Raw genomic sequence first — 110900 nt, 5'->3', positions numbered from 1 at the left:
CAGATTAGAAAGAAAATATTTATGACATAGATGACTTATAAACCAAAAGTACTAAACCTGTTATAATCCAATTTGGTGTAAAGATTAACAAAAAAAATTCACACACAAAATTGATTTTTCATAAACCAAAAACTGTTTCCGAACGCACTAATCAAAGTAACAAAGCAGTCGGGACAAGAGTCGTTTTATATTCAGTGGTACAACGACTTTCAGGAAGACCGTGTTTATATCTTCTTGGATGGCTTGGATGACCGACTTGACAAGGCCTGAAGTGATGTCCTTCAGATGGCTCGGTTTCCCATCATGTAGTAGGAATATGCTTATGTTCGACGCGAAGATCTCCGACAAGCTGTGATGATGGGTATTCACTCGCCGATTGTGGTTGGTTTGGCGGCCAAGGGAACTCACCAACCAATCGGTCACACCTCGGCGACTGGTCAACCCGGCTAGTTGCCTTCTTCTATCGTTGTGCTGCTTCAGATGCAGTCCTATGTCATAGTTGTTGGCTCACCTTCACACCCGACTACACAACCTCCTCGACCAAGGGCTCATACTAACATGAATATGGATGCACTCATTGTGGCAACCCAAAACACACTTGGGAAACCTGTTTTAAATCTCATGGGCATCCCGATTGGTGGCACACTGGCCTAACCCACATTTGCAAAGAAGAAATAATGATTAATTGGCGCATAAAAAATGCAAATTATGGTATATAAAAAATGTTCAAGGAATTTTTTTTTCTTTTTAAGAAGGATCAATTTAAATTTAACACATTACTTGAATAATCCTTCTTCTTTTGAAGTTTTTTACTTCTATTCTTGCATATAAAAAATAAGAAACATAAGAATATACGAATCCCCCAACCCCTTCCTGGCTAGCACGCCACTGGTCGAGGTGGTCATTCATAAAGAAAGAGATAAATAAAGAGACTAATTGAATAAATTTGGTTTGAAAAAAAAAATTCCAAGAATAACAATAGTACATTCATCTAAATCCCTAATACATGTATACAGAAGATAACATCCATAGTGTCGCATATCTGTAGTCCACCACCCACCATTCCAATTAAGCATGGAAGGGGCGCTCTACAGATTATTTTCATCTAAATTCGTACTAATTTTTTTTTTTAATAATCTCTTTAAGATGCAATTAAATCACCTTAAAGTTGCAGCAAATTAAACTCCAGTCTTTCCACAAGCGGGTGGAAAAATTTGGCCTATCATAGTAGGCTTGACGTTAGTACATACAGATGTGGCAGCACCATTTTTCCCATTGTATGTCAAATGGATGTCACTAATTTGCACATTCTGGCATGGAATGCCTTTGCTGCAAGCAAGCTTCACAACAACATGATTAGCAGAAGTGCCCCTAATGTTCTTGAAGCTCATATTGCTAATCTTAACTTTCGACGGGATTATCGCTTAGCATTGGCCATTTGGACAGTATTCTTAGTCTATAAGAACTGGGGAGGTCTTCACATTTTCCATAATTACGTCCTCAAAGAGCAAATCTGAGGCCACACCATTTGGAGAAGCAGGCCAAGTCTTGACCCTCATGTCATTTCAAGTGTTTCATATGGTGCACTTTCTCACTGTGACTCCTGTGACAGGTTGTTCATCATGGTAACTGCCGAGCCTCCCAATGCTGATGTCATGGCCCGGTCCGCACTTCACCTTTTCGATGTTTATTTGCTGGCTTCCATCGCCGAGGGAGACGCAATCATCGCCAGTTTTGATCTATGCACCGATGACGTTGATGTTTGATGACCGGTGATAAGTGCCTTATTTCTTATATTTTTATTCCTTTTATTTTTGGTTTTTGTAAGGAAAAGTTGATTAAAAAGAGCCTTATTACTATTAAATTCAGAGAGACGGACCAACAGCCCACTATTAACAACACCAATATTGTCCCCAACTGAACCCCCTACAAAGCCCAATAGGTGTGGGGTTATATCACAAAGGCCTCGGTGATATTAGTAGTAGAACTATTCATTATATATTGTAGGCTTATTTACACTAATGCCCCCTGAAATTACGATCAAATCTCACATTGCCCCCCCCCCCGCCTCCCCTCCCCCCAAAAACTTAAAGTGGCTCATTTATCCCGCTTGACCGTGGTTTGGTGATCCACTTTGCCCCATGCCGTCAACTTTATTCAAAAATCCGTTAACTATAATGACATGGCATGGGTGTTTCTGTAATTTCATATACATGAATCATTATCCACCAATTAAGAGTGATGTGGCAAGTAGAGCCCACCTCCACATAGGTAAAAATATAATTAAATATTCCGATGATTAAAACTAATTAAAATTAAAATAAAACACTAAAAAATTTAGAACTAAAAGGAATCTCTCTCTCTCTCTCTCTTTACCCAATTCCCTATTGGCAGCCATAACCGCCCCTCCTCAAGCCCACCCCCTCGCTGCCCAAACAACCAACAACCCAGATGGTGGGGGAAATTGCTCCCATTTTCTGACTAATATTCCAATCACTCCCATCAACTAAATCTCTTATCCCCAAACCAAACCTCTCTCACTCCCAAATTTCCGCAATCACCCACAAAATTCCTCCAATTCTGTAAGTATCTGGAACTTCTTCACCACAAGAACCCAGAAGATTTTCTGTGAAACTGAGCTAGAAAAGTCCAATTTTTCAAGGAAAATTTGGAACTCTAGAAACCAAAACTCGTCTTTAAATGCTGAAATCTAGAGAACCCAGCGATGCAACTCCTCCAGCTCTGAGGTTTGTCTCCACCATTGTAGAGCTAATCATCTGAACATTTACAGTTACAGAAAGTTTTCGATCTCATAAATTCGTGAAACCCCAACATGTACATTTTTTTATTTTTTATTTTTGCTTTTGATTTCATTTTTCGATAAACTTTGCTATTAAAAACTAGCTATACTCTGACTATTCGAGAAGAAAAAGTTGGTTGGAAGAACATGAAGGGACCGGAGCTTAAGAAGGGAGGAAAAGAAAAGAAACATAGACACAATAAAAGTTAAGAATTCAGAATCTAAGTAAACACCAGATGCATATGTAATTTATGAACCTTTCTTGTCTGGCGGGGAAAACAAAAATAAAAAATCCCAAGAGGAAAAGGCTATTTTTTTTTTGGGGAAACTGAATACTTCATTAGGCAGAAGTAGGGCTTGTCAATGGGCCGGGCTGGGCTTTAAAGAGGAGAGAGAAAATATCGGGCCGGGCTTTTTTAGAAAATTCAAAGCCCAAGCCCATCTATAGGCCGGGTTTGAAAAAGCCCATCGGGCAGGGCCGGGCTGAAATGGGCCTAAAAAATAATAAGTGTAAAAAAAAATTATTTATTTTATAAGGATGGTATGAATAAATATGCAAATGTTTGGTGATGTGTTAAAGAAAAGTATGATTATATTTGGTGGTATGATTATGTTTGGTGATATGATATGTTGTTCGTCTTATTTTATATATATAATTGTTGTATTAATAAATGACACAAATTAATGTGCTAATCATCCAATTATAAACTAGGAATGAGTAGAATTCAATAGAAACACAATTTTTCAAACAAGTAACACACACACAAAAAAATGAAAGAGGGGGATTTATCATTCAAGTGATGTAATCCTAATCCTAAACCCTTATTTATACATAATTATATATGTATGCGGGCCTAACGGGCCAGGCTTTCATAGGCTTAATCGGGCCGGGCTTCAAACACTCAAGCCCAAGCCTAGCCCAAGCCTAAGCGGGCTGGGCCCTCTCAAAGCCCATAACGGGCCGGGCCAGGTTTTTTTTTGATGGGCCGGGCGGGCCCTCGTAGGCCCATGAGCCCACGGGCCAAATGATGAGGCCTAGGCAGAAGCCAAGGCAACAGCCAGGGAAAAGAAACAAAGTAGTACATCATAAGTCTAGGCTCTTGTTGATGCACGGTCAATGGCAAGGAATTTCAGTATAAACAAATTGTAAACAACGTCTCTGGATTACAACGAACTAGAAGCACAAATTTTCGTTGTGATTTCAGAAATACTTCAAAGAAATGTAAATGTAGGGTATTGCAGGAAAAGGAGGAGAAATAAAAAAAATTATTAAAATTGGAAAATTATAATTAAAAAATAAATTGTATATTTAAATACTAATGAATTTGAAATTACAAAAACACCCCTACCACGTCATCATAGTTAACAGGCTTTTGGACGGAGTTGACGGTAGGGGGCAAAGTGGGTCACCAAACCACGATCAAGCGGGATAAATGGGCCACTTTAAGTTTGGGGGGGCAATGTGAGATTTGATCGTAGTTTCAGGGGGCATTGGTGTAAATAAGCCTATATTGTATTTTATTTAATCAAGTATCCGATATGGGACTTATATTCTTCAACACGCTCCCTCATGTGCGACCACCACATAATGGGCCACACGTGGAGCCAAATCCACATTGGAGTCAATCATTTAAGCCCAACCCGTGAACACCACGTATTAGGTAAGGTGTAGGGGTAAACATTCAAGCCCAACATTTGAACACCACATATTGGGTAAGGGTAAATGCCAAATGAATCAACCTACTATGATACCATGTTAAATTCAAAGAGACGGGCCAACAACCCACTACTAACAACACCGATATTTTCCCCAACTTAATCATCTACAAAGCCCAATAGGGGTGGAGTTTTATCACAAAAGGCCTCGGTGATATATATTAGTAGTAGAACCATTCATTATATATTGTATTTTATTTAGTCTAATTTCCAATGTGGGAATTATATTCTTCAACAATTACTTTACTTTCCTTATTTTCAGCTTTTCTGTTCTCTTAGACGGTTTTTATTTATTTATGGAAAATCGACTTTCCGGAGTATTTTTAGTGCAAGGCCAATTGGAGAAGAAAGCTAAGACATTGAAGATCATTGTGTTCAATTTTCATAATTTTCTATGAAGCCAATTGTTCCATAATTGCAAGTCAACATAGCCTAAATTTCAATCATGTCGAAACTGTGCTGTTATGGGAGATTGAACATTTGAAGACCTTACCGATTTTTCTAAGTGACGTGTAATATATCCTTGGAAAGCTTAGAGATAAAGCTACATTTATCACATTGTTCTAGAGTTTTATATAAAATGGAATGACCCCAGAGATTGCGTCTAAGTCAGTTGACGTGTCTCCCAGTCAAAGAAGGATTCTTTCCTAGTTTGTTTCGATAATTGTTTAAGGTTTTGTTTTGTTTTAGAAGAGTTTTTCCGGACCTTTTGAGATTAGAGTTTAGTTATTTTGCACTATATAAGGTTGCCCTGGGTCTCTAGAGAAAGAGGTGGAGAAAAAAGAGAAGAATATAGCTTTAGGCATGCCACCATGTTCTGGATTTTATTATTTTATTTTTATAACTATGTGTAACTAAATTTCTTTCTAAGGCGTATGATGAAGCCATGACATGATTATTTGTGAAGTACTTTGTTCATTTCTATTCAATTTTATGATGTGTTAAATTCTTAATTTTTGTGTGAATTTTATTCTAGGTTTGAAATCCTATTGCTTGATCACCACTAGGAACTTTGTATCTAGATAATTGGATAAATCTAGGAGAGAAACGCCATCCACTAGGTTTATTGGAACTAAGATTAAGAAGAGTAGATAGCTAGGAGAGAAACGTCATCCACTAGTCCTACTTGGTTGATTGAATTCTTCTAATCTTAACGGGTACTTGTATGTTAAATTTTAACACCTTGATAGGGTAAATTTTAGCATCTTGTATGTTAAATTTTATGACCTTGACAGGCTTACTTCATACTTCAGAAAGAACAACCTTTAACATTGGCATCATAATTGGATAGTAATTGGCTCTAAGAAAAGGATATAGGATTGTGATTGGTGGATTCATAACCTTAGATCTTCATCACTTTTTCTTTTAAACCTATCTTTTTTCCGTGAGTTTAATTTTTCTTTCTTTTAATTCTTACAATTTAAGTTTTCCTTAACTCATCACTCAAATCAATCAATCGTTCGTTTAATTGGGTTTAGTGCGATTTAATTAATTAAGTTATTTTTATTAGTCCTTGTGGATTCGACCTCGTACTTGCATATCTCTATACTATTGTTGATTTGTTCGCTTGCGAGTAATTTTTTTGAGAAATGCAATTCATTCATAGAATCAAAGTAGCGTACATAGAACGACACAAAACAGTGGCCTAGTTAAAACCTTCTTGAGGGACAAACTCCAGGGTAGGAAAGAGTACCACACATGTCATTGACTAATAAGAGAGTCTGAAATAGTCGCGCATGACCAATGCTAGAGCAAGATAAAATAAAACAGCAAACTGACATATAGACCTCTTACGCATAGACCTCCGACGAGAACACTACAACACAATCCAACTGTCAAAAGAGTCCTGCTATGAAATCATAGTCCTTTGCATAGCCACAAGACATTGAGAGCATCTAACAAAGAGCACAATACCCCAAGAAGAAAGAAAACATCAACTAAACACACCATCTCTAGCCACCTCCAATAGTAATTGGCAATGAAAGAAGAGAAATCTGCAAGGAACAACACAAAGACTAACCCCACAAACAAGTCAGGAAAGAAAATAAAATAAAAAAGCCCCAAGCACGCCGTATCATCTCAATAGTGACAAAGAAACCTCCTATGAACATAGTCCTTGAGACATGCGGAGAATCAAAGATCAGCTAAGGGGAGAACGAAGAAAACACCACGCAACAATAACAAAACTGGCCTAGCCATCTAACCTGAACACAGGGATCAAGCACAAGAGCATTCCCTGGATGCCAAGCCCACGAATGCTCCAAGAACACATTAAGGAAGGCGCCCAGGAGACTCCACTTGACCTGTCTCCATAGGTTTGTTAGGAAGGACACCAACATCACCCGAATTCGCAGTCACCATAGCAGAGTAAGTAGTGAAACCCATAAAGATGGGTAAAATGTTGGTACCCAACAACCCTAGTTGCCAAAAACTTGGCCCAACACCATGAAAATGAGGACCAAAGCTATAGACCCTAGGTGAAGAGCCATCCATGCCAAATCTCTGGACAACAATCGCCGTTGACTCGGAGACTGTCGGCACAATAGCAGTAGCAGACCCGCTGAAACCACCATACAAAGGTAACCACTAGAAACGCCGACTCACAGAGGAGAAAGTGAATGAAGAAACCAACACACAGGATATGAGAGAGACAACAACAAGGCCAGCACCCCAGAATCGAATAGAGGAGTGACGACATCGACTCGACGTGGAAGAAAAGTGACTCTACCCTTTCAAGTCGAAGAAGGCGACGACAGCTGAACATGAATGAAAACGAAAGTTGTTGGGCCGAGGAGGGGATGACGATTGAACGTGAAAAACCTAAACCCTAATATTTGATGCACGTCTCTCCTCGCTTGCGAGTAATTTAATTTGTGATTTTTGGATACTCTTTTTCAGGTGTTCGAAAATCTACATCAACCGGTCTATGTGTATTCCATTTGTGTTTAGGCTTTCACCAAGGGCAGTGATCACATGTTGAAGAGTCACATTTTTGCAATTCAAGACATTTATGTGGAACAGCTTGTTGTTCAAAGATGTTATGTCTTGAATGTGTGAATTGGTGATCCCTGTGTATCTAATGTTCTGCATTAAAGGAACCCAATGGAGCAAATTCTATTTGTTACCCTCTGTTTCTAGCTCACGAGAAATTGATCAAAAAAACGTGTCCTTCAAATTTAAAAAACTTACTATGGGCAGTGAGTTGCATTTTCTAGTTTTTGAACAATCATTTTTGGACCAAGCTATTGATCCTTGGCCATCAAAAGTGCCACCTCCTGAGACTGTTGACCCATCAATATTTTGGAAAACGACCCAACCATCTTGTGACTTGAGCTTTTCTAGCTCTGCAAGAGCCTGCAGGGTTCCTTCAACCCAAATGCTAATCGGTGCTTTATAGGGCCCTTGAAACTTCACTGGACCAGCCATGTAGTTTCCTTTTGCTATCACAACTGTGTTCGGAGTTGTGCATGCGCATGCTTCTTTCCAAGAACTATTAATAGCCTAAAATCGATAGCATACTGAAAAGGTTACTAAGATGTTAAGATATAAGTCCGCATTCACAGTCTGACAACATTTACAACTTACTAAATATCTAGGAAGAGAAATAATTAAATATAAAGGCTAATTGAGTTAATTTGGTTAAACAAATATCCAAAGAAGATTCAAATTGCAAGGGGATTGGCACATTGTTTTGTCCTAATTCACATCTACAAAGAAGAAAGAATGATTAGTATGGCGCGCATAAAAAATGCATATGATAGCAGATAACAAATGTTCAAGGCAAATTTTTTTTTTTAATGTGTATTTAAACAAAACACATTACTTGAATTAATAATCCTTCTTCTTCTTTTATGTTTGAGGTTTTTTTTACTTCTATTCTTGCACAAAAAATAAAAAGCATAAGATTGAATCACCCCTTCCTCTTCCCCTTCCCAGCACACCACTGGTCGAGGTGGTCATTCATACAGAAACAATTAAATAAAGAGGCTAATTGAGTAAATTTGGTTAAACAAATATCCAAAGAAGATTCATATTCCAATAACATTCTTTTTTAATCAAATATCCAAAGAAGATTTATTCATCTCTTTTAAGATGTAACAAAAAATGTACTGAGATATTTTCCCCCTCTTAGATGAAAACACCAAGTACAATTAGCAAATAATCAAAGAGCACACAACCAATGTGTCTATGAAGAAACATCAGCAGCATGGGTTGTGCTTGTTAGATCAAGCAGCAGCAGCGCTGGTAGCGCAAGCAAGAGGCTGTGGCACGCGATTAATTGTCGGCTTGACATTAGAACACACAGAGGTAATAGGGCCTTTGTTTCCAGTGTACTTGAAATCAATGTCACTCAATTCCACATTCTCACATGGCATGCCTTGGGTGCATACAAGCTTCACAGCAACTGGGTCGGTACATGTGCCCTTGATGTTCTTGAAGCTAACATTGCTGATCTTAACTTTGGAAGGAACCTACACAAAACCATTCATTAATTGATTAATTTAAATCCTTTTAAATATTCAGTAAATGATGACTTGATTAACAAGGGACATATATATGATGTTAATAAATTGTTATAGATAGATACCCCTTTTTTGCATTCGTTCCATGGGCAGTACTCTTGGTCAATGAGGATAGGGTTACCAACATTAACCATGGTAATATCCTCAAAGTGAATATCTGAGGCAGTGCCATCTTTTGGGGAATCTGGCCATGTTTTGATCCTCACACCATTCGTTGTATCAGTCAAGGTGCAGTTCTTAATGTTGATGCTGGACACGGGTTCTTCCTCTGGGTACCTTCCAAGGCTCCCGATGGCTATGCCGTGGCCTGGCCCACACTTAACGTTGGTCACAGTGATGTTCTTGGTACCGTCACCGATTGAAATACAATCATCCCCAGTTCCGATGGTTGTGTCAATGATGTTGATCCCAGTTGAACGCCCGATGTGAATTCCATCAGTGTTCATGCTTTCCTTAGGTGCTGAGACGGTAAATCCTTTGATTTCAACCTTCTCGCACTTGAAAACATTGACGTGGAAATTTTTGCTATCTTTTGAAGTTACGTCCAAAATTTTTAAATTGGTGAGGAAGTTTAACCTCAAATTCTGCATATATTAAGAAAACAAATCAAACACAAATATGTTTATATTGTCAGGCTGTGAATCTGGATCACGTATCATCAAGTCATGAATTGATCAATGAGCAAGATTCGCAAATGCTCCTGTGTGACACAAGAAGATTTTCAAGTATATAAAACAACATGGTTGGATTAAATCATCTTACAATGTGTTTAGATTTGCATTGTGTATTTTTGTTGCAATCATTGTTTTTCCAAGACTGTGCTCCTTGGCCATCAAAAGTTCCACCACCTGACAAGGTTAGCCCGTCGACGTGGTCGAAACCAATCCAAGTGTCGTCCTTCGGGAGCTGGCTGCCATCTACCGGAGCCTGCAATGTTCCTTGGAGCTGGAACTCAATAGCAGCCTTGCAAGGACCTTTAAAAGTTGTTCCTACAAACTTGAATGTTCCCTTTGGAACAACAATTTTACTCGGTGTTGTTGATGCACATGCATCTGTCCAAGCCTTCTCTAAAGCCTAATTAACATTACACAAATTTAAAACTGTTAATGATTTAGTTTGGCAAACAATTGTAGAAACAAATTCTAATCAGAACCGAATATGAATACAAATTTTTTTGTTACCTGGGTAATATCAGAGTCTGGCTTTCCACCATATTTTTCACTTGTCACATCTAAGGCAGCAGGTTGAGCTTTAGCTGTGGATGCTAACAACAAGAACACGAACATTGGCAAGACATTTTTCAATTTCAAACCCATCTTGAGACTTTGTTATTTCCTTTTTCTTTGGAGTATGATGAAACTCCATTGCTTTCAGCCCAATTTATACTCCCATTGGAAAGCTCATCACCGTTAATATTTATTTGCCCAATTAAGAAGTTGAATGTTGGTCAACTATCCTATAATTAGTAATTAATTAAGCTGCTCAGCTTTAGAACATGAATTACCTACAATGGCTCTTGGCTCATTTTCCAATTTGGGCAAAAGATTTTTTCTTCCAAGACTTTGTCAAATTAGAAAGAAAAGATTTATGACATGGATGACTTATAAACCGAAAGTACTAAAGATGTTATAATCCAATTTGGTGCAAAGATTAACAAAAAAAATACACACATACAATTGATTTTTCATAAACAAAAACTGTTTCCGAACGCACTAATCAAACTAATAAATTCTTGACCATAATTTGTAACAAAGTAGTCGTGACAGGGGAAATAACTATTGGAAATTCGTTGTATATTCACATTGAAAAGTTAAGGGATCTAGCCTGGGTTTATAAGGAGTGAGTGAGGGCCTTATCTAAGGCATGCTTTACCAATAGTTGAGACCCAATCAGGAGATGTTTCGACTTGTGTTCTTACTAAGGTAATTTCTATTACGTATAGACAAATATTCTTATCTGTCGATTTATTTGTTGATGCAATCAGACCGCAGCACAAATGTTTCCAAGGTTGGAAAGTCATGAGATCATATCTCTTAACCATTGGATCTAACTAACCTATTTGATCCAACGGCTAACCAATTTGATCTAACAGCTAAGAGATAGGACCTCATCTAAGGGCCTTAGATATATGGCCCTCACTATAGAATTCTTATATAGCAAGGCATGTGTTGGGCTCAACGGCCTTGGCTACTCCTCCAATTATTTTTTGGGTGGAACCCATTGAGAGAGAGAGAGAGAGAGAGAGAGAGAGAGAGAGAGAGAGAGAGAGAGAGAGAGAGAGAGAGAGAGAGAGAGAATGCTATTGATGGTTGATTGTGGTTATTTTAAGTTTGAGATTTCGAATAATGGAACAAAACATTGTTGAGAATGATTAACAGTGAGTAAGTTTTACATCTCTCTACTATTTCTTTCCCATGAATAACAATAGTACATTAATCTTCCTAATCTAAATCCATAATACATGTATACAGATCTAGATAACATCTATACTGTTGCATATGTGTAGTCCACCACCCACCATTCCAATTAAGGATGGAAGGGGTGCCCTGCAGATTATTTTCATCTATAATCCTACTAATTTCTTTTAATCATCTCCTTAAGATGCAATTAAATTACCTTAAAGCTGCAGCAAATTAAGCTGCAATCTTTGCACAAGTAGGTGGAAAAATTTGGCCAGTCATAGTGGCCTTGACGTTAGTACATACATATGTGGCAGCACCATTTTTCCAATTGTATGTCAAATGGATGTCACTAATTTGCACATTCTGACATGGAATGCCTTTGCTACAAGCAAGCTTCACAACAACCGGATCAGCAGAAGTGCCCCTAATGTTCTTGAAGCTCACATTGCTGATCTTAACTTTCGACGAGATTTTCGCTTGGCATTGGCCATTTGGACAGTATTCTTGGTATATAAGAACAGGGGAGGTCTTCACATTTTCCATAATTATGTCCTCAAAGGGCAAATCTGAGGCCACACCATTTGGAGAAGCAGCCCATGTCTTGACCCTCGCGCCAGTTGAAGTGTTTGATATGGTGCAGTTTCTCATTGTGAATCCTGCGACGGTTGTTCATCATGGTACCTGCCTAGGCTCCCGATGATGTCGTGGCCTGGCCTGCACTTCACCTTTTCAATGTTTATTTGTTGGCTTCCATCGCCAAGGGAGAGCAATCATCGCCGATTTTGATCTCTGCATTGGTGATGTTGATGTTCGATGACCGGTGATAAATGCCTTATTTCTTTTATTTTTATATCTTTTATTTTTGGTTTTTGTAAGGAAAAGTTGATTAAAAAGAGCCTTATTACTGTTAAATTCAGATAGACGGGCCAGCAGCCCACTACTAAGAACACCGATATTGTCCCCAACTTAACCACCTATAAAACCCAATAAGTGTGGGGTTTTATCACAAATGGCCTCAGTGATATTAGTAGTAGAACCATTCATTATATTTTGTATTTGGTTTAGTCAAGTTTCCATTGTGGGACTTATATTCTTCAACACTCCCCCTCACATGGGACCACCACATAGTGGGCCACACGTGGAGCCAAATCCACATCGGAGTCAATCATTTAAGCCCAACACGTGAACACCACGTATTAGGTAAGGTGTTGGGGTAAACATTCAAACCTAACATGTGAACACCTTATATTGGGTAAGGGTAAATGCCCAATTCAGGCCCAGTCAATCAACCCGCCTTGATACCATGTTAAATTCAAAGAGACGGGTCAGCAGCCAACTACTAACAACACCAATATTGTCCCAAACTTAACCACTTACAAAGCCCAATAGGTGTGGGGTTTTATGACAAAAGGCCTCGGTGATATTAGTAGTAGAACCATTCATTATATATATTTAGTCAAGTTTCCAATGTGGGACTTATATTCTTCAACAATTACTTTACTTTCCTTATTTTCAGCTTTTCTGCGCTCTTAGACGGTTTTTTCTATGGAAAATCGACTTTTCACAGTATTTTTAGTGGAAGCCAATTGGAGAAGAAAGCTAAGACATTGAAGATCATTGTGTCCAATTTTCATAATTTTCTATGAAGCCAATTGTTCCATAATTGCAAGTCAACACAGCCTAAATTGCAATCCCATCAAAACTTTGCTGCTATGGGAGATTGAACATTTGAAGATCTTACCGATTTCTCTAAGTGACCTGTAATATATCTCTGGAAAGCTTAGAGATAAAGCTACATTTATCACATTGTTCTAGAATTTTATATGAAGTGGAACGACCCCAAAGATTGTGTCCAAGTTAGTTGACGTGTCTCCCAGTCAAAGAAGGATTCTTTCCCAGTTTGTTTCAATAATTGTTTAAGGTTTTGTTTTGTTTTAGGAGATTTTTTCCAGACCTTTTGAGATTAGGGTTTAGTTATTTTGCACTATATAAGGTTGCCCTGGGTCTCTAGAGAAAGAGGTGGAGAAAAAAGAGAAGAATATAGCTTTAGGCACGCCACCATGTTCCAGATTTTATTATTTTATTTTTATAACTATGTGTAACTAAATTTATTTCTAAGGTGTATGATGAAGCCATGACATGATTATTTGTGAAGTACTTTGTTGATTTCTATTCAATTTTATGCTGTGTTAAATTCTTAATTTTTGTGTGAATTTTATTCTAGGTTTGAAATCCTATTGCTTGATCACCACTAGGAACTTTGTATCTAGATAATTGGATAAATCTAGGAGAGAAATGCCATCCACTAGGTTTATTGGAACTAAGATTAAGAAGAGTAGATAGCTAGGAGAGAAATGTCATCCACTAGTCCTACTTGGTTGATTGAATTCTTCTCATCTTAACGGGTTCTTGTATGTTAAATTTTAACATCTTGTATGTTAAATTTTATGACCTTGACAGGCTTACTTCATACTTCAGAAAGAACAACCTTTAACATTGGCATCATAATTGGATAGTAATTGGCTCTAAGAAAAGGATATAGGATTGTGATTGGTGGATTCATAACCTTAGATCTTCATCACTTTTTCTTTTAAACCTATCTTTTTTCCGTGAGTTTAATTTTTCTTTCTTTTAATTCTTACAATTTAAGTTTTCCTTAACTCATCACTCAAATCAATCAATCGTTCGTTTAATTGGGTTTAGTGCGATTTAATTAATTAAGTTATTTTTATTAGTCCTTGTGGATTCGACCTCGTACTTGCATATCTCTATACTATTGTTGATTTGTTCGCTTGCGAGTAATTTTTTTGAGAAATGCAATTCATTCATAGAATCAAAGTAGCGTACATAGAACGACACAAAACAGTGGCCTAGTTAAAACCTTCTTGAGGGACAAACTCCAGGGTAGGAAAGAGTACCACACATGTCATTGACTAATAAGAGAGTCTGAAATAGTCGCGCATGACCAATGCTAGAGCAAGATAAAATAAAACAGCAAACTGACATATAGACCTCTTACGCATAGACCTCCGACGAGAACACTACAACACAATCCAACTGTCAAAAGAGTCCTGCTATGAAATCATAGTCCTTTGCATAGCCACAAGACATTGAGAGCATCTAACAAAGAGCACAATACCCCAAGAAGAAAGAAAACATCAACTAAACACACCATCTCTAGCCACCTCCAATAGTAATTGGCAATGAAAGAAGAGAAATCTGCAAGGAACAACACAAAGACTAACCCCACAAACAAGTCAGGAAAGAAAATAAAATAAAAAAGCCCCAAGCACGCCGTATCATCTCAATAGTGACAAAGAAACCTCCTATGAACATAGTCCTTGAGACATGCGGAGAATCAAAGATCAGCTAAGGGGAGAACGAAGAAAACACCACGCAACAATAACAAAACTGGCCTAGCCATCTAACCTGAACACAGGGATCAAGCACAAGAGCATTCCCTGGATGCCAAGCCCACGAATGCTCCAAGAACACATTAAGGAAGGCGCCCAGGAGACTCCACTTGACCTGTCTCCATAGGTTTGTTAGGAAGGACACCAACATCACCCGAATTCGCAGTCACCATAGCAGAGTAAGTAGTGAAACCCATAAAGATGGGTAAAATGTTGGTACCCAACAACCCTAGTTGCCAAAAACTTGGCCCAACACCATGAAAATGAGGACCAAAGCTATAGACCCTAGGTGAAGAGCCATCCATGCCAAATCTCTGGACAACAATCGCCGTTGACTCGGAGACTGTCGGCACAATAGCAGTAGCAGACCCGCTGAAACCACCATACAAAGGTAACCACTAGAAACGCCGACTCACAGAGGAGAAAGTGAATGAAGAAACCAACACACAGGATATGAGAGAGACAACAACAAGGCCAGCACCCCAGAATCGAATAGAGGAGTGACGACATCGACTCGACGTGGAAGAAAAGTGACTCTACCCTTTCAAGTCGAAGAAGGCGACGACAGCTGAACATGAATGAAAACGAAAGTTGTTGGGCCGAGGAGGGGATGACGATTGAACGTGAAAAACCTAAACCCTAATATTTGATGCACGTCTCTCCTCGCTTGCGAGTAATTTAATTTGTGATTTTTGGATACTCTTTTTCAGGTGTTCGAAAATCTACATCAACCGGTCTATGTGTATTCCATTTGTGTTTAGGCTTTCACCAAGGGCAGTGATCACATGTTGAAGAGTCACATTTTTGCAATTCAAGACATTTATGTGGAACAGCTTGTTGTTCAAAGATGTTATGTCTTGAATGTGTGAATTGGTGATCCCTGTGTATCTAATGTTCTGCATTAAAGGAACCCAATGGAGCAAATTCTATTTGTTACCCTCTGTTTCTAGCTCACGAGAAATTGATCAAAAAAACGTGTCCTTCAAATTTAAAAAACTTACTATGGGCAGTGAGTTGCATTTTCTAGTTTTTGAACAATCATTTTTGGACCAAGCTATTGATCCTTGGCCATCAAAAGTGCCACCTCCTGAGACTGTTGACCCATCAATATTTTGGAAAACGACCCAACCATCTTGTGACTTGAGCTTTTCTAGCTCTGCAAGAGCCTGCAGGGTTCCTTCAACCCAAATGCTAATCGGTGCTTTATAGGGCCCTTGAAACTTCACTGGACCAGCCATGTAGTTTCCTTTTGCTATCACAACTGTGTTCGGAGTTGTGCATGCGCATGCTTCTTTCCAAGAACTATTAATAGCCTAAAATCGATAGCATACTGAAAAGGTTACTAAGATGTTAAGATATAAGTCCGCATTCACAGTCTGACAACATTTACAACTTACTAAATATCTAGGAAGAGAAATAATTAAATATAAAGGCTAATTGAGTTAATTTGGTTAAACAAATATCCAAAGAAGATTCAAATTGCAAGGGGATTGGCACATTGTTTTGTCCTAATTCACATCTACAAAGAAGAAAGAATGATTAGTATGGCGCGCATAAAAAATGCATATGATAGCAGATAACAAATGTTCAAGGCAAATTTTTTTTTTTAATGTGTATTTAAACAAAACACATTACTTGAATTAATAATCCTTCTTCTTCTTTTATGTTTGAGGTTTTTTTTACTTCTATTCTTGCACAAAAAATAAAAAGCATAAGATTGAATCACCCCTTCCTCTTCCCCTTCCCAGCACACCACTGGTCGAGGTGGTCATTCATACAGAAACAATTAAATAAAGAGGCTAATTGAGTAAATTTGGTTAAACAAATATCCAAAGAAGATTCATATTCCAATAACATTCTTTTTTAATCAAATATCCAAAGAAGATTTATTCATCTCTTTTAAGATGTAACAAAAAATGTACTGAGATATTTTCCCCCTCTTAGATGAAAACACCAAGTACAATTAGCAAATAATCAAAGAGCACACAACCAATGTGTCTATGAAGAAACATCAGCAGCATGGGTTGTGCTTGTTAGATCAAGCAGCAGCAGCGCTGGTAGCGCAAGCAAGAGGCTGTGGCACGCGATTAATTGTCGGCTTGACATTAGAACACACAGAGGTAATAGGGCCTTTGTTTCCAGTGTACTTGAAATCAATGTCACTCAATTCCACATTCTCACATGGCATGCCTTGGGTGCATACAAGCTTCACAGCAACTGGGTCGGTACATGTGCCCTTGATGTTCTTGAAGCTAACATTGCTGATCTTAACTTTGGAAGGAACCTACACAAAACCATTCATTAATTGATTAATTTAAATCCTTTTAAATATTCAGTAAATGATGACTTGATTAACAAGGGACATATATATGATGTTAATAAATTGTTATAGATAGATACCCCTTTTTTGCATTCGTTCCATGGGCAGTACTCTTGGTCAATGAGGATAGGGTTACCAACATTAACCATGGTAATATCCTCAAAGTGAATATCTGAGGCAGTGCCATCTTTTGGGGAATCTGGCCATGTTTTGATCCTCACACCATTCGTTGTATCAGTCAAGGTGCAGTTCTTAATGTTGATGCTGGACACGGGTTCTTCCTCTGGGTACCTTCCAAGGCTCCCGATGGCTATGCCGTGGCCTGGCCCACACTTAACGTTGGTCACAGTGATGTTCTTGGTACCGTCACCGATTGAAATACAATCATCCCCAGTTCCGATGGTTGTGTCAATGATGTTGATCCCAGTTGAACGCCCGATGTGAATTCCATCAGTGTTCATGCTTTCCTTAGGTGCTGAGACGGTAAATCCTTTGATTTCAACCTTCTCGCACTTGAAAACATTGACGTGGAAATTTTTGCTATCTTTTGAAGTTACGTCCAAAATTTTTAAATTGGTGAGGAAGTTTAACCTCAAATTCTGCATATATTAAGAAAACAAATCAAACACAAATATGTTTATATTGTCAGGCTGTGAATCTGGATCACGTATCATCAAGTCATGAATTGATCAATGAGCAAGATTCGCAAATGCTCCTGTGTGACACAAGAAGATTTTCAAGTATATAAAACAACATGGTTGGATTAAATCATCTTACAATGTGTTTAGATTTGCATTGTGTATTTTTGTTGCAATCATTGTTTTTCCAAGACTGTGCTCCTTGGCCATCAAAAGTTCCACCACCTGACAAGGTTAGCCCGTCGACGTGGTCGAAACCAATCCAAGTGTCGTCCTTCGGGAGCTGGCTGCCATCTACCGGAGCCTGCAATGTTCCTTGGAGCTGGAACTCAATAGCAGCCTTGCAAGGACCTTTAAAAGTTGTTCCTACAAACTTGAATGTTCCCTTTGGAACAACAATTTTACTCGGTGTTGTTGATGCACATGCATCTGTCCAAGCCTTCTCTAAAGCCTAATTAACATTACACAAATTTAAAACTGTTAATGATTTAGTTTGGCAAACAATTGTAGAAACAAATTCTAATCAGAACCGAATATGAATACAAATTTTTTTGTTACCTGGGTAATATCAGAGTCTGGCTTTCCACCATATTTTTCACTTGTCACATCTAAGGCAGCAGGTTGAGCTTTAGCTGTGGATGCTAACAACAAGAACACGAACATTGGCAAGACATTTTTCAATTTCAAACCCATCTTGAGACTTTGTTATTTCCTTTTTCTTTGGAGTATGATGAAACTCCATTGCTTTCAGCCCAATTTATACTCCCATTGGAAAGCTCATCACCGTTAATATTTATTTGCCCAATTAAGAAGTTGAATGTTGGTCAACTATCCTATAATTAGTAATTAATTAAGCTGCTCAGCTTTAGAACATGAATTACCTACAATGGCTCTTGGCTCATTTTCCAATTTGGGCAAAAGATTTTTTCTTCCAAGACTTTGTCAAATCAGAAAGAAAAGATTTATGACATGGATGACTTATAAACCAAAAGTACTTTATAATCCAATTTGGTGCAAAGATTAACAAAAAAATACGCACATACAATTGATTTTTCAAAAACCAAAAACTGTTTCTGAACGCACTAATCAAACTAATAAATTCTTGACCATAATTTGTAACAAAGCAGTCGTGACATGAGAAATAACTATTGGAAATTCGTTTTATATTCACATTGAAAAGTTAAGGGACCTAGCATATGGGTTTATAAGGAGTGAGTGAGGGTCTTATCTAAGGCATGCAAGGGCGAAACCAGGAATTTTTTTATGGGTGGGCTAGCTAAAGTTATTAGCTTAAAATTTAATGATCATTTTTTTTTTGTACTTACAATTTCTATAGTCTTTCTAGAAATAAAAGTAAACATTATTAAATCATATAAACCATGCTAGTTCATAGCTCCATAGACTAATTTTCAATAAGTTTTAACATAAACTAAATAGGGTTTAACACCATAGTGGATTGAACATCCAAGGCTTTTTACCTAGATTGACCTTAGGTTCCGTCATGCATTCATATCATACATGAAAAATTGTTTTATGTAAAAATATTGACTAAGTATGAAAAATGGGTTTTCGGAATAATCATTTTCTCAAGATAATTTTTGGCGGCTATTATTCCTCACACATAAAGTAAGAAAACTTGATTTTATGGGATTTTAGTATGAAGTATATATTGACTTAATGAGCCATCATTTTTAGCCTAAATCGTATTTTGCACTAAAATCGATTTTTCATAATTTGATTTGGTTGGAATTTGATTTTCTAATATTTTTATTTGAATTCAAATGAGGGGTACTTCCTTATTTACATTGTAAACTTAAGTAAATGGAGTAATATAAAAATAAATAAAAGTAAAATGACAAGGCTAACATTGAAACTAAGTTAAATATTTTTCTTTAAAAACCACACTAGGCTACAGTTCCGCCGCTTTACCAATAGTTGAGACCTAATCGGGAGATGTTTCGTCTTATATTCCTACTAATGTAATTTCTATTACAGATGGACAAATATTCTTATCTATCGATTTATTTAATGATGGAATCAGATCTCAGTTTCCAACTTGGGCAAAAGATTTTTTCTTCCAATACTATGTCAAATTAGAAAGAAAATATTTATGACATGGATGACTTATAAACCAAAAGTACTAAACCTGTTATAATCCAATTTGGTGCAAAGATTAACAAAAAAAATACACACATACAATTGATTTTTCATAAACCAAAAACTGTTTCCGAACGCACTAATCCAACTAATAAATTCTCGACCATAATTTGTAACAAAGTAGTCGTGACATGAGAAATAACTATTGGAAATTCGTTGTATATTCACATTGAAAAGTTAAGGGATCTAGCCTGGGTTTATAAGAAGTGAGTGAGGGCCTTATCTAAGGCATGCTTTACCAATAGTTAAGACCCTATCGGGAGATGTTTCATCTTATATTCCTACTGTTAGAATGTGAAGGTAAAAAGTCTCATATTGGAAAGTTGAGAAACCTAACAAGGGCTTATAAGGAGTTGGGCTACTCTCCTCATTGCCAATTGGTTTTGGGGTGGAACCTCAACTTCCTTCATGGTATCAGAGTGGGTTAGCCCACGTGTGAAAGCCCAACAGCCACACGTGCTCCACGTCATCCATGTGTTGTCCACATGTTAGGCTTGAAAATTCGCCACACGTGCAAGGGTGTGTGAGAATGTTGAAGGTAAAAAATCACACATTGGAAAGTTGAGAAACCTAGCAAAGGCTTAGAAGGAGTTGGGCTACTCCCCTCATTGCCAATTGGTTTTGAGGTGGAACCTCAACTTCCTTCAAATTAAAGTCATTAGGTCATATCTCTTAATCGTTAGATCAAACTAACCAATTTGATCCAACAGCTAACGAATTTGATCTAACAACTAAGAAATAGGGCTTAACTATTGAATTATTATATAGCAAGGCACGTGTTGGGCTCAACAGCCTTTACTATTTCTTTCCCATGAATAACAATAGTACATTAATCTAAATCCATAATACATGTATACAAAAGATAACATCTATACTATTGCATATGTGTAGTCCACCACCCACCATTCCAATTAAGCATGGAAGGGGCGCCCTGCAGATTATTTTCATCTAATTTCCTACTAATTTCTTTTAATCATCTCTTTAAGATGCAATTAAATCACCTTAAAGCTGCAGTCTTTGCACAAGCAGGAGGAAAAATTTGGCCAGTCATAGTGGGCTTGACGTTAGTACATACAGATGTGGCAACACCATTTTTCCCATTGTATGTCAAATGGATGTCACTTATTTGCACATTCTGGCATGGAATGCCTTTGCTGCAAGCAAGCTTCACAACAACAGGATCAGCAGAAGTCCCCCTAATGTTCTTAAAGCTCACATTGCTTATCTTAACTTTCGACGGGATTTTCGCTTGGCATTGGCCATTTGGACAGTATTCTTGGTCTATAAGAATAGGGGAGGTCTTCACATTTTCCATAATTATGTCCTCAAAGTGCAAATATGAGGCCATACCATTTGGAGAAGCAGGCCATGTCTTGACCCTCACGCCATTTGAAGTGTTTGATATGGTGCAGTTTCTCACTGTGACTCCTGTGACAGGTTGTTCATCATGGTACCTGCCTAGGCTCCCAATGCTGATGCCGTGGCCCGGCCCGCACTTCACCTTTTCAATGTTTATTTGCTGGCTTCCATCGCCAAGAGAGACGCAATCGTCGCCGGTTTTGATCTCTGCGCCGGTGATGTTGATGTTCGATGACCGGCCAATGTGGATTCCATCTGTGTTTAGGCTTTTACCAGGGGCGGTCATGATCACATGTTGAAGTGTCACATTTTTGCAATTCAAGACGTTTATGTGGAACAGCTTGCTATTTAAAGATGTTATGTCTTGAATGTGTGAATTGGTGAGCCCTATGAATCTTATGTTCTGCATTCAAGGAACCCAATTGAGCAAATTCTATTTGTTAGCCTCTGTTTCTAGCTCACAAGAAATTGATCAAAAAAACGTGCACTTCAAATTTAAAAAACTTACTATAGGCAGTGAGTTGCATTTTCCAGTTTTGGCACAATCATTTTTGGACCAAGCTATTGATCCTTGGCCATCAAAAGTGCCACCTCCTGAGACTGTTAACCCATCAATATTTCGGAAAACAACCCAACCATCTTGTGACTTGAGCTTTTCTGGCTCTGCTGGAGCCTGCAAGATTCCTTCAACCCGAACGCTAACCGGTGCTTTGCAGGGCCCTTGAAACTTCACCGGACCAGCCATGTAGTTTCCTTTTGCTATCACAACCGTGCTCGGAGTTGTGGATGCGCATGCTTCTTTCCAAGCACTATTAATAGCCTAAAATCAATAGCATACTCAAAAGGTTACTAAGATGTTAAGATATACGGCCCGCATTCATAGTTTGACAACATTTACAACGTACTAAATATCTGGGAAGAGAAATATCACATTTGTATAATGTGCACAAAAGTTTTACCTGGCTATCATCTGTCTTACCATCAGCCTTGGCTCCATACTTCTTGATATCAAAATCTGCAGCTCTGGCTTTTATGGAAAATGATATCAAGAACAAAAAGAATGTAGTTCCAAGAATAAATTTTGAACCCATGTGAGGCTTCTTTTGTATAACAACTTTGAGCTTCTAAATTCTAATAACCTTGAGTACTTTTTCAATGAAGGGTTTCGTTATATAGTGTAGTTAAGGAAGCTGAAAACCACAAAATCTTGAACCTAATTTTATGTGGACGAAATCTATGAGGTCCCCTTGTTTTTGGTGATGATTTCTATAACTCCTCAAATTATCCTCCAATTTTAGGTGCTATAGTTTCTTAATTTACCTGCTAACCAGGCTTTTGCACCTCTAACCTCTTACATGTACAAATATGCACGTATAGATTTTTCTGAGAACCTACGTGTGTGGAAGAGCTTATTGGCCTCCAACAAGGGTAAAGCTTATTAATTCATTGCTCTATTACATTTAATGCACATTAGAAAGTCTCATATCACCACGCAAATTGGATATTTTGAATGGTTATCTTGGAAAGCTCTGTGGCTTGGACATTAATAAATAATGTTAGGACCACTTGATCAAATAGATGAATGGTTTGAAATTGAACCACACAAACCCCTTGTACGCACAAGCAATCTTTTATCACCCTTCCACTAAAAAGTCATTATCGACTGAAATTTTTTCAAAGTATAGCAAGAAAACATCAAAGTCGATAGGTATCAAAGAAGTATGAAAAGAAAAAAAAGAAAAAAAAGAACCAATGTTTCATCAGGCCATCCAGTTCCAAATGCAAACCAGGTAAACTGTTAATCCACGTCTGGCTGACATTAATACCCCTTGGTCTGTGAATATATACAAATAGGAAAATGCTAGGGAGACCAATTTGGGAGACCAACTTGGGATACCAACTCTCTAATAGAGCGTGGGACCCATTGCATTGGTGGGCTCCACCTCTATTAGAGAGTTGGTATCCCAAGTTGGTCTCCCAAGTTGGTCTCCCTAGCATGACCCATACAAATATAAGTGCAACCTGTAATGAATTTGGGAAGCATGACCTCTTCTCTTTGACAAGATTCAAGCTTTGATTACCTTTCTGCATCGTTGCCAACTTCAAGCTCTCTGCAAATGAATCTTCAATATGATGAATCCATCGCGGCACTGACTAAACAATAAATGGGTACAATGCTACTATGGTACAGGACAAATGCAACAAAATTGCTCTTAGTTATCAACTCTGCTTCGTTTTTGCCTTTTCCTGTGACTAGACACCTTTCAAAATCAATAGGATGACCACCCTTCAGCAACTGCAAGCACTTCAAATTGACGCTCTGCTTTCAATGGCCAACTTGATTGTACTGACAAAATCATCAATTGCCATGGTGCCAAGATCCCCACCAAACCTGGATCTTACTGTAACAGTGCCAGTTTCAACTTCTTTGGCACCGACAACAGCCATCAATGGGATTTTCAGCATCTCTGAATTTCTAATCAGTTTTGGCAGGCGTTCACCGTGGCAAAGTTCACCGCGAATACCATTTGCTTTCAGTTTGTTGGTTACCTCTTTGCAGTAATCAAGCTGTACAGAAATTTAAACTTTTGCTTCAATGCAAAGATAATCATCTCATAGTAACAAAAAATAAAATAAAATGACTGTCTCAGTTCCTAAATAATAGAAGTTAGGAACACAAGGAACATTGACTTTAACGTTGGTTTGCTTGTGTAAAGAAATTTGAATGGCCCCTTTGCACGTCATTTTAAATTGATCCATCACTTTGCAGTGTTGGAGTGTATACCCTCGTAAACAATATATTTTGAATGAATTACAAGTTTGTAATTCATGGTATGGCCAATCACTCGTGAGATAAATGAAAAAGTATACTGATCCTATGTAAGTTCAGCCATTCAAATTTCATGGGGAAACAAAAGAGTATGTAGGTGTTGAGGGTTGAGTTTTTTGAAACATTAAATGTGCAACCTGCTTTGCGTACCTGAGTGTCAGTAACTGGTAAAACATGAGCTTGTACTGGCGAAAGCCATAATGGAAAATCCCCAGCATAATGCTCTATAAGGACTCCAAAGAAACGCTCCAAGGACCCAAGAACAGCTCTATGAATCATTATAGGCCGCTTCTTTTCCGAGTTTGAGTCAACATATGTTATGTCAAAACGCTGTGGTAGGTTAAAATCAACCTGCACAGTTTGTGGAATGGTAAATTAAAAATAAAATAAAAAAGATCAAACAATTTAAAAAGAACATAATAAAGTGGTTTTAGTCAATTAAACATATCCATGAAGTATGATCAATTCAAAAAAAATGCTTAGAATCTCCAATGAACATTTTACAAAATGAGACAGAGAGATGGAGAGACTGCCAATTAAAAAAAAAATGTGCACACATTAAAATTCAGCCTGTCACAAGTTGAGGACTTGCCTGTATAGTTGAGCACTGCCACTTCCTTCCAAGAGCATCTTCAATCTTAAGATCAATCTTGGGACCATAAAAGGCACCACCACCATCATCAATTTGATAGCTCCAACCCTTATCATCCAAAGCATCTGTAAGGGCAGATGTTGCTTTCACCCATATATCATCATCTCCAACAGATTTCTCTGGCCTCGTAGAGAGATTGACTTCATATTTGCTGAAGCCAAATTGCAGTAAAAGTTCTTCGGTAAGATCTAGGACACCCCTGATTTCATCTTTAATCTGATCTTCTAGACAAAAGATGTGTGCATCATCCTGCAAAATGGTCCTGAGGTTAAACAAAATACACTTCGTAGCACAGGCCAAGAGAGGGAGGGGAGATACTAACAGCATACCTGAGTAAAACCTCTTACACGAAAAAGGCCATGTAAGCTTCCAGATAACTCATATCTATATACTGTTCCCAACTCAGCAACTCGAATAGGAAAATCATGATAAGAGTGAGGCCTCCTCTTGTAAATCAAGACGTGATAGGGGCAGTTCATCGGTCGAAGTTGATAAAGTTCATCCTCAATATTCATCTGATCATACATATTCTCTTTGTAGAAATCCAGATGACCACTTATCTGCCAAAGATCTGCCTTTCCAACATGTGGAGTATACAGCAGATCATAACCACGTTCTATGTGGATCTTTTTCCACAAATCTTCTATTACATGCCTCACAATAGCACCCTTTGGATGCCAGAACACTAAACCCCCACCAGCATCATTCTGTAAAAATTCACCAACTAAAATGTTCAATGCAAGAATCCTCATACGAGATGATTGCAATTAATCACACTGCTTAACTGTTAAACCTGTATAAACAGCATAAAGAGATTCAGTGCAATTCAATTTGAGTACCTGTATAGAAAACAGGTCAAGTACTTGACCAAGGCGCCTGTGATCTCGACGTTTAGCTTCCTCTTTGAAATGAAGATATGCCTTCAATTGATCTTCACTCTCCCATGCAGTTCCATAGATCCTCTGCAGCATGGGTTTCTTTTCATCTCCTCTCCAGTAAGCACCAGCAATGGACTCAAGTTCAACAGCTTTTCTGTTAATTTTTCCAGTATATTCAACATGAGGTCCCGCACATAGGTCCCACCATTCATTACCTATGAAGGATTTAGTATAACATAAGGGATTATGACATAAAGACATTCTAATTTAACTAGAAGCTAGTTCAAAACAAAATCAAATCCGAGTGCATGCAAATGTGTGTTTAATTAGCCCGAGCAACAGATTCCTCGGATAAGATCCTCATATCAGTAACTCATTTTAATGAGAACACTTGCACCAACATCTTTTACCCTGAGCACACCCCTGTCCTCTCTTTTTTTCTTTCACCAATTTGTCTTCCTATAAATTTCTATCTTCTGACTCTCAACACATACCACTGTACATTCCACCGTGTAGGTCAAAAGAAATAGCTGGTTAATTTGTTTTCTTTATTTAGTAAATCATTTATGAACAGTTCCTGCATATGAAATCATCACCTTTGATTCTGCATTGAGGCTTAAAATGGTGAAACCCTTACCAATATGATATATGGTAATGCGATCTTCCTTAATGCTATCCAAAATTTCCAATTTGTATGGTTCATTGAGAGCAGTTATTCTTCTCTGAGCTTCATCTCTTGAAACTTCTTCTCTTATAAGTGGTAAATTTCTACCAATGATGCGATCCTACAAACAACGTAAAAAGGCTAATGAATAGTTTGCAATGCTTTCATGGTTCCAAAAGTTTGGTAAAAATATAGTAACTGATACATAAATTCCACTTACCATCTCCTTCTTGATTCTCTTCAACTCTTTGTCTGTCAAAGGCTCCATATCAAAATCATAGTAAAACCCATTTTCTATCCACGGACCAATTGTCACTTTTGCATCTGGGAAGAGCTTTTGAACAGCCATGGCCATCACGTGTGCACACTGCAGTGATGCAGATAAAAGCATTTCATCCTCATAACAATGGAAAAGGCACCCTCGATACCAAATTCTCAGGACATTCATGGAAAGAAATATAGTTAACACCATACATAAGACATAAAACCCAAGTATCTTCTCAAATTCCCAACTCCAGAAAAAAAAATTCCCCAGCTTATCTACTCTTGTAGACCCATTTTTTTTCAGTCCTAAACAATCAAATTACCCAAAAGTTATGGTTTTTTTTGTCCCTCTTTCTATAACAAAATGGATAGCCTATTCTGGGTGACAATTAATAACATAGAATTGGAATTTGGAAGTGGTGGTACAAAAGCATTACTTCCCGAGCACCTAAAAGTTCAGAAATTGCAACCTGAATGTACCTCCTAGTTCAATATGACACTCACATTAGCATAATAACCAAACAACTAAAACCAATAGAGCAACCAAAAGAACAGCATAAACCACCAAAAACCAAATTAAAAAACATATGAAATAGAATGGCCCATCAAAAGAAAAAGAAGAAAAAATTCAATAAGCAAAGTACAAAACCGTGTGGCGAATTCTGAGAAGGCTCTCAGAGGACTCGTTGGTTGGAAGCACGACTTTCTCTAGCTTATCAGATTTCTCCTTCCGGTTCTCCTTCAATTTGTCGTCTGGGGTCGAAACCTGAGTCTCCGTAGCCACAGCCGCCGAAGACGTGGAGACTCCATTTCTGTTCCTGTAAAGGGCAAGAGCCCTGAACTCTGTGCTGGGTGCTGAAACGCAGTGTTTAAGAGGGGAAAGGAAATGGGTGGGAAAAGAAGAAGCCTTTAGGAGAGGGGTTGAGAGGAAAGAAGAAGAAGTGGCCATTCTCTGAAGAATTAACATCTGGATCTTCTTTGAAAGTGAGTATGAAGATGTATACTTCAAAGGGTTGTGAGCTACGGGGAGAGTTTGAGAGTGACAGTGGCGTTTGTGACTTTGTATGTGGTGGAGGTTTGGCTAATTGGGTTTTTTCTCGGACGACGCCTTGAAGGGTGAGGCTTCTAATTGGAGCCAAATCTCACCAAAAATAAAAATTAATAAAAGAAAAATGCTAGGGAGACCAACTTGGGAGACCAACTTGGGATACCAACTCTCTAATAGAGCGTGGGACCCATTGTATTGGTGGGCTTCACCTCTATTAGAGAGTTGGTACCCAAGTTGGTCTCCCAAGTTGGTCTCCCTAGCATGACCCTTAATAAAATTGGAGCCAAATTTGCCAACGGGGTGGAAAAAGGCCAAGCTTGTAGGCTCTAGGCGGGTCCCTTTTTTTTATAATTTTTTTCATAAATAGTATAGCCGATCGGCTGTACTAATTAAATATTATAGTATAGCCGCGCGGCTGTACTATTAAATAATACAGCCGCGCGGCTATACTATTTATTTAAAAATAAAAATTAAGGACCCACCTAGCAACTTTTTTTTTTTGGTCGAGACCCACCTAGCAACTTAAGTTCCAACTCCCATGACAACTTAAAATTGGAGTTAAATCTTTTTTTTTTTTTTTAATACAAATCTCAATTCGTAATTAGCAATCAAATGTTTATAAAAACGAATGAAATGTATGAGACAATTTACATATCTAAATAAGAATAAGTTTTTTTTTTCTATTTTATAAGTGATATTGAGAAAGGGCAACATCGAGTTCAATGATAAATGTTGAAAAAAAAAAATTAACACTAATTATTAAAAGTTTCGTTGTTTTAGACCACGGCTTAATTGTTTTTTATAATATAAACTCTAAATTCAAAAGGTTTAACACAAATCTTAAAACGACACATAAGTTAATAATCCTACTTTCTTGTTATGTAACTTATAATTTTAAGCTAAAAATACCAATAACCAATACAACAACAACAAGAAAACAAATACAAATGCTCCCTTATTTTTGGAGTGAAACTCTCGGTTTGTTATCTCCGTTACAAGAAAGTTTTTTTTTTTTTTTCTATTTTTGGCATCCTCCTCACCGTTGTTCTTATCCTTTGTGTAGTTGAACTCTGTCTCAGCTTGTATTACTATTTTCTGCTTGCAGTAGTTGTAAATCCAATTTACATCTAGCTTTCCTACGCATTTGAGCCCCTCATCCTCATTGCTAGCCCCACGCTCTTTTATATTCCACGTGTCACAGCTTGATTCGCAGGTGGAGTACACGTGCTATAAAAGTAGAAATTCCCTTTTGCAAGAGATGCTATATTTGTAGATTCTAACAACTTTTTGTCGTCCCAGAAAAACTGTCATGGATTGTTAGATTCCAAGTTTCCAATCTCAATGTCTTCCTCCTAAAACGCTAAACATTCTCAAGTTGTGAATCCCAAATACAAAGTAGGAAACGTACGAGGAGGTTGATGAAGTTTGTGGTCTGATGGCGAAAAAGTTGACAATGAAGGGTCTTTTCAAGCCGAAGGCGCGAAGCCCATTGGAGCTTGTAAAGCACACGCACGAGCTTCTCACGTTTCTTGATCGGAACATGGATGCGCGCGAGCAAAAGCGCAAAGAAAAGGTCTGGTTTTTGTTTTGATCAGTTTTCACATTGCTAATTTCCTATTGTACTATTGTTTTCACCAGCGATCCTCTAAACTGCAAGAGGATGGGAATCTCACACACACGACCAAGGTGTTATGGGATTCGAAACTGAGACCACTTCAAGTCAAGGCTCTTTTTTACTGGCCTAGACTCCGTTGTCATGTTATGTAATCTATTTGATATTACATGTCATATTTTTTTGAAGGAAAAAAAAAGGATATTTAATGTCATGAAATTTTTCAATTTGGGGTTGTGGAGGTTAGCTTGTGTGTAGAAATTTAGAGTGAGTGAGATTTTGAGATTAATGAAATTGTTTAGTTTGTATGTTTATATGGAATAGGATTTTAATGGCATTTACTTTGAAATTTGTTATATAGATGGATGAACTGAGCAAAGCAATCTTGGAGATAAGAACAGTTTTATATGGTGATGAGGAATCAGGGCCAAATAAAGACTCTTGTGCACAACTTACTCAGGAGTTTTTCAGAGGGGACACATTCAGGCTTCTCATTGTTTGCCTTTCAAAGCTCAACTTGGGGGTAAGCATATGCATATCAGCTTAGCTACTATATGTAGCTGTTTTCCTACATCAGTTTGTGTAACCCAATTGCATGCTTTAGAGATTTGACATTGTGTTACTGTGTATGCAAATGCTGCAGGCTCGTAAAAACGCCACTCATGTCGTTGCAAATTTGCTAAGGCAACGAGTTCAGTCCCAATTGATTGCTTTAGAGTACTTGGAAAAGAATATAGATCTTATGGACATTCTGATAAAAGGGTAAGAAATTATCAATATTGAAGTTAGAAAATGTGCAGTACTGAATTCAACGAAATGTTAATGAATAGTTCGGTTTGGTTTGGTTTAGCTATGAAGACAGCGGTGATGTTGCTCTGTCATATGGTGCAATTTCAAGGGAATGCATTCGTCGCCAGAATGTAGCAAGGTAACACTTTTTCTACTTTGTACATCTCCGGATAAATTAATGGTGCAAAGTGAGTTTGGTTATCAAACAATGTTTAATTTTCAACGGGATGATTTCACAGGTATGTCTTGGAATCAGACCACATGAAGAAGTTTTTCGATTATATACAAACTCCAAATTTCGACATAGCATCAGATGCTGCAGCTACTTTCAAGGTTGGTAAAGTTTGAACAGCTTATCAAAATTTAAGAAATGGTCACTATTATGCTTCACAATCCACAAATCAACTGACTCATTGCCATACTTGAACAGGAGCTCATGACAAGGCACAAATCAACTGTTGCTCAATTTCTTTCTAAAAATTATGAGTGGGTAAGTTTTCATAATCCACATGAAATCTTCTGGTTGTTTTGGTGGCTTTTATCTTGTATTATAATACTACAGACTAATGAGATTATGGAAGAAGATGTTTTTAGAAATTTGGGCAGTCAGGGAATCTGAGAATGTGATGATTGAACTCAGTGCAGGTGCCCTGTATTCAATCGATTGCATTCTCATTGCAAATGGAAAAGCTCAGAGAGTTACTTTTAATTTACTTTATTTTTAGTTTTTCTACATTTCATAAGTTCCAATAGAGAATGATCTCATTGTCAATATCTGAATACTTTTTCCCTCTGTTTACTGGCTCCAGTTTTTCCAAGAGTACAATTCTCAGTTGCTTGAGTCTTCAAATTATATCACCAAACGCCAGGCCATCAAGGTATTACAATTTACAGATTTATTTATTTATTTATTTATTTATTTTGGTGCCGAGACTCTTGCATGAACCATGTTTATGTTCATCATGAGAACCATGTTCTGTGTTCATAATAATTGACATACATGTCATAATTGTTTCAGCTGTTAGGAGATATGTTGCTCGATCGCTCCAACTCTGCTGTGATGGTTCAATATGTCTGCTCTCTGGATAACATGAGAATCCTGATGAACCTTCTTAGGGTATAAACTCTCTCTCACATCATGTTCATGCCTGCCACTAGCTTTTTGTTAAGTCACTTATTTGACTCAACTATGGCTTTTTTGTTTGTGCATCACATGTTTGCAGGATCCAAAGAAGACAATCAAGTTAGAGACCTTTCATGTGTTCAAGGTTTGTGCAGATCAATATCAAGTTCTAAACCTTTTCAGCATTACAACAAGTTGAGGCATTGTCTATTAAAAGTGTTATTAACTTCTTTTGTTTTTTGTTCTTTTGACAGCTATTTGTTGCAAACCAAAATAAGCCTCCTGAGATTGTTAATGTGCTTATCACAAATAGGACCAAGCTTCTCCGTTTCTTTGATGACTTCACCATTGAGAAAGGTAGGAACCATTTTTCTCTTCAAATCTTCCGTCACTCCATCTTTATCCTTTGAACTCTTACTTCAACATCAAACTATACTTTTCTGCAGAGGATGAGCAGTTTGAAGCAGCCAAAGCTGATGTTATTAATGAGATTTCTGTTCTTGAACCCAAACCCAAGATATCTTCAATCCTCAGCTTTAGAAACAATTGTGAGGTCAAATGTTAATTGTACTCTTGAAGTATAGGCCTTGTTGTAAACTGCCGCTGAAAGTAAAAATTGAATCGTATTGTCACCTCAATTAAAATTTTGTTGCAATGTACCATTTACGACCTAACTCCATCTAGTGTTCCGTCCAAAAAGTTGGTGACCCTTTTCAAAGGATATTTTGACATCTGTCAAACTATCGTCACACTTTTTTTGAAGGGTCACGTGTATAGCACCTTCAATTTTTTGGACGGAAAAATAGACCAAGTTAGCCGTAAGTGGCACATTCCAACAAAACTTTAATTAAGGTGAAAATGTGACTTAATTTTTCTTTCTAGGCAACAAATTACCACAAGGCCCATAATTCATGTGGTTTTAGTGTAATTTTACCCTCTTGGGTTTCCAGAAACCAACTTAATGTATCAGATGTAGCCCAAATATGGGCCTATATATTCTTTAAAATTCTAATAAAAGTTCATCTCAATTTCCTACCAATTTCAAACAAGCTGTCGTTTGCACTCAGATTTTGTATGAGAATTTTCACGAGCTGCATTTGTTTTTGGAAAACATTGAGCTTAGCAGCCTACATGTTGAAAACCAAGGGACCAAGTGCTTTGTCTCAGAAACCAAAAACAATTTTGTGTGAAAGTTTTAAAAAAGATAATGTACTTTTAATTTCCTCTTTTTTTTTTTGTATTTATTTTTGGAGGAACACTTATTCCTTTCTTTCTTTTGTGTTGAATTAATGAGCACCTCTCTGGTTTGCTTATACATTTGCAATGATGTTCTACCACTTCCACTCAACTACAGATTTTATTCTTCTTCCTAATTTTGTTCAAACTTAACATCAGCCATCGCGATGCCATCGCCACTTCCATGGCTGCTACTTCCGCCTCCACTATGGCAGTGGCCATGGCTACATTAATTTCTTCTTTTAATTTCTGTTTTTTAAGTTTTTTTTTTTTTTTTTTTTTTTTTTGGTTTAAAGATTATAAAAGGAAGATACATGGAGCAACGTTTTTTTCATTGAAATAAAAGAACATTTGGAGTATAAACAAAACCAACCAAAAATAAATGATCAAGAGGGGGGAAATTCTGAAAGGGTTTCTCACAAATTAGGTATTATTATCTCTTTTATTTTTCTTTTTATCATCGGCCATATATATATAGACTTTCACAGAAAGTAGGTTAGTTTTTGGGAAGGGTCCTGGTCCTGGACCACAAGAACAGGCCCCCCCCCGACTGCATCAAAATGGTTGCATTCAGAATCTCAAAGGCATTTTTGGCCAACAAAATTCCCAAAGAGTAAGAATCAGAATATGCGATTACTTATTCATGGGGTCCCTAGATGGGTAGCCCTTAAAATGTTTCACACTAGTAAATCAACATTAATCTCAGATACAATAAAAACAAACCAAATGATGGGACAAAAGAATGAAAAAGAAAAGAAAAAAAAAAAAAAAAAAAACAATCCCTGACCAGAACCCACAACTTAGCCAAGAGATTTTACAGATAAAATTCTAAAGGGAAAAAAAATATATATCAGTCTATCTCTTTTTGTTTTTTTGGTTTTTTTCATTTTTCTTTTGGGTATCGCCGCCTCACCGGAGATGCATGATACACTTCTGACTATATCCCGCAATCTGATTTTACATCTCACTCAAAGACCAAAACAAAAAAACCTAAAATGGTAACTTAAAACTCAAAAGCATTAACACAAAATCCATTATAACTTCTAACTCTAACTTTAACTCTTCCAAAACAGGCACTCCCAGTTAGCTCTTACTAACCAAATTTCTTTCACTGAGATATATAAATGAGGGTGGTGTGCAAAATTCACATTTCACCTGCTTCACCAGATTATCTTCACCTACAATGTCGTGATATCAGAAATGATGATCCTAGGTAGCAATTCCTGAAAAACAGTAGGAGAAAAGCAACTTGTAAGTATCGACACACACATATCGACGATTAAGTGAGCAACACATTTTAAGTTCTATATACACGCACACAAGCACATACTTGAAAAGAATCTATTTTCCACAAGTTACCATCTATCCAAGTATCTATACTATATTGTATAAAGGTGCACGTAAATTCATGGCAATGACTTCCAGAAAAATTCAAACCAAGAAAATATAAATACTTGGCACTTCGACATGAATTACAAATGTGTTGCCTGTGGCCATCAGCCAACTCTTGTGTACAGCCTTTGAAATATTGACTAAGACAGTGCAATAACATTTCAAATGAATGCTAAAACAATACAAAACTTCACTAAATTAGAATGGGCATCCCATCTGAGATCTTAAGGTGCATACTGACAACAGCATGCTTATCTTTTAGAACTGTGTCATGATTCCATCAAACAAGCAATATGCAACCAGTATAATCTAAGTTATCAATTGTTACACGATGGCAAGACCGTATAACAAATTTCACGAAATGATATCTTCAATAATCAACTAAATTCTGCCCCTCTAACTCATCTCTCCGTTGTTACCTTGATACACACTCCTAATTGCAGCACTTAAACATGCATTCATGAAACAGTAAACCATACTTTTCAGCCCAACCACACCTTCCCACTCCATTTCAGCCCCTGATTAGTGACTTATTACTTAAGCTAACAGACAGAATTTAAAGGTTGATACAGAGGAAATCATTGCAATCTGGTGGAATATATAAAACACAAAAAATAAAATATTGTCAGTATATGAGGAAACACACACAGGCAAGAGAGAATGAGAGAGAGCCCAGACACACTTCACCATAGGCTAAGCTGAATATGTATCTGTAGACGCAATAGTCTATTTCTTAGACTCCTTTAGATTTCTAGATTTCCCTCAGTTTTCTTCCTTGATCATATTAAAAGAACAAAAATACAAAGATGAAACTCGTAGCACCGAATTACATTATACTAAACTTCAATGCTCCATTGAGTATACTTAACTATAGAAAAAGAAAGCTTCTATTTAAAAATGCATGCCTTCAAGCTGAAATTATGAACATCAAAGATATCCTAGAGCAGAGAAGAAAAGAAGCAACTTTATTTTGTGAACGGCACATGCTGGATCTCTATAAAGACAAGGTCAAGAACTCCTTGCAACAAGGATCTACTAGATATTTCAACCATTGAGGGCTAGGGATCACATAATAGAGAGAGAAGCAGCGCGGCATATTAATAACACAAAAGAAAAACCATTTTATGTATTTTTCTTAAAAGAAAGAAAAACCAAACATTTATTACCCAAAATGCACACACCCATAGAGACTATGAGAGCTACACACTCCAAAAGAGTCATAATGTTCATCAGGCACAGAAAGAGACATTCATGTAAGATGCGTAATCTTCCTATCAAAAACAAAAGGGAGAAGAAGATTCTTTGGCATCAACAAAAGCATGAACAGAGGAGATCACAAAATTCTCTATCAAGTATGAACACCATCTCACTATATAAAACATGGTTGATCTTCTCTACACCCCTGCACAGTGCACATTCAACACCCATTTGGGACCATCGTCCCCCTGATTACAAAGAGGTTGATAATCATATCTATTTAAGTAGCAAAAGCCACTGGCCAGCTACTCCAACACCAACAAAATCCAAATAAAATGACAACCTATACAACAACAACATTACAAGCTTTTTTCTTTTATGTTGCGTAATAAACCTAGGACACCAAAGCAACACACTTCTGACCAGCACAAATAACTGGCTGCCAAAGCCTCTTTAGTGAAAAAATATCATTTGCATGGTAACACACATTTATCATCCAAAATAAGGCAGTTTATAAGAATTGCATGGAAAATATGCTAGAGGGTGACACATCAAGTAAAGTATCACCTAGGCAACTCAAGCAACAATCAAATCCCAAGTAATGTGTGTACATGTCAACAGCAATAGAAGGAGGAGAAAGTGATGTAGTCAATGTAATCAATAGGATAAAGGAGTTCACGAGTTGAGCTTCATAAATTGAGATGAGTCCAACTTTAAGATAAGTAATATCATGATTACCTCAATCTACTCCTAACTAGACAGTCACCCAATTCAACTGAATTATACAGAACAACTATGAGCTTAACAATAAATTTCCATATTCAAATTGTTATAGTCAACAAGATGGACCATAACCAAATAATCCTACACACTCGAACAGAAGTCCTCTCTTGTATTGTATGCTAAACCAGATTTAATCCAGTAATAAAGTACTCCACTTTGTGGAACATCAGCTAGGGGGGAAAGTTAGATTTCATGAATTATGGCTTAGATGCAACAGTTCAAATAAGTTAAATCTTGTGGATGCTGGGCAGAGATAGCCAAATCAAGCAAGCTCAAGAAAAGAGTGAGATTATGCGTTACCAAATAAACTGGACCCAAATTGATCTGCACAAATTAGATAGTATTTCTGCTGAAAATTACTTGACTTTGCATGTTCCTAGAAATTTTGTATTTCTTTCAGCTAAAGATTGTTATTATCAATACTAATTGGGAGGTTTAGCTAAAGATTGGTTTGGGATCCCATAATTCCATTCTATTTCAGAAGTTTGGAAGTGTTTTATGAACATCCATACAAATTATGAGGGGAGGGGGGGTCCCTGGTCCCTGTATTTCAACAACAAAAGAACTAAAAGAAGAGCACAAAAAAAGATAAAAAAACAGAAGTTGCATAAGATATTAATTAAGTGACCACTACCTGTATTTGGCTGTCTCTTATTAACACTATAACCACCCACATAACCAGGAGAACTTTTAGCTGAAACATCAGAAGCTGCACCACCGAGCCCATAACCAAAGGGACCAGGCCCATCTCGCTCGGAATTTGATGAACGCCAAGTGGGATCACCATAAACTGAACTACTAGTGTAAAAGTCAGCGAAGGCCCCATCAAAACCACCATTTGATGCAGCAAATGAGGATGTAGGGGTCACACTTGTTCCATTGTTTCTTCCATACCCTCCGCTTCCCAAACCATAACTGTTATCACCAGCTCCATAACCAAGACTCCCACTATTGTTCGGAACATTATTTCCCCCACCTTGAGCTGAAATTGCCGAAGAACGCCAATTAACTCCAGTGTTTCCAAATGTACTTCCTCCAATGCTCCCACTTCCGGATCCATTGTAAGCACTGGAACCTGTGGAGTTTGTTCCATAATTAAGCCCCCCATTTCCCCACAAATTCCGAGTCACAGAACTGAAAAAAGAAGATGTGTTTCCTCCATTACCACCATCATACCCAACGGGACTGCTAAACCTATTAGAATTATTGATATAATAAGGACTCAACCCCCGTCCGTAGCTGATATTACTATTAAAATTTGCATTTCCTCCAAAACCTGGGTTCAACCCTGGCTCATAATTCATACCCATTCCATAACCAGAAGCAAATGGAGGAAACCCACTTCGACCACTTGCAACTGGACTGAATCTACCAAGTCCATAGCCTCCAACTGTACTAGGATTATACCCCTGAGTGTAGCCATTCAGGAAGCTATTAACCCTACTCAGACCATAGTTGTATCCTCCAAGAGGGCTGCGACTGGGACCAGGTGATAACTCTTTAGGAACTGCACGCTTGACCTCAACCATCTTCCCATTCAGTTCATGAAATGTCTTAAGCAAAACCTTGTCCACTGCCTCTTCTGAATCATAAGTAATGAATCCAAAGCCTCTTGGCCTCTGAGTGTTGTGATCATACATCACCACAACATCTGTGATTGTCCCAAACTGTTCAAAGTACTTCTTGAAGTCACTCTCCGTGACAGTGGATGCTAAACCTCCAACAAAAATCTTTCTTGTGCGACCTGGACCTGGAGAACCATGTATGCTGCCACTGCTTCTACCCAAAATATTCTGGTCATCCCTGGGAACAGCCTTTTTTGCTTCAACCTGAGAATGGAGAATTCACTGGTAAAAACAAAGATCAAATGATACAAGCTCTATAAATTGATTAATCACATTAGAAGAACAAAGTAATGCATTAACTAAACTAACCGCTGAAGAAAGGTAAAATATCTAAAACCATGATTTACTCTTGCTGAGTTTGAAATTTTGTTGAATGCAGAACAATAAGAAATGAATTCCAGTAAGTACAATTTCAGACGCATAACTACTATAAAGAAATGCATTTCCCTTTACAGTTGCTGTGATTCAAAAAGAAAAGCACAATGATGCATAGTCATTGTGTGAACATACAAGTGCAATCTAAGGACAATTACATTCATAAAAAATAAAGTATTTTGATTACCATCCTCCCATCAATGTTGTGCTTCTCCATTATGACACTGTCCGCAACAGCTGGGTCTGCAAAAACTACAAAACCAAAACCACGAGCACGGCCTGTGGTCCGATCCTTCATGATCACCGCTTCTACCACCTCCCCAAAACTGCTGAAATACTCTTTCAGACGCTCTTCATTTGTGTCCCACGATATGCCGCCAATAAACAACTTACCACTATCGGATTGCATTTTCTCTACAAGCCACAGTACGTCATCAATTCAAACTTGATAAAATTTTGCAAATGCAAATCACACTTTAAACCAACTCAAAGCAAAATGCAAACTTTAAATCCAATCTTAAACCAATTCAAAAAAGATGGAGCATTTTATAATGGATCCAATACATTTCTATAATATAGGCAAAACTAAATGGATTGAAGCATAATGAAGTGCAGAGAAATATTCAAGCCAATCCAACAGCAACACCCACAGCTCGAATAAAGTCTCTCCTTTTATCCATCCACCTAACTAGAATCAAATGCAGATAAATATATAACCCACCGAACTAGAAAGAAGAGTACCTTCTTTTGAAATATTACAAACACAGATTGTAATACGACTCAAAACAAGTATTCCAGGATTCAATTTTGAAACATCCGATCCTTCACCGATCAAATACTGGACCCAGAATTTAGCACACCTAGAAGAAGAAGAAGAAAAAAAAAACCAGAAAATTTTCAATCAGAAAAATTTACCAGGATCCAAACACACAACCAATTTAGAAAAAATATAAAAACCCAAATCAGATTCCCACCGTACCCAAAGATTAATGAAAACCCAGATGCCAAATCTTGAAGAAAATTAAGATCTGAGAGGAGGCACTGTAAGAATAAGAACAGAGGGCATGTTCAACCTCCTCTCTATATATGCCCCCTCCAATCTTTTTGTTTGTTCTTTCAATGGTGATTATTTGATTACCAAATGCAAATTCAGTTATCAAACAGATGAGTACGAGATTAAAAAATGTGTATTTCTAGAGAGAGAAACAGAAGTTTGAGAGAGAAAGGGAGGGCATTGAAGGTCTGTGAGGAATATATAGGCACTATGAAAATGGGAAGCTGAAGATTTTCAGTTTTTTCTCTTTTTCTTATTTTTAACTTTTTAAGGTTTTTTTTTTCTATTTTGTGAAATAATTTGATTTGAAAATTTATGGAAATGTGTCAGTCTGAAAATGCCAAAACCAAATTTATCAAAAAGAATATTGGAGAAAATTTAGTCATGGCAAAAATGGTTTTTCTCTACTCTGATAAAATGGTAAGGGTTGCATGTCCCCTCCGTTCGCCGTTCATTCTTTTAATACTTTTTTTTCTCACTAAGATCATTCCTCTTATAGTAACTTGGCTAAAACGGTGACGTTGTTTAATCTGAACCCACAGTAAAGTGGGCCCAATGCAATACTATAACCCTACAAGCCATGCGTATTGGTATTGGTATTTGATGGCACACCAGCTCCGGAACATACAAAAATTACTCATTATTTTGTTCTTGCCTCTTTTTATCTTAACTTTCGATTCCACATTATTTGAATTACATGATATGATTTTTTTTAATGATATATGATTAATTTGATCTTTTAAAAAAGCAACAACAAATATATATATTTAAAATGTCTTTGCTACAACACCATTTTACTCATTACTCACCTCATATTCTTTTTTTCAATTTTATATGTATATGTTGCATTACTCAACACACCCTTTAATCCATTAAAAAAAAATCATAAATTATTTTTTTATTTTTTATTTTATGAATATGGAACAAGTAATTCGAAAATGAGACCTCTTTTAATATTGAAAAGAACAAATTACAAACACAGTGATGCTTTAGCCTTTGTTTCTTTTTCTTCTTTTTATTTTAGTTATGGATGATGGCAATGATCCACATGACCAATATTTTAGCCATGGTAGCGATCTTTGTTATGGCTCAAGGCAATCACAAAGTTTTTTGTTTATTTATATTTTTTTTTTTCCGAAAATTTATGCTTTAAAATAATTGAACGCAAAAGTAAATTTGTAATGAAAATTATTAAAATGAATGAATGAGCAACATGGAGTTGGTAAGTGGCATCACTCATAAGATTTTACAACAACTTGACATGCAAGTGTGGTCATTCAACCCCAAACGTTGAATTTCAATTAACGAAAAGTACAAAAATAAATAAAATAAAATAAAAACTACTAGGCCTCGCTTCATCTGTATTAGTTAGTTGTCGTTTCTTTTAGGGGTTTTATCCCCCTATCTCATTAAAAAAAAAATCCAAATATTAAATTAGAAAGACAAGCATACTTTATTTCACAATATAATAAACCAATTGAATTTTAATTATTCGTTTTGTAAATACAAATGGTTGGTGACCATTCACTGAAAACTTTGGCCCAGAGTAATTATCTATCCAAGCTTTTATATATATATGGCCGGTCACAAGGAATAGTGAAAGAAAAAAAAAAGAATAATACTTTTCTTGTCACATTTTGCATATATAAATAAATATAATGCTGCATTTTTCAAACTTGTACATAGTTCGATTCCAATAAAATAACCTTTTTTTTATGTATCCAATTAAAAAATTGTATTTAATATTATTTATAAAAAAAAAAGTAGAATTCAACAATATATAAAGATCTTCACCCAAAAATACCACCAACTTTATTCACTGTTCCACGTCACCGCCATTGCCATCCAACAATACTTTCAAGTTTCTACCAACTAAAAATGATGAAAAGAAAGCAAGGAGAGAAGGAAAAGAAAGAAATACATGTAGTCCAAATAAACTTTTGGGTACACATAACCGAAATTTCCCGCTTTTGTAAGCGAAATTATAAAATACCTTATGCTCATAATTTCAAAATCTCAAAGAAAACAAAAACTTCAAACCGAACAACAAAAGCATTTGTCAACGGGGTATAGCCTAATGGAAAAAGATTTTCATTTACAGATCAGTGGTCTCAAATTCGAATTCATGTGACACTTTGGTAATGTGTGTGTAAAAAACCTTCATCTCCCTTGTACTTTAAGCTATCGCTTGTATTAAATAAATAAAAATTACAAATCATTTGAACTTGCAATGAAATTTAAAATGAAGGAAGAGGTCGCTTTCAAAATACTTATTATTATAAGAAGGGGTATTTGGGATGAAAAGGTAATTATTAATTAGATTTGGTAAATTCTGGATGATGGAATTATATGATTAACAATCAGCATCTTTCTTCGTGCTCCCCACGAAAGGGACTTTGGTCTTTCCACTCGATCGTTACTCGCCTAGAAGCAAGCTCCAGCTATTTCTCACATCACATAATACCTCACTTTTCTTGCATTTCATTATTTGACCACACTACCCTCGTAGTTGCCCCTTTGAGGTATATAATTATTCATTTGACTCCTTGTGTTTTTGACTTTCTCAAACTATGGCCAGCACGGTCCGGTTTAAATCGGTCTCACTCCCAAATTACAATCGAACCGTACATTAGTGCAGAAATCAAATCAATATCCGGATGATTTAGGACACGACCCAAACCAAATTGTTCGAATTGGTTTTGACTTGAGTCAGCGGTTCATGCTGTTTTATGGCCACCCGAACCCATAAGCCTACAGACTTTTTGGCAAATATCATATGTACTATATTGACTGTGTTACAAGTCACAAGGTTAGTTTGGTCATCTTAGATACATGTGCTGATATCATGTAATCACATGCATGCAACATCATATATTATAAGGACAATATTTCCCTCATTATCTTCTATTGTGGCTCAATCACAAAATGACATGTGCCCTCTCTTTTTTAATTGTCAATACCGTTTTTTTTTATTTTCACTTTTATTGAACTCTTGACTTTTTACCAAAACAGGAAAAATAAAATTATAGTAATATGATCTTGTATTGAAAAACCTCCATGAAGAAACTTCGTCTACAAATGTTGTTAATGGCAACTTCGGTTGTAGAGGAATAATTGAAGTTAGAGTTCGAAAGGGCTACAAAGACTTCAATTTTGACTGATGAAGGAAAATTATTATTTTAAAAATGGTTGAGAAAAATCAATGTGAAGAACAATGGGAATTTTATTTATTTTTTCCTATTTTGGTAAAAAGATAAGGGTTCAATAAAAGTTTTGACAATTAAAAAAATAGGGGCCACAAAAGAAGGCACGGAGGAGTTCCTCTTTAAAAACACCTCAAGGAGTCTCCAAATTTTAGCCAAACTCTAGCCAAAATAACTAGAAAGCTATTATAGCAAACCACTTAAAAGGTGTTTCCTCTAGCATTGATCTCTATTTTGCCTAATCTGAAATATTTTATTATTATTTTCTCTCTCTTTCTCCTTCTTTCTCTTGAAAATCAAATATATTAAAAAGAAAAGTAGAAACCCAACCCCACCAACCTCCCAAATGCCTCTATCTCTCTCCCCCTTTTTCTCTTTCCTCCTTACTAGATGTAGCGAGCCAAAAGTCAGTTCTCCAAAATAGAGAGTAAAGTAGAGAGTTTGTTGAAAGGAAGATTTTCCTTCTTTTTAGCCAAAGTAGCTAGGGATTACATACTTGTATTATTGCATGCCATCACATCGTCCCTTCAAATTGAGCCTGAATCAAGTCCTTTAGCAACTCACAATCAGAAACCATTATCCCCAAAAAGCCTTGGAAAGCCCTTCAAGTTCAATATCCAACAGTCCATGGAAATAACACCTGCTTTGATCATTTGCAATTTTCTCCATCTAGTGCTCACTTCCTCTGCAAAAACTTGCTCAGACAGCAACTTTTCGACCAACCGGATCTTCACTTCTTGCAGTGACCTTCTGGTACTACAAGCCCACCTCCACTGGAATTACATTCCATCCACCAGAAGCATCCAAATTGCTTACAGAGCAACTCAAGCTTCTACTGTCATGGCAGTTTATACAACACCTAGAGGTGCAGCCAAGAGCTCTTAGCTTTCAAGTTTCTAGCATCTCTGCAGAAAATTCCAACAGCCAGATGGCCAATCTTTGCTGTTCTGGGACCATTAGCTAATGGCACCACAGTCAATCATGTATGTATGACAAGCTGGGAATTCAGTTTCAAACGATGTCCATGAGACTTGACCAATTTCAGGGCCAATTATTCAATCCGTCGGAAAATTTGATTTTCTGTCTGGATGAACTACTATGATCATGTTTACTACTAAACCAGAAGGGGGAAAGGAAAAGTAAATGAAAGGATAGGAAATTAATAAACCAACCAGAATGATCTTCAAGGGGTTATTTATAGCCCTAACATTTTAGTGTAGCCCTGTTCAGCAAGATTAACACTTCCATTCCATCATATGGTAGAGTCTAAACAACCTCAAAGTTTTTCTGTGTACAAAGCAATAGAGTGAGAGTTGATGTGGATTGTGAAGTAGAAAATTAGCTTGAATAAATAGGTCCCTGACTGCTAGGCATGTGTAATGAAGCTACCCATCAACTGCAGCAGCTCATCATGCTTGGCCTTTGTTACGGATAACTCCAATGTTACCTGTTGTCATATATGACAGGTAATTTGTTAAAATGGATAAATGGAGCTCCAATACTGAATCCTCATAACCAACCAATTTGAACTTTTTTTCTCTTCCAAAACATTTAAATTTCCACTGTTTCTGGATCTTCAAGAAATTAGTCAAAATCATCAACTTTCAAAAAGGCAGGGAGACTTGATACCCACAAATTGATAGGTCACTAAACTCTTTATGGTTCTTATTCTTTTCATATGAGTATCGATTAAAAACACAAAACTATTGAAAAAAAATTGGACTTGAAACTGGGCGGTACATAAGTTGTAATTAAAACATCCATAATTAGGAGAGCCACTCCAAGGTATTAAGAGAGTAGGAACATTAAAATGACATTCAATCCCAAAAATCTATAGTCCACATAGACCAACTAAAGCCTGTGCAGATATGCATATTTCATGAAGATAATTGTGCTCACCTCTTTGAAGATTTCACTATAAGAAGTCTCCTCAAAGCCCTGCATCAACCATATGTGAGTTTGGTGAACCAGAAGGAAGAACGAGTGCAAAATTTAAGTGAAGTATGAGCAACTAACATTGCATGATAAATTGAGTTTGAGAGAGAGAGAGAGAGAGAGAGAGAGAGAGAGAGAGAGAGAGAGACCAATTTCCGGAACAAGCTAAGAGATGCTCCATTTAGCTCTCCAATTTTAGCACGGAAGATGTGGATCCCCAGATTCTCAACTGCAAAGGCCATCATCATCAAGGCAGACTCCTTCCCAAGTCCTTTACCACGACTATGCTAGCAAGAGCAAATATTGGAAGTTTAAATTATAGTATATATAATAGTTCCTAAAGTGAAAACAAGCAAAGAGGTATAAATTTTTTATTCTGGAAAGATTCAAATGAACAAACATATATGATTAACCCAAAAAAACAAGGGAAAACAAGATTGGCACTAACACAAGCACTTCAGCCTCTTTGGTATCAGAAGAAAGTAAAAGCAGGTACCTTTTTGGCTCAGCAATCATTATTTCAATCTCTGCCATTTGAGGATCATCCAGGTCATTCATATATAAATTCACATCACCTACCATGGCTGGCAAAGGGCATACCATTACTCACACATAAATCATATTACACAAACAAAGTCCACCATGTAAATGAGCTAATTCAAGATTTGAAGTACATATATTTTTATACTTTGTTTAACAGATAGCTACAGGCACTCAACTCCTTTAAACATATCTTATTTATCCTTGTTTTTCTCTGAACGCCTTGATTTCTAATAAAAAATAACTGAACAAACAATATCTTGAAAACTGGAATAAGTTAATTATTCCCAATTTTTTGACTTGCTAAACAATAAGAACCGTCTCGGGAAGGCCATTCAAAACCATCCAAACAACTATTCCTAGAGAGAAAGTGCTTTGCTTGCTCAAAGTGATCCTCTTACTTTCAAAACAGAGTTTTCCCTTCCTTTTTTTTTTGGTTACAGTGATTTCCTTAATTTTTCTAAGCAACCAAGCAGACAGTAATTTTTGTGAAGAAAGACTGTAAATTTGGCTAACCTTCCACATGGGGCTGTCCATGGTTGAATTCTCCCACAACCAATTGCTTATCCAATACAATAAAAGTCTGCTCTGCAACACCCATTTCCAATTATTTAATCCCTCACCAGACCATGAATATAATTATATAATAACGAAATCATTCAAACAACCCTGAATCACTAATCAAAAGCAGATTGAATCCTTTCTATTATTTGCCTGAAAGATCAAACCTTGACTAGCACAATCTATAATTATAAGTTATTTGTCAAAACCAAGATTACCCAATTCAGTTATGGCAAAGTAATCCACAAAATCAGAGAGAGAGAGAGAGAGAGAGAACTGTTAGGGTCTTGGGTCCAGGTGAGCTGCATCTGATACTCCTGGTCGAGGGTGAGGGGCTCAGAGCCAGTGGCTTGGAGCAGAGCTGGGTCTTGCATCCACTCATGGTACTTCGGAACGTGTTCTTTCATGTAAGGCACCAGTATCACTCTCCCTCCTTCCAAGCTCACTCTCTCTTTCTCTTTCTCTTGCTCCATCTTTGCTTCCCTTGTTCTCTCTCCCTCTCTTCTCTCTCTCTCTCTCTCGCACAAACTGGCAGACAAAACAATTTACATAGATTAACCATCAAACGACGTCGTTTCAAGTATGATGAAGTCAAAGGTCGAGATTTTTTGTGTGCCTTTTTTTTCCCAATAGTGTTGGAGAATATTTAATTATTATTATTATTTTTTTGTCTGAACCATGAGGTGGTCCTGGATGGGCTCCAACTATGGGTGGCACCTTTAAGCCTTAACCACAACCCAGACTAATCCCCACTCACACCGGGTCGGCTCGTAAGGGGTAAAGTGTTGGCCAAAGTGGTGATTCCGTACGAGAGCAGGGATCGAACCCCTGACCTCTCTTAAGGAATGAGAGTGCCGAACCACTCACACTAACCACCTTGGTTGAATATTTAATTATTTAATATACCGAGAGCAAATTTTCCCTATAAATAAATATAAATTAGTCAAGAGTAAGCTTCACTTATCATTCCCTTGCTTCAAAGCCAAGCACAATCCTTGCAAAGATCTTTTTCATTGAAGATGACAAAAAAAAAACCCAATTAAAATGATGAAATAGCCCAAATATTCCATGACAAAAGACACTTGCACTTGCACTTTGAAACCTTCATTTTCTACTCCACCAAACAAACGCTTTGAGTGCCTTAACTTCAAAGCTAAGCACACACACTATTCAATTCCCACACTTGCTCCATATCCATGATGACTAACCATCACCCTCTTATCTCCCTCATCATTACCAAACACATAAATGTTAACAAAAGCTTCCCAACCAAACCAATTCAAGCTCCCATGCTCCATTTCTCTTCGATCAAATCCTTCTTCAAACCCATCAATATGCTCTTCCTCTTATCCCTCTTCCTTCTCTTTTCCCTACCCCATGTCACATTTTCTGCCCATTGCACCACCTCCACCCCCACTAAAACCTTCCAAAAATGCATCACCCTCCCTACCCAACAAGCCTCCATAGCATGGACATTCCACCACCACAATACCACCTTAGACCTTGTTTTCTTTGGCACTTTCATATCCCCTTCCGGGTGGGTTGGGTGGGGCATCAACCCCACCTCCCCTGAAATGACCGGCACAAACGCTTTGGTCGCCTTTCCGGACCCTAGTACCGGCCAAATAGTCCTCCTACCTTACCTCCTAGACCCAACCGTGAAGTTCCAACGCCGCCCTCTCCTCTCTCGCCCTCTTGATATCCGCATACTCTCCTCCTCCGCCACCCTATACGGTGGCAAACTAGCCACGGTCCATAATGGCGCCGCTGTCCAAATCTTCGCCACATTGAAGCTCGCGTCAAACAAGACAAAACTCCACCACGTGTGGAACCGCGGCCTCTATGTCCAAGGCTACTCGCCAACCATACACCCAACCACCGCAAACGACCTTTCGTCGGTGATGACATTCGATGTCATGTCAGGCTCAACGGCCGCACGTCACACCAACATTGGTACACTCAGATCAGTGCATGGCATCATAAATGCTGTTTCATGGGGAATCATGCTACCCATTGGAGCAGTGATTGCACGCTACCTTAGGCACATCCAAGCACTGGGGCCTACATGGTTCTATGTTCATGCTGGGATTCAACTGTTTGCTTTTTTCTTAGGAACTGTGGGGTTTGCCATTGGAATTAGGCTTGGGGATTTGTCACCTGGGGTCCAATATGGGCTCCACAGGAAGCTTGGGTTTGCAGCATTTTGCTTAGGTGCTCTTCAAACACTGGCACTTTTGTTTAGGCCAAAAACTACAAACAAATTCAGGAAGTACTGGAAATCTTATCACCATTTTGTAGGGTATGGATGTGTGGTGCTTGGGGTTGTGAATTGTTTCCAGGGATTTGATGTGATGGGAGAAGGCAGGTCTTATGCTAAGCTGGCCTATTGTTTGGGTTTGTCTACTCTGATTGGGGTGTGTATAGCTTTGGAGGTGAATTCTTGGGTGGTGTTTTGTAGAAAATCAAAGGAGGAGAAGCTGAGGAGGGAGGGTTTAATTGGGGGCTCTGATAAAGGCAGTGCAATCTTCAGTTGAGCTTGAGAGAGAGACATACATATACAGATGGCATAATTACACAAAATTATGCTTGAGGAAGAACCCTCTTTTTAATGTCATGGATCATATTTATAGCTAGCTAGCTAGCCAGCCAGCCAACTACATGTTGAAAAACAGTGCTTTTGTGGAAAGAAACTAAAATTTTGGTTTGGATGTTTCATGCTTCTGTAGGGCAGCTGAGATCAGAAAACAAACTTGTGCTTATAGTTTCTTCTTTTTGTTCTTTTTGGATGAAAACCTTTCTTTCTTCTTTGCCTGAATGTATACAATTACCACAGTTTGTACTGTTTGTTCAATTACCACTGTTTCACTCAACTATTTTACACAGAAGTTTTCCTTTTGCTGTAAGTTTCTGTAAAGATGAATCATCAGAAAAGAAAAAAAAAATTAAGTCAAAAAGTTGATTTTGTCAAGAATGGGATTCGAACCCATGCCCTTTCGGACCAGTACCTGAAACTGGCGCCTTAGACCAACTCGGCCATCTTGACGCTTGTTGATTATTTTCCCACTTATGAATAAATAAAGTACTTGTCTTCCACCCGCCTTCTTAACAAATAATTACTTGCCTTCCAATTCAGGTTTTGATTGAATTTGGACGTATCCTTAGTTGTATTTGACCAATTACAATCATTGCCACAACTATTGCTTGTAGTCTAGTGGATCCTTGCTTGCTAGACAAGGGATGAGACAATAATAGATCCCTTTCCAAACAAGTGATTGCAATTGGACGGTGACGGTGTTGGTCTAAAGGGAAAGAGACGAGAGTCGAACTCTTATTGTAAGTATTCCGAAGTATTAGGGACAAATGTTCTATAACTAAAGTTAAGACTCACTTTCAAGTCACATAAAAAGTTAACCCCATTTGCCATTTCATAGGCAGACCGTGCAAGTGAGAAAACCATGCAGTTTTGTTGCTGACTCATTTGTTTGGTTGTGTAGAATTTGCATCTTGATTCTTGAATAGTTACTGCAGCCATAGCCAGTAAAAGTTGAAATAGATTGATCATTCACACAAGCTCATTGTAGAAAGTCTAAAAGTAACAAAAAAGGTGGTATTTTCAATCGTTTTCTTTATCCTTTTTTCTTTCTTTGAACTTTTTGGGCTTTTATATTCGAGTCTCTCTCCCCACTTGAGCTCTTTGAATTTCCCATCAGAGATATCAAGAATGATATAAAGCAGAAAGGAGCAAAGGTAGTGGCAGGAATGTTGGTCTCTCTTTAAGGGTCCTCTATCATACAAGATTTTTCCTTTCTTTTTTTCGCAATGAAAAGAGATTTTCAAAGTTAAATAATACCTTCCTTTTATAATGCATTCAACGCACTCTTTGCCTGATCAGAAACCACTTAAACATTCCATACTGGGGAGAAAGAGACTTATTAATTTCCTAATCTTCCAAATATTACCTACATTACTTTGAATTAAAACAATAGGAGTCATTATCAACTGGCTTTTTTTATACAAACGATATTATATTGTAATCTAATCTAAATTACGGTAAGAGGAATTCGAACTCAAGTGCAGGGCGGGGAGCACATCCGTTTTAGCCAACTTGGCTAAACCCATGTCCACATTATTAGCTGACTTTTAATCCTCCAGGACTTACTTCTTAAGAATAAATAATAATAACTTTCCAAAGAAAGAAAAGAACTTGATGTTCCTACTCTGTTTTGGCAAATTGATCAACTTGTCAACATGAACATGAGACACTGCATTTCACCAAAAAAAAATATTTTGAAAGTGTTGCATACTAAATCCTCGAAGGCTACGAATCAGAATATGCGATAATTATTTATGGGGGTCCCTATATGGGTAACCCTTAAACGTTTCACACTAATAAATCGACAGTAATTTCAGGTACAAAAAAGAAAAACAGAATAATGGGAAGAAAAAAAAAAGAATAAAAAGAAGCATTCCCTGACCAGAACCCAAAGCTTTGCCAGAGATGTTACAGATAAAACTCTAGGAAAAAATATATATATTAGTCTATCTTTCTTGCCTTTTTTTTTTTTGCCTTTTGGGTATCGCCGCCTCACCGGAGATGCATGATACACTTCTGACTATATCCCGCAATCTGATTTTACATCTCACTCAAAGACCAAAATATAAAAACCTAAAATGGGTAACTCAAAACTCAAGCATTAACACAAAATCCATTTTAACTTCTACCTCTAATCTTAATTCTTGAAACAGGCACTCCAGCCAGTTAGCTCTTCTTACTAACCATATTTCTTTTACTGAGATATATAAATGAGGGCGGTGTGCAAAATTCACAATTCACCTGCTTCACCAGACTATCTTTCACCTACAATGCCGTGATATCATCCTAGGCAGCAATTCCTGAAAGAACGTTGGAAATGAGCTTTTAAGTATCAACATATATATTGAAAATTAGTCAAGTGAGCAACACTTTTTCAGTTAAATTTACATTACATTAATGAGTAGATTCCATTTCATTCATCTGAGAAGACAGGCGTGTGTATGTGTGTCCATGCGCATGTAGGTGTTTACATATAACATAATTGTATTACCAACAGCTTCAATGCAGGATCAAATTCACGGAAATAACTTCCAAGAAAATTTGAATACTTTGCACTCTGACACTGATTAAAAACGCTATGTAGCGAGTAGCTATCAGCCAACTCATGGGTAGAAGCTAAGTATTCTGAAAGCTTATGCTAACAACAATATGTTTCACCTTTTATAACTGCTGCAACAATCAAATAAATAAGGAATATGCAGCCATTATAAACTAAGTTGTGATTTGTTCAATGATGGCAAGACTGTATAACAAATCTGACCTCAAACTTGAAGAGGCTGTAAGGAATTAAGGCTCACGAAATGAGAATCCAATGGTCGACTAAATTCTCTATCCCTCTATTCATCTGCTATTTATACACCCTCCTACTTGCAGAACTTGAATATGCATCCATGAGACAGAAAAACATACATGCTGCCCAACTATATCATCCCTCTCCACTTCAGACCCTTGACTAGTGCTTTGTATTACTTAACTTAACAGAGTCAGAAAGGTCCTAAAAAGAGATTATGAAAAGGTTGGATGCAAGGACAAAAGGACAATAGTTATGAGAGCAAACACACACCGGAAAGAGAGACAGAGGCAGCCAGCACAGACACATTTTAACCATAGGCTAGAATTCAACGATATTCATATTAGACTTCTTTAGACTTCTACATTTCTCTCAATTTCTTCCTTGATTGAATTAAAAGAACAACATAGAGAGATAAAACTAGGCGAATCATGTTACTCAACTTCAATGCACTGCTGAGTATAAATATTGTGGTCTTTAAGTTGTGATAATAAAAAATGAAGCCAACTTTCACTATTGTGTCTTATTTTGTGAAAAACATATGCTGAATCCCTTGAAAGACAATGTCAAGACTCAAGAACTCCTTAAAACAAGAGAATGGGACTGCATAGTGGAGAGTTCTATAGCGTAGCTGAAAAAAAATCATGCACTTCTACATAAGAAACAAAAACAAAATCCTATGACCCAAAACGTGCACACACACCTAAAGAGAGAGAGAGAGGTAAAAAGAGAGAGCTCATCCAAACTCTAGAATGGCCAATAAACAAGAAGTAACTTCGAAATCTGCCAAAGAAATAAAGGAAACAAATGCAATATAAGGGAAAGAGAGCTCCAACCCTCGGAAAGATTCATAATGCTTTTCCTTCCAGAACAGAAGAGAAATTGATGAAAGCTGCCTAATCTTCCTATCAAAAGCAAAGGAGCGGAAGATTCTTTAAAATCACATTAGCAAGAACACAGGAGATCCCCTAATGCCTTATCAACAACATACCACAAAATATAAATATGGTAGACTGTCGCTTCACCCCTGCACAATCAATACCCATTTGGGACAATCATCCCCCTAATTACCAAAAGGTAGAAGGTTGTATCTAGTTAAGTAGCCAAGAAGCTCACTGGCCCAGCTACAACTTCTACTAACACCAAAAAGCCAAATAAAATTATTTCACCGGTACTCCAACATTGAAAGCCTTTTCCTTTCATCTCAAAGTCCCACAGTTTCTCCATTGCTTAACTAAACTCACATAAAAACCTAATAGCCCTTGGACTCCAAAGAAATACACTCTTCACCAGTAAAAATAACTAGCTTCCCAAGAATCTTTGTTAAAGATATAGGAAAGTAAACGATGCCATCACTGTGGATAATCAGCTAGAGGATGACAGATGAAGTAAAGAAACATCTGGGTACATAATGTAACAATCACATCCCTAGCCATGTGGCGAACATGCAAATAGCTACCCAGTCACAAAATTCAATAAAATTTTGCAGCACAACCTTAAGAAGGGCTTTCCCTATTCATACAGTTAATATGGACCAAAACGGAAAAAGCCTACACACTTGGACAGAATTTATCCCTAGAATTGTAGGTCAACCCAAATTCAAGATCCAATCCTCTCGTAGTCAACTTCAAACAAATTTTTTAGAATAAAGCTCCTTATATATCAACAAAAAAACATTTTTTAAAATGAAAAACAGAAGTTGCATGAGATAGTAATTAAGTGTTTCTTACCTGTGTTTGACTGTCTCTTATTAACACTATAACCACCCACATAACCAGGCGAACTTTTAGCTGAAACATCAGAAGCTGCACCGCCAAGACCATAACCAAAGGGAACAGACCCTTCTCGCTCGGAATTCGATGATCGCCAAGTAGAATCTCCATAAACAGAATTACCATTGTAAAAGTCAGAGAAGGACCCATCGAAACCACCATTTGACGCAGCAAATGAAGATGTAGGGGCCACACTTGTACCACTGTTTCTTCCATAACCTCCGGTTCCCAAACCATAACTGCTATCACCAACTCCATAACCAAGATTCCCACTATTGTTAGAAACATTATTTCCTCCACCTTGAGCTGAAATTGCTGAAGAACGCCAATTAACTCCAGTATTGCCAAACGTACTTCCTCCAATGGTCCCACTTCCTGATCCCATGTAAGCACTGGAACTTTGGGAATTTGTTCCATAATTAAGCCCCCCATTGCCCCACAAGTTCCGAGTCACCGAGCTAAAAAAAGATGATGTGTTTCCTCCATTACCACCATCATACCCAACGGGACTGCTAAATCTATTTGAATTATTGATATAATAAGGACTCACTCCCCGTGGGTAGCTGATATTACTATTAAAGTTTGCATTTCCTCCAAAACCTGGGCTCAACCCTGGCTCATAATTCATACCCATTCCATAACCAGAATTAAATGGAGGAAATCCACTTCGACCACCAGCAACTGGACTGAACCTACCAAGCCCATAGCCTCCAACTGTATTTGGAGTATATCCCTGAGTGTAGCCATTAAGGAAGCTATTGACCCTACTCAGACCATAGTTGTATCCTCCAATAGGGCTGCGACTGGGACCAGGTGATAACTCTTTAGGAACTGCACGCTTGACTTCAACCATCTTCCCGTTCAGTTCATGAAATGTCTTAAGCAAAACCTTGTCCACTGCCTCCTCTGAATCATAAGTGATGAACCCAAAGCCTCTCGGCCTCTGGGTGTTGTGATCATACATCACCACAACATCTGTGATTGTCCCAAACTGTTCAAAGTACTTCTTGAAGTCACTCTCCGTGACAGTGGATGCTAAACCTCCAACAAAAATCTTTCTTGTGCGGCCTGGACCTGGAGAGCCATGGATGCTGCCACTGCTTCTACCCAAAATGTTCTGGTCATCCCTGGGAACAGCCTTTTTGGCCTCAACCTGAGAATAGAGAACACAATAGTAAAAACAAGGATCGCATGATACAAGCAATATAAATTATCAGTTTAGAAGAATACAGTAGTGCATTAACAAAACTGATAGAAAGAAAGGTAAAAGAATGAGAAGCATGATTAACTCTTGCTGAATTTGAAATTTAGTTGAACACAGAACCACATTAATGAATTCCTGCAATTACAATTTCAGACCCGTAACTCCTATATGAAAATGAATTTTCCTTTACATTTGGAGCGATTAAAAAAGAAGCATAATGATGCATGGTCACAATGTAAATATACGAAAACAACTGATGGATAAAACTACATTCATCCAAAACAAAGTATTTTGATTACCATCCTTCCATCGATGTTGTGCTTCTCCATTATGACGCTGTCTGCCACTGTTGGGTCAGCAAAAACTACAAAACCGAAACCACGAGCACGGCCTGTGGTCCGATCCTTCATGATCACTGCTTCTACCACCTCTCCAAAAGTACTGAAATACTCTTTCAGGCGCTCTTCATTTGTGTCCCAAGATATGCCGCCAATAAATAACTTACCACTATCGGATTGCATTTTCTCTACAAGTCAAAAGTACTACATCAATTCATGCTCCAAACTCAAAGTAAATATGCAAACTTTACCAAAATCTCAAAGCCGATTCAAAAAAGAAAGGGGTATTTTAATAGATGATCCTATACAATTCCATAATCTAAACAGAAGCTATATGAATTCCAGCATAATGAGATGCAAACAATCATCCCATCCAATCCAATCTCCCAGCAACACCCGCAGCTCAAATAAAATCACTCTTTTATCCACAATAAGCACGCACCTAATTGGAATCAAATGCGGATAAATATGTATAACCCACCAAAGTAAAAAGACCAGTACCTTATACGAAATATTGCAAACACGCAGATTGTAATCCGATTCAAAAGCAAGTATTACTGGATTCAATTTAGAAACATCCGATCCTTCACCGATCAAAAACTGAACCCAGAATTAAGCGCACCTAGAAGAAACCCAATCAGAAAAATTCAGCTGGATCCAAATCCAAACCCAATTCAGAAAAAATGAAAAACCCAAATCAGATTCCCACCATACCCACCGATTGATGAAAACCCAGATGCCAAACCTTTAAGGAGACTAAGATCTGAGAGGAGGCACTCTAAGAATAAGAACAGAGGGCATGTTCAACCTCCTCTCTATATATGCCCCCTCCAACCTTTGTATTTGTTCTTTCAATGGTGATGTTTGATTACCAAATGCAAATTCAGTTACCAAACAGATGGGTAAGAGATTAAAAAATGTATTTCGTAGAGAGAGAAACAGAGGCTATAGAGAGAGAAAGATAAGGTGTTGGGAGGTCTGGTGAGGAATATATATATATATATATATAGCTCTCTGTAAATTGGAAGATGAAGATTTTCACCTTCTCTTTTTTTTCTTTTTTTTTAACTTTTCGAGGCTTTTTCTGATTTGAAATTTATAAGAAATGCGCAGCGAGAAATGCCCAAGCAATATTTAATCGAAAAGAAAATTAAACCGTGGAGATTTGGTAATGAAATATGATGCTTCACTCCGATCTGATAAAATGGGAAGAGGATCGCTTGTGACTTGTCCTCTCATTCCTTCCTTTTATACTTATTGGGAAAACATCTCCATTATATGGTGTTACACATAATCTGCGCGGCGCCGCAGGAAATTTAAACCCACCACGCATTGGAGCCAAACCAATGCTATCAGCCGTTGATTCTGATGAGTTTTTGCTTGGTCCCAGTTTTTGTTTGTAGACTTTTTTTTTTATTCATGCAAGTGATAGTCTAAATTATTTTAAATTAATTTAATATTCAATTCCCGGCAAGGGAGAAAGACGTTTTTATTTGGTATAAAGTTTGTAGATATTGCATGTGATCAAGTGTTAAATTCATTATAAGTGTATAAGATTTGAGGGCCGCCAACAGGGTCTAGTCCAGTGAAAAAAGGAATCGGTTTGTAGACCATGGTCTTAGGTTGATAATATGTGAGAAACTTCTTCTCCCCCTTCTAGTTTAGAGTTTAGATTATCGTTTGTATTAAAAAAAAAAAAAAAAAAATTGAGGGCCATTAAAACCAATAAAAGAAAATTGAATGTAGTTATTAAGAAAAAAACGACATTGTTTAGCACACCCTTTTGTTTCCAGAAACACCATTAATTAAACCCTAATTATTATTATTATTTTCATTTTTTGGAAAGAAGAAGGGTGCACAGACCCATCCACAAAGACTTGGGTGGGATATATTTTCTAATATGGGGTGGGCCGGAGCACACCCAAGCCAGCTTGGTTTAGTCCCTAAATTTGAACACGGAATGGCTCCATGAGTAATTTGAACACTACTCATGGCTCTTTTGAAAAAGGAGAGATTAATCATTAATGTGTGCATTCTAATAAGATATACCACAATAGCTTACTAATAATAAGATAAAAACAAGTTCGCTATTAGAAATACAGCTCAAATTGTACCAAAAAAAGGAAAAGGTCAGATCACACTTTTGATCCATGTAATTTGAGCAAATCTTTATTTTAGTCGCTTAGTTTCAATTTTGGCAATTGTAGTCGTGTAGTTTGCTTACGTTTATTATTATGATCCTAACGACTAAATTAGCGTGTAAATGGCAATATAAGGGTTTTTAGTGAATTTGAAATGTCGTTTTAGGAACTACATTAACAAAATTAAGCATACTACATGACTGCGACTACCAAAATTGAAACTACGGACTAAAAGTAGAAAAACTGCTCAAACTACAAGGACCATAATTTGATCAAAGTAAAATACAATAAATACTTTCTCAACCAATAAAAATGAATGAAGAAAAAGAAAGGGAAAACGTAAAGAAAAGAAAGAATGGTGTTAAAAGAGAAGAGAATAATATTTTGTATATATAAAAAAGAATTTGCCAATTGGTTTTGGGGTGGAACCTCAACTTCTTTCATGGTATTAAAGCGGGTTAAACCACGTGTGAAAGCTCAACGGTCATACGTGCTCAACGTCACCTAATATGTATTGTTCACATGTTAGACTTGAAAATTTGCTACATATGTGGAGGCGTGAGAGAATGTGAAGGTGAAATGTCTCATATTGGAAAGTTGAGAAACCTAGCAAGAGCTTATAAGGAGTTGGGCTACTCTCTTTATTGCCAATTGATTTTGGGGTGAAACCTCAACTTCCTTCAATTTTCATGCATACATGTCGAGACCAACATGCTCCCCCAATCTCCATATCTTTGTATCTCTATCTCAAATTCCAACCATTGAAGCTAAATTTGCAACCCTTGTAGTCAAAACTTCAAGACCCCATTTGGTTTATGAGAAAGGAGGCTTGGGAATAGGAAATCAATTGTTTTCCCATGTTTGGTAAGTCCAAGCATGGGAAATGGTTGTCTGGCACATGGGAAAGTAGAGGGGAAAGTGAAGCCCTCCTCCCAACTTGGGTTTTGTTTTCCCTCCTCATAGGAAAGTTTGGGAAAATTAGCCAACATTAAATGCACATTTTTCATGACCATTTTGTCCCCATTAACAATTTAGAATTATAATATATCATTGAATGCATTCTTTTTTTTTTATTTGATTTAATATGGGTATAATTGAAAAATTATACAAACTTTGTTTTCCATTCCTACTCAAAACAAACATGGAAAAGGAAATAAAGTGATATCTCCCAGTTACTTTCCCAACATTACCAAACGTGGGAAATGAATCTTTCATTTCTTATCCCTTGGAAAATGACATGGAAAGTGGTTTTCCCTCAAATCCGTTCTGTGAACCAAATGAGACCCAAATCTCATCGACTAATCAAACTTAGCAAGAAAAAAAAAACTTATTTCTTTTTCTTTGCATTTAACTTTTTGGGTTATTTGCAGCAATGGTCCCTCAACTATACCCGTATTTACATTTTGGTCACTCAATTCAATTATTAGTTGCAGAGGTCACTCAAGTAGGTGTTTTGTTGCACCATTAGTCCTTCTATCAAGTCTGTGACTTTTTCTGTTTAAAATGATGACGTGACAAGCATCTCTTAGATTATTGATGGGCAAATGTGACTTTTCAGTTAGGATTTTTTGTAGCAATGATCCCTCAACTATACTCGAAGTTACATTTTGGTCACTCAACTCCAAAAAATAGTTACAGAGGTCACTCAATCAGGTGTTGTGTTGCACCATTAGTCCCTACCGTTAGAGAGACTTGACGATAGGGACTAATGGTGCAACACAACACCCAATTCAGTGACATCTGAAACTAATAATTGAATTGAGTGACCAAACTGTAAATACGAGTATAGTTGAAGGACCATTGCTGTGAATAACCCTAACTTTTTTATAAGAATCATTTTTTGGGATGAAAAGGTTATTCTCAATATGAAATTTACCAACTCCATTTGACTTTGAAACAGAAAATTTGAGCTCTTTTTTATGATGCATTTGGACAATCTGCATAGTAAGGTGCACGTATGTATGGATCCTGGTGGCATATTCTATATATATGTTAATAAGCAAACTCCCACCTATAAATAACCCAACTATATATAAACTATTTATATACCCCATATATATATGTCATATCTCTAATATTAAATTAGAAATTAATAAAAATATTTTATACAATATGATCAATAAATATGATACATGTACAACCTACACCTAATATAATTTTAGTTTTTTTTTTCCCCTTATGTTGATAAGTTCTTCAAATGACAAGAATTGGATGCAGTGTGGAAACCTAGTGGTCGTACATTGATATGAGCATTTGAGCAGCCAATATCCATGATTCATGATTGTTGTCTAGGCACACTCCGTGACACATTATTATCTTCTTTAGCAATTAGCAAGGCATCCATGACATGACAGCAATGTCAACTCCTCCAAACCCTTTTTAACCATATAGCTACTTACTTTGCACTACTTTTAAACAAAGCTCTTCTTAGAAAAATGAAGAAAAACAATATATATATATATATATATATATATATATATATATATATATATAACCAAATATATATACCCAGTATAGTATGAACTTCGCTTGTTCATGCGAGTTAATTGTCACACTCATACACTCGTTGTCACTTTCCCATCTATGAATACTATGATGAAAAGTCATTAAATTTTGTAATTTATGGATGGTATTGGAATAGTCTGATGCTAGAGTTGTTCCCACCTCGGAACGCCATCAATTGGAATAAATATTGTATCTCTCGTTATGTGACTTGGTGGAATAAGATAATTTCTTTAGTCATATATTGATCTTCATCACAACGCGTCCCTACGTAACTGATGCTAGCAAAATTGTATTCGAATACGATTAGCAGTGCATCATGATGCCTTAGATAAGACCCTCACTCACTCCTTATAAACCCATGCTAGGTCCCTTAACTTTTCAATGTGAATATAAAATGAATTTCCAATAGTTATTTCTCATGTCACGACTGCTTTGTTACAAATTATGGTCAAGAATTTGTTAGTTTTATTAGTGCGTTTGGAAACAGTTTTTGGTTTATGAAAAATCAATTGTATGTGTGTATTTTTTTGTTAATCTTTGCACCAAATTGGATTATAACAGGTTTAGTACTTTTGGTTTATAAGCCATCCATGTCATAAATCTTTTCTTTCTAATTTGACATAGTCTTGGAAGAAAAAAATCTTTTGCCCAAATTGGAAATTGAGCCAAGAGCCATTGTAGGTAATTCATGTTCTAAAGCTGAGCAGCTTAATTAATTACTAATTATAGGATGGTTGACCAACATTCAACTTCTTAATTGGGCAAATAAATATTAACGGTGAGAGCTTTCCGATGGGAGTATAAATTGGGTTGAAAGCAATGGAGTTTCATCATACTCCAAAGAAAAAGGAAATAACAAAGTCTCAAGATGGGTTTGAAACTGAAAAATGTCTTGCCAATGTTCGTGTTCTTGTTGTTAGCATCCACAGCTAAAGCTCAACCTGCTGCCTTAGATGTGACAAGTGCAAAATATGGTGGAAAGCCAGACTCTGATATTACCCAGGTAACAAAAACATTTGTATTCATATTCGGTTCTGATTAGAATTTGTTTCTACAATTGTTTGCCAAACTAAATCATTAACAGTTTTAAATTTGTGTAATGTTAATTAGGCTTTAGAGAAGGCTTGGACAGATGCATGTGCATCAACAACGCCGAGTAAAATTGTTGTTCCAAAAGGAACATTCAAGTTTGTAGGAACAACTTTTAAAGGTCCTTGCAAGGCTGCTATTGAGTTCCAGGTCCAAGGAACATTGCAGGCTCCAGTAGATGGCAGCCAGCTCCCGAAGGACGACACTTGGATTGGTTTCGACCACGTCGACGGGCTCACCTTGTCAGGTGGTGGAACTTTTGATGGCCAAGGAGCACAGTCTTGGAAAAACAATGATTGCAACAAAAATAGACAATGCAAAACCAAACACATTGTAAGATGATTTAATCCTACCATGTTGTTCTATATACTTGAAAATCTTCTTGTGTCACACAGGAGCATTTTTGAATCTTGCTCATTGATCAATTTTTGACTTGATGATACGTGATCCAGATTCACAGCCTGACAATATAAACATATTTGTATTTGATTTGTTTTCTTAATATATGCAGAATTTGAGGTTCCACTTCCTCACCAATTCCAAAATTTTGGACGTAACTTCAAAAGATAGCAAAAATTTCCACGTCAATCTTTTGAAGTGCGAGAAGGTTGAAATCAAAGGATTTACCGTCTCAGCACCTAAGGAAAGCATGAACACTGATGGAATTCACATTGGGCGTTCAACTGGGATCAGCATCACTGACACAACCATCGGAACTGGGGATGATTGTATTTCGATCGGTGATGGTAACAAGGACATCACTGTGACCAACGTTACTTGTGGGCCAGGCCACGGCATAGCCATCGGGAGCCTTGGAAGGTACCCAGAGGAAGAACCTGTGTCCGGCATCAACATTAAGAACTGCACCTTGACTGATACAACGAATGGTGTGAGGATCAAAACATGGCCTGCTTCCCCAAAAGATGGCACTGCCTCGGATATTCACTTTGAGGATATTACCATGGTTAATGTGGGTAACCCTATCCTTATTGACCAAGAGTACTGCCCATGGAACGAATGCAAAAAAGGGGTATCTATCTATAACAATTTATTAACATCATATATATGTTCCTTGTTAATCAAGTCATCATTTACTGAATCTTTAAAAGGATTTAAATTAATCAATTAATGAATGGTTTTGTGTAGGTTCCTTCCAAAGTTAAGATCAGCAATGTTAGCTTCAAGAACATCAAGGGCACATGTACCGACCCAGTTGCTGTGAAGCTTGTATGCACCCAAGGCATGCCATGTGAGAATGTGGAATTGAGTGACATTGATTTCAAGTACACCGGAAACAAAGGCCCTATTACCTCTGTGTGTTCTAATGTCAAGCCGACAATTAATCGCGTGCCACAGCCTCTTGCTTGCGCTACCGGCGCTGCTGCTGCTTGATCTAACAAGCACAGCCCATGCTGCTGATGTTTCTTCAGAGACACATTGGTTGTGTGCTCTTTGATTTTGTGCTAATTGTACTTGGTGTTTTCATCTAAGAGGGGGAAAATATCTTAGTACATTTTTTGTTACATATATCTTAAAAGAGATGAATAAATCTTCTTTGGATATTTGATTAAAAAAGAATGTTATTGTAATATGAATCTTCTTTGGATATTTGTTTAACCAAATTTACTCAATTAGTCTCTTTATTTAATTGTTTCTGTATGAATGACCACCTCGACCAGTTGTGTGCTGGGAAAGGGAAGAAGGAGGGGTGATTCAGTCTTATGCTTTTTATTTTTTGTGCAAGAATATAAGTAAAAAAACCTCAAACATAAAAGAAGAAGAAGGATTATTAATTCAGGTAATGTGTTGAGTTTAAATACACATTAAAAAAAAAACTTAAAAATTTGCCTTGAACATTTGTTATCTACTATCATCTACATTTTTTATGCGCACCATATTAATCATTCTTTCTTCTTTGTAGATGTGGATTAGGACAAAACAATGTGCCAATCCCCTTGCAATATGAATCTTCTTTGGATATTTGTTTAACCAAATTAACTCAATTAGCCTCTTTATTTAATTATTTCTCTTCCTAGATATTTAGTAAGTTGTAAATGTTGTCAGATTGTGAATGCGGGCGTATATCTTAACATCCACTACTACAAAAATCGAAATAGACGACGGTAATCCACCGTCGTGTATTCGGTTTTTCCACCGTCGTGAAATCGAGCAACATCTTTTGATGCATAAAACCACGACGGTAAATCCCCGTCGTCTATTATTTCTAAAGACGACGCTTTTACTCAAAACCGTCGTCTATTATGAAGTAAAGACGACCCTTTTTATATAAAAACCATCGTCTATTATATGTAAAGACGACTCTTTTTATAAAAAAAACCGTCGTTTATTATATGTAAAGACGACATTTTTTTTATAAAAAGGGTCGTCTATTATGAAGTAAAGACGACCCTTTTTATATGAAAATGGTCGTCTATTATGAAGTAAAGACGACCCTTTTCATATAAAAAGGGTCGTCCATTATATGTAAAGACGACGGTTTTTTTGTAAAAAGGGTCGTCTATTATTAAGTAAAGAACTATGTTTTATTATATCCAAAGACGTCGGTTTTGTTAAAAAGCCATCATCTATTAAATGTGAAGACGACGATTTCTTGAAATATTGTCGTCTATTAACTCTAAGACAATGATTTTTTAGTAAAACCGTCGTTGATTGTATATAAAAAGACGTTATGGTGTTAAAAGAGGTCATTGATAATATATACAGATGACGGTTTTTCCAATAAAACCATTGTTTTATTATCTTTAGTTTTTTGAAGAGTCAATAGTTATTACATAGTAAACCAATCTTTATTCTATTACATACATACTTCCTACCTATAATTAGAAATAACGGAGCTCACAAATTCTACTAATTTGATTTTAACTTCATCAATTTGTTCTTGGGTTGACTTAGCTCTGCCTTCTTGCACATTTTCCAAGTTGTTGGTGTCGGAAAAGGAAAGACCTGCACGAAAGAGACCCCAATACTCTTAAACATAAACTTGTTTAGCAGTAACCTTAGCAAAAAGATCTATGCAGCTCTAGAATGACAGCAGAACACAATTGGCATAATTGGCAAAGTACCTGTTCTTGTGGTGGCACCATAACCTGTTCTTGTGGTGGCATCATAACAAATGAAAAATCAGAGATTCAGAAAATTAACAATGAAATTCCAAAATAATTAAAGTAAACAACAAAAACAAAAAGTATTTTGGACCTGATGATGTTGTCGGTCCAAAAACAAACGGATCTAGTGAGGGATGGGTATGTTTTGCCTCATCTTCTTCGTCAGCTTCTTCTTGATTACGAAGGCCTTGTGGGACGGCTGTGCATATTTATAAAAAACCCAAATGAGAAACTCACTTAAATCCCACGAAATTAGCGCAATACATGAACAAACATATATATATATATATATATATATACCGATTTCCATAAGTCTTTCTAGATCGAGTCGCTGAGTTTGATGAGCGAGTTGAGTGCCTGAGAGCGAGATCTTCTTTGAAGAAAGTGAAGGTCGAGATCTTTCAAATCAAACCTTTCAACCAGCTTTGATTCTCAAATACAGAACCTCCCTCTACATCTTATGGATCTGTGAAGACCTCAATCTCTCAACTCCTTCATTGATATCGATTTTTTGATGATTTTGTAGAGAGTTTCATGAGGGTGTTTTAGAGAGTGCAGGAGGGTTTCAAGGAGGGAGAGATAAGGTTTTCAGAGACGGGGGAAAATCTGAAAATTTGTCGAGCGCGAATTCACTTAAGTAGCCTTTTTTTAGCGTGTTTTAAAAGACGACGCTTGTTAATGAGAGATAAGGTTTTCAAAGACGGGTGAAAATTTGAAAATTTGTCGAGCGCGAATTCACTTAAGCGGCCATTTTTTAGCGTGTTTTAAAATACGACGCTTTTAAAAAAAACCGTTATCTTAACATATAATAGACGACCCTTTTCATATAAAAGGGTCGTCTTTACTTCATAATAGATGACCCTTTTTATATAAAAAGGGTCGTCTTTACTTCATAATAGACGACCATTTTCATGTAAAAAGAGTCGTCTTTACATATAATAGACGATCCTTTTTATATAAAAAGGGTCGTCTTTACTACATAATAGACGACAATTTTCATATAAAAAGGGTCGTCTTTACTTCATAATAGACAACCCTTTTTTAAAAAAAATTTCATATAAAAAGGGTCGTCTTTACTTCATAATAGACGACCTTTTTTTTTTAAAAACCGTCATCTTTACTTCACAATAGACGACCCTTTTTTATTTATACTTTCATTAAATACAACATAAGATTTTGTGGTATCCACTAGTGTAAATATTTTAAATTGAAGATCAAATTGAGTCATTGTATTCATATAGGGTCAAGGAGTGTAGCTGTAAAAAATCATCAAAATCGGAGTTAAAATAATCGTTAAATCTTGATTTTTCGTTTATAACCGTCAAAATATTTTGTCCCGTTACTTGATCTCTAATTTATTTATTTTTCCGATTTTTGGCGTATATGATCTCGATGTGTAAACAAACAAGTTTGACAGTTGGATCGTTGAAATTAGTTTCGTAGAATGCGTATGCCATCAAAACAATATATTCACTAACAATTAAGAGTTTATTTATACTTTTATTAAATATAACATAAGATTTTGTGGTATCCACTAGTGTAAATATTTTAAATTGACGATCGAATTGGTTCATTGTATTCATATAGGGTCAAGGAGTGTAGCTGTAAAAAATCATCAAAATCAGAGTTGAAATAACCGTTAAATCTTGAATTTTCGTTTATAACCGTCGAAAAGTTTTGTCCTATTACTTAATCTCTGAATGTTTATTTTTTCCGATTTTTGGCGTATATGATCTCGAAGTGTAAACAAACAAATTTGACGGTTGGATCGTTGAAACTAGTTTCGTAGAATGCGTATGCCATCAAAACAATATATTCACTAACAATCAAGAGTTTATTTATACTTTTATTAAATATAACATAAGATTTGTGGTATCCACTAGTGTAAATATTTTAAATTGACGATCGAATGCAGTCATTGTATTCATATAGGGTCAAGGAGTGTAGCTGTAAAAAATCATCAAAATCAGAGTTGAAATAATCGTTAAATCTTGATTTTTCGTTTATAACCGTCAAAATGTTTTGTCCCATTACTTAATCTCTGATTTATTTATTTATTTCCAATTTTTGGCGTATATGATCTCGATGTGTAAACAAACAAGTTTGACGGTTGGATCGTTGAAACTAGTTTCGTAGAATGCGTATGCCATCAAAACAATATATTCACTAACAATTAAGAGTTTATTTATACTTTCATTAAATATAACATAAGATTTTGTGGTATCCACTAGTGTAAATATTTTAAATTGACGATCGAATGCAATCATTGTATTCATATAGGGTCAAGGAGTGTAGCTGTAAAAAATCATCAAAATCAGAGTTGAAATAACCGTTAAATCTTGATTTTTCGTTTATAACCGTCGAAATGTTTTGTCCCGTTACTTGATCTCCGATTTATTTATTTTTTTCCAATTTTTGGCATATATGATCTCGAAGTGTAAACAAACAAATTTGACGGTTGGATCGTTGAAACTAGTTTCGTAGAATGCGTATGCCATCAAAACAATATATTCACTAACAATTAAGAGTTTATTTATACTTTCATTAAACATAACATAAGATTTTGTGGTATCCACTAGTGTAAATATTTTAAATTGACGATCGAATGCAGTCATTGTATTCATATAGGGTCAAGGAGTGTAGCTGTAAAAAATCATCAAAATAAGAGTTGAAATAACCGTTAAATCTTGTTTTTAAAAAACCATCATCTTTACTTCACAATAGACGACCCTTTTTAAAAACAAACCGTCATCTTTTCATATAATAGACGACCCTTTTTTTAAAAAACCGTCATCTTTACTTCATAATAGACGACCCTTTTTAAAAAAAAAACCGTCATCTTTACTTCATAATAGACGACCCTTTTTATAAAAAAACCGTCGTCTATGATGAAGTAAAGACGACCCTTTTTATAAAAAAACCGTCGTCTTTACTTAATAATAGACGACCATTTTTACAAAAAAACCGTCGTCTTTACATATAATAGACGACCCTTTTTTATAAAAAAACCGTCGTCTTTAAATATAATAGACGACCCGTTTTATAAAAAAACCGTCGTCTTTACTTATAATAGACGACAGTTCTTTCAAAACAACCATGTCTTTACCAAAAAAAGGACACTTGATTTTTAAAAGACGATGCTTGTCATACCTGCTGTCGTTGTTTTTTGGTCAGATTTTAACTCTGAAGAAAAGCTTTTTAATAAGACGACGCTTTTTTATTTGTGTGCGTCGTTATAAAAAAATTCTCAACAGTATCTCCATTTTTTAGTTGTTTAAGTCACTTATCCACGACGGTTTTTTATTACCGTCGTCTTTTTTAAAACAACGACGGTTTTTTGTTCTACAGTCGTCTTTTTCTGGTCGTCTTTTGCCCTTTTTGTAGTAGTGATCTTAGTAACCTTTTGAGTATGCTATCGATTTTAGGCTATTAATAGTTCTTGGAAAGATGCATACGCATGCACAACTACAAACACGGTTGTGATAGCAAAAGGAAACTACATGGCTGGTCCAGTGAAGTTTCAAGGGCCCTGTAAAGCACCGGTTAGCGTTCGGGTTGAAGGAACCCTGCAGGCTCTTGCAGAGCTAGAAAAGCTCAAGTCACAAGATGGTTGGGTTGTTTTCCAAAATATTGATGGGTTAATAGTCTCAGGAGGTGGCACTTTTGATGGCCAAGGATCAATAGCTTAATCCAAAAATGATTGTACCAAAACTAGAATATGCAACTCACTGCCTATAGTAAGTCTTTTAAATTTGAAGTGCATGTTTTTTTGATCAATTTCTTGTGAGCTAGAAACGGAGGCTAATAAATAGAATTTGCTCAATTGGGTTCCTTGAATGCAGACATAAGATTCACAGGGCTCACCAATTCGCACATTCAAGACATAACATCTTTGAACAGCAATCTGTTTCACATAAATGTCTTAAACTGAAAAAATGTGACACTTCAACATGTGATCAACACCTCCCCTAGTGAAAGCCTAAACACAGATGGAATCCACATAGACCGGTTGATGTAGATTTTCGAACACCTGAAAAAGAGTATCCAAAAATCACAAATTAAATTACTCGCAAGCAAAGAGAGATGTGCGTCAAAAATTAGGGTTTGGGTTTTTCACATTCAACCGTCATCCCCTCATCGGCCTAACAACGCTCGTTTTCATCCACGTTCAGCTGTCGTCGCCCTCCTCGACTTGACCAGGTCGAGTCACTTTTCTTCCACATTGAGTCATTGTTGTTTCTCTTCCACATCGAGTCGCATCAGTTTCTCTTCCACGTTAATTCGCTGCTATTTCTCTTCCACGTCGAGTCACTGCCATCACTCCTCTCTTCGATTCTGGGGTGCTGGCCCCCTTGTTGTCTCTCTCATATCCTGGGTGTTGGTTTCGTCGTTCACTTTCTCTTCGGTGTGTCAGCGTTTCTGGCAGTTGCCTTAGTATGATGGTTTCAGCGGGTCTGCTACTGCTATTGTGCCAACAGTCTCCAAGTCAACGACGACTATGGTGCAAGTTGCTTCGTTGGGGTTGGCGGTCACGGTGGAGGTGGCTTTCCTCATGCCCCATCCGTCTTTCGTTTCGTGATCTCAAGCTTTACCTTCATGAGAAGACGACCATTGTCCAAAGATTTGGCCTAGGTGGCTCTTCACCTAGGTCTATAGCTTTGGTCCTCCTTTTCACAGTGTTGAGCCAGGTTTTTGGCAACTGGAGGGTTGTTGGGTACCATCTTTTTACCCATCTTTCCCTTTTTTTCATCCGGTCCAGTTCGGTGTTCCGGTTTTCAGGTCCCGATGCACACCCCTAGTTCTTATAGACTAAGAATACTGTCCAAATGGCCAATGCCAACCAAAAATCCCGTCGAAAGTTAAGATAAACAATGTGTGCTTGCTTGTAGTAAAGGCATTCCATGCCAGAATGTGCAAATTAGTGACATCCATTTGACATACAATGGGAAAAATAGTGCTGCCACATCTGTATGTACTAACGTCAAGCCTACTATGACAGGCCAAATTTTTCCACCTGTTTGTGGAAAGACTACAGTTTAATTTGCTGCAGCTTTAAGGTGATTTAATTGCATCTTAAAGAGATGATTAAAAGAAATTAGTAGGAATTTAGATGAAAATAATCTGCAGAGCGCCCCTTCCATGCTTAATTGGAATGGTGGGTGGTGGTGGACTACACATATGCTATAGTATAGATGTTATCTTTTGTATACAAGTATTATGGATTTAGATTAATGTACTGTTGTTATTCATGGGAAAGAAATAGTAGAGAGATGTTTAAAAAAAGTTTTATTTGATTGAAAAAGAAAGTTATTGGAATATGAAGCTTTGGATTTATTTTTTTCAAACCAAATTTACTCAATTAGTCTCTTTATTTATTTATTTCTTTATGAAAGACCACCTCGACCTGTGGCGTGCTACCCAGGAAGGGGTTGGGTGATTTGTATATTCTTATGTTTTTAATTTTTTATATGCAAGAATAAAAGTAAAAAACTTCAAAAGAAGAAAGATTATTCAAGTAATGTGTTAAATTTAAATAGACTCTTCTTAAAAAGAAAAAGAAAAAAAAATCCTCGAACATTTGTTATCTACCATAATTTGCATTTTTTATGCGCCTATTAATCATTCTTTCTTCTTTGCGAATGTTGGTTAGGCTAGTGTGCCACCAATTGGGATTCCCATGAGATTTAAAACAAGTTTCCCGAGTGTGTTTTGGGTTGCCACAATGAGTGCATCCATTCACGTTGGTCATAGCCCTTGGTCGAGGAGGTTGTGCAGTCGGGCTTGAAGGTGAGCCAACAGCTGTGACATAGGACTGCATATGAAGTGGCACAATGATAGAAGAAGGCATCTGTCTAGGCTAACAGGTCACCTAGATGTGATCGACTGGTTGGTGAGTTCCCTTGGCCGCCAAACCAGCCGCAGTTGGTGCCTGAGTACCCATCATCACAGCTTGTCAGAGATCTTTGCGTCAGACATAAGCATATTCCTGCTCCTCGATGGGAAACAGAGCCATCTAAAAGACATCACTTCGGGCCTCGTCAAGTCGGTCATCCAAGTCATCCAAGAAGATATAAACACGGTCTTCCTGGAGAATGTCGTACTCATGGATATCAGAGCCACACTTCATCCTTTTTGGATGACGAAAGTTTATTTCTTGCCACAAGCCTTGGAGATTGTTGTAATAAGTTTCAATCGAGCCACTTGTTTGTCGCAACCGGTGAATTTGCTGTTTAAGGTCGTACACCTGAGGGGTGTACGTGCCATTAAAGAAGATCATGGAAATCGCATCCCATATTGCTTTTGCCATCGGAAATCGAATAAAGGTGCTAATCAAGCGAGGGTCCAAAGAATTGATTAACTGGCCTTTCACAACTGCATTCTGGGTGCGCCAGCGGTTGAAACTCGGGTCGGTCTAAGTAGGTGTCCCAACTTGTCTTTGCCGGCAACATACATCTCGACAACTTGGGACCAAAGGGGGTAGTTGGAGCCATCCAACTTGATTCCAATATGTGCGGAAGCTTCATAGGTAATAGTCGGGGTTGGGTATACCATGCTAAAATATGAGAATTTATGAGAGAATATTGTTTGTTGGAATTTTCTGTATATTCTTCTCCTTGTAAGAGGCCATATTTATAGTACAATATATATCATTGTAGGTTAAGGAACGTAATAACTCATAATTCTATTTACAGTAGGAAATCATGAATTAAAGTAAATCAATTACATTTAATATAGGAATTCTTGGCGTGTAAGAAAAGTAAATGCAAGTCCACAAGTCATGCGAATATATACAACCATACTATTTTTCAAATTTGTATCATCTTTCTGACATGTAAGATGTCTACAACTTTTACAAATATTAATTAGTCTCACCAGCTAAATAATATACACAGTAGAAGTTGCATGAAAACATCGTTTGCAACTAATTGATGGCTCTTTCAAAGAAAAAGCTTATAGTTGGAGGGGAAAAGAAACAAATAAGCTTGCCTTGGACAAAAGTTAGTAATTTAGTTTGATAATGTTAGTGGTGCGGTGGTAAGCTTCCAACCGGACAATATATAAATTGGGTTGAAACGAAAATGGAGTACATAAAACTTAACTCACTTTTAATCATTCTCAACATCACCATTTACTTGATCCACCAAACAAGGCCCCTTATGTTCCATTATTCGAAATCTCAAACTTGACATAACCACAATCAACACTCAATAACATTCTCTCTCTCCCAATCGGTTCCACCCAAAAACCGTGCCTTGCTATATAAGAATTCTATAGTGAGGGCCTTATATCTAAGGCCCTTAGATGATCTCTTAGCTATTAGATCAAATTGGTTAGCTGTTGGATCAAATTGGTTAGTTTGATCAAATGGTTAAGAGATATGACCTCATGGCTTTAATTTGAGCTGCGGATCCTACCCTGGAAACATAATTTGAGCTGCGATCTGATTCCATCATTAAATAGATTGACAGATAAGAATATTTGTCCGTCTGTAATAGAAATTACATTAGTAGGAATATAAGACGAAACATTTCCCGATTGGGTCTCAACTATTGGTAAAGCATACATCATCTTTCTTCCTGCTCCCACGAAAGGGACTTTGCTCTTTCCACTCGCTATAGATAGCACATAGCTGGCGTAGAACCTGCATCTCCAGCCATATATATTTTGTATGTATCAAATTCTCACATGTGCATTTATAGTTTCACTTTTGTTACATTAAATTCATTAGTCACGATCACACCGCCCTTTGTCCCTTTCAAATATATACATATATAATTATGTCCTCAACTTGTATTTTTGTTTTGTTTTGTTTTTATAATCATGTCCACATAATTACAATGTAGAGGTTAATTATCCAAAACACAATTTAATTTGATGCAATTAGTCTTAATTAGGTGTGTGGATTACATGCATATGGTTGGTCTTGGTCTCCAGGCCATATATTAACCACTAGTTGGTGCATGTGCTTTGATGATCATGGGAAAGAGTAGGCATCACTTTCAAAGTCTAATTATAATATTTATATTGCACTATCCTTTGTTTGGATGAAAAAATAAATAGAGAAAAATAACTCGAAATTTTCAATTTATTCAAAGGTCTACTGTTCCATAGTTGAAAGAAAAATCGATGCCTGCCTTGTGTCCCCTTCATTGTAATCATCCAATCATCTTCTTACTTGCATTTTACTTTTCGGTTGTCATATCACATAAATCAGACGACATACATGGAACTGGTTAACTCATTGTTCGGTTATAAGCCCTTTCCAGCCAACTCATTGTTGACTATATCTATTAATGAATTTTAATAATAAAACGGATGATTAATTACAGACAAAATTTTAGAGGGAATCACCTCAATGAAAAACGTAGTTGTAACTAGACAACTAAATTTGACATAGTAGCACTCTTATCAGTTTTAAACTGAACTAAATTTGACATATTTTGCGTAGATATGACAGGAATACGATTTGACCTAAAAGTTTTTTTGGGTCAACGAAGATCTCATAAAAGCCAACTGGCAAAGACCCAAAGGGGAGCCAAACCCAATCAAACAAACAGGACAGACACAACATACCAAAGAACTAAAAACAAGAACAGGAAGCAAAATCACCAAAAGAACAAAACAAACGAAAAAACCACACAACTGAAGATTACTTGTGGATGTGTACTCAGTTGATTTAGTTGTTGAAAGCGCGAAAGAAATTAATAAGACATACTTCTCTGGTAGAAGTTAGAACCGGCTTTAAGACGACTTTGAATGGTTAGCTTTGGAAGACTTTGAAGACGATGAACTTCTGTTCATCTTCTTGGCTTCTTCTCTTTGATTCCCTTACTTTTTTTTCGATTCTTTTTTTTCTTCACTTTTTTATACTTTCTCTAGTCGCAACTACGTTTTTCATGAGTCAGTCTATAAAAGGAGTTTATAATTTCTCCACCCTTAATTGTCTGAGAGCCATAATTAAGCATACATAATTGGAAAACAAAATTGCAATGGGAATGGAATCGTGGCGGTCGAAGTTCATTTCTCTACGTTGTTTTATTTTTCTGTCACACATTGCTACACACTGTTTTTTATTTGTGCAGACTCGGACAGTCGGCCAGGTTGATGAGTGCTCAGCCTTGCTGCAGTTCAAGGAAAGCTTTGCAATTAACAAGTTTGTTTCTACAGATCCTCTTGCTTATCCGAAGGTTTCATTTTGGACCCGAGAAGGAGATGGGAATCGGAGTAATTGTTGTTCATGGGATGGTGTTGAGTGTGATGAAGACTTTGGCCATGTTGTCGGCCTTGATCTCCGTAGCAGCTGTCTCTACGGTTCTATCAATTCCAGCAACACTCTCTTCCGCCTTGTTCACTTGCAGAGGCTTGACCTCTCAGATAATCACTTCAATTTCTCTCAAATACCATCAAGGTTCGGTGGTGATCTTTCGAGTCTAACATATCTCAACCTTTCAAATTCCTTGTTTTCCGGAGAAATTCCATCAGAAATTTCAAAGCTATCGAAGCTGTCTACCCTTGATTTGTATTTCAATTTTCGGAAAGTTTATCCTGATATTTTCCCTTTGAAACTGACCAAGGGCAACCTGAGAAGCCTCGTTCAAAACTTGACCAACATAAAACAACTTCATCTTAATTGGGTAAAGATGCACTTCACTGTGCCTGATATCTTGGTCAATGCATCTTCTCTCACATCTCTCAAACTTGGCGATTGTGAGTTGAATGGGGAATTCCCAATTGGCATCTTCCACCTACTCAAACCTTAGTGGTTATTTTCCTAACTTTAACCGGAGCAATGCCCTCAAGGAATTGAATGTTTGGGCCACAAATTTCTCTGGTATGCTGCCTGCTTCTATGGGAAACCTTCATGCCTTAAATTTGTTGGACATCTCTGACTGTCATTTTTACTCCCTTGTTCCATCTTCACTAGGAAACCTTACCCAGCTCAACTCCCTTTACATGACTTCATTTTATGACATTCCAAATAATAATTCCACAGGCCAATTAGTTTCTGAATATTCCTTGTCTTGGATAGCAAGTTTAACCAACCTCTACAGTTTGTCCCTTGCGTCCACCAAATTCAGGGGAAAATTCCCAAGTTTTGTGGCTAACCTCACGCAACTTTCATATCTAGGCTTGGGTAGTAACGGAATAACTGGTCAAATCCCATCTTGGCTTATGAATTTGACCCAGTTAACTACTCTATACCTCTGGCGTAACAATTTGCAAGGAGCAATTCCTAGGTCACTCTTCCAGCTCAAAAATCTTGAATTTCTTGACCTTTCCTCTAATAGCTTGAGTGGACAAGTTGAGTTTGATCAGTTTTCCCAGCCCAAAAAGTTAAAGGAACTTCAATTATCATACAACAAGTTATCTCTGCAGATCATAACCAATTTGAGTGCTACCAAGTTGATTTCATGCAACTTAACAGAGTTTCCAGAAATTTTAAAATATCAATCCGAATTGCAAGAGTTACCAAAATGGGTGTGGAATGCAACTAGAGAAACTTTGTTGACTCTCAGCCTCTCTTCCAACTTCTTAACGGGATTTGACCAAAATCCAATCAATCTTCCATGGCAGAATCTATATGATTTAGATCTCCAGACCAATATGTTACAAGGATCACTGCCAATTCCACCACAATCAATCAAAAACTATATGGTCGGCAGCAATCATTATAGTGGAGAAATTTCACCATCGTTCTGCAACTTGAATCATTTGCTGATTCTTGATTTGTCCAACAACAACCTGAGTGGCATGCCTCCACAATGTTTGGGGAACTCCAGTGCTCTTGGAATATTGATGCTGACGAACAATTCTTTTCATGGCAGTATTCCTCAAATGTGTCCAGATAACAATAGTTTGAAAATGGTTGATTTAAGTTACAATCAGTTACAGGGGAAGATACCAAGATCAATGGCCAATTGCACTCAATTAGAGTTTCTTAATCTTGAAAACAATCAGATAAGCGACATCTTCCCATCTTGGTTAGGAGCACTTCCAGCATTAAGGGCTCTCATTTTGGGGTCCAATCGATTTCATGGCATGATTGTGTTGGCGAGTAGAGCATATCCTATTCTATTTGGGTTTTATTTATTTTTCCTTTTGTGTAGATATTATGTAATTAGGATTCCACTTATTTCCTAATTAAACCCTACTAGGGTTTGTAACCTGTATTATAAATACCTCCTTTCGGAGAATGAAATATATCTGAAAATATTCTACCATATTGTTTGACTTGGTATTAGAGCCGACTTTCTGGTGACCTGTGTGTGTTGTGCCCACCCGTGTTCTACTGTGTGCCCTAATTTCTTTTAGGGTTCTTGTGTCTGTGCCTTTGCCGTGTTCCGCTGTGTGCTCTATCGTGTTTGTGCCTCTACTGTGTTCGTGCATCTGCCTCTACTGTGTTTGTGCCTTGTGCTCTGTCGTGTTCGTGCCTTTACTACGTGCCTCTACTGTGTTCGTGCATCTGCCTCTACTGTGTTAGTGTCTCTGTTGTCTTCGTGCATCTGCCATATTTGTGTCTGAGCTGTGATCTGTTGTATACCCTGCGTGATTTGTTGAGTTTCTGCTACAATCATGGGTGATAATTCCATTGTTGGTGCTGCTGCTGCTTCTGCAAATTTGCGTGTTTCTGACTCTATTCCAGGTACTGGCTCTAATACTTGGATAATTGACACTGGTGCTTCTGATCATATGACTTATAATGCTAAATTTTTTGATGAGTTGTCTAGTAACACCCGTGACCCATATATAACTAGTGCTAATGGTTTGCCCTCTCCAATTACTGGCGAGGGCACCATTTCTCTCACCCCAACTCTGTCATTGTCTCGTGCGTTATTAGTTCCCAATATCCATTGTAACTTGTTATCTGTTGGTCGCTTACTTGATACACTTAATGCTTCTGCTACTTTCTATCCTACCCATTGCTCTTTTCAGGATCTCAAGACTCACGAGGTGATTGGGCATGGTAAACGGATAGGGGGGGTTGTATTATTTGACATTACCTTCTGCACCAGTTCGTGATCGTGTCGTTAATACTGTTCAACGTTGCAGTGTCAAAGACAAACAGCAAATTTGGTTATGGCATCGTCGCTTGGGACACCCGTCATTTGGCTACCTTAAGCGTCTGTTTCCATCTTTATTCCGCTCCTGTGATGAGTCTAGCTTCAAATGTGAGACTTGTGTCATGGCCAAGAGTCACCGTACTGTTTTTCCCTTAAGTAATAATAAAGCTGCCTTGCCTTTTGAGTTAGTCCATTCTGATGTATGGGGTCCTGCTCGTGTGACTTCAAATGGTTTCCGTTGGTTTGTTACGTTTATTGATGACTGCACTCGCTTAACATGGGTGTATTTGATGAAGAATAAACATGATGTTGCCTCTATTCTCCCTGATTTTTGTGCCATGGTGTCTACTCAGTTTCATGCTCATGTTAAAGTTTTTCGGACCGATAATGGCGGTGAATATGTGAATCATACATTGAATCAGTTCTTTCGTGATCACGGTATCATTCACCAAACTACCATTCCATTCACTCCTCAACAGAATGGCGTGTCTGAAAGGAAGAATCGTCAATTACTTGAAGTTGCCCGCTCTCTTATGTTGGATATGTCTGTTCCTCATCATCTTTGGGGACATGGTGTCTTGGCCGCGGCCTACTTGATTAACCGTACTCCTAGTCGGGTTCTTGATTTCAAGACTCCACTTGATGTGTTGTGTGCTCTTACTCCTCCGGTTTCGGTCTCTAAGTTACCTCCGAAGGTGTTTGGGTGTGTTGCGTATGTTCATGTCTACTCCCATCAACGGAGTAAACTTGATCCTTGTGCTCTCCGTTGCGTCTTCATTGGTTATTCTACTACTCAGAAGGGTTATAAGTGTTATCACCCGCCTACTCAGAAGATACATGTCACTTTGGATGTTACTTTTCATGAAGAAGTACCCTACTATGTCTCTCCCTCCTCTTCAATTCAGGGGGAGAGGGGGAGTGAATTGAAGAGTTTCGGAGTGAAAAATATGGAAGTTTTTGGACATGAAGATGGAATTTCTGGCGAACAGGAAGCGACCGGTAGCAGGGAAGACGCGACCGGTCGCCAACGACTCTGTGATGAAAACGACCGGTCGCACATAGGAAGCGACCGGTCGCTCGCGTCGACGAGCGACAACAGTACCGATACGAGTGACACGACCAGTCGCGAGGAAAGCCATGACCGGTCGCCAGACGAAATTGTTGGTGTTTTCGAGCCTCTCTCAGAAGGACATAACAGTGATATTGGCGACTCTCGTACAGATGAAATTAATAATAGACCCCCCTCTGCCCTGCCATTGCCTCAATCAAGTTGTGATAATGAGGTACTTTCTAGTGATGTGCCTACCTATTCTTTGCCCCCACGTACTACCCGTGGGAAACCTAAAGTGCAATATTCTCCTGATATACATGCCAAGTCTAAATATCCCATTAACCATTATATGTCAACTCATCGTTTATCTAAGTCATATGCATCATATTTGTGTCAATTATCTAGTGTATGTGTGCCAACTAAGTTGCAGGATGCTCTTTCTGATCAAAACTGGGTAGATGCAATGCATGTTGAGATGGAAGCCTTGAATAAGAATGCTACTTGGGAGTTAGTTCCTTTACCAAAAGGAAAAAAGGCAGTTGGGTGCAGATGGGTGTTTACTTTGAAGCACAAGGCTGATGGTTCCATTGACCGTTACAAGGCAAGATTGGTAGCAAAAGGGTATACTCAGACATATGGAGTGGATTACACAGAGACTTTTGCCCCAGTAGCTAAGCTCAACACTGTACGCGTACTCTTATCCTTAGCTGCTAACCGTGACTGGCCACTGCTACAATTTGATGTCAAAAATGCATTCCTCCATGGTGACCTCAAGGAAGAAATATATATGGATCCTCCGCCGGGTATCCCTGTGACTTCTAAGGAGGGTGTGGTGTGCAAGCTACGGAAATCCTTGTATGGATTAAAGCAGTCTCCAAGAGCGTGGTTTGGAAGATTTGCTGCATCCATGAAGAAGTTTGGGTATGTGCAAAGTAACTCTGATCATACTTTGTTTCTGAAGCGTCATAAAGGTAAATTGACGGCTTTAATTATTTATGTTGATGATATGATTGTGACTGGAGATGATCATGTAGAGATACAGAGTCTTCAGAAGTATCTGGCTTCTGAGTTCGAGATGAAATCATTGGGTGATTTAAAGTATTTTCTTGGGATTGAAGTTGCTAGATCTAAACATGGTATTTTTCTATCCCAAAGAAAGTATGTTTTGGATTTACTTGCAGAAACTGGAATGTTGGATTGTAAACCAATTGATACCCCTAGTGAGCAGAATCATAAGTTGGGGATATATCCCGATCAAGTTCCGACTGATAAAGAACGTTATCAACGACTTGTGGGGAAATTGATTTATTTAGCTCATACCCGTCCGGACATTGCGTATGCTGTAAATATAGTGAGTCAGTTTATGCACTCTCCTAGTGTGGATCATATGGGGGCTGTGACTCGTATTTTAAGGTATCTGAAAGTAACTCCTGGCAAGGGGTTAATTTTCTCCAAGTATGGCCATACGAATGTAGAAGGGTATACAGATGATGATTGGGCAGGTTCAGCCACAGATAGGCGTTCGACATCTGGGTATTTTATGTTTGTGGGTGGCAATCTTGTTACGTGGAGGAGCAAGAAACAAAAGGTGGTGTCTAGATCTAGTGCTGAGGCCGAGTATCGGGGAATGGCCCATGGTGTATCTGAGTTACTATGGTTGAGGAGATTGTTGAAAGACCTTGATTTTGGGCCTAATAAACCCATGGATTTATATTGTGACAATACGGCTGCGATTGCAATTGCTCATAATCCTATACAACATGACCGTACAAAACATGTGGAGGTTGATCGAAATTTCATTAAAGAAAAGTTGGATGCGGAGATTGTGTCCTTCCCCTTCATCCGTTCAGAGTATCAGTTAGCTGATGTTCTTACGAAAGCTATTTCTTCAAGTATCTTTCTCAACTCGCTTGACAAGTTGGGCATGCGTGACGTCTTTGCTCCAACTTGAGGGGGAGTGTTGGCGAGTAGAGCATATCCTATTCTATTTGGGTTTTATTTATTTTTCCTTTTGTGTAGATATTATGTAATTAGGATTCCACTTATTTCCTAATTAAACCCTACTAGGGTTTGTAACCTGTATTATAAATACCTCCTTTCGGAGAATGAAATATATCTGAAACTATTCTACCATATTGTTTGACTGATTGGAAAGTCTGCAACTAACCATGACTTCCCAAAGTTGTGCATCATTGATTTATCTAACAACGGTTTTTCAGGTATGTTACCCTCTAACTACTTAGAGAACTGGAATTCCATGAAATTTGTTGACAAGAACCAGCAACCTTATTTTGAAGTCCGTCCGAAGTTATACGGCTCATCTACATATGGCTATATTTATTCATACTCAATCACGATTTCTGCAAAAGGTGTTCAGTTGAAATATATGAAGACCCCTTATCTTCTAAGATTGATAGATTTCTCAAGTAATAGATTTGAAGGAGAGATTCCAACAGGTGTCATTGGGAATCTAAGAGGCCTTATTTTGCTTAACCTTTCCAACAACACTCTCACTGGTCTCATCCCGTCATCTTTATGGAACTTGACGGCTCTTGAATCGTTGGATCTCTCCCGAAACCAGCTCTCAGGAAGGATCCCCAGTAATTTGGCACAACTCACTTTCCTTGCATATTTCAATGTATCTGATAACCATATTTGGGTTCCTATACCACTTGGCCAACAATTTGGTACATTCCTAGAAGATTCATACCAAGGAAACTCAGGTCTGTGTGGAAAGCCTTTGTCAAAGAAATGCGATAGCTCAATATTGCTACCACCATCAATCTTTGAAGAAGATGAAGATTCCGGGTTTCAAATTGCACTAGATTGGTATGTGGTTCTGCCAGGAGTTGTTAGTGGTCTAATAGTTGGAGTGGTTGCTGGGAACTTTTGGACAAGCAAGAATCATGAATGGTTTTTAGAGAAATTTAGCAGGAAGAGGCTGCCAAGAGGCACACGGGGAAGGAGGGAGGACACAGAAACAAAGTACTTATTTTAAATCCATGTATGGTGTAATGTAAGCCAAATTTACTATAAAAAATAGGGAGCTTTAGTAATACACCCAAAATAGAGCTGAAATTATAAAAAATCCCTACATGAAATTCAATTTAGAAACATACCCAAAAACCATTTATTACATATGAAATGAGTGTTGAAGTTACTATAAATTACATCTCTGCCATTGATTAACTTAAAACAAGCCCAATACAAAAAAACTCAAAAAAAACCCAAAACAAGCCCAGCAAGCCCGAAGTACATTGTTAATACCATGTCATAAAAGTACAGTGTTAATACCATTCCATAGAAGTAACATTGTTAATACCGTTTCATAGAAGTACACTGTTAATACCGTTTCATAGTACACTGTTAATACCGTTTCATAGAAGTACATTGTTTATACTATTAATACCGTTCCATAGAAGTACACTGTTAATACCGTTCCATAGAAGTACACTGTTAATACCGTTTCATAGAAGTACACTGTTAATACTATGTCATAGAACTATCTTGTTATTACTATGTCATAGTACCATCCATCTTCAGTCCTTTCCAAAGGCATAAACTTTCCCAGCATCACTGATCAACATTGTCCTGCCAGCCCCAGCAACGAAGAATACTAGTAATAACAAGATACCTCTACAAAAAAAAAAAAAAAAAAAAAAACACTGTTAATACTACGTCATAGAAGTACATTGTTAATATTATGTCATAAAACCATCTTCCTAGTAAAAATCACATTATGAATATCATAAACTTCAAGTGAATGGTATGGAGTTGTACACTTCTATCCTACCTATTATGCAAATGAAATGATGTAGTTGTTAACTTCCAAATAATCCTCGTGATACTGATGGCTTTCCAATTTGAGCATTGGGTGCCAAACAATCCTCGTGTGATTATTCCCTTTTCATTCTCCATTTTTTGTAAGGCAGCACCTGTAAATTAACATGCAAACTTTAAAACCTCCAAAACAAAAAATGATAACCTTCAATGCGCTTACTAGAACTAAAACATTGAACAGGAACATTGCACAACATTCCACATGATCTGTTATCATTCAAGAATTTATATACAAGACCAAATCATATGTGTGCCACATTAAAAAGAAAATAAATTTAACTGTAACAAAAACAGAAAGTAGGTGAGCCCATAGAAATATTAATGCATTACCTGTTCCCATCCACGCCTTACGAATTGCGTCTCTATTGTTTTTGCGACCAAAGGTTGTAAAAATTCCAATCACCACTAGTGGCCTTCTCTTATAATCAGTTCCATTAATCTCTATGAAGCGCATTGAAGTAAAACCCTCCTGTCTAGCTGCAGCCAACTCCATCTCAAGAGCTGATAATTTCTTATGTTGTTCCTTAGCAACCGAAAGCCCACATCAGAACCATAGATTCATATGTAAACTAAGAATCATAAATAAAAAACTCCATCAGAAATCTTCAATTAAACTAGATAACAAATGACTACATCTTACCTGCAGGCTATGATTTTCAATGTATCATCCACTGATATGACAGATCGCCCCTAAAAAAATCACACAAAAAACAGTTACCAGTGGTAAACTCAATTAGTCTTGAGTAATTCAACTATCTATACAAGTATACACAAAGCAATGTCAACAGCTATTCCAACCAAAAGATCAGCAGCGTACAACTCAAACTCAGCCCATAAATCCTTTCCCCTTTTCTGAACTTCTACAAATGTTGCATAACAAGAATCTATGACTATCTGCATTACAAAAGAGTCGAGGAAGAGAAATTTCCTCAGTATTCAACAAGATCAACAACTATCAAATGTAATGGTCCAATTTGAAGGCAAGGAATATTTACAGTGAAAAATGCAGAGCTACAATTCTTTCACGAGCACTAATGATTTACAGTGCCTTGACTTGAAACACAAATTACTCAAAAACATTATTAACCAAAAAGAAAGATCACAAAAACAAACCTCTGTCCCAACTTTAAAAAGAAAGGAAGGATCAGCCAGCATACGATTTCGAATTTCGGCTGACCTTGAAATGGTCTCTTCGTTCTTCTTAAGCTCATCCTTGTGAGCCTTCTCTCAGATCTGGTGCAGCATGTGGCCATGAGTGTCTGGATAAAATTACGGCTCAGAAGCTGTGGGCGTCCTGCTCATGAGTCAAACAAAAGCTGGAGAAAATGTCGCCGTTGAGGATTGAAAATTCGAAATGGCAAAGAGAAATTGAAAGTGAAAGAAGCAACGAGGAAGACAACGAACCTAAGTCTTGGAAGAAAAACCGATAAGAGCGTTGCCTAGAGCATCGAAAGGATTGGCGGAAGAAGATGAGCTTGGAGCCGCACAAACTGCTCCACGAGTCATGAGCGCATGCATCGCCATGGTCGATGCTCTTCTTCTTCTTATTCCTCTTCAATATACAACATAATTGTTATTAAATAAAAGATTTAAAAAAAAAAAATAAGTCAGCCGTTTCTCAAAATAGCAAAGGGCAAAACCGTAATCCAATATAACTGTTGAATTGAAAAAATTGACAGCTGTCGATTTTTGGGTTTATTTTGGGTGTGTTTATATACATTAAATAGTATAGGATTTATTTATAGTTTTATGTCTAGGAATGGGTATTTAACTAATTTTATATAAAAAATATTCATTAGTTATATGCACATGACAAATTCACGACAATTAACAACCAAGAAAACTTGATTTATAAATAAATAAATAAATAAACTCAAGTTCCCAAATGCCCAATTATTAATGAAAGCCTTGTGCAAAGAATAATATTTAAGGCAAGATTAGGGAGGTGAAAGACAAGATATAATATATTATTAGGTTATGTGTTGGAAACAATGACTTTACATTCAGCATACGCACCAAGTTTTCTTTTATGAGAAAATCCAATGATACTTTTTTTCTTTCCTGTTGCATTTCTGATCAAATATATAAATTAAGATAATTCCTATTCACTTGTGAAAATATAATTAGGGACCACTTCAATTTCTTTCTTCATAAATCGAATAATTTATTTTTTATTTAATTCCTATACACAAGTCTTGTTATTCACTTCTTGTCACAGAGTTAAAAAATTACGCACTACCTTTCCTGGTGCATATAGTATCCACACATGACTTAATTGATAAAGTATATGCTGAAAAACAAGATTCTCTTAATTAAAGAAACTCACTTGTCGATAAAATTTGTGGAAAAGAAACTCACTTGTCGATAAAATTTGTGGCTTTTGTTTCTTTCCACGAAGTTAAAGCACTATGTGTTGCCCTTGGTGATGCTTATAAATAACTAAGTGCACAAATTTAGTAAAATAAAAATATACGTTGTTTCGAAAAAACTACCAAATGACGGATTAGAAAGTAAACTATTGTTTTGTCAAAAATCACATTATAGTACTTTGCGTATAAAGTTTGTGAATTTACATATCTTAACGAACTTTATAGTTGGATCCAAGTGTGGGGATTGAATATGCGACATAGTGGAGATAGCGTTGGTCTCGCTAGTTTCATGGAAACTTTTGATTCTATCGAAGACACTAGAAAGTGAAAAATGAAAATAGTAATAGTTAATATTTCGATAATGCGATCGAGGAAAACGAATCATTGATAAAGCATATGTTGTCTTGGCAAAATTATGAAGGGCCGGATTGAAAAGTAAAGTTAGTAAACTGTTGTTTTGTTAAAGTTTGTATTTCATTACGTTGAGTAAAAGTTTGTGAAATATCAATCTGTACACTTAAATGATAATTCAAATGTGGAGATTGAATCATGACATAGTGGAGAGATGATTTCCAATACCAAAAAGCACAAGGAGACGAAGAGATAGAATAACAATGGTTGATATCTTGAGAACAAGAGAAAATGGCAAAGAAGTTAAAAGCATGGAAACGAAGAGAGAGAGAGAGAGATATGGGTTTTTTTACAAGAAAACGACACGAGAGGAATGAGAGGGAATTTTTAATTCAAATTTAATTTGAAATAGGTGAATTGGGTAAAATAGGAATTTTAAAATTTAAGAAGCGTGTTAAACACAATATATTTTTTTTTCTTCTGGTACCAAGCGTGTCGAGCACTACAATGCAAATAATTTTGGTTATTTAAATTTCTGCCTCAGATCAAGTAGTCAATAATTTGATTTCGGCCCATTTTTTATTCTTTTGGGGTCAATAATCATAATTTCTCATTTTTCTTTGTCTGAAAAATCACAATTTTTTTTTTTTTCTCCCACTAAATCAAAGTTTACCTCCAAAACTAAAAGTTTGTGATTTCCCTCCAAATCTTTCAAACTCAAAACGCTCCATGTCTCTCCATCTTTCTCTCGTCTCACTATTTATTCTGATCATGAGAGCACTTTCCTTCCCACCTCTCTTCTTCCCTCCCAAAATTTTAAATCCCTTCTCTTTCTGTAACCCTAAATCCATGGCTTCTTTCAAGCCCTCAATTCCCTTGACCAGCGATTCTGCTGCCTCTGTCCCTTCCAGCCGCACCTCCGGTGAGATACATGTTATCATGGGCCCCATGTTCGCCGGCAAAACCACCGGCCTCCTTCGTCGGATCCAGTCCGAGGGCAACAACGGCAGGTAAATTTCGAATTTTTATGTCTAATCCAAGGTGAATTTGTGGGGATGTTGAATAAAGATTGAAGCTTTGGTCCAGGGCAGGTGGATTGATTCTGAATTTTCATTTAATTTTGATAAAGATGAGAAATTTATAGTTTGTTGTTTGTAATTTTGATAAAGATGAGAAATCCAGTAAGGATACGAGATATACTATCGATTCGGTTGCCTCACTCCGATATGATAAAATGAGAAGAGGAGGATCGCTTGTGACTTGTCCTCTCATTCCTTCCTTTTATATTTACTGGGAAAACATCTCCATTATATGGTGTTACACATAATCTGCGCGGCGCCGCAGGAAACACCATTAATTAAACCCTAATTATTATTATTATTTTCATTTTTTGGAAAGAAGAAGGGTGCACAGACCCATCCACAAAGACTTGGGTGGGCTATATTTTCTAATATGGGGTGGGCCGGAGCACACCCAAGCCAGCTTGGTTTAGTCCCTAAACCATGGCTCTTTTGAACACTACTCATGGCTCTTTTGAAAAAGGAGAGATTAATCATTAATGTGTGCATTCTAATATGATATACCACAATAGCTTACTAATAATAAGATAAAAACAAGTTCGCTATTAGAAATACAGCTCAAATTGTACCAAAAAAAGGAAAAGGTCAGATCACACTTTTGATCCATGTAATTTGAGCAAATCTTTATTTTAGTCCCTTAGTTTCAATTTTGGCAATTGTAGTCGTGTAGTTTGCTTACTTTTATTATTATGATCCTAATGGCTAAATTAGCGTGTAAATGGCAATATAAGGGTTTTTAGTGAATTTGAAATGTTGTTTTAGGAACTACATTAACATAATTAAGCATACTACATGACTGTGACTACCAAAATTGAAACTACGGACTAAAAGTAGAAAAACTGCTTAAACTACAAGGACCATAATTTGATCAAAGTAAAATACAATAAATACTTTCTCAACCAACAAAAATGAATGAAGAAAGAGAAAGGGAAAACGTAAAGAAAAGAAAGAACGGTGTTAAAAGAGAAGAGAATAATATTTTGTATATATAAAAAAGAATTTGCCAATTGGTTTTGGGATGGAATCTCAACTTCTTTCATGGTATTAGAGCGGGTTAGATCACGTGTGAAAGCTCAATGGTCATACGTGCTCAATGTCACCTAATATATATTGTTCACATGTTAGACTTGAAAATTTGCCACACATGTGGAGGCGTAGGAGAATATGAAGGTGAAATGTCCCATATTAGAAAGTTGAGAAAGCTAGCAAGGGCTTATAAGGAATTGGGTTACTCCCCTCATTGCCAATTGATTTTGGGGTGAAATCTCAACTTCCTTCAATTTTCATACAATATGCATACATGTCGAGACCAACATGCTCCCCCAATCTCCATATCTCTGTATCTCTTTCTCATATTCCAGCCATTTAAGCAAAATTTGCAACCCTTGTAGTCAAAACTTCAAGACCCCGTTTAGTTTATGAGAAAGGAGGCTTGAGGATTGGAAATCAATTGCTTTCCCATATTTGGAAAGTCCAAGCATTAGAAATTGTTGTCTGGCACATGGGAAAGTAGAAGGGAAAGTGAAGCTCTCCTCCCAACTTGGGTTTTGTTTTCCCTCCTCATAGGAAAGTTTGGGAAAATGAGCCAACATTAAATGTACATTTTTCATGACCATTTTGTCCCCATTAACAATTTAGAATTACAATATATCATTGAATGCATTCTTTTTTTATTTGATTTAATATGGGTATAATTGAAAAATTATACAAACTTTGTTTTCTATTTCTACTCGAAACAAACATGGAAAATGAAATAAAGTGATATCTCCCAGTTACTTTCCCGGTATTACCAAACGTGGGAAATAAATCTTTCATTTCTTATCCCTTGGAAAATAACATGAAAAGTGGTTTTCCCTCAAATCCGTTCCGTGAACCAAACGAGACCCAAATCTCATCGACTAATCAAACTTAGCAAGAAAAAAAAAACTTATTTCTTTTTCTTTGCATTTAACTTTTTTATAAGAATCATTTTTTGGGATGAAAAAGTTATTCTCAATGTGAAATTTACCAACTCCATTTGATTTTGAAACAGAAAATTCGAGCTCTTTTTTATGATGCATTTGGACAATCAGAATAGTAAGGTGCACGTAAGTATGGATCCTGGTGGCATATTCTCTATATATATATATGTTAATAAGCAAACTTCCACCTATAAATAACCCAACTATATATAAACTATTTATATACCATATATATATGCATTTAGAAATCAGTAAAAATGTTTTATACAATATGATCGATAAATATGATACATGTAACATCAAACTCGTACGACCTACACCTAATATAATTTTAGTTTTTTTTTCGCTTATGTTGATAAGCTATTCAAATGACAAGAATTGGATGACTAGGCATGCAGTGGGATGGTGTGGAAACCCTAGTGGTCGTACATTGATATGAGCATTTGAGCGGCCAATATCCATGATTCATGATTGTTGTCTAAGCACTCCGTGACACATTATTATCTTCTTTAGCAATTAGCAAGGCATCCATGACATGACAGCAATGTCAACTCCTCCAAACCCTTTTTTAACCATATAGCTACTTATTTTGCCCTACTTTTAAACAGAGTTCTTCTTAGAAAAATGAAGAAAAACAATATATATATATATATATATATATATATATATATATATATATACCCAGTATAGTATGAACTTCGCTTGTTCATGCGAGTTAATTGTCACACTCATACACTCGTTGTCACTTTCCCATCTATGAATACTATGATGAAAAGTCATTAAATTTTGTAATTTATGGATGCAAGGGCGGAACCAGGAATTTTTTAACGGGTGGGCTAGCTAAAGTTATTAGCTTAAAATCTAATGCTCTTTTTATTTTATTTTTATACTTACAATTTCTATAAACCACGCACATAGGGTGACACCACAATAGAAAAGTGGATCAAACTCTCCCTCTCTCCCCCAAGTGCACTCGGGTTCAATTCGCTAGTTCATAACTCCTTTGACTAAAGTTATTAGCCATCAAATCCAATTTTTATACATATTATTTGACATCTCCATTGGAGGTGCTCTTAACTGAGCAAACAAATTAAATATAAGATGATTGTAGGCCTATAGGTTGAGTGGACAAGGGGTTATTAGGCTATATTTGGGTGGACTACTAATCTTTTATAGAGTGAAATCACATAAAAATACATATAATATTTTAAAATATTTTTTAAAGGCTACCTGGGCTAGAGCCCATGGTAGCCTTGTTGCTAGTTCCGCCCATGTATGGATGGTATTGGAATAGTCTGATGCTAGAGTTGTTCCCGCGTCGGCATGTGATGTAACACCATCAATTGGAATAAATATTGTATCTCTCGTTATGTGACTTGGTGGAATAAGATAATTTCTTTAGTCATATATTGATCTTCATCACAACGCGTCCCTACGTAACTGATGCTAGCAAAATTGTATTCGAATACGATTAGCAGTGCATCATGATGCCTTAGATAAGACCCTCACTCACTCCTTATAAACCCATGCTAGGTCCCTTAACTTTTCAATGTGAACATAAAATGAATTTCCAATAGTTATTTCTCATATCACGATTGCTTTGTTACAAATTATGGTCAAGAATGTTACTTTTATTAGTGCGTTTGGAAACAGTTTTTGGTTTATGAAAAATCAATTGTATGTGTGTATTTTTTTGTTAATCTTTGCACCAAATTGGATTATAACAGGTTTAGTACTTTTGGTTTATAAGCCATCCATGTCATAAATCTTTTCTTTCTAATTTGACAGTCTTAGAAGAAAAAAATCTTTCGCCCAAATTGGAAATTGAGCCAAGAGCCATTGTAGGTAATTCATGTTCTAAAGCTGAGCAGCTTAATTAATTACTAATTAGAGGATGGTTGACCAACATTCAACTTCTTAATTGGGCAAATAAATATTAACGATGAGAGCTTTCCGATGGGAGTATAAATTTGGTTGAAAGCAATGGAGTTTCATCATACTCCAAAGAAAAAGGAAATAACAAAGTCTCAAGATGGGTTTGAAACTGAAAAATGTCTTGCCAATGTTCGTGTTCTTGTTGTTAGCATCCACAGCTAAAGCTCAACCTGCTGCCTTAGATGTGACAAGTGCAAAATATGGTGGAAAGCCAGACTCTGATATTACCCAGGTAACAAAAACATTTGTATTCATATTCGGTTCTGATTAGAATTTGTTTCTACAATTGTTTGCCAAACTAAATCATTAACAGTTTTAAATTTGTGTAATGTTAATTAGGCTTTAGAGAAGGCTTGGACAGATGCACATGTGCATCAACAACGCCGAGTAAAATTGTTGTTCCAAAAGGAACATTCAAGTTTGTAGGAACAACTTTTAAAGGTCCTTGCAAGGCTGCTATTGAGTTCCAGGTCCAAGGAACATTGCAGGCTCCAGTAGATGGCAGCCAGCTCCCGAAGGACGACACTTGGATTGGTTTCGACCACGTCGACGGGCTCACCTTGTCAGGTGGTGGAACTTTTGATGGCCAAGGAGCACAGTCTTGGAAAAACAATGATTGCAACAAAAATAGAAACTGCAAAACCAAACACATTGTAAGATGATTTAATCCTACCATGTTGTTCTATATACTTGAAAATCTTCTTGTGTCACACAGGAGCATTTTTGAATCTTGCTCATTGATCAATTCTTGACTTGATGATACGTGATCCAGATTCACAGCCTGACAATATAAACATATTTGTGTTTGATTTGTTTTCTTAATATATGCAGAATTTGAGGTTCCACTTCCTCACCAATTCCAAAATTTTGGACGTAACTTCAAAAGATAGCAAAAATTTCCACGTCAATCTTTTGAAGTGCGAGAAGGTTGAAATCAAAGGATTTACCGTCTCAGCACCTAAGGAAAGCATGAACACTGATGGAATTCACATTGGGCGTTCAACTGGGATCAACATCACTGACACAACCATCGGAACTGGGGATGACTGTATTTCGATCGGTGATGGTAACAAGGACATCACTGTGACCAACGTTACTTGTGGGCCAGGCCACGGCATAGCCATCGGGAGCCTTGGAAGGTACCCAGAGGAAGAACCCGTGTCCGGCATCAACATTAAGAACTGCACCTTGACTGATACAACGAATGGTGTGAGGATCAAAACATGGCCTGCTTCCCCAAAAGATGGCACTGCCTCGGATATTCACTTTGAGGATATTACCATGGTTAATGTGGGTAACCCTATCCTCATTGACCAAGAGTACTGCCCATGGAACGAATGCAAAAAAGGGGTATCTATCTATAACAATTTATTAACATCATATATATGTTCCTTGTTAATCAAGTCATCATTTACTGAATCTTTAAAAGGATTTAAATTAATCAATTAATGAATGGTTTTGTGTAGGTTCCTTCCAAAGTTAAGATTAGCAATGTTAGCTTCAAGAACATCAAGGGCACATGTACCGACCCAGTTGCTGTGAAGCTTGTATGCACCCAAGGCATGCCATGTGAGAATGTGGAATTGAGTGACATTGATTTCAAGTACACCGGAAACAAAGGCCCTATTACCTCTGTGTGTTCTAATGTCAAGCCGACAATTAATCGAGTGCCACAGCCTCTTGCTTGCGCTACTGGCGCTGCTGCTGCTTGATCTAACAAGCACAGCCCATGCTGCTGATGTTTCTTCAGAGACACATTGGTTGTGTGCTCTTTGATTTTGTGCTAATTGTACTTGGTGTTTTCATCTAAGAGGGGGAAAATATCTCAGTACATTTTTTGTTACATCTTAAAAGAGATGAATAAATCTTCTTTGGATATTTGATTAAAAAATAATGTTATTGGAATATGAATTTTCTTTGGATATTTGTTTAACCAAATTTACTCAATTAGCCTCTTTATTTAATTGTTTCTGTATAAATGACCACCTCGACCAGTGGTGTGCTGGGAAGGGGAAGAGGGAGGGGTGATTCAGTCTTATGCTTTTTATTTTTTGTGCAAGAATAGAAGTAAAAAAAACCTCAAACATAAAAGAAGAAGAATGATTATTAATTCAAGTAATGTATTGAGTTTAAATACACATTAAAAAAAAAAACTTAAAAATTTGCCTTGAACATTTGTTATCTACTATCATCTGCATTTTTTATGTGCGCCATATTAATCATTCTTTCTTCTTTGTAGATGTGGATTAGGACAAAAACAATGTGCCAATCCCCTTGCAATATGAATCTTCTTTTGATATTTGTTTAACCAAATTAACTCAATTAGCCTCTTTATTTAATTATTTCTCTTCCTAGATATTTAGTAAGTTGTAAATGTTGTCAGACTGTGAATGCGGGCGTATATCTTAACATCTTAGTAACCTTTTGAGTATGCTATCGATTTTAGGCTATTAATAGTTCTTCGAAAGAAGCATACGCATGCACAACTCCAAACACAATTGTGATAGCAAAAGGAAACTACATGGCTGGTCCAATGAAGTTTCAAGGGCCCTGTAAAGCACCGGTTAGCGTTCGGGTTGAAGGAACCCTGCAGGCTCTTGCAAAGCCAGAAAAGCTCAAGTCACAAGATGGTTGGGTTCTTTTCCAAAATATTGATGGGTTAATAGTCTCAGGAGGTGGCACTTTTGATGGCCAAGGATCAATAGCTTTATCCAAAAATGATTGTACCACTACTACAAAATAGTTAAACCACGACACAAAATAGATGAGGTGCATCTTAAAACCGTCGTTATGTTTTAAAAGACGACAGTATTTTTAAAACCGTCATGATATATCATCTTATACACTACTAGCGTTAGATTGATTTTTAAAAGACGACACTTGTCACTAACAAGCGTCGTCTTTTAAAACATGCTGAACAGAAAAAAGGCCACTCGATTTTTAAAAGATGACGCTTGGTAGTGACAAGTGTCGTCTTTTAAAAATCAAGTGGCCTTTTTTCGGTAAAGACACGGTTTTTTTGAAAGAACTGTCGTTTATTATATGTAAAGATAACCCTTTTTTTTTAAAGAACAGTCGTCTATTATATGTAAAGACGACGGTTTTTTTAAAAAAAGGGGCCGTGTATTATATGTAAAGATGACGGTTTTTTTTTTTAAAATAGGGTCGTCTATTATGAAGTAAAGATGATGGTTTTTTTAAAATAGGGTCGTCTATTATATCTAAAGATGACCGTTTTTTTAAAAACAGGGTCGTCTATTATGAAGTAAAGATGACGGTTTTTTTTTAAAAAGGGTCGTCTATTATATCTAAAGATGACGGTTTTTTTTTAAAAAACAAGGTCGTCTATTATGAAGTAAAGATGATGGTTTTTTTTTTAAAAAAGTCGTCTATTATATGTATAGATGACGGTTTTTTTAAAATAAACTGTCGTCTATTATATGGAAAGACGACGGTTTTTAAAAAAAGCCGTCGTCTATTATATGTAAAGACGATGGTTTTTTTGAAAGAACTGTCATCTATTATATGTAAAGATGACGGTTTTTTTTATAAAAAGTGTCGTCTTTGAAAACACGCTAAAAAAAGGCCGCTTAAGTGAATTCGCGCTCGACAAATTTTCAAAATTTCCCCCCTCTTTGAAAACCTTATCTCTCATTAACAAGTGTCCTCTTTTAAAACACGCTAAAAAAAGGCCGCTTAAGTGAATTCGCGCTCGACAAATTTTTAGATTTCCCCCTGTCTCTAAAAACCTTATCTCTTCCTCCTTGAAACCCTCCTGAGCTTTCTAAAACACCCTCATGAAAGGTTTGATTTGAAAGTCACCTAATCTCTCAATACCTTTCTATATCTTGCTAGTGAATTCTGGATTAGTCTCTTTGCGTTTCTTGTATGTTCTTTGTCTCCTTGATTTCAGATTTTCTGTCTCTCTTGATGTGTCTGGTTTGTTTACATATTTTTATTATTATTTCTGGTTTCTTTTAGATTTTCTGATTCGGTTCTCAGGAGATGAGGAGGAAGCTTGCAGATTTATAACTTTTTCTTTTGCAGGTTTTCTATGTGAGTCATATGTTTTTTTGTTGTTGAAATTTGTTACCTTCTCTTTTCACCATCATTTTATTTATATATTTTTCCTTTTGCAGGTTTTCTATGTGAGTCATATGTTTTTTTGTTGTTGAAATTTGTTACCTTCTCTTTTCACCATCATTTTATTTATATATTTTTCCTTTTGCAGGTTCTCGATGGTTTTTTTTATGCTCATTTTACAAGTTTTCTATGGAAATATGGTCCAATGGTAAAATTTCTCTTCCACCTAATTTTATATGTTTATAATCTTAGCTTTTTTTCTCTCTCTATCATTTTGATTTTTTTACAAGGATGATGGAGGAGACTTCAGTTGTACATCATTTGTATGTTTGGATGAGGAAGGCTTGGATTAGGAGTACGTAGGTCTTGTTAGGAAAAGATTGTACTACTTAATTGGTAGGAATTATGTTTGTTGTAGAATAAAGATTGGTTAACGATGTAATAACTATTGAATCTTCAAGTTTTATGAAAGAAACTATTTTTGAGTGTATATATTCATTAATAAAGCATTATGGTTGGTTTTCCAGTTAAAATCGTTGTATAGCATCATATGAAATCAAAAAGAACTAAAATGTAGCAGTTTGGGAACTTATTAGACGACGGTTTTCATAATAAATCATGGTCTTTACAGATAATTAACGACGGTTTTTATAAACCAACCGTTGGCTTTATAGATAATTAATGACGGTTTTTTACCGTCGTCTTAACCTACAATCCACGACAGTTTTCATAAAAAACCGTCATCTTAACCTACAATCCACGACAATTTTAATAAAACCGTCGTCTTTCCTCCTATAATTAATGATCTTTACCTCTAAACAACGACGATTTTCTTTAAAAACCATCGTCTTTACAAATAAACAACGACAGTGAAAAGCCGTCGTAGTTTGACACCTAAAAAGATGGCGGTCGATTTAACGACGGTTTTCAAAGCATTACAGCGACGGTGGATCCCCGTCGTCTATTTCATTTTTTGTAGTAGTGTACCAAAACTAGAAAATGCAACTCATTGCCTATAGTAAGTTTTTTAAATTTGAAGTGCACGTTTTTTTGATCAATTTCTTGTGAGCTAGAAACGGAGGCTAATAAATAGAATTTGCTCAATTGGGCTCCTTGAATGCAGAACATAAGATTCACAGGGCTCACCAATTCACACATTCAAGACATAACATCTTTGAACAACAATCTGTTTCACATAAACGTCTTAAACTGCAAAAATGTGACACTTCAACATGTGATCATCACCGCCCCTGGTGAAAGCCTAAACACAGATGAAATCCACATAGACCGGTTGATGTAGATTTTCGAACACATGAGAAAGAGTATCCAAAAATCACAAATTAAATTACTCGCAAGCAAAGAGAGACGTGCGTCAAATATTAGGGTTTGGGTTTTTCACGTTCAACCGTCATCCCCCCATCGGCCTAACAACGCTCGTTTTCATCCACGTTCAGCTGTCGTCGCCCTCCTCAACTTGACAAGGTCTAGTCACTTTTCTTCCACGTTGAGTCGTTGTCATTTATCTTCCATGTTAATTCGCTGCTGTTTCTCTTCCACGTCGAGTCGCTGCCGTCACTCCTCTCATCAATTATGGGGTGTTGGCCTCGTTGTTGTCTCTCTCATATCCTGGGTGTTGGATATCAGAGCCACACTTCATCCTATTTGGACGACGGAAGTCTATTTCTTGCCACAAGCCTTGGAGATTATTGTAATAAGTTTCAATCGAGCCACCTGTTTGTCGCAACCGGCGAGTTTGCCATTTAAGGTCGTACACCTTAGGGGTGTATGTGCCATTAAAGTAGATCGTGGCAATCACATCCCATATTGCTTTTGCCGTCGGAAATCGAATAAAGCTGCTAATCAAGTGAGGGTCCAAAGAATGGATTAACTAGCCTTTCACAACTGCATTCTAGGTGCGCCAGCGGTTGAAACTCGGGTCGGTCTGAGTAGGTGTCCCAACTTGTCTTTGTCGGCAACATACATATCGACAACTTGGGACCAAGGGGGGTAGTTGGAGCCATCCAACTTGATTCCAATATGTGCGGAAGCTTCATAGGTAATAGTCGGGGTTGGGTATACCATGCTAAAATATGAGAATTTATGAGAGAATATTGTTTGTGGGAATTTTCTGTATATTCTTCTCCTTGTAAGAGGCCATATTTATAGTACAATATATATCATTGTAGGTGAAGGAATGTAATAACTCATAATTCTATTTACAGTAGAAAATCATAAATTAAAGTAAATCAATTACATTTAATATAGGAATTCTTGGCATGTAAGAAAAGTAAATGCAGGTCCACAAGTCATGCGAATATATACAACCATACTATTTTTCAAATTTGTATCAACTTTCTCACATGGAAGATGTCTACAACTTTTACAAATATTAATTAGTCTCACCAGCTAAATAATATACACAGTAGAAGTTGCATGAAAACATCGTTTCCAACTAATTGATGGCTCTTTCAAAGAAAAAGCTTATAGATAGAGGGGAAAAGAAACAAATAAGCTTGCCTTGGACAAAAGTTGTTAGTAATTTGGTTTGGTAATGTTAGTGGTGCTGTGGTAAGCTTCCAACCGGACAATATATAAATTGGGTTGAAACGAAAATGGAGTACATAAAACTTAACTCACTTTTAATCATTCTCAACATCACCATTTACTTGATCCACCAAACAAGGCCCATTCTGTTCCATTATTCGAAATCTCAAACTCTGACATAACCACAACCAAACAAGGCCCATGTCCACATAATTACAATGTAGAGGTTAATTATCCAAAACACAATTTAATTTGATGCAATTAGTCTTAGGTGAGTGGATTACATGCATATGGTTGGTCTTGGTCTCCAGGCTATATATTAACCACTAGTTGGTGCTTGTGCTTTGATGATCATGGGAAAGAGGAGGCATTATGCCACGTCACTTCCAACGTCTAATTATAATATTTATATTGCATTATCCTTTGTTTGGATTAGGGGTGGGCATTATTACCGAAAACCCGACCGAACCGCCCGAACCGGACCGCTTTAAGTGGTTTGGTTCAGTTTTTATAGTTAAAAATGCAAGAACCAGTAAAAAAACCGGCCGAAACGGCCAGCAACCGGGTTGAACCGATTTAATTTTTCCCAAATTGGCGAAAACCGGACCGGACCGAACTTTTTTAATTATATTATTATTTTTGAAATAATACACATGGCAGCGCCTGATTCGTCCATTTTATCCCAACCGTAAGCCTTGCCACACTCGATTGCTCATGAAACCCTAACCTTTCAGCCGCTCAATTTTTTTTTTCACTTCGCTCTCTACTCTGCCTCTCTTCTTCTTCAAGTCTGTCTTCTTCTTTGAGTCGCCAAACCCTAACCTAACACCAGATCGACCTCTCACTCAACCTTCTCTCCCCAAACCAAATCGTCGACTTCTTCTTCCACCCTCGCCTGTCTTCTTCTTCCACGCTTGCCTCTCTTCTTCTTCGTGGCTCTCTCTCTGTCCCGCTCTCTCTCTCTCTCTCTGTCCCGCTCGCTCTCTCTCTCTCTGTCACGCTCGCTCTTTCTCTCTCAGCCAATCTCGCGCTCTCTCTCTCTCAGTGACTCGCACCCTCTCTCGCTCTTTCTCTCTGTCACTCTTACTCTCTCTCAGTTGTCACGCTCTCTTCTTCGAGTTTTCCTCACTTGATTTTTTCTGTCAAATTGAGCCGCGAATTCTCATGTACGAGTTAGGGTTTTGAGGTACTAATATCTCGAAAACATGATTCAAAAATTTAGGGCTTTGATAATTTATATTGATTTTGTCTGACTATGTTGTGATTTTATTTTCTAGACAGATTGATTTTGAAGGCAAAGGAAAGGATTGGCTTGCTGCTGGTTGTGCTTTGATTTCTGGTAAATTTCTGAGTTTTTTTTGTTTTTGGTTTAGTTGTTATTTTTGGCTGCTGCTTTATTTGTAGTTTACAGAAATAGAATTTAGTTGTGTATTTGCATAGGGTATTATTTTTTGCTAATATCATGAACGAGCAATTTCAGTAAATTTCTATGTTGTGTATTTGCGTAGGGTATTATTTTCATGGAAGGACAATCTGAAATCCTTGTTTCAACTAACCCACCACCACCACCACCAGTCCCTCCACAATCTGTCCCTCCACAATCAGGTCCTAACACTTTAGGAAAAAAAGGGCTGCTAAGAATGCTTCGGGGGTTTGGGATCATTTCACAAAGATGAAGTGTGAGGATGGTAGTAGTGACCCTAGATGCATATGCAAGTATTGTAAAAAGGACTATGCATGTGATGGTAAAAAGAATGGCACATCCACTTTGTGGCACCATTTGAGAAGTCAATGTAAGAGTTCTCCATTGAGACATGAGAAAAAACAAAAAGTCCTTTCGTTTGAGGGTCAAGAGAAATGGGGTAACTTAGTAGCACATGCATTTAGTAAAGAGAGATGTAGAATTGCATGTGTCAAGATGATTATTCGGGATGAGCTTCCGTTTAGTCATGTGGAGGGGATTGGGTTTCGTGAATTTATGAAGGAGGCACAACCTAGATTTGATTTGCCATCTCGTACGACAATTGCTAGAGATGTGTGGAACCTCTATCAAGAGGAGAAAGCTAAAATCAAGAGTGTCTTAACACATAATTCACAAAGGGTGTCTCTTACCACCGACACTTGGACTTCCATTCAAAACATCAATTACATGGTTCTCACGACCCACTTCATTGATGATGATTGGGTGTTGCATAAGAGAATTCTTAACTTTTGTGTCATTCCTAATCATAAGGGGGATACAATTGGTAGGCTAGTAGAGTCGTGTTTGAATGGATGGGGGATAGACAAAGTCTTCACCATATCGGTTGATAATGCCTCCTCCAATGATGGATGTATTAGCTACATGAAGAAGAGATTAGAAAAGTGGAATTCACTCATATGTGATGGTAGTATGTTGCATGTGAGGTGTTGTGCACATATTACTAACTTGATTGTAACCAATGGAATGAAAGAAATTCATCAATCTATTGAGAGTATTCGTAATTGTGCTAAGTACATTAGGGGGTCATCTCAACGGTTAGAGAAGTTTAGGGCTTGTTTGGAGATGGAGAAGGTTGACACAAAAACCATGGTTCCTTTAGATGTGTGCACAAGATGGAATTCAACTTACATGATGTTGGAGAGTGCTTTGAAGCTCCAAAAGGGTTTTGAGAGGATGGAGGAGGATGACACAAACTTTTTCGGGTACTTTGAGGAGTATGAAGTTCATGGTAAGGAAAAGAAGAAAAGAGTGGGACCTCCAACATTGTTGGATTGGGAAAATACAAAGGTATTTGTCAAATTTTTGAAGAAGTTTTATGATGCTACTTTGAGATTTAGTGCCTCTAAAACCGTGTCTTCTAATGCCCCAATCCATGAGATATGTTCTTTTTTGGAGGAGATAGATGCTATGATGAATGTTGATGATGTTGTTATGTGCAAAATAGCAACAATGATGAAGAGAAAGTTTGATAAATATTGGGGGAATGTTAATAATATCAACAAGTTATTCTTTGTGGCGGTTATTCTAGATCCTAGATACAAGATGGAATATGTGACATTTTGCTTGGGTGACTTGATTTCCGATGAAAGTGGGGTTAATGACATGTCATTTGAGATCAAGACACTATTACATTCTTTGTATGATTATTATAGAAAGCAAAATCCAACTGCTGCCCAAGTATTTCATGGTAATGTAGAAGGTGAAGGATCATCAGTTTTGAACAATGATGTTACTAAGTCATCAAGGTTACAAAAGTTTTTGAAGTCAAGGAAAGATAAGGATGTTGTTGAGATAAGTGTCTGCGGCGCAAATCTCACGGCCTGGAGTTCCGGGCCGAGGGGATGTGCGTTAACACGGGGTTTCCTGCTTTTGGGTGCGGTGCGGTTGTGCGCGGGCGTGCCAGCACGGTTTACCGTGCGTTGATGTTTCGATGAGTGTTGGATGGATGAATGGTGCGCCTATTTGATCTGTCTTCCTGGTCAAACGATTGTAGCCGAGAGAGGAACTGGTCTCGGCTGTTAGGTTCACGGCCTGAACTACAAGGCCGTCGAGTGATGACGTTGGTGGTGGATTTTGGGCGGTGCTCCGGCGCGCTGCTGTTCGGTTTATTTTTACACATGATTTTTCATGTTATTCACCCACTATTTTGAGTTAGTTCTTGACATTTTATAGCTTTTTACTTCCTTTTTGTGTTTTCTTAGATTCTACCTTGGTTGGAATGAAAATGAGCTAAAAGTGCATTATTGGTTATAAACTTTGTTTTTGTTCATTTTCGTAGGTCAACTTCTTGGCCTGGGATCAGCATGCTCTGGTGCTCGGATGAGGTCACGATCTTCATGAGACTTGTTCCAATGGATGTTAACTACAACATATCCAAATTTGAGCTCAATTGGACAAGTATTGCCTATCCAACCAATCCAGCATGTTACCACAGCTCTGAAATCCGAATTTGGCCAGCTTTTACCTCCTTTGTGTTATCTTGATTTTCTTGTTACCATAACTCTTGGTAACAAGAAGTTACCTTAGCTTTGAGATATTTTCTGAAGCAATTGGCATCTTATTGAGGACAAAGCTTCATCATTTGGAAGGAGACAAAGGATGATGGGTGAAGACTTTGGCAATAGAATACTAAAAGGTAAAAGCTGGAAAGGAGGAGAGAGGGAAGCAAAGGGAATTGCAATCTGAAGTTGGGGAGCCTTTTTGAACGGGGGGAAGGAAGTCATTGAAGAGATTACACAGAGGAGAGCAGATTTTGGAGAGCTTGGAGCTTGGAGAAAGCCAAGGTGCAGCCAAGCTAAGTGGAGAAGAAAGCTTCCACCATTGATGACCTTGAAGCTTTCATCATCTTCTCAAAATCTGTAAACTCTTTCTAATTTTATTTTGAGTTTGTATTTGGAATGAGTATGAGCAACTAAACTCCATAGCTAGGGCTTAGGTTGAAGCCCTAAACATGATTACCTTATTGTTTTGATACTTGAATGTATGAATTTCTAGATATTGTTGATGAATTCCAATTCACCAAATTAATCTATCCTTGATGTGTGTTTTTCCTTGGTTGGCCATCTTTGAAAGCATGCTTCTTGAGATTGTTGGGATTATGTGTATCTTCATGTTATCCTAAGCAATAAATGGATGAAGTAAGAATCATCCATGTGAATTGGTTTCTTGAATACCTAATGTAAACACCATGCTATTAGGGTTCTTGTGATGTTCATATTCTCTTTGAACTTAATGGGTTTTTCTTGTAATTGAATCAAAGTACTAAGCACACCTAGATTCGATTATAGGGAAGGCACAAGTATTGTAGCACTCGTACTGCACTTTACGTACATTAGAGAGAATCAATGCGTCTTGAGCCACTCGTACTGGTCTTGATTGCGAACATTTTCAACAACACGTTTAGAGTTCATCACTTGAGTATCCATGAACATTGGTAGAATTGTTTAGGGTGGATTCCGAAACCCTAGTGTTTGTTACATTTTAATTCCACTCTTTGATAATTCATCTCTGCTATTCTCATTAAATTTCAAAGTCCATTTACTTTCATGCAATAGAAATAGGTTACTTCAAACAAATCAAAACCCCCCCCCCCCCCCCCAATGTGTGTGTGAGTTGCGTGTTTGACACGTTATGTATCTTTGTTACTAAATTTTATCTATTTACGTAATTGTTTTGGACTTTTGGTCCGTGTTGTGTTATTGCATTTTCTGTGCTGAATCCAACCGTATAAAGAACGTGAATTTTGGACGTACGGTTGGAAAGTTATAGGCAAACCATTGGACAGAGGTCGAAACTGAAAAACAGAGAATTCGACTCTGCCCAAAAACGACCGGTCGCTTTTACCTAACGACCGGTCGCCAGACCAAAAACGACCGGTCGCTCTTACCTCACGACCGGTCGCTGGTCACTGTTCACAGCACATTTCCTTTTTTTTGTGTGTTTTGTTTGTTTCTTTTACATTTCTTTACTTTCTTTTTAGTTTTAAATTTGCATTTGTGCATTGTGGTGTGTTAGTTGAGTGTTCTCTTTGTACTCGAATTAGAACTTATAGGCAACCGACAAGTTCTTCGTGGGATCGACCCCGTACTTACATAATCTATACTTCGATAGATTCGTGCACTTGCGGGTATTTTTAATTGGTTGTTTGCACATTAAATTGTGTCCTTTTAGGAATGCAACAGCTGCTCAGGGAGCGACGATCATGTGATATATGGGGTGAGTGGACTCAGGAGTCTCAGAAGTCATTTCGACCGCCTTGTTTTTGAGCTTTGCCTGTGCCCTAGTTTCTACCATAAGTTTTTGACAGATGTCCTACCGGGCGTGCCAAAAGTGTCTGCCGCGCAAATCTCACGGCCTTGAGTTCCGGGCCGAGGGGATGTGCGTTAACACGGGGTTTCCTGCTTTTGGGTGCGGTGCGGTTGTGCGCGGGCGTGCCAGCACGGTTTACCGTGCGTTGATGTTTCGATGAGTGTTGGATGGATGAATGGTGCGCCTATTTGATCTGTCTTCCTGGTCAAACGATTGTAGCCGAGAGAGGAACTGGTCTCGGCTGTTAGGTTCACGGCCTGAACTACAAGGCCGTCGAGTGATGGCGTTGGTGGTGGATTTTGGGCGCTGCTCCGGCGCGCTGCTCAGGGAGCGACGGTCGTGTGATATATGGGGTGAGTGAACGAACAAACAAAGATGGTGCTCTGGCGCCTTGAAAATCAAGGGTCGTATGATATATTGATGAATGGATTCTGCTTACAACCTAACACTACTCCTAGGAAAGCAAGTAAAGATATTGAAAGTGCATTACAGAAAAAAATAAGTTGCTCCGTGGGAGGCTTGTTTTGGTGTTTGAACCTTTTGAATGTAGCTCGAGTCTTGTATTTATAGGAAGAGTCCCTGGATGAGTAATCGAGGCTGAATTTACGCATAGTGGAGTCTGATTAGCGCAAGTGGGCAGTCCAATCGACATTTGGGATCGTGAAGTATGGTGGTGAGACTCCAGAAATCCCGGTGAATCTCGGCCGCCGCTCTCGATCGTGGGTTCTGAACCTCTGGCCGTGGAGACGCATTTATGGCCTGGATAGCTGGTGAACCAACATCTCAAGCTGTCAGAATTCTTGTGAGAATGTCCACGTCTAATCACTCTGATCTTTATCACCAAATCCTGACTTCAGTCACTTCCCACCTTCCCTCATGCATTAAATGCTACTTTGTGGCCAATGGGTTTTGCTGCATTAAACAGGCACTACTTCATTAAATGAAGCCTGGGACCCTGCTGTCACATGATGATTTGCCTTTAATGCCTTGGCCGCAAATTTGTTCGGCCTCGGCCTCGGCCTGGCGAAACGCTGCGTTTCAGCCTCTTCAAACAAGTGCCAGGGCCGAGAGAAAGGGCTCCTTCGGCCAGCTCCTGGCCGAGATTTATCAGGCACAAACAATAAGAAATGAGATTGATAAATACTTATTGGAACCTCCCGTGAATCTTACCAATGATGAGTTCAAATTACTTGATTGGTGGAAGGAGAATGCTCCAAAATATCCAATACTTTCCAATGTTGCGAAAGATGTATTTGCTATCCAATCATCAACTGTGGCTTCAGAATGTTCTTTTAGCACGGGAAAGAGAGTTGTAGATCCCTTTAGGAGTTCGTTAACTCCAAAAACTGTGGAGGCATTGATTTGTTGTAGTGATTGGTTAAGGGCGGAGGAGTTTAGCTACTACAAAGAACCCGCAATGGATGAGTTAGATTTCTACCAAGCTTTGGAAAAAGTGGAAAAAGGTTTTCTTTCTTTTCTACATTAATCAAAATTTATAGTTTCTTTATGTCTTATTAATTCATATATTTATTAACTATTTTTTTTCCTTTATGCAGAGGTGCTAATTTGATATGATATGAGGAGTATGAAACTCATGGAATTTTATTTCTATATGTAATGGAAATTTACTTGTTTTGATTTGATTTTCTATTATGGTTTGTAATAATTTATGTGAATTTGGACTTGTGATGGATGATGATTTTCTTAGGTTTTTAACTTTGCAAGTATGCAAATTGTGATTGAGATTACTCTCACAATTTGCTTGGTATGTAATATATATTTATGTGAATTTGGACTTGTGATGGATGATGATTTTCTTAGGTTTTTAACTTTGCAAGTATGCAAATTGTGATTGAGATTACTCTCACAATTTGCTTGGTCTGTAATATATATTTCTGTGAATTTGGACATGTGATGGATGATGATTTTCAGGTTTTTATTTGTATTAGAATGATATGTGCTAAAATTATGTAGAAGTACAGAATCTGGAAAATATATAGAAGTCCTAAACTTGAATGGGCCTGGAAATCTGACCCAAAAAAAATTGGGATGAGAAATTTTTTTTTAAAAAACCACCTTCAATTGTTGGTCTTTTTGGGCCTCGGCAGAAACCTCCACCGACCCGACCCGACCCGACCTGACTTATTCGGGTTTCGAATTCATTCGAAATTGGGCCTAAAATTGAGGTGTACGGTTTGTCCATTGGGCCTGCCAACATGACCCGATTCGGTGATCGGTTTGGGCCTAAACCCGACCCGACCCGACCCGTGTTCACCCCTAGTTTGGTGAAAAAATAAATAGAGAAAAATAACTCAAAATTTTCAATTTATTCAAAGGTCTACGGTTCCATAGTTGAAAGAAAAATCGATGCCTGCTTGTGTCCCCTTCATTGTAATCATCCAATCATCTTCTTACTTGCATTTTACATTTCTATTGTCATATCACATAAATTAGACAACATACATGGAACTGATTAACTCATTGTTCGGTTCTAAGCCCTCTCCAGCCAACTCATTGTTGATTATATCTATTAATGAATTTTAATAATAAAACGGATGATTAATTGCAGACAAAATTTTTAGAGGGAATCACCTCAATAAATTAGAGAATAAAAAATTAAAATACCACCCCATTATACGTTGAAATATAAATAGGGGCATTTTGTGATAAACCAAATATTAAGCTTAATAAGGTAAATTGATGAGTTGGATCATAGTTATGGATTTTTACTTATAAAAATTGGGTATTATTTATAGGAACAAAAAGTGAAGAGTTGCAAGCAAGACAAATTAAATTGAGTGCTGCTAAACGAACCCTAAAATTAATTGAGTACACCCTACTACCAAATTATTTATTGAATTACTAATTTACCCTAATATAAAATGACCAAAGAGCGTACTTATTAATATAATATTAAATTACTAATTTACCATAATACAAATATAATTTTAATAAGTACACCCTACTCAGCTACTTTTCTCTTTATTGGCTGATTATGATTGCTAATGAATTCAAGCAATATAATTATTGATATTTTAAAAGGAGGGGAATTCCAGTGATACTACAGGAGTAATCTTGGTATTTTTTGAGGGGTCACAAAAACCAAAAAGAAGCAGAGGAAAGTGTGAACAGGTATAACTTATACTAACTGCTATTTTGAAGGGGTGCAGTTCTGCTATTAAAACACAAGTCCTATGCCATAAGACAATCATCTTTTTCGAACTATATCATATTGCTTTAAAATTACATACTTTATTGGAGAGAAGCACACCACCGTTCGCCTGAATCCAAGGATCCGATGCTGGACCCTTGGGTTATAGATAGTTGAATCCTGGGAAATAGATGCCTGTTGAACTTCAAGTACTGAGAAGAGGCGAAATTCTGTCTTTAGGACATTGCGAATACACAAGCCTCTATCTTCAATAAAAGTCAGTATTATGTACTTACTTTGAATTTACACATTTATATAATTTTCATATTTTGCTGCTGTCTACAATTTAGAATTCTATATTAACATAGTGATCCTATAATATAAGTGTAGGGGTCTTTTGCTTCCAGCAGCCAGATGAATGGGCTTGGGCTGCTGTAAAGGATGAACAGATGTGTGATATTGCCCCTTGTTTCTGAGTTCAAGAATTAGGCCCTGAGAATGCTTCGAAAGGGTAATAGAACCTTAGGAAACACCCTGGTTATCTTCACCAACATAAATAACGATGGCTTGTAGGTAGATTCTTAGCTTGGCATGAGAAGCTTGTGGCATGGGAGCAAAGCAATCATGAGTTTAGCATTAAAGAGAGAGAGGGCTGTGAATTCCTATGAGAAACAGGGGTTCCAAGGAAAGGGGGGAAGGATTCTAAGAAGGTTTGTTGAAGAGAGAGAGAGATGGAAGGTATAATGGGTGTGTTGAGTAGTTTCCAGCGGCTTGACGAAAACTCTATCAAGATCTGGAATAGCTTGCCAGAAGAGAAAATTGGAGGAGATGGAGGAATATGGCTCGAAATTGAAGGGTTCCAGAGGTGAAAGATGATGCTTGCTCTCTAGGTCTGGTTTGCTTGCCTTCGATTGAGTTGTTTTCAATGGGTAGAAGACACTCCCTTTTATAGCCGATGGAAGCTCCTCCTTCCCAAGAAACCCTAATAGCTTTTCTCCAATTTTCCCAAGTCTCCCATTCCCTTGTTCTTCTCTCCTTTCGATTCATCCTCTTTCCTCAGTCCAAACACACCAAGACAAGGTTTTCGGGAGCTCTAAAGCCTTCCCGCAGCTGCTCTGGCGTTTAACTCCTATTTTTGAACACCTTCACACCTTCTTTCCTTCCCTCTTCAATGGTAGGAGCTGGTAGGAGAAAGAAATTGGTAAGGGCGTTGGTTTGAAGAGTGCCCCTCCTTCTAGCAACCTGTGCGCACCATTATCCTCTGGATCTTTGCATGTTCTTCTTTGAAATTTGCTATGCCTATGTGCTAGAGCCTCTCAACAGCTCACTGACATACACTTTGGCTTTCATCGTGGTTCATGTTTCCAGCTAAGTGCTGGAGACTAGATATTTTCTTTGCTGCTTGGGTTTTTGCTAAAGTGATAGGTTAGCCCATTAAGAGAATGGGCTAATTTCCTTAAATGATAGGCTATCTTATTATGGTGATGGGCTAATTTCCTAGGGTATTTGGCTCCCTTTTCTCTCTCTTTTATGCTTACCCACATATTTGGGCTCAAGAAATGGGCTTGAGTTTTTGGGCTCCCAAGCGGCCCAAAACTTCCATTTCTCGGCTCATCAATGGGCCTCATGAAAGCTCGTTCAGCAAGCCCCGGGCATTTGAGTGGCTTGGGCCCACTTAAGCTTGTAGCTTGGTTGGGTGTGAAATAATGATTTCCCGCTTGGCATAGCGTGTCGCTTGGCATGCTTGAATTTTGTCACCTTTAAAAGGGATATGACACTTAATTGGATAATTAGCTTGGGCTCGTAGAGCCAGTGTATTTTATAGGCTATAGCGTGGCAAATTGCATATTTATTTGGCATTGCACGTGGTCGTGGCTCGTGCAAGCGTGCATGACGAATTTTGCGTGCTCCGAACCGGGTCTTTTCTTAATATGGTGTTGCACTGGACAGGAAATTTATTTGGGCCCAACCTTGGATTTTTTGGGCCTCAACAATAAGTTATTTACTGATTTTTCCTAACAATGTATTAGAGTGTAGGGGTATTTTTGGTAGTTAAGTAGGGTGTACTTAGATCATAGGGTGTACTCAGTTAATTTTATGGTTCGTTTAGTAGCACTCTTAGACCATCTCCAACCCAAGGGGTGGAAACTCAAATTTTGAGTTTAGCCTCCAAAAAGCTTCTCCAACCCATGCATTTTGGGAGGTGGAAATTTGAGAAATCTCAAATCTGGACTAGAATTCCAATCTGCTTTCTGCCTAGACTGATAAATTCGTGGGCCCAAAATTTGCTTTAATTTTCATTTTTTTATTGAATGCTAGAAACCCACGTGATGGGCAATTGATGCGGGGCCCGCTGACAAGTGAGAAAAGCATATTGCCATTCCTTTATTGCGCACCAACGGCTAGTTTTTCACTTCAAATGTTATGCTGTTTTTTATTTATTTATATATTCCAACAACTATAAAATCAACGATTCTGATTCATTTTAGGCAATCTCAACGGTAAAATTTCACATCCAACGGCTCAAATTTAAATCCAACAGTCAAATTAATATTTATAATTAATCTAAGTCAGATCCAACCCCAAAACTTATTCCAAACTCTATAAATAGCCATTTATTTGGTAAATAATCCACCAAAAATCTTTTTTTTCCTTTCTCTCTTTGTTTTCCTTTCTCCCTTTGTTATAATTTTTCATTCTACATTCATTCTTGTTGAGAATGGCCCCAAAACCCCAAAGAGGTGTGAATTGGAAACCACAAGAAGATGAGGCATTGTGTAGAGGGTGGGTTTGTATCTCTGAAGATGGGGCTATTGGCACGAATCAATCAAACGATTCATTTTGGTTGCATGTGTACCAAAAATTTGTGGAAAATGATCCGGGCATGAGCGGAGCCGGGATACGATCACCGCAAGCTATTGCTTCTCGGTTCAAGATCATCAACCAACAATGTTCTCTTTGGAAGGCATGTATAACAAAGGTCAATGCAAGGCATGTGAGTGGCTCCAATCTTGAAGATGTGGTGAGTACCCATTTTTTTCAATGCTTAAATTTATAATTTTAATTGTTTTCAATTATTAACTTGATTTTTATTTTATTTCATAGGTAAGATATGAATGCAAAAACAATTTTCTTGAATGATAATAAACCTCCAAATAGGCCTTTCAAGTTGTATCATGCTTGGCATATCTTAAAAGATTGCCCAAAATGGAACGACCTATGTGACCACACAAACATTCAAAGATTCTTCTCATAGTGGCAATACAGTCAATTTGGAGGAAGATGAAGATGATGTGGCCATGCCCACTCCAAGGCCGTTGGGAAGAGATAAACAGAAGGATGAAAAAAAGAAAGGGAAAGGTGTTGAAAGTTATCTCAACCAAAGTGGTAAGTTCTTGTCTGAATTGGTTCAACAAGGAAATGAGGCAAAAGAGGATAGGAGGCGATCGAAAGTTAGAGCTCCTACAAGAGCAACATGCATATCAAATCCAACAAGATAAGGAGGCCAATGAACAGAGGATAATATCCATGGACCTATCCAAATTTACTCCAAGAAAGAAGAAGTATTGGGGGAATAAGCAAGACGAAATTATTGAGGCCCAGATGAATACAAGTTCCCCTTACAATCCAGAAGACAACTCTGGAGACTATTATCCAAGCCCTCCACATAGTGGTTATTAATTTACGTTTATTTGTAATTGTTTTATCTTTATTTCTAATTGTTGTTTATCTTTATTTTTAATTATCGTTTATCTTTATTTGTAATTGTTGTTTATCTTTATTTTTAATTATCGTTTTCCTTTTTTTTATGATTGTCATTTATTTTTATATGATTAGTTTTTTTTTAAAATTCAATGATAAACCATATAATTCATTAAAATCACACAACTACATTTATAATTTAAACACACTTTCATAATTTAAACACACAACATAATTTAAACAGATTTACATAATTTAAACACACTTAAATAATTGGGAGTTTCACTAAAATACCCAAAATGGGGGCTGAAATTATAAAAATACCCAACACCCAAAACACTTTATAAACATACCCAAAACTCATCATTACACACACTCAAAACCCATTTATAAACATACCCAAAACCCATCATTACACACATACCCAAAACCCATTTTGGGTATGTTTCTATGTTTAAATAGTGCTTGGGTATTTTTATAAATACATGTCTAGGATTGGGTATTTTTATAAATATCTATAAATAATTTAAACACACTTACATAATTTAAACACACAACATAATTTAAACACACAACATAGCTCATTGCCCCTCTCCTTCGCATCTCCAAATGTGGTTGATCAAATCATTTCTTAGATTGTGATGCACTTGTGAAGCACGAACTCTATTATGACGGACCATGTAGTCTGAGATAGTTTGTCTATCTCGGTTTATATCATACGTGATAGTTGGCTCAAGGTCATAAGCAAGTCTTGCTCTTGCTCTTCTAGATGTTCGTGGACAATTGTCTTCATCATCAGATTCTGCATCTAGATCCTCAAACTCATCCTCAACAATCATGTTGTGCAATATTATGCACGTCATCATGATTGAATAAAGATGTTCTTTGTGCCACATACGTGCAGGTCCTTTAACAATTGCCCATTGAGCCTGAAGTATTCCGAAGACTCTTTCGACACATCTTTCCTATAAACCTCTTGTTTTTGGGCAAATAGTCTTTTTTTTGGAGTATCCGGTTGGGAAATTGTCTTAACCAATGTAGCCCAACGAGGGTAGATACCATCAGCCAAGTAATAACCCAGATTATATTCATTTCCATTGACAACATATTGGATATGGGGAGACACTCTATTCACTACGTCATTGAACAACGGGGAACGAGCTAGAACGTTGATATCGTTGTTCGATCCGGCAACTCCAAAAAAGGCATGCCATATCCAAGTGTCATACGAGGCCACTGCCTCTAGAACGATAGTTGGCTTATGCTTGTACCCAAGTCTTGGGGCAGTTCTTCCATTCCCAATGCATGCAGTCAAGACTGCATAACATGCCTGGGAATCCTCTGCGACTAGCCTTGTGCAAGAGCCTGTAAAGGTCGGCCGGATTTGGGGAACGGAGGTACCACTGACCATACACGGCTTCAATAACGGAGCAAAACTTTCGCAAACATTCAAGGGATGTAGATTCACCCAATCTATAGTACTCGTCGGTAGAGTCTGCTGAGCATCCATATGCGAGCATTCGAAAAACGGCTGTTAGCTTCTGCTCTGGGGATAGACTTTGTCGTCCACAAGCGTCTATCTACTGGGTAAAGTATGGCTCATGTGCAACAACATCATTCAAGATGCGATAGAAAAGCTCTCTTCTCATGCGGAACCGCCTGCGAAAGTCCACTAGGGGATAAAATGGTCTTTCACAGAAGTAGTCTTCCATGAGACTCTTATGATGTTTTTCTCTCTTCCGATTCTTGTATTCACGGCCTGCAACAGAACCACCATGTTTGGATTGTTGAGCATATTGCTCCAGCAAAAACATGTGGTGTTGAACAGCCATTGCAACCCTATGTTGACGAAGGTCATCATCATCAGAATCATCATTGAAGAAATTTTGTATAGCCTTCCCACGTGAATTCATTGTAAGAAGGAGAATTGAAGGAGATTGTGTGGTCAATTCAGTAGAATAACACTTCTTAAATAAACAAGAGAATGAGATGACCTACATGTTTGAAAATAATTGAATGAAGATAGAAAAAGATAGGGAAAGATAAGGGAATCCAATAAAGTGAGATGAACAAAGATGAGCAATGGTTCAGAACGTGATTGACAGAAGACAAGATGAGAAATGGTTCAGAAAATAATTGAATGAAGATAGGAAAAGATATGGAAAGATAAAGGAATCCAATAAAGTGAGATGGACAAAGTTGAGCAATGGTTCAGAACATAATTGAAAGAAGACAATAGGGGATGGGAAAGAGTTCAGAAAATAATTGAAGAACACAAGTGGAGGTGGGCAAAAGTTCAGAACATTATTGAATGAGGATAAAGGAATCCAATGAAGTAAAAGTAAAAGTAAAAGTAAAAATTGAAGAAAATTATGGCAATGGTTTCAATGAAGGGTTCGAATTATTCCGGGCATACGTTTGGTGTTGTACTTGTTTTTATTTTTAAGTGAAATTCTATTATGTTTTGGAATTGTAATTTTTTTAGGTTAAAATGTTTAGAAAATTAAATCACGAGTATTGAAACAAAAATAATGTCAAGAAAAATTAATAAGAAAAAAAAATTAGGGGTTAATCATTCTTAAACAATTTAATAAAGTTGCGGACTCAAATTATAAGTCTGCAAGGTTGTAGGGAAAAAAAATTGAGGAATGCTAGCAACCTTCTCTCTAACCTTCTCCTTTGGACCTTCTCCATTTCTTGCTTGACATGTGTCATTCTCCTTACACTTAAAACAATGTCATTAATATATTATACAAGCTAACTTTTGCTTTCCAAGTTTACCCTTATTAAATATATTCAATTTATCCAAAAAAAAAAAATCACAACGTTCTTACCATCTTATTAATTTTTTTTTTTTTCACGTCAATTATATTTTTTAAAAGAAAATGTCTTCTTTTATAAAAATAAAAATAAAAAAGAAGGAAATTTCCCCCTTTATTTTTAACACAAAGGGTTTAGATGGGAAAAAAAAAAGTCTAAACTTGACGTTAAAAAAAGGGGCATTTACTATTTTTTTAAAGCTGACATTTTTTTTAAAAAAAAATCATTGACGTTAAAAAAAAAAATTAATAAGATGGTAAGAAAGTTGTGAAATTTTTTTGGATAAATTGAATACATTTAATAAGGGTAAACTTGGAAAGCAAAAGTTAGCTTATATAATAGATTAATGACATTATTTTAAGTGTAAGGAGAGTGACACATGTCAAGCAAAAAATGGAGAAGGTGCAAAGGAGAAGGTTAGAGAGAAGGTTGCTAGCATTCCCCAAAAAAATTTGAGTCCTGAAAATACATGAACAGTTGTATTTTGGAGGGTGAAAATTTGAGTTTAGCCCCAACATGGTTAGAGATGGTCTTATCAGTTTTAAACTGAACTAAACTTGACATATTTTCAGTAGATATGACAGGAATAGGATTTGACAAACAGGACAGACACAACATATCAAAGAACTAAAAACAAGAAGGACAAACTACAGTAAACCCCCCCAACCTATAGGATCATTTACGAGTTCATACCCGATTTTGGGGACATTTACGAGTACATACTTAACGTCGCGGAAAACCTACAATTTGCCCCCTCCGTTAGCCAAACCGTTAGTTAATCGGTTATATGCAGATGTGGCATTTGTGGGACTTATTTTTTACCTGACGTGGGGTTCCACGTGGATAAAAAACTAATAAAAAATTTATTTGTTAAATTATTTTTAAAAAATTAAACATTTTAAATTTTAAATTTAAAAAAAAAATTAAAAACCCTACCAAGATTCTGTCTCTCCCGATTTCTTCCCCCCACAGATTTCTTCCCCCGACCCAGATTTCTTCTAACCCACCACCCAGATCAAGAATATCAAAGAAATCTTCCACTTGCCTGTTCGAATGCCACGGCCTACCGAAACCATCTCCATTCCTTTAAGGCATACCCTCCACGAGGTACCCATTGGCAATCCTCATTGTGTTAGATCTTTTTGGGGTTTGTTTGCTGCAGAAAACCCAGTTCAGTTTCAGCCTTTTTTTTTTTTGAGGACTTGGCAGGAAGAGATAGATTTATACTTGTACATAAATTTTTGCTTTGTTTTTCTCGTTTATGGGTTAGATTTTTTTTGGGCTGTCAATCTCCAAACAAAGTAGATGGGTTCTTGATGTTATTTCCACTGTGACTATCTGAGAATCATGAGAAGGATTTCAATGAAAATGAGTCAATTAGAACTTTGTGGTCTAATTCTAATTCATCCCCATCGCCATTCCCTTCTTTTCTTTTTCATTTTCTTTGCCATTATGGTTTTGATCAGTTCTTGGTTTTCTGGGTTTACTTGAATTCTGAAATGGATTTGAAGTGA

At 37.2% G+C, this 110900-nt stretch overlaps 11 protein-coding genes, 2 long non-coding RNA genes, 1 other non-coding gene and 6 pseudogenes across 25 annotated transcripts; 7 read left to right on the top strand and 13 right to left on the bottom strand.

Moving 5' to 3' along the window:
- Nucleotides 1-1178: 1178 nt before the first annotated feature.
- LOC110770200 (exopolygalacturonase-like) lies at nt 1179-8725 on the bottom strand (annotated as a pseudogene).
- On the bottom strand, nt 8508-10376 carry LOC148295982 (exopolygalacturonase-like). Its single transcript, XM_088250943.1, has 4 exons — nt 10221-10376; nt 9802-10113; nt 9105-9623; nt 8508-8988 (listed from the first exon to the last, which is right to left on the bottom strand). The coding sequence occupies exons 1-4, from the start codon at nt 10353-10355 to the stop codon at nt 8743-8745; spliced, it is 1212 nt and encodes a 403-aa protein (XP_088107069.1). The 5' UTR covers nt 10356-10376; the 3' UTR covers nt 8508-8742.
- Nucleotides 10377-11672: 1296 nt separating this feature from the next.
- Nucleotides 11673-16875, bottom strand: LOC110770198 (exopolygalacturonase-like; annotated as a pseudogene).
- On the bottom strand, nt 16658-18533 carry LOC110770210 (exopolygalacturonase-like). Its single transcript, XM_021974294.2, has 4 exons — nt 18371-18533; nt 17952-18263; nt 17255-17773; nt 16658-17138 (listed from the first exon to the last, which is right to left on the bottom strand). The coding sequence occupies exons 1-4, from the start codon at nt 18503-18505 to the stop codon at nt 16893-16895; spliced, it is 1212 nt and encodes a 403-aa protein (XP_021829986.2). The 5' UTR covers nt 18506-18533; the 3' UTR covers nt 16658-16892.
- A 2186-nt stretch (nt 18534-20719) lies between these two features.
- Nucleotides 20720-22451, bottom strand: LOC110770211 (exopolygalacturonase-like). The gene is made up of 3 exons (XM_021974295.2): nt 22288-22451; nt 21837-22148; nt 20720-21731 (listed from the first exon to the last, which is right to left on the bottom strand). The coding sequence occupies exons 1-3, from the start codon at nt 22417-22419 to the stop codon at nt 20967-20969; spliced, it is 1209 nt and encodes a 402-aa protein (XP_021829987.1). The 5' UTR covers nt 22420-22451; the 3' UTR covers nt 20720-20966.
- A 517-nt stretch (nt 22452-22968) lies between these two features.
- On the bottom strand, nt 22969-27745 carry EMB2761 (threonyl-tRNA synthetase, putative / threonine-tRNA ligase). The gene is made up of 8 exons (XM_021974287.2): nt 27266-27745; nt 26573-26719; nt 26326-26473; nt 25650-25903; nt 25140-25517; nt 24751-25059; nt 24309-24509; nt 22969-23896 (listed from the first exon to the last, which is right to left on the bottom strand). Exons 1-8 carry the CDS (start codon nt 27581-27583, stop codon nt 23636-23638), a joined length of 2016 nt encoding a protein of 671 aa, XP_021829979.2. The 5' UTR covers nt 27584-27745; the 3' UTR covers nt 22969-23635.
- A 1206-nt stretch (nt 27746-28951) lies between these two features.
- LOC110770219 (putative MO25-like protein At5g47540) lies at nt 28952-32227 on the top strand. The gene is made up of 11 exons (XM_021974304.2): nt 28952-29237; nt 29638-29799; nt 29920-30038; nt 30127-30204; nt 30305-30398; nt 30496-30555; nt 30875-30943; nt 31084-31182; nt 31289-31333; nt 31443-31545; nt 31635-32227. Exons 1-11 carry the CDS (start codon nt 29100-29102, stop codon nt 31751-31753), a joined length of 1086 nt encoding a protein of 361 aa, XP_021829996.1. The 5' UTR covers nt 28952-29099; the 3' UTR covers nt 31754-32227.
- Nucleotides 32228-33027: 800 nt separating this feature from the next.
- Nucleotides 33028-39058, bottom strand: LOC110770223 (heterogeneous nuclear ribonucleoprotein 1-like). Its single transcript, XM_021974310.2, has 5 exons — nt 38776-39058; nt 38538-38656; nt 37984-38210; nt 36431-37625; nt 33028-33647 (listed from the first exon to the last, which is right to left on the bottom strand). The coding sequence occupies exons 3-5, from the start codon at nt 38203-38205 to the stop codon at nt 33634-33636; spliced, it is 1431 nt and encodes a 476-aa protein (XP_021830002.1). The 5' UTR covers nt 38206-38210; nt 38538-38656; nt 38776-39058; the 3' UTR covers nt 33028-33633.
- Nucleotides 39059-43230: 4172 nt separating this feature from the next.
- LOC110770226 (Acyl-CoA N-acyltransferases (NAT) superfamily protein) lies at nt 43231-45621 on the bottom strand. Of its 2 annotated transcripts, none has more exons than XM_021974314.2 (6): nt 45367-45621; nt 45045-45116; nt 44485-44572; nt 44138-44270; nt 43953-43991; nt 43231-43500 (listed from the first exon to the last, which is right to left on the bottom strand). In XM_021974314.2, the coding sequence occupies exons 1-6, from the start codon at nt 45560-45562 to the stop codon at nt 43420-43422; spliced, it is 609 nt and encodes a 202-aa protein (XP_021830006.1). In that variant the 5' UTR covers nt 45563-45621; the 3' UTR covers nt 43231-43419. The 2 variants fall into 2 exon arrangements, with proteins under 2 accessions (XP_021830006.1, XP_021830007.1); XM_021974315.2 differs by having other exon boundaries at nt 45045-45111; nt 45367-45619.
- A 684-nt stretch (nt 45622-46305) lies between these two features.
- Nucleotides 46306-47959, top strand: LOC110770228 (Auxin-responsive family protein). The gene has a single exon (XM_021974316.2). The coding sequence runs from the start codon at nt 46379-46381 to the stop codon at nt 47621-47623; it is 1245 nt and encodes a 414-aa protein (XP_021830008.1). The 5' UTR covers nt 46306-46378; the 3' UTR covers nt 47624-47959.
- Nucleotides 47960-48051: 92 nt separating this feature from the next.
- On the bottom strand, nt 48052-48132 carry TRNAL-CAG (transfer RNA leucine (anticodon CAG)). The gene has a single exon. It is a non-coding gene; the product is annotated as a tRNA-Leu (tRNA).
- Nucleotides 48133-49405: 1273 nt separating this feature from the next.
- On the bottom strand, nt 49406-55008 carry LOC110770220 (uncharacterized). Of its 3 annotated transcripts, none has more exons than XM_088250464.1 (5): nt 54497-55008; nt 54289-54409; nt 53749-53975; nt 52204-53398; nt 49406-49982 (listed from the first exon to the last, which is right to left on the bottom strand). In XM_088250464.1, the coding sequence occupies exons 3-5, from the start codon at nt 53968-53970 to the stop codon at nt 49969-49971; spliced, it is 1431 nt and encodes a 476-aa protein (XP_088106590.1). In that variant the 5' UTR covers nt 53971-53975; nt 54289-54409; nt 54497-55008; the 3' UTR covers nt 49406-49968. The 3 variants fall into 3 exon arrangements, with proteins under 3 accessions (XP_088106590.1, XP_021829998.1, XP_021829997.1); XM_021974306.2 differs by having other exon boundaries at nt 54502-55008; XM_021974305.2 differs by having other exon boundaries at nt 54506-55008.
- A 4260-nt stretch (nt 55009-59268) lies between these two features.
- LOC110770197 (exopolygalacturonase-like) lies at nt 59269-61170 on the top strand. Its single transcript, XM_088250958.1, has 4 exons — nt 59269-59436; nt 59544-59855; nt 60034-60552; nt 60669-61170. The coding sequence occupies exons 1-4, from the start codon at nt 59302-59304 to the stop codon at nt 60912-60914; spliced, it is 1212 nt and encodes a 403-aa protein (XP_088107084.1). The 5' UTR covers nt 59269-59301; the 3' UTR covers nt 60915-61170.
- A 1151-nt stretch (nt 61171-62321) lies between these two features.
- On the bottom strand, nt 62322-63410 carry LOC148295981 (uncharacterized). Its single transcript, XR_015834302.1, has 3 exons — nt 62948-63410; nt 62739-62846; nt 62322-62486 (listed from the first exon to the last, which is right to left on the bottom strand). It is a non-coding gene; the product is annotated as an uncharacterized LOC148295981 (long non-coding RNA).
- A 2668-nt stretch (nt 63411-66078) lies between these two features.
- LOC110770196 (exopolygalacturonase pseudogene) lies at nt 66079-66665 on the top strand (annotated as a pseudogene).
- Nucleotides 66666-71463: 4798 nt separating this feature from the next.
- LOC110770222 (receptor-like protein 7) lies at nt 71464-78758 on the top strand (annotated as a pseudogene).
- Nucleotides 78759-78875: 117 nt separating this feature from the next.
- Nucleotides 78876-81167, bottom strand: LOC110744711 (hydroxyproline O-galactosyltransferase HPGT1-like). 8 transcript variants are annotated; one of them, XM_088250100.1, is made up of 8 exons: nt 81005-81167; nt 80714-80894; nt 80399-80494; nt 80241-80290; nt 79931-80123; nt 79554-79695; nt 79321-79396; nt 78876-79259 (listed from the first exon to the last, which is right to left on the bottom strand). In XM_088250100.1, the coding sequence occupies exons 5-8, from the start codon at nt 80091-80093 to the stop codon at nt 79155-79157; spliced, it is 486 nt and encodes a 161-aa protein (XP_088106226.1). In that variant the 5' UTR covers nt 80094-80123; nt 80241-80290; nt 80399-80494; nt 80714-80894; nt 81005-81167; the 3' UTR covers nt 78876-79154. The 8 variants fall into 8 exon arrangements, with proteins under 8 accessions (XP_088106226.1, XP_088106227.1, XP_088106225.1 ...); XM_088250101.1 differs by having other exon boundaries at nt 80418-80494; XM_088250099.1 differs by having other exon boundaries at nt 80241-80494; nt 80714-80916.
- Nucleotides 81168-82962: 1795 nt separating this feature from the next.
- Nucleotides 82963-83606, top strand: LOC148295980 (uncharacterized). The gene is made up of 2 exons (XR_015834678.1): nt 82963-83330; nt 83490-83606. It is a non-coding gene; the product is annotated as an uncharacterized LOC148295980 (long non-coding RNA).
- A 3753-nt stretch (nt 83607-87359) lies between these two features.
- LOC110749985 (exopolygalacturonase-like) lies at nt 87360-89152 on the top strand (annotated as a pseudogene). Its single transcript, XR_015834646.1, has 4 exons — nt 87360-87527; nt 87635-87948; nt 88127-88645; nt 88762-89152. The product of XR_015834646.1 is annotated as an exopolygalacturonase-like (transcript).
- A 17921-nt stretch (nt 89153-107073) lies between these two features.
- Nucleotides 107074-108474, bottom strand: LOC110749960 (uncharacterized; annotated as a pseudogene).
- Nucleotides 108475-110900: the final 2426 nt, after the last annotated feature.

The sequence above is a fragment of the Prunus avium genome, chromosome 3 (genome assembly GCF_965620075.1).
Source record: "Prunus avium chromosome 3, drPruAviu1.hap1.1, whole genome shotgun sequence".
Lineage (NCBI taxonomy): Eukaryota > Viridiplantae > Streptophyta > Magnoliopsida > Rosales > Rosaceae > Prunus > Prunus avium.
The sequence above is the reverse complement of the archived record's forward strand: the minus strand, read 5'-3'. Positions and strand labels throughout refer to the sequence as shown.

Bases quoted from the DNA above. Each gene is read 5' to 3' on its own strand.
- EMB2761 (XM_021974287.2), bottom strand. From the start codon at position 27,583: ATGTTAATTCTTCAGAGAATGGCCACTTCTTCTTCTTTCCTCTCAACC. The intron at 26,720-27,265 runs GTTTTGTACTTT...GCATCACTGCAG, and splicing joins TTCTCAGAATTCGCCACACG to TGTGCACACGTGATGGCCAT. The intron at 25,060-25,139 runs GTATGCTGTTAG...ACCATTTTGCAG, and splicing joins GTGTAAGAGGTTTTACTCAG to GATGATGCACACATCTTTTG.
- LOC110770220 (XM_088250464.1), bottom strand. From the start codon at position 53,970: ATGCAATCCGATAGTGGTAAGTTATTTATTGGCGGCATATCTTGGGAC. The intron at 53,399-53,748 runs GTAATCAAAATA...CTCTATTCTCAG, and splicing joins ACAACATCGATGGAAGGATG to GTTGAGGCCAAAAAGGCTGT.
- LOC110770223 (XM_021974310.2), bottom strand. From the start codon at position 38,205: ATGCAATCCGATAGTGGTAAGTTGTTTATTGGCGGCATATCGTGGGAC. The intron at 37,626-37,983 runs GTAATCAAAATA...CTCCATTCTCAG, and splicing joins ACAACATTGATGGGAGGATG to GTTGAAGCAAAAAAGGCTGT.
- LOC110770197 (XM_088250958.1), top strand. From the start codon at position 59,302: ATGGGTTTGAAACTGAAAAATGTCTTGCCAATGTTCGTGTTCTTGTTG. The intron at 59,437-59,543 runs GTAACAAAAACA...AATGTTAATTAG, and splicing joins CAGACTCTGATATTACCCAG to GCTTTAGAGAAGGCTTGGAC. The intron at 59,856-60,033 runs GTAAGATGATTT...TAATATATGCAG, and splicing joins AATGCAAAACCAAACACATT to AATTTGAGGTTCCACTTCCT.
- LOC110770228 (XM_021974316.2), top strand. From the start codon at position 46,379: ATGCTCCATTTCTCTTCGATCAAATCCTTCTTCAAACCCATCAATATG.
- LOC148295982 (XM_088250943.1), bottom strand. From the start codon at position 10,355: ATGGGTTTGAAATTGAAAAATGTCTTGCCAATGTTCGTGTTCTTGTTG. The intron at 10,114-10,220 runs GTAACAAAAAAA...AATGTTAATTAG, and splicing joins CAGACTCTGATATTACCCAG to GCTTTAGAGAAGGCTTGGAC. The intron at 9,624-9,801 runs GTAAGATGATTT...TAATATATGCAG, and splicing joins AATGCAAATCTAAACACATT to AATTTGAGGTTAAACTTCCT.
- LOC110744711 (XM_088250099.1), bottom strand. From the start codon at position 80,093: ATGGAGTTGGCTGCAGCTAGACAGGAGGGTTTTACTTCAATGCGCTTC. The intron at 79,397-79,553 runs GTAGGATAGAAG...TTTTTTTTGTAG, and splicing joins TCATTTCATTTGCATAATAG to AGGTATCTTGTTATTACTAG. The intron at 79,260-79,320 runs TATGCCTTTGGA...ACAAGATAGTTC, and splicing joins TCAGTGATGCTGGGAAAGTT to TATGACATAGTATTAACAGT.
- LOC110770226 (XM_021974314.2), bottom strand. From the start codon at position 45,562: ATGGAGCAAGAGAAAGAGAAAGAGAGAGTGAGCTTGGAAGGAGGGAGA. The intron at 44,271-44,484 runs GTACCTGCTTTT...TTGCTAGCATAG, and splicing joins ATGATTGCTGAGCCAAAAAG to TCGTGGTAAAGGACTTGGGA. The intron at 43,501-43,952 runs GTGAGCACAATT...ATATGACAACAG, and splicing joins ATAGTGAAATCTTCAAAGAG to GTAACATTGGAGTTATCCGT.
- LOC110770211 (XM_021974295.2), bottom strand. From the start codon at position 22,419: ATGGGTTCAAAATTTATTCTTGGAACTACATTCTTTTTGTTCTTGATA. The intron at 22,149-22,287 runs GTAAAACTTTTG...TATTGATTTTAG, and splicing joins GTAAGACAGATGATAGCCAG to GCTATTAATAGTGCTTGGAA. The intron at 21,732-21,836 runs GTAAGTTTTTTA...CCTTGAATGCAG, and splicing joins AATGCAACTCACTGCCTATA to AACATAAGATTCATAGGGCT.
- LOC110770210 (XM_021974294.2), bottom strand. From the start codon at position 18,505: ATGGGTTTGAAATTGAAAAATGTCTTGCCAATGTTCGTGTTCTTGTTG. The intron at 18,264-18,370 runs GTAACAAAAAAA...AATGTTAATTAG, and splicing joins CAGACTCTGATATTACCCAG to GCTTTAGAGAAGGCTTGGAC. The intron at 17,139-17,254 runs GTATCTATCTAT...GGTTTTGTGTAG, and splicing joins GGAACGAATGCAAAAAAGGG to GTTCCTTCCAAAGTTAAGAT.
- LOC110770219 (XM_021974304.2), top strand. From the start codon at position 29,100: ATGGCGAAAAAGTTGACAATGAAGGGTCTTTTCAAGCCGAAGGCGCGA. The intron at 29,238-29,637 runs GTCTGGTTTTTG...TTTGTTATATAG, and splicing joins AGCAAAAGCGCAAAGAAAAG to ATGGATGAACTGAGCAAAGC. The intron at 31,546-31,634 runs GTAGGAACCATT...ACTTTTCTGCAG, and splicing joins TGACTTCACCATTGAGAAAG to AGGATGAGCAGTTTGAAGCA.